Below are 144,179 nucleotides of genomic sequence, written 5' to 3'. Positions count from 1 at the left end.
CTGTGGAGTTTGAATTGTTGGTAAAAACAGGTTATTCTGGCTAAAAGCCAGTCTGGCCTAGAAACGTTAGTCAGAGCTAGCTAGCTAGTCAAACTAGCGATGTTCCTAGCCAACTAACATTAGCGTCAATCAGAAAATTATAGTACGGGATACACATTGTACAACCATTTATCTACCTCAATGTTTTAGATAATTACCTCTGTCTTTGGCGCAAAGTATTTGGGTGTTAGTACTTTGCGCTTGTTGGCGCTAGCGTTCTGTTTCAATGATGGCATCTCGCGTATAACGAACGCTTTCGAGTAACGTTATATATTTTAGTAAAAGTTAGCATGCGGTTGGTAGCGAGGACGTTGACACTATCGCTTGTATTTTTGTTTATAGTCCGCATAATACACAATACATTGTTACATATTAAACAACTACTGTATCAACACGTTTGATAGCATTGGATTAGCAGTTGTATTGTTTACGTTTTTCCAGACTGGTGGTTGCTAACTGGTTAAGACAATGGTTAGCTAGTAACGTTAGCTAGCTAACTCTCGTGCGTCTGTCTGATAACAGATACGATACGACCGAGTCGCCTCATACCAGGTTGCTATAGATAAGGTACAATATCAAGGTTACCCCGGTTTGATCTTTAATGTTAGCTAACGTAGTGTGTGCCGCTTGACTAGTTAGCTGGCTAGTAGCGTTATTTAGCCGGCTAGCCTACGACGTTAACTCACGTGTTAACAGTTTAATTCACAGTAATGGAATTTTGGGGACAAATCTTCAGTTCAGAGATTTTTGGGGAAATTCTGATGGATCGCTGGTTAATATTGATTTGGTCATTTATTTTAATTGTTTAGCCAGTCGCTAACTTAAGTCATTATGAGACAAAAGCTACCGTTAGCTTTCTTCCGCAGTTTCAAGCTCAATTTACTAGTTAGCTAATTTAGGGAGGCTAACTAACCTTACTGTAAAAAGGAACGTCCGATTCCTGTCAATATTTCTGATGGCTACTACGGGGATAACGTGGAAAGGGTGGTGGTTATACAACTCATTGGCTAATGTTGACTAGCATAAATAATCGAAACCAGTGCCTTGAACTTAAGTGTTTTGTCTTTTCTTTCAGTCATACCGGAAGCTAGCAAAGGAATATCACCCCGACAAAAACCCAAATGCTGGCGACAAGGTATTGAAATTGCCTTGGGGGGGGGGGATTCAACCATTCCTTACACTTCTGAGTAGCTACATAAATGTTAACAAATATCTGTAGATGTCATAGAACTTAATGTCCCCCTGTCTCCTTCAAACAGTTCAAGGAGATCAGTTTTGCATATGAAGTGTTGACTAATCCAGAGAAGAAGGAGCTGTATGATCGCTATGGGGAGCAGGGACTGCGGGAAGGAGGTGGAGGTGGTGGGGGAATGGATGACATCTTTTCACACATCTTCGGTGGTGGACTTTTTGGCTTCATGGGCGGACAGGGGCGCAGCCGAAATGGTGGTAGACGAAGAGGAGAGGACATGGTTCACCCACTCAAGTAAGCTTACTCTATAGATTGGTGTCACAGATCTATTGAGTGATAATCAAATATATTTTTTTATTCTGACTACATTGTCTGCCTATGGTTTCTATGACCTTGCTACTGTCTCCAATTATGCTCTTTTTTTTTTTTAAGAGTTTCACTTGAAGACCTGTACAATGGAAAAACGACTAAACTGCAGCTGAGCAAGAATGTTCTTTGTGGCACTTGTAATGGGTAAGTGTTTCCACATTCTTCCATTTGTATCTGCAACAATTTTCCCTCAAAATTACTTCTCTAGCCCACATGAAGCAGTGTTCAGGTCTTGCTTTATCTGCCTGTCAATTATTGCATCATACATGTTGCTCATGTAGGTTTGTTGGTGTTAGACAAAAAGTTATAACTTCTTCTCAACAGCCAGGGTGGGAAGACTGGCGCAGTTCAGAAGTGTGTGGCCTGCAGGGGGCGTGGTATGCGCATCATGATCAGACAGTTGGCTCCTGGGATGGTCCAACAGATGCAGTCCGTTTGTACTGATTGTAATGGAGAAGGTAAGCAACGGTACAGTTTAGAGACCATAAACTTGTAGTACCCAGCGACGCATGAAATGGCTTTGCCCCCTCAGACTCCTAAACCTCTATGGTTATACCCATAGGTGAGGTGATCAACGAGAAAGACCGCTGTAAAAAGTGCGAGGGCAAGAAGGTTAGTAAGGAGGTGAAAATCCTGGAGGTCCATGTCGACAAAGGCATGAAGCATGGGCAGAAGATCACCTTCGGAGGGGAAGCTGACCAGGCACCTGGGGTTGAGCCAGGAGACATTGTCCTTGTCCTGCAAGAGAAAGAGCATGAGGTAGAGATGAACTGCTGTGCTCTGGACACCATTGTCCCCACTCCTTAAGACTACGTCACTTGTTGACTAAAGGCAATATTACAATGTAGAAACATATTAGTGAAGGTGAAACATTGGTGTGTAAATGTGTTATTACTCAGCTGTTATGTCTCATTTCTATGAGCACTTGAGTAGTATAGATGGATAATGTTGAATGGCAGCTGGTTGACCAAAAGCAGCCAGCTGGCTGAGTTGGGTCCTCCAGCACTCTTGACTGGGATCTTTTGGGAGCAGATTGCAGTGACGGCACAATGCTGCTAGGCCAATGTGAACATGCTGTAATCCAGTTTCCAGTACTGGCCTCCCACCCTCTGAGCCCCCTGCATGTCTGGCATAACTTGGTATTAGTTATAGTCACGAGTGGCACATCGTTCCTAATCCTAGAGTCCTAGCATTTCCACTCCTGTGTCACCTCCAGACTCTCACTCCTCTGAAGATGGGAGAACAGACACATGTTGATGGCACCAGCCTCTCATGTGGAGAATAGGCCAGTACAGGGGAGTCAATGGGAAGGGGAGACAATACTCTGACAGGATGTGTATGCACAGCTTCCTTGGGCTATTATCTCATATTCATTATGTACAATCAGCCAGCAGTATTGGTTAGTCCTCAGGTATACTTTGTTACATTTCCAGCAAATGTTGGTCATTTTAAATTGGCCTAAAACAACCTCTATTACTATATTGAGACACTGCCTGTTTTCTCATGCCAACAGACATATAAAAGAGAGGCCCATGACCTGCACATGACCCATAAGATTGGCCTTGTTGAAGCACTTTGTGGATTCCAGTTTACGTTGAAACACTTAGATGGCAGACAGATTGTAGTCAAGTACGCTGCTGGCAAAGTCATTGAGCCAGGTAAGATTTTGATCTTTGTACTGGTTTTACATATTGTAGATGAGACAACAGCATGTGACTATTAATCAATGCAGTATGTGAAAGTAATGTTTCTATGATGCAATGTTTATTTTACAGGCTCGGTCAGAGTTGTGCGAGGCGAGGGGATGCCACAGTACCGTAATCCATTTGAAAAAGGAGACCTGTATATTAAATTTGATGTGCAGTTCCCAGACAACAACTGGATCAGCCCCGATAAACTCAATGTAAGTCATTTCTTGTGTCCGTTTCTGTCACAGTACCTGTTCTATTATGGGATTGAAGGACACAATTTGATCATTCATAACGAGATTAGGATTTTGACCTAGACCATACTGGTTATATTGAGCATTGTTTGATGATGGTATTTAATAGCTGAGGTACCACACAAGTCTTAGATAAAAAAAAATTAAAAAAGAAGTGCTTTGTAGTGATATCTGCATGCTGGATAGGGGGCTTTGCTAACTAGACATAACATTTTTAAAAACTGTGGCCCTATGTAAACCCCAGGAGCTGGAGGACTTGCTACCAACACGTGCCGAGGCTCCCATAGTGTCTGGGGACGCGGAGGAGGTGGATCTGCAGGACTACGACGTCAGCCAGGGCTCGTCTGGAGGACGACGTGAGGCCTACAACGACAGCTCAGACGATGAAGGAGGCCACCACGGCCCTGGAGTGCAGTGTGCCCACCAGTAGCATCTGGCTCAGAGGAAAATGTACGTGTTGCACCCCCCCCGTCCCCCGTCTTCCCATCACGCATCCCTCACTTTCCTTGTGGCAACGTCAGATAAGATGGAAAAAGGTCATTTCTCCTTTGCTTGGTGTGTAACTTGCATTTTTTTCATAGTATTTACAATAATTTAAACTAACCATAAAATGCAGTTTTGGCCTCCACCTCTGGACTGTGAGGTGTGAGTTAAGGAAGGGAGATCCTGAAAGGACCCAGGACACAATCACATTTTTAGGTTTGTATGTATCTGTGCTTGATTTTTACCGCTTGATTTTTCTTTTTGTAGGTTTTTACTTTTGTTTTCCTTTCTATATATAAAAATTCAAACATGACAACATTGTGTATAATATGAAAGTGATTGTCGGTGAGCTTTATCAGCTGTGCTAATACAGTGGTGTGATACAAATAGAAAAAACACCTGTATTTGTTCTCAACCCTGGTGCATGTTAAGACCGCATTGGTTCCTGCACCGATTAAACATCCAATCTAACGAGAGAAGCTGAAAAAATACAATTTAAAAGCAGCTTAACTTCTGTGAAAAAAGGTTTATTAAGTTGTTAAATAAAAGTTATTCAAATCTCAAACAGCAATACTTGATGTTTGTGATTCTGTCTTGTGCTTGTCTGGGAAATGACTTACATCCGTCAGGAAAATTTCTTGGTTACCACCTCAGTCCTTTTTCATTAATGTTGATGGGTATCATAGATAATGATAGAGGCCTCTAGTGGCCAAAATAATCAAAGCTTGATGAGCTGGTTATTTGTGTTTACCAACTTCAGTCTGAGTACCCACAACAGCACTCATGTTTATTGCCCTGGACAAACTTGGCTGATTCAGCTCATTGAGGGCTTGATTAGGTTTACTTGTCTGTGGCTACAACAAAATGTGTGCTATTGTGGATACTCAAGGACTGGTGTAGGAAACACTGCACTAGAGCTGCGTTTACACTTGCAGCCCAATTCTGATCTTCTACTAATTTGTCTTTTGACCGATCATGTTGGCTCTTACCAATAATTGGGCTGCTTGTGTAAATGCAGCCTAGGTGTCATGTTAATGTGTTATTACACTGAACAAAAATATGAATGTCAAGTGTTGGTTTCATGAACTGAAATAAAAGATCATAGATTTTTCCCATACGCATAAAAACCTTTTCTCCACAATTTGTTTGCACAAATGTGTTTACTGTCAGTGAGCATTTCTCCTTCGCTGAGAATCCATCCACAGGACAAGTGTGGCATATCAAGAAGCTGATTAAACCACCAGAGCTGTTGCCAGGGATTTTAAATTTAATTTATCTACCATAAACCACATCCAATGTCACTTTAGAGAATTTGGCAGTAGGTCCAACTGCAGACCACGAACCACACCAGCCCAGGTCCTCCACATCTGGCTTCTTTACCCACGGGATTGTTTGACACCAGCCAACCGACAGTTGATAAAAGGATTTGCACAAACTCAAAACGGTCTCGGCGACGCTCATCTGTGTACTTGTCTTGACCTGACTGCAGTTTGGTGTCGTAACCAACCTCCAATGGGCAAATGCTCACCTTCGATGGCTGCTGGAGGATACTCTTTGCGGATTAATCACAATTTCAAATGTACCAGGCAGAAGTATGGCGTTGTGTGGGCGAGCGGTTTGCTGATGTCAACATTGTGAACAGTTCCCCATGGTGGCGGTAGGGTTATGCTATGGGCAGGCATAAGCTATGGACAATGAACACAATTGTATTTTATCGATTTGAATGCACACTGTGACGAGATCCTCAGGCACATTGTCGTGCCATTCAGCCGCCACCATCACATGTTAAAGCATAATGCATGGCCCCCTGTCGCAAGGATCTGTACACAATTCCTGGAAGCTGAATATGTACCAGTTGTTCCATGGCCTACATACTCACCAGACACGTCACCCATTGAGCATGATGGGATACTCTGGAACGACAGTGTGTTCCTGTTCCCACCTATGTTCAGCAACTTTGTGCGTGCTACTCTACTCTGTGGCCGTGGAGGAGAGCCTACCTGACTACAGGTGACCATCTCAGATCAATTCCGGCAAGGCGAGAGGTATCGACGACGACACTTCGCTAACAGGCTGGGGAGCAGTGTGGCAACACAGGTCTGTACGAGGAGAGTGGTGCCCCTGCTGGAGGAAAGCGCTTATTAACGTGCTAGAACATGATAGTTTACCTATCCCTCAATAATTTTCTGCCGGTTCTCAAACATGTCCTGATACGATCAGACAACATGGACAGTGTTCCACATCAACCATCAAGGGCGAACAAGGTCTGTAAGGTCCCTACAGGTAGCCCAACAACTCTTGATATGGGCCCTACCACATCCGGCCTCCTTACAAGCCATTCATGTCCCAGGCAAGGTGAACAAGGAAGCAGACTTCTTGTCGTGACAGAAAGCGCCCCTGGGGGACTGGAGACTTCACCCACAAGTAGTGAAGAGAATATGGCAGCGGTTTGGAATAGCACATGTGGACCTGTTCGCCTCGGAGAGAGCAAACATCCCACTGCTCCCTCTGGCAGAGTCCAAGAGTCACCTGAACATGGACGCCTTAGCCCACAGATGGCCTACTGTATGCTTTCCCTTCAACCCCCCAATCTTAGCAATGCTGCACAGGGTCTTTCATGCTCTGAAGAGCCCAACCCTCTACTGATCGACTGCGGTCCTGCTATTATCAGACGGAATCTCATTTCGAGCATACGAAGAAACCATTTTATGTCTGGCTCATCTCTGAAAACGGCTTTTCTCTAAGCTATTTCATCAGTAAAATGTGTGTGTGCGCTCCACGCACTCTCTAAGGCAGACGACCTAGGCTTGGCCTTATGGTCGAATCCAGCCTTTTTGCCTAAGGGTGTATCACATCAATCAAAATGCAGGCCTACTGCCCCCTCCTTTCCAGAATGCAGAGGAGCGAGCAAATAACCTGGGTCCAGTCCGTTCCCTCAAATGCTATATGCAAGCCTCCGAGAACTACAGGAAGTCAGACCAGCTGTTTCCGTACATTGGTGGGAAAGGCCTAGCATTGTCCAAGCACTGGGTTGTGGATGTCATCACTCAGGCCTACCTGTCCCAGAAGGTGTGTAATGTTATTTGACCAGAAGTGGTGCCACATCCTGGGCTATGCTGAGAGGCATCCCCCTGAATGAGATATTCGCAGCTGCTACCGGGTCGTCGCCCTGCACGTTCTAGATTTGACAAGGTCAACGGTGCATCTTGCCACACCATGGGCTCTGCCATTCTTCTAGTTGCACTGATGCATTAGAGGTTAGTAGTCTATTCCTTGTGACCTTGTTGGTACCGTATTGACAGTCTTAAAGGTATGAATTAGAATGGAAGTTACGAATGTAACTGGTTCTACGAATACCTGGAAGACCGTCAGTACTTACACATCACTCAATCTTTTGGGCGAGAAGATGTGTGTGGTCCGACATACGGTTGGTTATATTTGTACCGAGGGGCACGTCCTCCCAAACTGTCACGTCACCGGCGTGACTTTATTACTCTATCTGTGCGGAGCACGAGGGATATAATCCATACTTTCCACCATACTGAAGGTCTTGCAGGTATTCGTAGAACCATAGTTACATTCGTAACTTCCGTTTGAGCTACGCCCCTATTTTGTATTTTTTTTAAAGGTATTTTACCAACAGATGCATATCTATTCCCAGTCATGTGAAATCCATAGATTAGGTCTTAATTTCTTTCATTTGACTGATTTCTTTATGAACGGTTTATTTTTGTTCGGTGTATATACAGTAGTTGTGTATAGCTAGCTTGCTAGCGCCAACACTACTCCCCTGCCTACACTTACCATATAAAATGTAATTCAGCATCGTTGGTGTTTGACCTGTAGCATGTGATTAGTGGGATTGGTTCAGAGTATGATTAGCAACAGCCTTAAATTGTATTAAGTATTTGTCCTAGGATCAGACAATGAGTGGTTATTCATTATCACCCAGCAGTTTCATCTGGCAGATGTTTTCAAAAAGTGAGAAATTCAGGCACAAGAAGGTGGGCTTTTTATATTTTTAAGCAGTGCTCGACTTGGATAGATATAGGTGCCGGTACTATTTATATTTGGTGCAGGAGCGCCAAATACCTTAGAGATAATATTCTATAAAAGAGGAACAGGAGCTCAAGCAGTTGAACATTTGAAGTGCTGGTACTCAGCCCTGGTGAGCTCTTGCTCAAGTCAAGCACTGTTTGCAAGACCATTATATTTGCTCATATAGCCAACTATCAAGTTTTTTTAAATTTTTATTATTATTATTTTTTTAACCTTTAACTAGGCAAGTCAGTAAGAACAAATTCTTATTTACAATGACGACCTACCAAAATGCCTCCTGCAGGGACGGGCTGGGATTAAAAATAAATATATATAGGACAAGAGACAATACTACATAAAGAGAGACCTAAGACAACATAGCAAGGAAGCAACACATGACAACAACATGGTAGCAACACAAAACATGGTACAAACATGATTGGGCACAGACAACAGCACAAAGGGCAAGAAGGCAGAAGACAATACATCACGCAAAGCAGCCACAACTGTCAGTAAGAGTGTCCATGATTGATACTTTAAATGAAGACATGGAGATAAAACTGTCCAGTTTGAGTGTTTGTTGCGGCTCGTTCTAGTCACTAGCTGGAGGAGCGACCAAGGGATGTGTGTGCTTTGGGGACCTTTAACAGAATGTGACTGGCAGAACAGGTGTTGTATGTGGAGGATAAGGGCTGCAGTAGATCTCTCAGATAGGGAGGAGTGAGGCCTAAGAGGGTTTTATATATACGTATCAACCAGTGGGTCTTGTGTCAGGTATACAGAGATGACCAGTTTACAGAGGAGTATAGAGTGCAGTGATGTGTCCTATAAGGAGCATTTGTGGCAAATCTGATGGCAGAATGGTAAAGAACATCTAGCCTCTTAAAAGCACCCTTACCTGCCGAACTATAAATTGACTTTCTGTAATCTAGCATGGGTAGGATGGTCATCTGAATCAGGGTTAGTTTGGCAGCTGGGGTGAAAAAGGAGTGACTACGACAGAGGAAACCAAGTCTAGATGTAACTTTATCCTGCAGCTTTGATATGTGCTGAGAGAAGGACAGTGTACCATCTAGCCATACTCCCAAGTACTTGTATGAGGTGACTACCTCAAGCTCTAAACCCTCAGAGGTAGTCATCACACCTGTGGGGAGAAGGGCATTCTTATCAAACCACATGACCTTTGTTTTGGATGTGTTCAGAACAAGGTTGGACACTAGGAAAGCTTGGACACGAAGCAAGCTTTGTTGTAGAGCATTTTAAAAATCTGGGGAGGAGCCAGCTGAGTATAAGACTGCATATAAATGTATGAGAGAGCTTCCTACTGCATAGTGGTTAGAACATTGGACTAGTAACCGAAAGGTTGCAAGATCGAATCCCCGACCTGACAAGTTAAAAATCTGTCGTTCTGCCCCTGAACAAGGCAGTTAACCCACTAGGTCGTCATTGTAAATAAGAATTTGTTCTTAACTGACTTGCCTAGTTAAATAAAGGTTACATTTGTATTTATTTAAATAAGAGCGTGGGGCCTAGGTTTGAGCCTTGGGGTACTCCCTTGGTGACAGGCAGTGGCTGAGACACATTTTCTCACTTTATACACTGCACTCCGAGAGGTAGTTAGCAAACCAGGCCAAAGACCCCTCAGAGACACTCCTTAGTCGGCCCACAAGAATGGAATGGTCTACCGCAGGTAATCCCAAATGGGGGTATGCAATGTCGCTAGAGGTACGCCAAATAATGTGATTCATGTTTTTTGCTTCACATTTTCAAATGGTACATATTTTCCAACGGGGCTATACATTTGGGAGTTTTTCCCCCCTCGCCTGAGTAACCTTGACTCACTGCCAAAAATAAAATTATACCATCTAGTGTTCAGCGAAATAACAATGTCAAATACAGGAAGCGAAGTCAAATAATTAACATCCAATCACATTAACCATTACTGTTACGTTCCCCAGTTTCTGTGTTGTGGGTTTGTGTATATTGCAGGAAATGGTTTCCTGGATTCCCCCAAGCAGCTGATTGGTTGGCCCCATTGCAGATTTGAGCTCTGATCCCGCCCTCTCGTCAGGAGATACAGCTGTCTGCAATTACAAACTCCTCCAACTGGATAAAAGCCAGTGTTCCCTTGTTAGGAGAGAGAGCTTCTTGGATGTCCTGTGTTTGTTGTGCAGAGACAGTGTAGTTGAAAGTATTTTGTAGCTGCTACTTCTGAGGTATGTGTGTGCCAATAGGACTGTGTTTTTTGATTATTGAAGTTCACTTTAAGTTAGTAATTATTCTGTTTTTGTTCCCAGGGGGGAAGGCACCTTGGGAGTGCTTAGGCAAGAGGCCTGCGGGCATACACACATACTACACCAGTAGTACGTACTCTGTCTATGCACACTAGGTAAGAAGACCTGGGCGGACCACCCCCTGTATTTTGTTTAGCGTGCCAGGTGGCGTTAAGGTTAGGTAAGTTGTGGGTAGGCAGGTAAGGTAGGAGAGAGGACTAACTTTTACTTTCTTTGGTTCCATCCAGCCCCTTTTCCCCACATTAAGGAAATAAATTCCCAGTTAACAGTAATATTCTGCCTGTCATCCTTACCTGCACCTAAAATCACATACCTCTTTCACTCCACAGGGAGTTGTGTAGCAGGGTGTTGCATTCCCTCCAAGAGGTGTGCTTAAGTTACTCTTGGGGAATTCCAGTAACAGTCCGTACGTAGCCAAACGTAACTGCTGCTCATCTGTACTGATGGCGCGAAAGCCATGACAGGGAGACATGAGTGGTAATGCGCGTGCAAGCAGTTGCTCCGGACACCACTGAGGCGCTTGCTGCTTAATGCTTGAAAGACTGACACTGAAGTGAAAGTTGTTAAAGGTTACTGAACTCTCGTATTTTCTGCACTATGCAATGATAGGCAGCGACCATGTAACGCTTACAACCGAAGTCTGGTGGTTATCAAGGGGCAAAGTATTGACACCTTGAGACGAGCTTAGTTCTTTACTGACCATAATGTTCACTTGTCTGACGCTTGCATTAGTTTCTCGCCTGAATGATCTGAATCTAGGATTACAGGGACTCTCCACAACTATATTCAATGTGCGGGATGAAATTGAGGCAGATTAAGAAGTTGTAGTTCTTTCTGCATTAACACAGATCTTTCCATAATTGTATGATGTGTGCAATTGAACTCAAGGTTACAATGTCAATGTGATATATAGGTAGGCACCCAAATTGGGTACGCAATTACAAACTGGATTCGTTATCCCTTTCATGCCCTGCCTCCAGTCCATTTATCCATATCTGAAGAGAGCATCATTGAAATTGCAACAAGTGCTTGTGAAAATGTAATTTAAAATCAGTTGCCACTGCCAGATGTCTGGATTGGGTTGCGCTCAGAGTATCCTAACCTGGCGAAACACTGTTAAGACACTGCAACCACGTACCTTTGGAAGAGTGGATTCTCAGCACTCTGGACAATTATTTGACCCTCGCCAATATAACCCTACGTTGCCGTTATCTGCATTTTTTCAAGCACACCATTAACTTGAAATATTCACGTTTAATAAAGAGCAAAATATTATTTCATTTGTGCCCTGGTCCTATAAGTTGTCACTTCCCACAAGCCAGGTTGTGACACTCATTCTTGTTTATTAAATGTACTATATAGTGTGTGTGGCAGGCTTACAATGATGGCAAACAATTTGAGTGTGCTGACCCTGGTATGCAGCTGGAGGTTTAATATTTGAAGGGGTACAGAACTATAAGAAGTTTGGGAACCACTGGTCTACCATATCAAAAGCTTTGGCCAAGTCAAAAATAGCAGCACAACATTGCTTAGAAACAAGGGCAATGGTGACGTCATTGAGGACCTTTAATGTTGCAATGACACATCAATAACCTGAGGGGAAACCCCGCATAATACTGTAGACATTAATAAAGCCAGTCAGAAACTTATCAATCAACTAACACTTTTGCTAAACAGGGCACACTTGCTTAACAGTTTGACAGTTGTCAATACAAAAATATTCAATAGGATGCTCACAACCACCGACTTCGTGGGGCTATATATTCCTCACCAGCCAGTGAACATAAATATACAAATACAGAACTATTTATTGAATCAAATTTTAATTTGAAAGTAAAACATGCATAGGTGGCATTAGTGGCTCAATGTTAGACGTCTTGGTATCATTGCAGACTAATTCATAGGCTGAGTCACTTTGACTTTGTTGAAAAGATAGTCCATCAGTTTCTAAATGAGAAATTTCAGAATTGTAGGGGATATCAATATGATATGAGAAATTGACAAGAATATATTTTACCATCAACTTCTGCATCTGGAGAACAGCCATATCATCCAGTAACCCGATGTCAACATCTTCAACAGTATCATCAGAGAGGCACAAAGTCTTGGGAGAAAATGGGACTAGTTTAGACTGCTTGAAATAACTTAAAGCCCAACAACCTCAATATGAAAAGTTACCTCTCCATGGGATGTAGAGATCATTACATGTGGAGACAATCCAGACAGGGAGCAATACAGGTGGTCATCACTGGCTGACCGCAAAACAGATCTAGAAACCAAGGAGAATTTAGGACAGAATTAATTTGATGAACTCAGACATCCCTTAAAATATAGCAGTTTTGAAACTAGTGACAGTGCAGTTGACTAATAGTATTTTGGACCTAGTAATTGCAGAATAACTGCACTCTGACTGCAATCTTTTTTTTCATAAGGGATTGTGATATGTGAAGACAAACCTGTGTTTCGTCCCAGTCAGTGGAGATTGATCACTGATTTTGGCAATGCGAGTTTTGGTTATTTTTGTACTTGTGGATGTGGCACTCCTGCAAGAGCAAATGAGCAGAATCAACCAGAAGAGGGCGTTTCAGCTAACGCTACTGAATTAGTTCAATAGGGTGTTTAATAAGTGGTGGACTGGAACAAAACTAGCAACCAGCCGGTTGCTCGCCAGGACTGATAATATATAGGGAGATATACCGTAGGCTTCCAGTGCTTGAGCCATTGGCAAGTGATCTGGCTTTCTTGGAAACCTTTAGAAGAAAGTAATTGTATTAAATTGTATATATTTAAGGGGAAATGCCTGCTCTGTTCCCAATCACACATTGGCCTAATGCCATGCAAATAAAGTGGGATCTAAACTATACCTACCTCAGCCTAAACATCAGCACCACAGCTAACTTCCACAATGCTGTGAAAGATCTGACACAAGGAAGCAAGGGCCTTCTATACCATCAAAAGGAACATACAAGTCAACATCCCAATTACAAAAAAATACTTGAATCAGTTATAGAACCTATTGCCCTTTATGGTTGTAAGGTCTGGGATCCACTCACCAACCAACAAATAGGACAAACACCAATTTGAGACTCTGCAAAAACATGTGTACAACAAAAAAATGCAGGCAGAGCAGAATTAGGCCAATACCCATTACATTTTATAACTGCCTTAAAATAAGCAATTCACAAACCTTACATACAGCCATCACCTACAGCGAGATTAACCTAAAGAGTCCCTTAAGCAAGCTGGTCCATGGGCTTTGGTCATAAACAGACCCCAAAGAGCCTCAGGACAGCCACACGATTAGACCCAACCAAATCATAAGAAAACCAAAAAAAGATTACTTGACATATTGGAAAGACTACCAAAACAAAAGAGCAAACTGGAATGCTATTTGAACCTGACCAGATAGTACACCGTGGTAGACTATTGCATCGTTATAACACTGTACATAGCCATATGACATTTGAAATGTATTCATTTGAAAATTGTGAGTAATGCTACTGTTCATTTTTGCTTGTTTATTTAACAGTTTATTCTGAGGCAGTCGATTGCGCGCTGGACTTCGTCCTAGAAGGTCGAGGGTTCGAGACCTGCTCCCTGCTATTTCATTACAATACGTTTCCCATGATATTAAAGCCCTTTAAATTGAATTGCTAGCTACCTTTGATGGTTCTGTTGTAGTCTTCCTTTTATGAGCTGATGCACCTTCACTTATTTTGACTACAGAAATACGAAGTGTATCGTTAATGGCAAGTTCGCGCATTTAAGTTAACTAATGGAGGAAATAAACCATTACCTTTACTGACCTTCCTTGTGAGAGGCTGGTGAATCTCGGGTGATTCGGTCTGTAAAAAAACGTTATGTTCTGACATTTCTGTAGTATGCCACAGGGAGGCATCCATTTACAGCCTGTCTGATAATCAATGTTTAGTCCTACCTTTATGGCGATGGTGACTTCATCTCCCGAATTGCCATCCGCTAGGAAAGAAAAGTGGCAAACAACCTAAATAAAGTCAACATGCATGCATTCCAAATAACATTTAAAATACATTTGAAAACCACACCATTTATTAAATCTATCACCACGGTTTTTTGAAGCGCAGGTGGCATTTTCATCAATTCCACTTTGAAAACTCGATCTACTGTTGCAAGAGTCTGCTCCAATTTTTCCTCCATCTCGTTTATACGTTCTTGTGCTGTAAAGGGAGAACATTGTGAATTCAGTTAATTTGAGGAACATGGAAAACTGACGGTAGAGATGGGCCTACTTAAAATGAACAACCTTTCTCGAACTGTTGAATAAAAAGCGTCCCTTGCTTTTGGCGTATCTCCTTGCTAATTTGACCATCTGCGTGTCCTTCTGTCTGTGTCCTTCTGTCTGATTCCTTCTGTCTGATTCCTTCTGTCTGATTCCTTCTGTCTGATTCCTTCTGTCTGATTCCTTCTCCTTCTCCTTCTCCTTCTCCTTCTCCTTCTCCTTCTCCTTCTCCTTCTCCTTCTCCTTCTCCTTCTCCTTCTCCTTCTCCTTCTCCTTCTCCTTCTCCTTCTCCTTCTTGGTGCCATGGTTTCAACCGTGTGCCTTCTTCCCCTGCCGCCACACCTCCTGAACGCTGATTTATAACCTTCAGGACGGACACCAGGTGTTCCTGACCAGTCAATTGACCTCAAATTTACCCTAGAATCCACCACTAATAACTCAAGTCACTAACCATTAGTGCTGGGCTAGGAGAAAACTGCACCCTTGACGTGTGAGTCAATCTAATATTACTTTAAAAGACGGCCAAGTTTAAGATGTATGAACAGTTCAGCACTCAGGTGGAAGTGTGATATGCAGTTATTCAATGACTGGTGGAGAGCAAATTGTCCTCCTGTATTAGAGGATAGACCGTTTATTGTTGAACTGTGTCATTGTAGTTTCTGATGTTTGGTTAAATGGCTAAATATTAGATTCAGTAGTTTCCCCAAGTACAATCATTCAATTCAGTTCATATTGCATGAAACTGAATCTGTGGATATTTCTTTAGAGACCATTTATGCGTTTACACAGGCAGCCCAATTCTGATCTTTTTTTCCCCCACTAATTGGTATTTTGACCAATCACATCAGATCTTTTTCAGAGTGTCTTAACAGCACGATTTGCCAAAGGCAGTATACGCTGGGCGCAGCCCAATCCAGAAATCTGGCAGTGGCTTCTGATTAAATTCAATTTTCACAGAACCGCTTGTTGCAATTTCGATGTGGCTCTCGTTCAGATATCAGTAAGTGGACTGGAGGCAGGGCATGAAAGGGATAACAAATCCAGTTGTTTGTGTCAATTAAACAAATATCCGTATTGAGCTGCCTGTGTAAATGCAGCCTTAGTTTGAGACAAAAAAAAGATTTGAATCATCTCTCAAAATGGATCTCAAAAGTATTTATTGTACAAAACACAACAGAAATAACAAAATAAGAAATCCAAATCTGGAAAAACATTTTTTTAATTAATATCCAAAACTTAAACATGACAAGATAAAACTAGGGTTAAGTCTTATTTCAGTTAGAAACTTGATATTTATAAGCACATCGATGTTGAACCCAAAACCTTTTCCAGTTAACTTTCAGCTCATGAAGAAAGAATGTTGAAAAGAAAGCAGGCACACAAATGAAAAATTTAGCAGAAAATGTGCATTTTTTAAAAATGTCATAGTATTAATAAAAATATATTAATTTGTTGACATTCTCAAAAGTCACTCAATGTAAATTACAGCTCATTGCCATTGAAGGCACCCCATTGCAGTCAAATGTTTAAAAACAATTCATGTTGAGGTCAGTCAAGAGTTTCATACATTGAATGGCTCCCGAGGTTACATTAATGCTTCAACACTTCATTCAGCATTAAACTGCATACAAAAATAGAGATGAGATGATACGGTATCAGAGAACCACAGTTCATCGGCTTGCTGAATTCATTGGACTGAAGCTTTAAGACTGCCTTTTGTGGGTCACTATGCTCATCTCCAACCTAAAAAAGGAAATTGTAAAGTGTTTCACTGTAAATGCTGTGTAAATGCTGTGTTTCACTTTACAATGACATTTCCTCCCGCTTGCAGTGTGCAGAAAGAGACACAGGCAGAAGGATCCCAAAAACATTTTACAAACAAAAACACTGAAGTGCATTCAACCCACCATCTCCATCGTCTGAGATGTCACCGTACTCCCTTTCTCGTTCTAGGGTGTGATACAAATGTGAATGAAAGACATAAAGCCACTGTCACTAAAAAAGTGTAAACTATCTATGCAGTAAATAGCCTAATAAGGGCACATGTCGATATACAGTATTATCAGAACCTACATTTCCCTTGGTTTGACCTTTAAGCTCATTTCAAAGTAGCACACAAACAACTGCATTTCTTTCCATAACAAGCACATAATACTGCAACTAGGCAGAGAGTACGGGACACACACACACACACACACACACACCCCCCTTGAAAAAAAAAACTCTCCAAGTGCATCTGACACCTCAGATCAGTGTCATGCTAGACAGGTACTATATGGGTAAACATGTGCCCAACAGGGAGCTATGCAGGCTCAAAGCTTTATGACTTGGCGAGACAGGATGTTGTTATAAATGGTGAGGAGAATCCCTCCCTGCTGTTTTTCGGACCAGAAAGAGCTGATGTAGCAGTACTCATTGTCCGGAGTCCATGACCTACAGAAACAACCTCTGTTCCCCAGTTCCATTTGGCACATGGAAATGTACAGCTGGTTCTAAGATAATATTTGCACTTACGGTGCCCCACAGTGTAGAGCACTAACACAAAATGTCTCTAAGGAGACAGAAAAGCCTCAAGACAGGTAGAAAATACAAAACAGTGTAAATAACTTCCAGGGCACAAAAACAACAAAATGGAGTGCTAGAAAATAATTCCCCAGTGCATCCTCTATAATGGAGCACCTTTGCGTACATCACAATGTACATTGCTTTAGTGTTAAAGGGGCAATCAGCAGTAGTTACGATAAAACATCCTCACTGCCAGTTTCAATACAAATCTGAGGGATGGGACTGGAGAATTGTAACCAAATTCATAGCCAGAGCAATGGATGCAAGGACCGATCATCCATGAAATCAATATTACAGTTTTAACCATGTTAAGGCTATATATTTTGATTACATTTACAAAGCTTATATTTGTGTTCTGATGGGGTACGAATGCTTATGAAGCATTTACAAGTTGTATTCTTCAAGAATCAATTTGTACATTGAACTGCAATTTAATTTACAAGTCCTAAAATGTATGTAGCAACTGCAGATTGCCCCTTCAACATCTCTGTACAGACGGCATAGTTTCTCCCCACACTTTAACCTCGTCTGACAAAGGCACAAATGTCTCTCAAACAAGTACTGTTCCTAAAATCGATAAAACTTCAAGCAATCATAGGTTACACTAGTAGAGTAAAAAAGGGGTTACTTTTTCTACTTTACATTGTTAGTCGACACCGCTGTAAATGCTGTTTTTGTTTGTGTGTTAAACATTCTCAAACTGGGACTATCTGAACTGTTTCAGTGCGTCCTGTGTGTCATCCTCTGTGCTCTCATCTCTTTGGTTCCTCCAATGACGCGTACTCCTTCAGAAACTTGATGTGGAAATCCCGGAGCTTCTCCAGGAGCACCTTCAGCTTCTCTGTCGTGGGCAGAATGGTCATTCTAGGGGGAAATCATATGTAAGACAACGTGGCAGGTCATCTCAGATACCCAGAAGTTAAATTCTCGCGAATGTTGTTACACGTAAATCTCTCCACGAGAGACTACTTAGTGGGCAAAAGACAGACAGGGAGGAAGAGATCATTGCAAAGTAAACACAGCTTCTGTAAGATATAAAAATAGAGCTGGAATGAAAGGAGGCCAGCTATTCAGTTAGCTCCTCTCCGGCTAGTGTAATATTTGCAATTTCCAGCTCAGTTAAATCTTTTTAGTTCACTTATGCAAGCGAGATGTCAGTGCCTGACCAATTTGAGCCTGGTAGACGTGGCACTGTAATGATTAGGTTACAATGCGTCAATGCACAGTTTAAGTCGGAAGTTTACGTACACCTTAGCCAAATATATTTAAACTCAGTATTTCACCATTTCTTTACATTTAATCCTAGTAACAATTCCATGTCTTAGGTCAGTTAGGATCACCACTTTATTTTAAGAATGTGACATGTCAGAATAATAGTAGAGAGAATTATTTCTTTCAGCTTTTATTTCTTTCATCACATTCCCAGTGGGTCAGAAGTTTACATGGTACAAAATACTAATTGAGGGTATTGCCTTTAAACTTGGGTCAAACGTGTCGGGTAGCCTTCCACAGGCTTCCCACAATAAGTTGGGTGAATTTTGGCCCATTCCTCCTAACAGAGCGGGTGTAACTGAGTCAGGTTTGTAGGCCTCCTTGCTCGCACATGCTTTTTCCAGTTCTGCCCACAATTTTTGTTATAGGATTGAGGTCAGGGCTTTGCGATGGCCACTCCATTACCTTGACTTTGATGTCCTTAAGCCATTTTGCTACAACTTTGGAAGTATGCTTGGGGTCATTGTCCATTTGGAAGACCTATTTGCGACCAAGCTTTTACTTCCTGACTGATGTCTTGAGATGTTGCTTCAATATATCCACATAATTTTCTCTCCTCATGACGCCATCTATTTTGTGAAGTGCACCAGTCCCTCTTGCAGCAAAGCACCCCCACAACATGATGCTGCCACCCTCGTGCTTCACAGTCGGGTTGGTGTTCTTCAGCTTGCAAGCCTCCCGCTTTTTCCTCCAAACATAATGATGGTCATTATGGCCAAACAGTTCTATTTTTGTTTCATCAGACCAGAGGACATTTTCCAAAAAGTACAATCTTTGTCCCCATGTGCAGTTGAAAACCGTAGTCTGGCTTTTTTATGGCGGTTTTGGAGCAGTGGCTTCTTCCTTGCTGAGCGGCCTTTCAGGTTATGTCGATATAGGACTCGTTTTACTGAGGATATAGATACTTTTGTACCTGTTTCCTCCAGCATCTTGACAAGGTCCTTTGCTGTTGTTCTGGGATTGATTTGCACTTTTCTCACCAAAGTACATTCATCTCTAGGAGACAGAACGCATCTCCTTCCTGAGCGGTATGATGGCTGCGTGGTCCCATGGTGTTCATACTTGCGTGCTATTGTTTGTACAGATGAATGTGGTACAGTGCCTTGTGAAAGTATTCGGCCCCCTGGAACTTTGCGACCTTTTGCCACATTTCAGGCTTCAAACATCAAGATATAAAACTGTATTTTTTTGTGAAGAATCAACATCAAGTGGGACACAATCATGAAGTGGAACAACATTTATTGGATATTTCAAACTTTTTTAACAAATCAAAAACTGAAAAATTGGGCGTGCAAAATTATTCAGCCCCTTTACTTTCAGTGCAGCAAACTCTCTCCAGAAGTTCAGTGAGGATCTCTGAATGATCCAATGTTGACCTAAATGACTAATGATGATAAATACAATCCACCTGTGTGTAATCAAGTCTCCATATAAATGCACCTGCACTGTGATAGTCTCAGAGGTCCGTTAAAAGCGCAGAGAGCATCATGAAGAAGAAGGAACACACCAGGCAGGTCCGAGATACTGTTGTGAAGAAGTTTAAAGCCGGATTTGGATACAAAAAGATTTCCCAAGCTTTAAACATCCCAAGGAGCACTGTGCAAGCGATAATATTGAAATGGAAGGAGTATCAGACCACTGCAAATCTACCAAGACCTGGCCGTCCCTCTAAACTTTCAGCTCATACAAGGAGAAGACTGATCAGAGATGCAGCCAAGAGGCCCATTATCACTCTGGATGAACTGCAGAGATCTACAGCTGAGGTGGGAGACTCTGTCCATAGGACAACAATCAGTCGTATATTGCACAAATCTGGCCTTTATGGAAGAGTGGCAAGAAGAAAGCCATTTCTTAAAGATGGTGTGAAAGCAACACAGCTCATCACCCTGAGCACACCATCCCCACTGTCAAACATGGTGGTGGCAGCATCATGGTTTGGGCCTGCTTTTCTTCAGCAGGGACAGGGAAGATGGTTCAAATTGATGGGAAGATGGATGGAGCCAAATACAGGACCATTCTGGAAGAAAACCTGAAGGAGTCTGCAAAAGACCTGAGACTGGGATGGAGATTTGTCTTCCAACAAGACAATGATCCAAAACATAAAGCAAAATCTACAATTGAATGGTTCAAAAATAAACATATCCAGGTGTTAGAATGGCCAAGTCAAAGTCCAGACCTGAATCCAATCGAGAATCTGTGGAAAGAACTGAAAACTGCTGTTCACAAATGCTCTCCATCCAACCTCACTGAGCTCGAGCTGTTTTGCAAGGAGGAATGGGAAAAAATTTCAGTCTCTCGATGTGCAAAACTGATAGAGACATACCTCAAGCGACTTACAGCTGTAATCGCAGCAAAAGGTGACACTACAAAGTATTAACTTAAGGGGGCTGAATAATTTTGCACGCCCAATTTTTCAGTTTTTGATTTGTTAAAAAAGTTTGAAATATCCAATAAATGTCGTTCCACTTCATGATTGTGTCCCACTTGTTGTTGATTCTTCACAAAAAAATACAGTTTTATATCTTTATGTTTGAAGCCTGAAATGTGGCAAAAGGTCGCAAAGTTCAAGGGGGCCGAATACTTTCGCAAGGCACTGTACCTTCAGGCGTTTGGAAATTGCTCCCAAGGATTAATCAGACTTGTGGAGGTCTACAATTGTTTTTCTGAGGTCTTGACTGATTTCTTTTGATTTTCCCATGATATAAAGCAAAGAGGCACTGAGTTTAAAGGTAGGGCTTGATATGCATCCACAGGCACACCTCCAATTGACTCAAATGATGTCAATTAGTCTATCAGAAGCTTCTAAAGCCATGACATAATTTTCTGGAATTGTCCAAGCTGTTTAAAGGCACAGTCAACTTAGTGTATGTAAACTTCTGACCCATTGGAATTGTGATACAGTGAGTTATAAGTTAAATAATCCGTCTGTAAACAATTGTTGGAAAAATTACTTGTGTCATGCACAAATAGATAGTCCTAACCGACTTGCCAAAACTATAGTTTGTTAACAAGAAGTTTGTGGAGTGGTTGAAAAACAAGTTTTAATGACTCCAACGTAAGTGTATGTAAACTACCGACTACAATTATAGGTCACTAGCTACTGTCACATTCTGATTTAAATCCAACTGGTGAATCAGGACAAACAAAACACTGTCGTCACAGACATCTTTCTGAAAGGCTTCTCTGAATGATTGTCTTTGTAAATGTATGACGCAATGTTTCCACTATTTGAACAGTTACCTGAAGTGATACGTCCCTTCCCTCTGGCCGAAGCCACTGCCTGGAACGAGGCAGATGCCAGTCTCCTCAAGCAGTCTCAGACAGTACATCATGTCAGGAGATATTCCCAGGGACTGCAGAAGAGAGACACACTTAAAAAACTGTTTTTCTAGTTTTGGGTGTGGAGGCATATAATTATATGCCAATTTGTTGTCAGCTGCACAGTACCTACACCATGCAAGTTTTATGCGTGAGTTGAGAAGTGACAAATTCACTAATGGGTGTAGAAAGGAATCACATTTCAGCGGTAGGTTTCTAGATGGGTGTTAGGTGAACAGACCATGGCTTCCTCCACAGCTCGTGGGGGGATGAAGATGCGTGGGAAGGCGTACATGGCTCCCTGCACAGGGTTACATTTGATCCCAGGCACCGTGTTGAGGATCTGCTCAGTCATCTGGGCCTTCTCAGCCAGAGCTCCAAGCACAGCCCTCTTCTCCTGGAAGACAACACGCATACACAACACAGAGGTCAGACATCGGTCTTGGATGGCAATCAAAACTGAATACTAACAAATTAACCCCCCACCACCACATTGAATGACAGACCTTGTGGAACTGGAGATAGGAGGGTTCGTGTGGCAGAGGAGGGTTGACGATGACATCCATGGCAGCCTGTCCAGAGACAGGGGGACACAGTCGAACAGAAAGCAGCTTCACCAGCTGGGCCTTGACCTCCAGGTCGAGGTTGAGAACCTCCATATAGCCCCCTCTAAACCCACACCTGTAGGGGAGGAGGTCAGAGGAGAGGGGAGTGTGAGTGTTGGGTTCACAGTCACACGCAATAGAACCAAATTGGACTTTATCCCAGATCAAATCAACCATGGCAAGGATAATCCCATGAGCCAGTCAGTCTGCATTCCAAGGGCATAATTTTTTGGGGGGAGGGGGGCCTGGTAGCCTTGTGATTTTAGCCAACCCATCTGACATTTATACAAGCATGACAATGCAAATCAGAGGAGTTGGCTAAAGCACAGCATGGACCTGTTTCCCAGGACAACATGGCGTACTAACACAAAGGCTAACATTTTATAGTGTTCTTGTAGATCAAATACATGAGACTAAGGCGCTATACGAGCTGGACAGCCTGTTACGGATACATAGGAGAGTATAATGTACGTCAGTGACTACTTATGGGGGTCAGACAGAGAATTCAGAGTGAGCACAGACAACGTGTGGTGTTTTAAGGGTACTTTGGGGTAAATAGTGACCCCGTGTGAGGGGCACGTGGATGTGAATACTCACTCTCCTGAGTAGCCTTTGGAGGTGGAGTGAAATGAGGCCAGCTCGACAGTGTTGAAGTACTCAGGGCCCATCTCATAGAGCACCTTCTTAAAGGAGTGGAACTGACAGTCTGGGGAGTACACATTGTCCTGATACACCTGGACACACACAGGTGGATTACATCAATGGAGAATTGATACTTCTCATAGGACTGGAAATGGAGAGAAATAGTCCGGGTCCATTCAGTTCAATACACCACGGTAGTTGGAAACAGCAAACAATTACCTCATCGGACATAACAAACAGATTCTCCTCGTAGGCAAAGTGGAGGACTTCCTCGATGCACTTCTTACTCTGCACTTGACCTGGATATTGCCAGAGAGAAAGAAAGGAGAGGGGAGGGAGAGCGGTCACCACAGGTGCTGAAAATGAGAACATGGGAAACTCTACATGGGCCTTCCATCTGTACAGGGGACGCCATGACTACAAAGACAGCATGTACTGCATTATGGAGGCAGCTGGAAACCAGAGGACCACAGTATTGCTTCACGGACGGTTACTAGCCTGCCGGATGCGATTCACGTGGTACACAGTGAGGGAGAACTGTGACACACTGGTCTGGACAGGAGCCCGTTCTTAGTGCACATAAGTTGGCTTGAGCTTTGATTGTGTGGCTGTTAATGTTGGTGTTTGAGTGAGAAAGAGGCGAACCAATCACACACACAAAAAAAGCACAGCCCCCTTCATTATCAACACATCTTGCCTACAACCTTATGGAGCCTTTCCAGACTCTGAAGTCAGGAAGACTTAAAGTTAGGTGTCAGACAGACTAAGTTACAGCTATTGTAAAAGGGAGTCCAATTCCTTTACCCTAACGTCAACTTGTGAAGACAGATCCCGTTTCCTATGCAGGCTATCAACACCCATCAGCTACCCTACATGATACAGAAGAGTAGAGGGGGTTCCACATATAATATCTTACACAACATGACATCGTGACCCTTGGCCTGCTTGTTTCAATGGTGGTACAGTATCAACATAGCTGCCTCTTAAAGTTAATCATCATGCTTATTAGCCTTATGGGACATGGTAAACATTTGCAACATATAGATTTGAGATGATCATGCTTGGATATGGTGGACACTGGTCTTTAGTGTGGTGGACACTGGTCTTTGGTGTGGTGGACACTGGTCTTGGGTGTGGTGGACACTGGACTTGAATGTGGTGGACGCTGGACTTGAATGTGGTGGACACTGGACTTGAATGTGGTGGACACTGGACTTGAATGTGGTGGACACTGGACTTGAATGTGGTGGACACTGGACTTGAATGTGGTGGACACTGGACTTGAGTGTGGTGGACACTGGACTTGAGTGTGGTGGACACTGGACTTGAGTGTGGTGGACACTGGACTTGAGTGTGGTGGACACTGGACTTGAGTGTGGTGGACACTGGACTTCGAGTGTGGTGGACACTGGTCTTGGGTGTGTGTGATACTGGTCTTTGATGTGTTGAACACTGAACAGTCACATTACATAAGTAACCTAATCTCATTGTTCTGGCTGGCAAGACCCACCGGTAGGGTTGCCTGGATTGATGATGCAGATGACTCTGGGGTGACAGTGCTCCTTGGCAGCCTGGTAGGCTCTGTGGAGCTCGTTGATATCCAGGGCCCAGCAGTTGTCCTCGTCCAGGTAGTAGTTGATCTGAACGGCCTCCATCTCAGAGATGGCTGCAGAGTACAGGGGGTACTGAGGGATGGGGATCATCACACCACTCCTGGACCGGCCCTGGCCCGACACCAGCATCTTCAAGATGCTCTACGGTCAGATGAGAATATCGTTGCACAACATCAACAACTAGTAGGAAAGCATCCCAAATGAAAACGATAATGATTATAAGAGGGGGAAAAAACATGAAAATACCTAATAAATCCAATTAAATTTCAGTGACAGCTCAGACTAAACAAAGACCAACCAACTCTCTTTTGTTTGTAAGAAGATTATTCGAAAGGGTCAAGAACTAAAGACTTACCACGATGCCATCACTAGCTCCGGTGGTGAGGTAAATATTGTCCCAGTCGGCAGGCACACCCTTATCCCGTTGCTCGATGTAGACAGCAATGTCCTGCCGAATACAGTCCACTCCCTGGCTGGCACTGTATGACCCTGGAGTTAAAACACACACAATATGGTATAAACTCTGGATTTGTTTTTTTATGTTCTGTTTCAGGAAATAAATGAGAGCTTAGATAACTTCAACTTGCATACACTTTCTAGCTCCGCTGTACCATGCAGTTTTAAATGAACTATTAGGCATATCTTGCAGCAACAGTAGGTCACAGACAGAATGTTTCAAATGCATATTGTTGTAACCAAAACAATGCTAAGGTTCTGCATTTTTCAGGCTACAACGTCATTAGAGCTTAACTTAGCATCCTGTTCTTTGTCAGTGAGACAATTCTGAATGCAACCATGCACAGGAGGCCAAAGCTCCTACTTGGTCAGCTTTTAAATCTATATTATTAGGCTATTTCAACACGGGAATGTGAGTGCAGTGCACTCAGACAGACAGGCACACAGTACACACCCAAGCTCTGTCCCCCACAGCCCTGTAGAATGCGACGGGCACGTTGTTTGGCATCCTCCGGGAAACTAGAGCTGTCCAACAGCTCTGGGAATGAGCAGAGAGCCACCACCTGAACATAAAGACAGGAGGTGTTAATGTGAACTTCACCCCCATCAAGACACACAGACACTTTCACAATTGAATATGCCAATTTATTTGACATATTATGTAAATAGCTTTACATAAGCATCCCAGGTGAACCAGCAGGAGGAAAGTAACTAAAGTTATCCTTCCATACAATCATGTTGACAGTTCTAAAGGAATTTATGATTCCTGTATGTAGCCTTTGTTGCATGTAAGAACTGGTATGTGAGGAGGAGGAAAATACATGGTGTTACATACATGGTTTACACAATGACAGCCATAAAATAAGCCACTTAAAAATGGTCTCCATTTTGGTGGCGCAGTGGTTAAGGGCGCTATACTGCAGCGCCAGCTGTGCCATCTCTGTGTTCGCGCCCAGGCTTTGTCGTAACCGGCCGCGACCGGGAGGTCCGTGGGGCGATGCACAATTGGCCTAGCGTTGTCCGGGTTAGGGTTTGGCCGGTCTCATCACGCACCAGCGACTCCTGTGGCCCGGCTGGGCGCAGTGCGCGCTAACCAAGGTTGCCAGGTGCACGGTGTTTCCTCTGACACATTGGTGCGGCTGGCTTCCGGGTTGGATGCGCACTGTGCGGCTTGGTTTGGTTGTGTATCGGAGGACGCATGACTTTCAACCTTCGTCTCTCCTGAGCCCGTACGGGAGTTGTAGCGATGAGACAAGATAGTAGCTAAATTCCATTTCACCAATGAAGTTGGTTGTTTTGTAACAAAACCGATGCATATGCAACTATGGTGCAAAACAGACAGGGTTGACTTAGATTGTGGACAACATGTAAACTATATTTAGTCTCCAATGTTTATTGAAAAAAACTAATTAATTTGCACAATGAGCACTTGTCCCAAATATATCGTTACAGATATATACAGCCATATTAGCATCGACATGAAATAAGTCCAAACAAGATATCAAGAGAAAGATAAAACTTGCTGAAACGTGCCTCCTACAATTCCCCACATGGCAGCTTCTTGCCATCTGACTGTTCAGAATCATAACTCACAGCTTCCGGATCAATTCATGCGCGCGCATCATTTTCTTGACGTTGGCCAACCCGTCAATAGAAGGCAAGTGTAGCCTAGCCACAAGTAATTTACACAATCTGTTCTGTGTTTATTTGTTCGCAGTGTAGTTGCTAGGTGATGTAGAGTATGTTTGCAGATGAGATTTAGGACAGAACATTTGACCACAGTAAAATAGGCAGCATGACATTAGCACACAGGTTCTATGGTTCCAGAGGAGGAAATACTGGGGAGTGGGGCCAGGGACACAAGTCACCTTGGACAGTGACATAGCAGTGGCATTGACTGGCATCAACAAAGCTTGCTGCCTTCCAAGCTACTGAATCACATGACACACTGGTCTGCACACAATGTCATTGGCAACTGACAGATTTACTTTCAAGCCACCTGACAACGCAAGTTTATTAGAGACAAAGTAAGATGGGCGGTGCAGAGTTAGGCTTTATAGAACTACACAAACTAGGCAAAATAGACTTCACATACCGGTACTTCAACAATATAACATTTTAAAAAACAGGCCTCCTGGTACAGCTAGCCGAATAGTTCAAGTTCAAGCACTGGGGCTATTATTTTAATGATAATGGAAGATCTGAAGTGAGCTGCCCTGAGGGCGAATGTAGCCCTGGGCGATAGGGCCTAAACTTATGGACGATTCACGAGATATATACACAATGCATTTGGGAAAGTATTCAGACCCTGTGACTTTTACCACATTTTGTTACGTAAGTTTTATTCTAAAATTGATATACCCCCCCCCCCCCAATCAATGTACCCACAATACCCCATAATGGAAAAGCAAAAACAGCAAATGTATTACAAATAAAAAACTGAAATATCACATTTACATAAGTATTCAGACACTTTACTCAATACTTTGTTGAAGCACCTTTGGCAGCGATCACACCCTCGACACCTGTATTCCGGGAGTTTCTTCCATTATTCTCTGCAGATCCTCTCAGGATTTGTCATGTTGGATGGGGAGCGTCGCTGCACAGCTATTTTCAGGTCTCTCCGGAGATGTTGGATCAGGTTAAAGTTCTGGTTCTGGCTGGGGCCCTCAAGGACATTCAGAGACTTGTCCCGAAGCCACTCTGGCGTTGTCTTGGCTGTGTGCTTAGGGTCGTTGTCCTGTTGGAAGGTGAACCTTCGCCCCAGTCTAAGGTCCTGAGTGCACTGGAGCAGGTTTTCATCAAGGATCTCTCTGTATTTTGCTCCATCTTTCCCTTGATTCTGACTAGTTTCCCAGTCCCTGCCGCTGAAAAACATCCCCACAGCATGACGCTGCCACCACTATGCTTCACCGTAGGGATGGTGCCAGGTTTCCTCCAGACGTGACACTTGGCATTCAGGCCAAAGAGTTCAATCTTGGTTTCATCAGACCAGAGAATCGTGTTTCTCAATCTTTACATTTCAAGTTTAGCCAACTTTGATCTATTTGCTTGCTAACAAGGTAGAACAGTTGAAGCGTTATGAACACACCATTCTGTCTGTCTTCAACTGTTTTGAATTCTCAGAATGAGAATGAGTTGCCAATTCCATATATAATTAGTGTTTTATGCTGATTGCACAGTTATAAAAACACATACTAGACAGCTAGTATAACAGTCTTTGGCTAAAATAATTATAGTGGTACATGGTACTGCAATGTCGCGCGCAACAAATTGAGCATACATTTTCCAGAATCAATGTTCAGTGATACTCTTGTTTTAGTAGGGTCTGCTCTGCGCACAATTTGAAGAGTTGAGACAGGTTATCGTTAGAAAGGTTAACTTCTCTATTACAGTAAAATAATGTCTCAATGCGTTTCGGTGTCCATTTTTCCTTCAGTTTCCTTAACTTAAAATTTAAAAAATAAAAATAAAAACTCTACATTGTTGGGAAACGGCTCCTAAGTAAGAATTTCACAGTAAGGTTCAATCCTGTTGTATTCGGCAGATGTGACAAATAAAAATTGATTTGACCAATCCTGTTGAACCAAACCTCAAATAGCGAGTTGAATCCGCTTGTCAGAGAGGAAGAAGTGATCTCTCATCTTTGTTGACGTGAGTGGCGGAGAGGGAGGGGGGGGCTTGGTGTGTTTGTGTATATTGGAAGGTGCACAGCTTACAAGTCATTGCACACAGCAAAGAAGGAGCAAATGAGACGACACCAAAAAGACCGTGAGAATAAGCAGACAAACTCTCATTTAAAAAAATATATATAAACTTGATTCTTGAGATATAGGCATTTGGAAGATCATACATAAATTATAAATAATTCAATATAGCCCAGCCCTAGTCGATTGCTATAACAATGTGGAGCACAAGACTGGACATAGTGTAGCCCTTTCTCTAGAATGTGTACTTTCACTAGAAGAGACCATACATACTCTGTGCTCATACCGATAGCCTATCCAACACAAATTTGCTGGGTGGAATCCAACAGTAAGTCGAGTAAGAATATGCCTAATGTTTTTTTAGATGCTTTTCTTCTAGAACACCAGATAGAGATAGGTAACACATTTTGTGCTGCTGTTAAGAAATGACTGTATTATTAAGTAGTAATGAATCTGATCCCATTTCCAACCTCTCCATGAGCCGAGGACGTTCCTCTAAATGTTTCAGTGCAAATAGTAGCCTAAACAAAACAGTAGATGTGCACCCTCATCAGCCAAACTGATGCCCAGCCAAGGATGACTGATTTAGTAACTCGGAATAAACAGATAGCCGTCCTGACAGAATATTTCCTTAGCAAGATCACTGAATCAACAGTCCAGTTTTTGTATTTTTTTATATCACCTTTATTTAACCAGGTAGGCTAGTTGAGAACAAGTTCTCATTTGCAACTGCGACCTGGCCCAGATAAAGCATAGCAGTGTGAACAGACAACACAGAGTTACACATGGAGTAAACAATTAACAAGTCAATAACACAGTAGAAAAAAAAGAGAGTCTATATACATTGTGTGCAAAAGGCATGAGGAGGTAGGCGAATAATTACAATTTTGCGGATTAACACTGGAGTGATAAATGATCAGATGGTCATGTACAGGTAGAGATATTGGTGTGCAAAAGAGCAGAAAAGTAAATATATAAAAACAGTATGGGGATGAGGTAGGTAAAAATGGGTGTGCTATTTACCAATAGACTATGTACAGCTGCAGCGATCGGTTAGCTGCTCAGATAGCAGATGTTTGAAGTTTGTGAGGGAGATAAAAGTCTCCAACTTCAGCGATTTTTGCAATTCGTTGCAGTCACAGGCAGCAGAGAACTGGAACGAAAGGCGGCCAAATGAGGTGTTGGCTTTAGGGATGATCAGTGAGATACACCTGCTGGAGCGCGTGCTACTGGTGGGTGTTGCCATCGTGACCAGTGAACTGAGATAAGGCGGAGCTTTACCTAGCATGGACTTGTAGATGACCTGGAGCCAGTGGGTCTGGCGATGAATATGTAGTTAGAGGGTGATAATGGAATTAGAAGTTTATTTGACCTTGTGGTGGTTATGGTGGTACGACAGGTGATGTAAATATGACTTTGCAAGACAACACTTTTCCTGACCAATCCCTGCCCCTCACCTGACGGAGAAAGGTGATTGGCTTCTGCCCCATGGCATGTGAATCTCCAATGTTGGCTTTGATGACCTCAGTGAAGGGGTGTTTCTGACCCTGGAGAGAAAAAAAGTACAATTAAGATTCACGTTGAGAGAAAATTAGAATTTTGTAAATACCTCTGCACATATGAATAAATAAATAAATAGTTCAATACAAATACATATGAAGAACTATACTGATCAAAAATATAAAATGCAACAATTTCTAAGATTTTGCTTAGTTACAGTTCATATAAGGAAATCAGCCTTAATCTATGGATTTCACATGACTGGGCATGGACGCAGCCATGGGTGGGCATAGGCCCACCTACTTGGGAGCCAGGACGACGCACCGGGGAGCCAGGCCCAGCCAATTAGACTGATGTCTGGTCTCAGACAATCCCACAGGTGAAGAAGCCGGATGTGGAGGTCCTGGGCTGGCATGGTTACACGTGGTATGCGGTTGTGAGGCCGGTTTGACGTACTGACAAATTCTCTAAAATGACGTTGGAGGCGGCTTATTAAATTCTCTGGCAACAGCTCTGATGGCCATTCCTGCAGTCTGCATGCCAAATGCATGCTCCCTCATCTTGAGACTTCTGTGGCATTGTGTTGTGTGACAAAACTGCATTTTAGAATGGCCTTTTATTGTCCCCATCACAAGGTGCAGCTGTGTAATGATCATGCTGTTTAATCAGCTTCTTGTCAGGTGGATGGATTATCTTGACGACGGATGAAATGCTCACTAACAGGGATTTAAACAAATTTGTGCACACGGTTTGAGAGAAATAAGCTTTTTGTGCAAATGGAACATTTCTGGTTTCATTATTTCAGCTCATGAAACATGGGACCAGCACTTTAAACGTTGTGTTTATATTTTGTTCAGTGTAGTGCTGATCTAAGTAGGCTACTCTTTCTATCAGCGTAACTGTTGAGGCAGATTTAGGCCTACAAGACAGAAAAGTATATTAGATGAGTTGTCACAGCAAGTGACGGGTTAAATAATTACTCCTGTCAAGGTTGTGGTCTAAGAGCAAATACATTGCATGATTATGCATACTTGGGGGTATATCATTGATTGACACTAGAGGTCGACCGATTAATCGGAGTGGCCGATTAATTAGTTTTCATAACAATCGGAAATCGGTATTTTTGGGCGCCGATTTGACGTTTTTTTTATTTTTATATACCTTTATTTAACTAGGCAAGTCAGTTAAGAACACATTCTTATTTTCAATGACGGCCTAGGAACGGTGGGTTAACTACCTCGTTCAGGGGCAGAACGACAGATTTTCACCTTGTCAGCTCGGGGGACCCAATCTTGCAACCTTATAGTTAACTAGTCCAATGCAATAACGACCTGCCTCTCTCTCGTTGCACTCCACAAGGAGACTGCCTGTTAGGCGAATGCAGTAAACCAAGGTAAGTTGCTAGCTAGCATTAAACTTATCTTATAAAAAACAATCAATCATAATCACTAGTTAACTACACATGGTTGATGATATTACTAGATATTATCTAGCGTGTCCTGCGTTGCATATAATCTGACTGAGCATACAAGCATCTAAGTATCTGACTGAGCGGTGGTAGGCAGAAGCAGGCGCATAAACATTCATTCAAACAGCACTTTTGTGCGTTTTGCCAGCAGCTCTTGGTTGTGCGTCAAGCATTGCGCTGTTTATGACTTCAAGCCTATCAACTCCCGAAATTAGGCTCGTGTAACCGAAGTGAAATGGCTAGCTAGTTAGCGCGCGCTAATAGCGTTTCAAACGTCACTCGCTCTGAGCCTTGCAGTGGTTGTTTCCCTTGCTCTGCATGGGTAACTCTGCTTCGAGGGTGGCTGTTGTCGTTGTGTTCCTGGTTCGAGCCCAGGGAGGAGCGAGGAGAGGGACGGAAGCTATACTGTTACACTGGCAATACTAAAGTGCCTATAAGAACATCCAATAGTCAAAGGTTAATGAAATACAAATGGTATAGAGTGAAATAGTCCTATAATTCCTATAATAACTACAACCTAAAACTTCTTGCCTGGGAATATTGAAGACTCATGTTAAAAGGAACCACCAGCTTTCATATGTTCTGAGCAAGGAACTGAAACGTTAGCTTTCTTACATAGCACATATTGCACTTTACTTTCTTCTCCAACACTTTGTTCTTGCATTATTTAAACCAAATTGAACATGTTTCATTATTTACTTGAGGCTAAATTGATTTTATTGATGTATAATATTAAGTTAAAATAAGTGTTCATTCAGTATTGTTGTAATTGTCATTATTATAAATAAATAAATAAAAATTGGCCGATTATTCGATATCGGCTTTTTTGTTGAAAAATCATAATTGGTCGACCTCTAATTGACACCATCCTTTACATGATGTATTAGCCTAACCTAAGTGCTGTAGTCCTACAATTTCATTTTAATGCCCCTGTGGTGGCCCAGTATCTAAATCATATTTTGACAAGAGTATGCAGGGGACATAACAAAGCGACCCACCCTAGTGTGGTCTTGTATATGTCAGGGTGGTACACGGATCATGTGCTCCTACCAGCCCCTAGGAAGGCACCTGTTTCAGGGCTATTATTAGTTGAACTACCTTTGCCCAAGGCACACATCAATCAACTTATACAACATGACAGAGAAACAAGCGAGTGTAAGACTCAAGTGAAAGAAGAGTAGTGGGAGTAGATTTTGAGTAGTGGGAGTAGACTTTGAAGACTGGCTTTCATTCAACTGGAGTGTGGGCTATAGGTCAGTCACAGCATCAGTCTGAATGAATGAATTCCAGTTCACTGATCTTGTAGGTCATATAATTACATGTAAATAAAAGGATCTCTGTGTTGTAGCTCATAGTCATCATTAAAGTAAACTAGCCTAAACAACCCCACACAACAGTCTGGATCACAAGTGGTCCTTGCCTGATATTAATGTAAAGGATTCCGTAAACAGCACAACGTGTACATGAAAAACCGTTGAGCTAAAGGTTAGTTACTAGTAACTTTGGTTGAGCTTTCACTAGCAAAGTTCGTCATTGCCTGGTAATCAGATTGCGCCTTCTGGCATTTTTCTGTGTTTGATTCTGAATCCAAAAAGGTACTTGCACAGTTGAACTATCTCTGTTGCAGGTGCATGGTAACAATTGAATAACATGAAAGAAAATAGAAGCCACGATCACTGTTCTTTATTAAGCTTTTACGTATCGGCCTCAAGGCATTTGTCAGAGCATTTTTTTCCCAGAGTGTATGATTCTGGAAATGGAACCTCTCAGGTCCTATTTAAGCCGAAATGTTGAATATAATAAAATGAGTTTACTCTACTGGTTGTCTGCGTCGTTGGTCCTTTTGCAGGTTGGAATTTGAGCCATATGAAAGTATTCTTAGACCAAATTTTCAAAGCACAGAGTTGTGTTCACAATTATATCACTTGAAGCAGGCACAAAACCATGTAAACATGAGCACTGTACATGTTTGGCAAGTATGCATGCAAGTATTTACATAATGTGTGCATGCTTCAGGTGATAGTTATCTGAACGGACTACCAGTGCTTTGAAAAGTTGTGCTAAGACTTTCCTGTCGGTAGTCTAAGTCCTACCTGCAAAAGGACCAACTACGCAGATAACCGATAGAGTAACTTCAAATATAATTGTATTCAACATTCCGGTTTGCAGAGGACCGTTTCCAAAATCAAACAAAGAAAAATCCCGGACGGTAGATTGTTTAGTGGTCCCCAGTCAATGCTCATCACTGCCACTGCCACGTCCACGAGGAGGTACCACAAAGGTTGAGCAAGGATTGGCTCCTTATCACACACATACAAGCGGATGGATGCATCGCGACTCGAGGAGGATGATGCAACATTGTATCGGCACTGAGGGAAGACGCTACACACATAATTCTATATAAACTAGCTAGTAAGCTAACGTTACTCCTCCATTTAACCAACTGTCGTCCACTATTCTAGTTGATCATATAAAGCATGAGAGCACACATATCCATGACTAATCTTAGCTAGTTTGTTTACTGGGGGGTTGCCGACGTTACGGCGGTGTAAATAGCTAGTTGCCAGTAAATGCTGGTTGCATGAGCTCGTAGCAAGCTCACCTATTGTTTTTTTCCCCTCGCTAGTTAGAATGATAGGCAAATATGTTGTTGTCACCTGTTGCAAGCCTCTCTCGATGTCACCAGCCTTGGTGACAATGGGTCCTCTCACAGCGTACTCCACCGCTTTCACTTGCGGATTGAGGGTGTCCATGGTCAGACTCTTTTCTCGCATCTTGCCATTCTCTCTTAAAACCACGGTTGCCTCCGCTGTACTGAATCTCTTCTGTCCATACTGTTCAACGGGTCCTTGTGTTTTGAGTCGTATGGACTGCACTAAACATGAGGTTTCCCGAGCCTTTGTCCGCACAAGGGCTGGAGACTGGTTAAAAACACGTGCAATCAATGATCTATTCGCCAAGTGCTGAAGTCGATGCATGATCTCAAAAGGTTAGCTAGAAGAAGCACAGAAATTAATGACCGCTGAAAATGAAGAACGATAGTATGTGAGGAAGAGGCGATACTAGAGGGATAACTGAGCGCGAAATCTGTATTCTCCAGCAGGTGGCGAAGTTGTGTTTTTTTTCGCCATAACCAAGTGAGGAGTGTTAGTTTGGAGATCGAAGTGAGTGTCGAATTTGGTCTACAAAAATATGGAATGGCTTGATTGTGACGCGAGGCTTATTTAATCGAAAATGTGTTTCTTAATTGTTAGGTTGTTACGAGTGTACATATATAAGTAGGACACGTGACACCCCGGCAAAAACAAACACTTTATACCAGAGTTGTTCCTGTTCTTCAGATACGTATCTTCCCTCTCATTGGTTAGAATGGTCTCACCTGATCTTGCCTCATCCTGACTGCGTTCCATTTTTTAAGACATTTATTTTCATTGTTAGAGTAGCCTCTTGAGTATCTGGTCGACATAATGGATAGTCTGTGGTAATATCACCCAATCAGGTTACATTTCTGCATGCAACGTTCTGAAGGTTTGAATTTGCCCGAGTTAAGTTGAATTACCATTTCCCACACCTTCAATACTGGACTGCTAAGACTGTACAGGACAGCAATTGGAACTGGACAGCCACTGCAACAATGACTTTAAATTAATTGTTATGATCAAAAGTGAGGACCGCCTGCCAATATGATACCAAACCTGGGTCTGTGTCATGTCAAAATGTGAATAAGTTTCAAAAACCACTTTTGGGACCATTCCATTGGTGCCAATTGTACCTGGCACACTACATCAAATGAAGCTAAAGTGTTTCTAAGTGTTTTGTTCTGACTGTTGATAATGGTGATAAATGATGCTGGCTCATCTAACCAGGCGGCGCTATCACCGGTCCAAGGTTGGTAACCGTTCTGTGAGCAAAAGAGATAGTTGAGTATTGGTCTTCATGATAGATAGTGGTGTAAATCAAATCCTAATAAATGACAAGTAAAGATTACATCCTGTGTCCTCCAATTATATGTTGGTCTATTCAAGCTACTACACTGACCATACGCACTTTTTCTAAAATAAAACGCACCACACTTATTCACTTGGCTCGTTACTCAATCAATCCAACCAAACTACACTCAGCGCATGGGATGGGAGGTTAGCTGATTGGTCAACAAGCAGATAGTGCCATCTACTGGATGCGCCTTAAGGTCTCAAAATAGCCTAGAACATATCAATGGTAAAATAATAAGCACACAACAGAGGATGTTAAAGGACCTATATTAAACAGCTTATGAATGGTCTTATAAGTTGTTATAAGCTGTTTATAAATGTGTGAATAACTAAGTTACAATTGTGGAAGTAATGATTAATAAATGATGAATAAACTATTTACTAATCCATTAGAAATGCTTTATTACGTGGAGTTATTATACATTTTCTCCATTTGGTACAAAAATCACTATTTAACTCTGGTTTGGTTCCAAGTGTTTCAAGTTTGGTTTCAGCATCTGCGCACTGGAAATTAAACCACTGAGTGACATATTCGTCTTGCGCTAATGATAGGGCTGTTCTTGTTGTAAAGGCCCTCTGAGCTGGCATTGGGTTGAACTGTGCAAGAATGATCAATGTCAACAAAGGCATTACTGACTTCTCTATTTTAACACCACTTACAAAGCTTTTTTAATCAACTAAATTTGACCAACTGTCCAATAATAGGTAGTTAACAATGAATGACTTTGTTATCAAACGTCTAGGGTGACGAGGTAACTTGTAAAATGACAACTGTTTCTTCACCTTTCCTGTCATGAATATTATTTGACAGGGCCTGATAAGGCAACAATAGCTGTGGGGGGGGGGGGGGGGGGGAGAACAGAGCCTGTCTATTGCAGCACAAAGGATGTGAGAGTGAGGTCATCACCGGCCTACTAGCCGCCACCGATCCCTTTTTCATTTGTCTGTTTGTTTTGTCTTATTAGTTTCACCTGTGTCTTGTTGTATGTGCTTAATGAGCTTCCTTATTTAAAGTACGTGTACCCGCCCTTGTTTTGTGCGGGATTGTCTTTGTGTTACGTGTGTGCGTTTAGGTTGAGGTGTATAATATTTTCTGGACTTGGCACCCTGTGTTTTTGGGTAGTCACATTTACTGTTTGCGCCCTGTGTTGTTGGGCTTGTCATTTTTTGTGCCATATTAAAAGAGCACTTTTTCCCAGTGGAACTCTCTGCGCCTGATTCCTTCCTCACCCACCTAGTCCCGCGTGACAGTCAGAGATGTGAGTACATGATACACAAATTCTAATCTGACACAAAACTCAAAAACTGTCAAACAAGAGAGGAGAAATTCTCTCTCTCAGGCAGCAGTGGATCCAATGACTATTTCAAAGTCTATGTGAAGTTGAATTCGTATTTATTTCCTATGACATAAGAGCTTCCTGCAATATCTGAATATGATGAAGAGGAAATGGAAAGTGAAGAAAATTTATAGGAGACAGATTGTGGCATGCCTACTAGCTTGGTCACGCAAAAAAACTGTTGAGCTATAGCCTATCCCACAGGAATCTTACATTTGTTTCCAAGCAATATTAATGCTGTAATCGTACACCTTGTACACCATAACTGATCATGATCACTGTACATTGTGATACTTCAGTAGAATTGACTTCAAATCGAAAACATGTTTTGTCTTAGTCACCATTATTAACACTGTATCTCACTGATCATAATATAGAGGAAACTTGCTGGCAGCCTGTGGTACCTTACATGGGGGATGGTAGCCATGTACACCAAGCCTCTTTGCTTTTCAGACAATGTTTTTATATTGCCATCTATCTTTAATGTACATCATACAGGCACATAGACATAATACATGCAATGTAGGCCTACCACAATAAGTACAACATTTTCTAAAACCTTGGATGTCTATTGTATCAATAAAATCACAGCCACTGAAAACAAATGGGTTTGATAGAATACAATGGGTGAGCATTTGTGCCCTAATCAAATACAAGTTGGCCTAGCATTCACAGTAATTTAATTTCAGTTGGCTATAGTCATTTGATTTATGTAATTAAATATGGTTTAACAAATAGTCCACGAACGTTTCAACCAACGATGTATATAAACCTTGGATTGCACATGCTATGTATTGGCCGTTGAGAGTCATTGAAGCCACAGGTCAGCCATATTGGTACTCCCCAGTAGGATCAGCCCTCCATAGGAATGAATGGAAATGTTTCAAGGACAAAATTACATGTATTTAAGTATTTGTGTTGTAGTGGGGAAAGTAACATTAGTCATCTAAATGATCTAACTATACTTTAAGGAACATGCTTTTATATATATTTGTTCATTTTTTATGCTTAGCTCACATAATATAATTTAAAAGTATACATTAAGGTGTCTGTATTAGAATAAATGTAGCAAAAACGAATGTAGGGATTAATAAATACATTTATATAGCTCCCAATGTATTTGTACGGTGGGGGAGTGCCAAAATGGAGGCACATTGGCTTCAACACAGCGCCCCCTTTCCGGTCATCTAGTCACTTGTGTATATTTAAATAATTTGTTCCAGCTGAGCACTGTTTCCGACTCTGTGAGATGTTAACGTATGCTCAGTGGATAGGATAAAAAATGCAAGCATTATGCAGAACATTTTCTAGTGTACTGTATGTAGCCAACTGTTTTTTAGGCTGAGTGGTGCGCATGCCCCATGTCATAGTAAAGGAAAAGCATAATGAATCCCCTCTCTCATTGACCACAGTGCGCATGGTCATTGCTTTTGTATCATTTATGTCCGTCTGAGCAAGATCAGCTGCACTTCATGTATTGCAGAAATAAGTTTTACGGCGTTGAAGTAGGCTTTTTTCAAAGAAATCATCGGATAAGGAAACAGAATATGTCGGTAAACAAAGCTAAGAAAGTAAAAATGGCTACCAAATCATGCCCTGAGTGCGACCAACAGGTGAGAAAATGTATAGATATTGTTAATTTTGATATATTATGACTTAGTGATAATGTTGTTTTGCCTCACAGGCATGGGATTTAAAGCCACTGTAGGCTGCTGAAGTCCCATATGGTAGCCTATGAATTCAAGATCTGGAGCAACATAGTATAAACTAATGCAAATAATCAGGCTAATCATCTAAATTAGTATGTGCATTAGATCTCAAACACTGTTACAATGTACCTCAACTATAGCTAGTAAGTGCTTTCAATGACACGTTGATACGATTAAAGAGTCAGAATGTTATTGCTCGCCAAATGTGGCTCGACGTTTCCTTATTTTTGATACACTGTCATACTGTAACCCAACTGAAACTGGTTAATCGTCGTGATCTGACTTTGCAAATCATAGGCTATATATAGCCTTAGAACAATATCGCGCGTTGAAATGTCTTAAATGTAGCTGCATTGCTGACATTGATATATTGTAAAAAATGAACATTTTACACAAATAAATCGTAGTTTATACGGCGACATTTTGATCTAGCTTTTAGATCGTTTCTTGATATCATTTCTCTAAACTGCATCGATGAATTGATTTGTTTTCAAAAATAATGTGTTGACGAAATGTAGGCTACTAGTCTACATTCGATTTGAAAACGCTTTATTCATTAGAAGGTTTTTATGTCACCGCTGTTGTCGGCACGTGTCCAAAATATGTGGTGCGTTTCAGCTAGATTGCGCTAAGGACTTTTTCATGAATTACAAAGGACAGTCCTCTAATATCTCAAAATTGTTGGGCAATATAGTTATCATGGGGGGTTAACACTGGCTACGCCCTTGTTTAACAAAAAATACTAAAGTTTATATAGCTTCTGGAATGTAGCCTATGCTTAATAGATGACTTTCATCAACAAAGTTGCCTCAGTTTGCAGGAATATTTTATATTAACCATGTTTTATCCTGTTTCATTTTTAGATTCCAGTTGCTTGCAAGTCTTGTCCCTGTGGCTATGTATTCATTAGTCGCAAGCTTCTAAATGCCAAACTGAATGAGAGATCACCACCAGCAATAGGTAAATTAACATACTTCAGGAGCCTACAAATCATAGTTTCTTCTGACGTTCTCTTCACACACTCAATGTTACAATGTTTATTAACTTAGGTATTTTGTTTTATTATGAGCCTGTAAAACATTCACCTGAGATCGAAGATAAAGTAGTCCAAATGTAATTGTATTAATACATGACTAAACTCAGCAAATGAGTTTGCTGAGTACAATACAATTACATTCCCCCTCCCCTGGTTATTCACTTAAGATGTATTGGTGTTGATTTTTTTTGTCAGTTGGATCAGAGTATAATATTTGAGTGGTGCAGTGGTGGCTGGTTTAAATGGCTATTTGCTTGAGTGAGTAGCCTACTGCAAGAAGTGGGGGGATGGGATATTTTATTCCTGACTGAAAAGCTTGTTCCCTCAGTTCTCTCTTGTAGGCTTCTGCAGTAGCATAAGGCAGCCTATATCGCTGACTGTGAAAAGTTAGATCTTACATTTAGCTTGTAGAGTTAGATCATGTTGTCTTTCATGAAATGTTACATGTTCCGAATACAGATATCTAACAGGATTTGATTAAGCCATTTCCAAAAGGTGATTAGGAAAATAAATTAGAATACAGAATTGTTATATAACCCATTACAGAATACTAGTTCACTGTTTTATTCCAATGAGGGCTTTTCCCGTGTGCGTGTCCTCAATGTGCTACTGTCTGCCCATAGCCTTGCATCTCCCTCCAAAGAGACTGTTTAAAAATGCAGTAACATATAAGCAATTATTTCAATCAGTTTTTTGAGGAATATGCCATAGAAATACCTTAAATAGCTTAGTACTACTTTATTACCTGATAATAAACACATTTCTGCAAATATATATATATATTTTCAACCTTAAAGGATGAGAACCAATACAATACTGCTGTTTAGATTTTAAAAGATGGAGTGATTGGAATGCTAAATGTAGGCTAGTACTTAAAAAATAAATATCTGGGTAGGGGTGAAATCATCGTGTATAGGCTATCGCAGTGCCTGAAGTTATGAATGGAATGTTAACACACAGCCTTTGAACTTTACTGTATTCAACACTTAGTATTAGACAGTTTATGGAGTAGAATTACTCGCATCTTCTCTCGCTTCATGATACAATTTCATTAGTTTCTTATGATACAGAATGAACTTTGAGGTATTGTAGTTAATAAGTATCTTGAAGGCAGAGAAGGCTGGTTCCATTTGAAGAGGAAGGGGTCTTGAATTTCAGCTCTGTGATTTTTAATGATGGGTTTTGGCTTCCCCCCCCCTCCTTAAATAGTTTATCATTTGCCTCTCCTCGCTGTCATTTCTGTAGACTGTCTCAGGTTTTCAGGTTAAAATTGTAGTACTTCCTTTGTAACTTTGAACAGACACTAATAAAACATTATTGTTGTTGACTAGGAAGACTAAGGTTGCACTGAACCTTTTTTTTCTGGACAAAAGTGCCAGTAGTTGTATTTTTTTTTTTTGCTCGCTCATGATTCCTTAGTGGAACATATTTATATAAGACTGTTATTTTCCGGTGGCCTTTTTAAAAATATCATCTGTTCTTGACTATGAGAATTTAGCCTTGGAAAAGGTGAATTAGTAAGTTATATATATGATGTTTATGTTATAGTATGGAGTGCAATAGTTTTCTCAGACTATTGATTATGTCACAATTTTATGACAATATTGTCAGTCTGAAGAGGAAGTGTGTTCTTGTTTGGGCAAGCTGTTGATAAGGCTAGAATTCCTGGGAGATTCTGAAGTTGTGTGTATTCGCGCATAGCAGAAACGTGGTTGATGTAGAAAATATATTTTCAGGCCTAGTCCAGACTTTGAAACAATCAATTGAATTTAATAGCAATACTATTGCTTTGCAATTATTACAGAGTTACTAAAAAACTATGCAATAATATGTTAATACAATATTGTTAGTAGTGGGTTGCTACACAGTTATAAAGCATTACCCTTTTGGGCACCAAATATTTGTCAATTTGTATCACTATTTTATCTGGCCCTTTCAATCAGTCCTTGTTTTGAAACCTAAATACTCCTGGGTGCACACTCACTGCCTACACCACTCAGGAAGCAGCATATGTGGTAATTTAAATTTCTGAAGAGGAAGGCTTTTTAAAAGGCCACTAGACAGAAACTCCTAGTGAAATATAGGCCTACCCCCTGCTCTGGTAATAAGAACACTCCACTGATTCAATGACTTAAAGTGGTTTTGAGGCAACAGCACACCTAGGATGCTAGATATGCATTGGAATCACCGAAAAGGGAATGCAAGCGTCTTCCTTTTGGTGGAATCGTGTTGAATATGAGAGGAGCTATTCTGTTGTTATTTTAAGGCAGTATTGTTGGAAGAGGGGGGTTGGTAGGAGAGAAAAAGTGGAGGCTAAGATGTTTAATACCATATAGCCTTCCCACAAAATTTCCATTACATACATTTAAACTGGAGTCATTGGCATAAGACGATTTGTCCTTAGGATATATGATGCATTTGATACTTTGACATATTTGAAGGCAATTCATTACTTTACATTAATCTTTCATTTCCATATGGCATATTTTTAGTGTTCATACAATAAAAAATAAAACATCTGGTCTATTTAGACAAGTTGGATGCAAAGAGGAGGAGAACTGAAAGAATTCGCAGAGAGAAGATCAACTCTCCGTCAACCAATGACATGGAGAACAGAAGGCGATGCCGCTCCAACAGCCAATCGGATCAGATCCGGAGAGGGCGGGGCAGGCCAAAGACAGTTGGGCTGAAGAAGCAGGAGGAGGAGAAAGGTAAAACAATAATAAAAAGTGACCCTCAATGACAATGGTGCAGTTATGATATACTAAGCATTTCCAGGATACTTTCTAAGCTTTGTTATTCCTCATTGTTTTGTGTTGACTCTTTTAGTATTACTCTTTTAGTAATATTTCAGTATTTTCCAGTCACAGGAGATAAGGCTGGTGATTAGTGCAGTATTGGGACAGAGCTGGGGGATCTGTGTTTGGATGAATGATTTACAGAGAGGGTTGCTCTCTCCTCTCACCCATGAATAAATCATGGTGTCCCTGACTCTGCCTGTGCTTTAGCGGCTGATCTATAAGGAGAAATATCATTATGCAGGTTCCTCCTGTGTGGAAGACAGAAATTATGTTAATATATTGCCCAAGGTTATTGTTGTCACATGCAAATTATGTATGTTTCTCAATGGGTTTTCTCTATGAACCAGGGGATGTTGTTAATTCATTTTCTTTTGTGTTTTTTTTACCAGAAAAATTTGAGAAAGAAGTTGATATCTATGCCAACCTCTCAGATGAGAAAGCATTTGTGTTTTCGGTGGCATTGGCCGAGATCAACCGAAAGATCCTGGGCCAAAGACTGATCTTATAGACAGACCAGATGGTTGCTTTGAGGGATTGACATGTGAAACCTAAGATTGTTACTGTGGAGAAACCCATGGATGACCACCACAGTGTGTCTAACAGGGTATGAACTCTGACCCATGAACTCCCTGCCGGATTGGTCAAAGCCTTGGGAAAATGGAGATGTTGGGGAACATTGAGAAGCAGGCACCTGGTCTGCTCAAGAGGAAATGTTGGAACCAACTTTTATCTTTAGAGTAGCTTATGGAATTGGAGGGGGTAGGACATCTGAATATTTATCTTTTAATCAGATTTTATATTATATATATATATATATATTAGATGATATGGTATTATATGATATTATAATCTAAGTGATATGGTATAGGATTCATCACCAACCAAGAAAGCTGTCGGTAGCAAAACATTTCTATTAAAAAAGGGCATAAATATGTTGAAGCATGGAGGGCCATCCTTGCATTGTAACTGGCTTCTATAATGTTATTGGCTTGTAGTGCTAGTAAACATTGTTTAAGTCTAGATGCCATTGCAACATAATGTTCAATATATTTTGTATCATGCTTAAGACTTTGGGAGAAGGCCTTGCACATTTATATTTATAATGCTTGTGTACCATCTTAATTTAAATGCATATTGTTTTGTCTTTTGTTTCATTATTGGTGACATTATATTAAATATGTCATATTTGCTTTGGGCACCTGTAATTTAAATGTCAACGGCAAATCCTCTTTAATGTGACTTATTTTTGTCATTAAAAGAGATGAATCACAACCACCACTGTCAGATGTTGGGCCTTAATGAGCAAATATACGTTTTTATTTAAGAGTGTGTTGTACTTTGTTGATTTACTGCACATACACATCATTCAATGGTACTATAGTGTATTACCCACCCTCATGTCTATATGTTACCTTGCAGCAGGCAGAGGGATTGGCTTGGCCTCTGAGACACCTGTTTGTAACCTGCCCACTTCTCCTGGAGACAGCTGCTGCTGCCGTTTCTCCAGCTCTGCTCTGCCTCCCTCCACAGGGGAAAGGCCCTGCCATTAAAGGCTCATCCGTCTGGAACACATCCCAGTTTCCATGGAACTCTCAACAGATCTCAACCTCACAGGATAATCCTGTTGGAGACATTTTCAACTGCCTGGCCTCTTTGTTCACCAAACGGCATTGTACATGTATGAATGTACAGAAACATGCGTACATCATATCCTTGTTATTCATACAATGACTGAAACCTAAAGAGTAAACACTGCTGGTGTTTGAATATGTAAAGCAGGGCTGTTAATGATGAGACTTTTTCTTCTTGGTTAGGAAAAGGGTTCTGTGTGCTGTATTGACACCTCAGTCCTTGTGAGAAACTGTGGCCATTCTGTGAACCAGAAAGAGACCGTGTTCAGCATGCCCCTATGGGAAATACAAGTGAGTAAAAACAGAAGACAGTGCTGTTCCTATAGGGGGGAAAGTAATGAATTATAATCTAAGTGAAGTAATGAAAAGGTTTTTTGAGAGTTGGATTAAAGAACTTTGACCCTTAAATTCACTGTGAAATTGACAACCCAGATGCAGTTTCATAAGAGTAGGGCATTGGCAGTATATGGCTATAAATGATCCTGGATGCATTTTGTTTTATGTCATGGGGATTATGTGGATTGGCTGCCCTAAGACATTGTATTAATTCCCCTCAAATAGTTAGAGGAGACTTGGACACAATGAAGAAGGGATTCAGGGTGAACCCGGGATTTTCTTTCTTCTCAAAGCCAATATTTACATAAGATACTTGTGTAAAGCCTGCCTGTTGCAATGCAAAACCACAGGGGATGGGTGTCAACTTTCACATTGAGCCTCTGTTTCGAATACATTCAAACATGAAATAATACACATCCATCCGCTATCTACAAGCACCATTTGAAAATGAAAGTCATGATATTAGTCAATCACTGCTCCAAATTCTGAAACTCACTCTTAATGTCATTTTCTGAGAAAATGACTATGTTCTGTGAAATGTAGAACATGATTGAAATGAGAATCGGTTGTTAATGGAAATCACTCACGCAGTCAGACCTTATTTGGATTTCTTAAGGGTATAAGGATAAAGGACGCTACCTGATGAGCACATTTCTGAAATCATGTACTGTAATGTGAGAAAGTTCCATGATGACAGTATCATTACTGCATATGGCTGGTAGTGGGGCTGAAATGAACACGCTGAAGCCAGGCTGGGCAGGGCTGTTAATGATGAAATGCCTGGCCCAGCCTGAATACCATTCCCTATTACCACATGCCCCCAGGAACACTGAGATCCCTGGCTTTCTATCTAACAGGAAATAGTGAAGTGACCAATACTGAGCACCCATGCCCATAGACAGAAAGATGGAGAGAGAGAAGAGGGGTCTAGGGAGAGAGAGAGAGATACGTGTGCACACTAAAAGTCTATTGTTACTCAAACAAAATTGCCATTTGTTCCGTGTGGAGTGTTCCCCAAGTCACATGACTCACATATGCTCTCATTAACCAGCGAGAGAGTTCTTTGTTCAGATCTTGGCGCATGTAACCTGGCTACTTTCCAATGTAACATGAGATACTGTATATTATTCGCTTTATGGAATTTGAGGACAATTTGATCATTAAAAAAATGATTAAACATACAGTAGCTAATACTCTTAACATTATTTTAAAATCTAATCTGTTCGGCTTATTATCTTCCCAATATGATAGTTTGCATATAATCCATGCTTGAGTGCTTGAGGATGTTGCCTACTGGAAAACCAATGTCAAACTGTGAACCACCCTCATGTCCTAGAGACCAACATTTAAATGTTTTCACTTTCTCTCCTATAGACCCTACTCCCTTTGTAACATGTGCAATTATTGCATGTAAATGTAAATAATTTAGTGCCTTGTCCTTTTCTTTGACATTGAAATATGAATATGCTATGTAGTCTCTCTTTCAACCACTGGAGGGCAATCCAGTGACATAAGAATCCGGTGCTGAGTTCACATAATTAACAGTAAATGTACATTTTTGTGAAATGGTGATCTCTCAGTCTCCTCTGCTATGACATCATATGTGGCAGAAAGAATTTAATTAAATGTCTTCAAATTAACAAACATCAAATGAAAAGTGGTTATTATAATTATAAGCCACTCTACTTCAAAGAAGTCAGTCCAGCAATTTTTTATGAAATGGATTGATGGATGAGAGAATCTTTTGCCTTTGTTGCTTGTTTCCTCAGAGTGTTTTTCTCTGGCTCTGGATTTAGATGGAAAAGGTAAGGAAGCCAGTGGAGGCTGCCGAGGGGAGGATGGCTCATAATAATGACTGGAACAGTGCGAATGGAATGGCATCAAACCATGTGTTTGATACCATTCCGCTCCAACCAGTATCACGAGCCCGTCCTCCCCAATTAAGGTGCCACCAACCTCCTGTGGTAGAAACATCTCTTTCAATGAAATACTGGACAGTCATTCTGAGGTCTTAGCATCCAGGGGACCACTACAGTAAGAGATCAATAATGTGAACAACAAGTTGTTTCGGGAGATTTAAACATCCCTATTAAGTCTTGTTCGGAAGAATCATCCAGCTTTTCATTTAACTAACAGTCATGTTAGTGTGCATGTGTATCTGTCTTGGAGGACCCAGTGGGCTGTTTTGACAAAAAAAAAACTTGGTCGTAGAGAACAGGACATTGAGTACAATTTCCACGTTAAGTGAGTCAGAGACAGAGACAATTGCGACAGCATAGACAGACACACATGTCAGGCATCCAAGAAAGACAGATTGTATAAAACTTAAGACAGAACGTGTAAAATTCTATACACACCAGTAATGACAACAGTTTGAATCATGCTGATTCCTTAACCACCAGCTGTCCTGTGATGTCTAAAGGCAGACAGTTAACTGAAGCATCATCCACATCAGAAGGAGGATTATGACATTGTGACAGTCCACCAGCACACCACCTACATGCTGTTCATAATAGATATGTCATATGTGTGGCTCAAGCACTTGTACATACACAGTGACACATTAACAGGTCAGCCCTAATGAAAATGTGCATCATCATCATCTCCTTAGGACCATTGGGACATCATCCCTCTGGCGTGCATACTTCTTCCTGCATCATAGAGCTGACACTTCCCCTGCAGACACCAGAGCCTGTAGACAATATTCCAAAAATACCCTGCACTTCTAAACAAGGTGTTCTGAGGAGGAAAAAACTGCAGTGGGATGCTTGCCAGGAGGTGAAGACTTTTCCATTCCACCTAAAACCCTGTTGCTGCCAGGCTGAGAGGGGGCCTCTTTATCCCTGAGTGTAAGACATGGGTGGTTTTGAGGTTAAGACCAGCAACACGATGCCACTGCATTTGAGTGTTGGTGACGCACCTTCTGTTGCCCCAAAGCAGAGTTGTGTGGGATCAGATCCCTAACAGGTTCACACAAAACAGGATGGAGTACACTGGTATTAACCTCAGTGGGGTGCAGAGAGAGGGCATTCGTGAGAGATCTGAGAACGGGCTCTCTTCACCTCAGACTAGGAATCATCCTCTCATCATCACTGGGTGGGAGGAGGACCCCCACAGAGACCTTCCAAAACAAAAAGGCCAATCTGAACCCCTATTAATAAAGCAGGACACTCACATTTCGTGCATACCCTGCCTAATCTCAGGCAGCTGTTATCTCCCTGCAGGAAGTGCTCTTTGCTCTGGGCTCGGCTGTGGTACTGGAGCAGTGCTGATATCACTACGAGAGGGGACAGGATAGGGACCCAGCTACAGCACAGGACGAGGCACCGGGCGATAAGATAGAGTTGTCTCTGTCAGCACCCATCTTTCTTTTCCACTATGTTTCAGTACCCAGAGGGCCCGGCTTCCCCATTCACCCTCTCCATAAGGCACAGAGACCCTGGTATGGAGAACCGTAGGTCCTAACCTTGGGCAGAGAGAAAGTGATGGGAACCTCCGTCTATAGAACTCTCCTTCTACGCACTGGAGGTTTCAGCGTATCTGACTACATTCAAAAGTTCACGGTAAGAGACTTGGCACTCATTGCTTTTGGGTTGAGGTTATACAAGCTAGTTTTAATTTTGTAATTTTATTTAATCAGGTTCATGGATGAAGTTAGATTCAAGACAGACCATTGGTCACACAAGGCTGCCTAATTAATAATAGGCATCTAATAAAAGATGCTAGGCAAAACTAAATGAATTCCTTTCTAGACTCTAGGATATTTTTGTGTCATTCTAATATTCATAAGGGTTACATAATATTGAATCACAAATCATCATACACTCAAAGAAAACGATGCATCAACATCATTGAACAGAAACAAACAAACAAACAGCCTTGTGTGCTCAAAATCACATTAGTGCTTGGTCAGTGAAGTGAGACCAAGTCACATTCACAAGTCACATTTACTGCACCATATCTAACTCCATTAGTTTTTTATCATTGCCCTTAACACAGCATGGGAGCATGGGGAATGTTATTTGGAGGTGGTCAGGTGGAAAATAACATTTGGGAGAAGAGTGAGTTATTACGGTGGTGTTTTTCTCAATTACCATTTAAATCCTTGAATTAAGATTTTCTAGTGAAGTAAAACTTATTTTATGTTATTAAATAATATATGAAGCATAGCCCTCAGGGTTAGATCATTTGTTCAACAAGCTTGCCGAAAACATGACTTCTTGCAGAAAAAAAGTTGTATTTTTGAAGGTCTGTATTTGTCTATCCATATCAAAAGACAGTTTGTGTGTGTGTGTGTTTGTGTGTTCCTCTAATGAGGAAGGGGAGGACCATCCTCCTAAGTGAATTTCATAAAATAAAAATAGTGAAACATTTAAAAAAGTGACCCTTTTTAGATAAAACTAAACTAAATATATTCATGTCACCAAATAATTAAAATAAACTGTTTTGCAATGAAGGTCTACAGTAGCCTCAAAAGCACTCTGTAGGGTAGCACCATGGTGTAGCCGGAGGACAGCTAGGTTCCGTCCTCCCCTGGGTACATTGACTTCAATACAAAACCTAGGAGGCTTGAGGTTCTCACCCCCTTCCATAGACTTACACAGTAATTATGACAACTTCCGGAGGACGTCCTCCAACCTATAAGAGCTCTTGCAGCATGAACTGACATGTTGTCCGCCCAATCAAAGATCAGAGAATGAATCTTGTGGTGAACACGTAAGCTACAACTAGCTATCACTTCAGTGCATACAATGTGGTGAGTCGTTGACTGAAAGAGAGAGAAAGACAATAGTTGAACAGTTGGCTATGCCTATCCAAAACTGGAACTCTCAAGTCAAGGTAAGATTTTGGTGTTATACATTTATTGCCATGGGGCCCGCCGGTGTAGCTGCTAAACTGCTTCCTGCTAAACTGCTTCCTGCTGACTGAACACTGCACTGCATGATTGTAGTGGATTTAATAATGTGTTAGTTTTAGTAGCTACAGTATGTTGACTATGACTTTAATATGGTGACAACGACGTAGGCTGTGTTCTGTTGGAAAACAGGGATAAAAAATACCTGAATTTGTCTATTAGAAACTCTTGTTTTCAACTGTTGGACTAATGATTACACCCTAGATTAGCTAGATGCAGGAAAGAGTGTGCAAGGCGGTATTGAATGTGTCAATGTCTGTCACCTTGATTACTCAAATTTCTCTCAACCTGTGCACCTACACAATGTAAATGTTAATTCATAGGCTAGGTTGTAGCAACCTCATGATTGGTATAGGGAAATTTGAGTAGCATGCACTATCCTAAGCCTATCGATGTTACAGTGAGCTAGGTGAATGGAATATGCATGACAGTCATTCAATATGCTGTAATAAAAATAAGGCCATGCTCATTAAAAAAAAGATTGTCCTCCATCATCTTAAACGGTACAAACCACCACTGCTGTATTAGCATGCTATCTGTTTGTTATCCATAGCTTTAACTCTGGCAACTGGTTTAAGAACATACACAAATCCCTATTATCCTCCGGGAAGCTGTACTTGAGTGATTTTTTTAGCAACATTCCCGCAGTAGCCCTGAGACTGCCACGCAGCTCCCCTGGAATTCCACGCAGAATACATATCAGCCAATGAAGAGAAGCACCACTCGAGATTGAACTTCAGTCAATTTTCAAGAGGAGTGGTCACCAACCTGTCCGATCTCCAAGTCATTTCTAGTCGATAAAGGGCACTGCAGTCCCTGGTTCTAATCCAGGCTGCATCACATCCGGCCTTGATTGGGAGTCCCATAGGGCAGCGCGCAATTGGCCCAGCGTCGCCTGGGTTTGACCGTCATTGTAAATAAGAATTTGTTCTTAACTGACTTGCCTAGTTAAATAAAGTTTAAATTTAAAAAAATTTAAAAAAAATCCTTGTGTTCCTATTTTTTAATTTATTAATCTCGGGCTGTTAATTGTAGGTGCAACCGATTCAGCTGCCCTGCACCCGGGTATGCGAACCGTTGTCATTTTTTTTTTCAAGTGAGTTCATGTTTAAATTCTTACTCAGCACTGTCAACACTTTGTAAACCATGAAATGGCTTTCTTCCTATGTCCATTTAGCACTAACGTAAACTCACCCCATTCCGTACAAATGTGCGCAACTGCAACATTCAAACTAGGCTACAAAGAAAACTAATGGGACTGTAGCGACTGTGTTGACGTCAAAATCGGGGGTGTGAACTAGGTTTATATTCAAGCGTTGATCGACATGGTAATGGCTCTATAGTATTGGAGAAAAGTTGAAAAATCTGACCCTCCTGTAACATCTTGACGTGTCATGTCGTAACGTACAGCACACATTAAGCAACTATTTCTGTCTTACAATCTCTCTCCACCAGGTGTAGCACTTCTATCATCCTCTAAAAACAAGAAATGGACAGTGACGGGGGTAAGGGGGGATACCTAGTCATTTTTTTCATCATCATTGCATGCGATCATCATTCTCAAAGTCTCTGTTTTTAGCACCGCCCTAAAAACCTGATTCAAATTCGACACAAACCTTCAAATAGGTATGTAATGACACATTATATAAACTCTTTATAGTGTTTTATTTACATTTTAGAGGCGATAAGTTGATAAGTTGGACAGATCGAGTGAATAAAGCAATTTTCCCACACAACATCCCTCCTTCTCACTATCACGCATTAGTTTCACTTCCCCACCTGCCATTTTTTTAAAGACCCGACGGGGCTCATTGCCTGCTTGAATTATGCAGAAACGGGCAGCGTTTAGGTCATGTAATTGATTCTGTTTGAAAGTGGAGAAATGGTGCTTTACAATGGTATTGACATTACAGTTGATCTGGAAGTATTACGTTTTTGGGGCGCTAAAATAAGGGCAATTGTACAGACCAAGGCGATGTACGAGTTTACGTGAGTTTACGTGAGTTTACGTGAGTTTACGTTACAACAAGCATTGCAGCAGTAATCAATGAGTAGGAAAGTGTATCGATAGGCATGCTTTGTTATTATTAGCTGCTTGGGTCTTTTAATAGGAATTTGACACTTTTTCTGTTAATAGAAGTAACAACATGAGGCAGAAATAATGCGGTGCGACTCGAGTTTTGCCATCAACTGGAAGAGTGTCCCTTTTTGTCAGTGTCAGTGGAGGAAAGAGAGAACGGAGGGGATACTGAGAGGCGGATCATCAGTCTGCTGCTCTCTCTCTCTGCTGAGACTGACCATAGATGCAGGCACCGTCAGCCCAGTAAAGTAAATATTACATCAACCTTTCACTAGGATATGCTGTGGTATTACACCCACAGAACCACAGTGGTATTTTGAACTTGTGATTGACATGTATCATATTAAGACCTGCTTGTTTTTTCAAAAGTCTGTAGGCCTACATTGAACACTGCACATTTGCTGCTACTGTAGACTGTATGAGAGAACAGCTATTGCCATGTTAAAATGTATGGGATGCATTGTCTTCATTGTTTTTGATGGTAGGCCACTCTGGTAGGCCTACATGATGATCAAATGCTTGGCCACTGTTAACTTTAACTGGGTACAGCCTCTGTGTTCACAGTAAACACTCGCTGGAAATTGCACAGAATTTTCACAATGTTCAAGTTTGTTTATGAGACGAACACCACTATGAGCATACAAACAAACAATGGGAACTTTGGGAAGTCTACAACCATTACTAGGCCTATTTCAACATTACTTTTGTTGATATGTATTTTACATACGGTAAATATTACAAACTTTCTCTAGGATTTTACTCTACTGCTACTCTGTTCATCATATGTATAGTCACTTTAACCATATCTACATGTACAGTTGAAGTCTGAAGTTTACATACACCTTAGCCAAATACATTTAAACTCAGTTTCACAATTCCTGACATTAAATCCTAGTAAAAATTCCCTGTCTTAAGTCAGTTAGGATCACCACTTTATTTTAAGAATGTGAAATGTCAGAATAAGAAGAGATAATGATTTATTTCAGCTTTTATTTCTTTCATCATGTTCCCAGTGGGTCAGAAGTTTACACACTCAATTAGTATTTGGTAGCATTGCCTTTAAGTTGTTTAATTTGGGTCAAATGTGTCAAGCAGCCTTCCCACAATAAGTTGGGTGAATTTTGGCCCGTTCCTCCTGACAAAGCTGGTCAGGTTTGTAGGCCTCCTTGCTCGCACACGCTTTTTCAGTTCTGCCCACAAAATGTTCTATAGGATTGAGATCAGGGCTTTGTGAGTCCAGTACCTTGACTTTGTGCCACAACTTAGGAAGTATGCTTGGGGACATTGTCCATTTGGAAGACCCATTTGCAAACAAGCTTTCACTTCCTGACTGATGTCTTGTAATGTTGCTTCAATATATCCACATAATTGTCCTTCCTCATGATGCCATCTATTTAGTGAAGTGCACAAGTCCCTGCTGCAGCAAAGCACCCCCACAACATGATGCTGCCACCCTCGTGCTTCACAGTTGGGTTGGTGTTCTTCAGCTTGCAAACCCCCCCTTTTTCCTCCAAACATAATGATGGTCATTATGAGACCAGAGGACATTTCTCCAAAAAGTACAATATTTGTCCCCATGTGCAGTTGCAAACCATAGTCTGGCTTTTTTATGGTGGTTTTGGAGCTGTGGCTTCTTCCTTGCTGAGCGGCCTTTCAGGTTATGTCAATATAGGACTCGTTTTACTGTGGATATAAATACTTTTGTACCTGTTTCCTCCAGCATCTTCATACGGTCCTTTGCTGTTGTTCTGGGATTGATTTTCACTTTTCGCACCAAAGTACATTAATCTCTAGGAGACAGAACGCGTCTCCTTCCTGAGCAGTATGACGGCTGTGTGGTCCCATGGTGTTGGTAGGCCTTGAAATACAATCACATGCACACCTCCAATTGATTCAAATTATATCAATTAGCCGATCAGAAGCTTCTAAAGCCATGACATCATTTTCTGGATTAAAGCTGATTAAAGGCACAGTCAACTTAGTGTATGTAAACTTCTGACCCACTGGAATTGTGATACAGTGAATTATAAGTGAAATAATCTGTCTGTAAACAATTGTTGGAAAAATGACTTGTATCATGCACAAAGTAGATGTCCTGACCGACTTGCCAAAACTACACTAGTTTTAATGACTCCAACCTAAGTGTATGTAAACTTCCGACTTCAAATGTACATACTACCTCAATCAGCTCGACTAACCAGAGCCTGTATGTAGCCTCGCTACTGTATATAGCCTCACTACTGTTATTTTTCACTGTCTTTTTACTGTTATTTTGATTTATTTACTTACCTATTGTTCATATAATACCTTTTTTTGCACTATTGGTTAGAGCCTGTAAGTAAGCATTTCACTGTAAGGTCCACACCTGTTGTATTTGGCGCACGTGACAAATAAACTTTGATTTGATATGCTGTGTGGTATTACTCCCACAGAACCACAATGGTATTTTAAACTTGTGATTGACATACATGTATCATATTAATGTCAGGGGTCGTGGAGAAAGAGGAGCATTAGGTACAGCAAAAGACTTTCCATCAGTAGCTCTCCAAACAGATCAAAATACTGACTCCTCTGGTCTGCCAAGAGCTCTAACTAGACCCACTAGGTTCAAACCTTGCCACGCACACTTAGATGTATCAAACACTTCATGAAAATGATGGACTTGTTTTAATAAATCAGTATACCAGTCAGATACAAATCCAGAGAATTTCCCATGCACACAATGCTGTCAGCCGAACATGCACCCCAGAATGTTCCATTCAGTGTAAAATTGGGAAAGATCTTTATTTTAAATTTTTTTGTGGGTTCAAGGCAAACCTCCCACTGACCTCCACCCGCAATTCTTCTTCACCGCACCTCACAAAATTCGGTCACGTAACATGGAACTGCCCCTGTAAACGGGGGAATGGAAACTATGCAGAGGCGTTCAGTCAGACAGTTTTCATGTTTTCTCTTTTGGTAGACAATGGGCTGTAATGGTACAGGGTTAGATGGAGAGGACTGGACGAAACCCACAATACCCTCTCCAGTGACCTCACAGGTCTGAAATGTTGTTGTGTCAGGGAGGTAGCTTTGGTGTCACGTTTCCATTTCAGAGGGAAAATAACCCAGATTAACCCTCCAGTTAGTTGGGTTTCCTTTATTTCCTCTGTCTGATGTTCTCCCACTCTGTGATTTTATTGGTGCCTGCCAGGAGCCATGTTTATTTTACTGCTATTTTTACAGATACTTTTACAGACATTAAATACAAGTAAACATGTTAAGTAGCTCTAGTGGTACCACAGCAGCTGTGCAAATGAGGGAAACTGTCCATGTGTTTGATGTCTAATGGTCCCTCCCGGCAGGCATGTGCACAGATAGGGCTCTACCTTTGCAGAGAACATGCCTATTTGCCCTTCCAGTCTCCAAAGTGCCCTTTTGGGTGGAAGTATAATTTCCACCAAAAATGTTTTGTTTTTTTAAATTGTAGATTTGTTGTTGTTGTTGTTTTGAAGCCACTGCCCTCAAATCATTGTTAAAGTAGTCGGAATGGTAGGTTTGGTCATTGATAAGTCCCTAAATTGTAACGCAGTGGCTGTACAGTAACATTCTATACATGACGTCAGAGCTCAGGGTCTCCGCTTCACAACGCTATATGGGTTTTGACTGACAGTCGTTCTAAACTTGACAGTCGTTCGAAATCCCTCACGTTAATTGGGCAACTTTTGAGCATTTGTTGTTTGGATTCAGTCTTGTGTCAGGTGAACTATTGTGTCCTCACATTTGGCCTGATAACTTCCCCATAAGATCATAAATGTACTCTTTCAATTGCTACCATGGTCATGCATATGCTTTTTATAGTTATTTTGTTAAACATTCAAATGTGTCCCCTATCCATATAGACCAGTTTTCACTAGTGTAAAGGGTTAAGTAAAGCAATAAATGTAATAGATCTGTGCTAAATGACGACAGAGTTATTATAGGTGAAATATTAAATTACTTTTCAGACTAAGGGATGTTTATTTGTGTCATTTAATTTGCTATTAAAATGTGACTGTCTATTGTTTTTATATACAGTAACTAAATAACCAAAGTAGCCTAATAATTGCTCAACGAGTCCATGACCTTGATTGTTCGGATTTTTCGGGGTTGACCTTTTTTTTTGTTTCAACACACACCCACCAAAAGGTCTTTGCACGGCCCTGCTTCCCGGCAACAGTCGGCCTATATTTGAAATGTTGTTGTGGTCTTGGTATTACGGGCCCACCCTCCATGACCCATGTTTATTGGGTCACATTATCATCGCTGGCCTGATCCCATGTCACCGCACCTCTCATTATCTATTGTTTCCTGTTATTCATTGCAGCTGGCTGCCCCATTTTCGGGGAGTAGACATTCATTTATGAGCAATGCTACTGCCAACGCTTACTTTCTGATATGCTAGGATGCTAGCTAACTAGCCTGCCCTGGGTTATGGGGTGGTAAATGGAGTTGTTATGATTGTTCAGAGCTGCTGTGACGCACCCCCCCCCCCCCCCCCCCCCCATAACCAAACCCCCCTGTGGAAAACCACAGCGGAGCCACATTCCTTTGATGGGCCAGCACCCTACCAGAGATTTCCATTGCCACTCCATTGCATAATGTGGTTACATTTCAGTGGGATGGTTCCTGGCGTAGGCCCAAGGCAGAGAGCTAGCCTGTAGTCTCATTGGGAAGGACTTTATAAATAAAGCACCCAGCTTACATTCTGCCCATTAGAACTGGGCCTAAGGGACTCCGTCCACTATTTGGCGGTGTTACAGTTGCATATGGATGGTTCTATGGGCTATCTTCTGCTCTCTGGACCAGGAGACAGGGACCCATCATTTCATCAAATCATTGCATCACTATTCACAGCACTGGGATGAAGACATATCCCCAGAATGTGTGATAATTGAATTATTAGACAACACTTTTGTCTTCTCAGAAATGGCCTTAACGCATATTTACCAAGATCATTTTGCTTTTGAATTGTTTTCTAGAGCTCATTTGTCAACAGCTGGGCATGTTAGCCTAAAAAAATGTAAGGTCTAGCTTGTTGAATCATTGAAAAGCAGAGATTTCCTCATTGAGGTCATTGAGGTCCTCATTGAGGTCCATTTGTCATTGAACTGTCTTTTCAATAGTAGGTTAAAGAACTCTTAGTAGGTTAACACTCTTTACAATACCTGAATACTTTACTAATAACTGGAAAATGGGGAAAGACCCATGCAGTACAAAATGCCAGGATGTTCCAAGAATACATTCCTATCCAATGGGACAGTAGGGGACACAGTAGGGGACACAGTAGGGGACACAGTAGGGGATACCGCGGTTGGATGTCACAGTTTTTACTCTCTCTTATATCTTACAAGACTCCTTTCAACATTAACAGAAATGTCTTGGGTGGAATAGGGACTATTTTTATTCTCATATCTTATTCCAACAAGCAATCAAACCCACCTTGCCCACTTGTGACAACCAGCCCCATCGTTGGTTGTCATATGGGGTGGGTTGTCACGTTTGCTAGTAGCTTATTCCTTTTTAACAGGAAATTACGCAATATAGAACAGTCTTAGAAATGGCTTTGTATTATAGAACGATATTCCTATCAGAATTCAGCATTTTATACCTTAAGAACAACGTATGACATTTTGAGTATATTTGTGTGTGTATGTGCATGTTTGCACACATGTGTGGGTGTGTAAAAAAAAATATGTGTTTGGTGTCTCCCGAGTGGCGCAGTGGTTTAAGGCACTAAGGCTGTGCCACAAGAGATCCTGGTTCGAGTCCAGGCAACCGGGAGACCCATGGGGCGGCACTCAATTGTCCCATCGTGCTCTTACGACTCGGGTACAATGCACGCTGACACAATTGCCAGGTGTTCAGTGTTTCCTCCGACACACTGGTGCAGCTGGCTTCCGGGTTAAGTGGGCATTGTGTCAAGAAACTGTATGGCTTGGTTGGATGGTGTTTCGGAGGACGCACGGCTCTCGAACTTCGCCTCTCCTGAATCCGTACGGGAGTTACAGCGATGGGACAAGACTGTAACTACCAATTGTGTACCATGAAATTGGGGAGGGAAAAAAAGAGCCAACACTCCCACTCCTCTGCCCAACAGATATACATGATGCATTGGGAAAAAGCAGTTCAGACATTTTGCTAATTGGCAAGACGTCTCATATTCTACATTCTAGAGTTCTACATTGTTTATATGTTGGCCAGGCTTCAACATTTTATTCTGATGTCTCGGTGACGTCTTCCCAATCTGCAAACGCTCTCCACACTACATATTCCCAACACATTTTGATATGTTGGCCAAAGGTGTTTGTGTTTACTGGGAAAGGAGGTTTTTATAGCAACAGCACAAAATAGCTTGGGATATATTGTGTCACTGCCAGTATAATGTCCCCGAACAGTATGGTTACAATGAGTTGATAGTGACTACCAACCCGACCAATGCTAGTAACCACATGGCTTGACCTAGCAACTCAGAAAAAGGTTTGGAATAGCTCTCCTTTTTCTCTTTTCTATAAACATATTTTTGATGTATAATCCCAGAATTAAAACCTTTATAAAATAACAAGACATACTTTACATGTTTTTTATTTTACCAATGAAAAACACAAACTCAGTAAAAAAATAAATGTCCCTTTTTCAGGACCCTGTCCTTAAAATATAATTAGTAAAAATCATAGTAACTTCACAGATCTTTATTGTAAAAGGTTTATACGCTGTTTCCCATGCTTGTTCACTGAACCATAAACAATTAATGAACAAGCACCTGTGGAACGGTCATTAAGACACTAACAGCTTACAGACGGTAGGCAATTAAGGTCACTGTTATGAAAACTTAGGACACTAAAGAGGCCTTTCTACTAACTCTGAAAAACATCAAAAGAAAGATGATCAGGGTCCCTGCTCATCTGCGTGAACGTGCCTTAGGCATGCGGCAAGGAGGCATGAGGACTGCAGATGTGGCCAGGACAATAAATTGCAATGTCTGTACTGCGAGACACCTAAGACAGTGCTACAGGGAGAAAGGACGGACAGCTGATCGTACTCGCAGTGGCAGACCACGTGTAACAATACCTGCACGGGATCAGTATATCCAAACATCACACCTGCGGGACAGGTACAGGACGGCAACAACAGCTGCCTGAGGTACACCAGGAATGCACAATCCCTCCATCAGGGCTCAGACTGTCCGCAATAGGCTGAGAGAGGCTGGACTGAGGATTTGTAGGCCTGTTGTAAGGCAGCTCCTCACCAGACATCACCGGCAACAACGTCACCTATGGGCACAAACCCACCGTCGCTGGACCAGACAGACCTGGCAAAAAGTGCTCTTCACTGACAAGTCGCAGTTTTGTCTCACTAGGGGTGATGGTCGGATTCGTGTTTATCGTCGAAGGAATGAGCATTACACCGAGACGTGTACTCTGGAGCAGGATCGATTTGGAGGTGGAGGATCCATCATAGTCTGGGGCGGTGTCTCACAGCATCATCGGACTGAGCTTGTTGTCATTGCAGACATGCTCCTCCCTCGTGGTACCCTTCCTGCAGGCACATCCTGACATGACCCTCCAGCATGACAATTCCACCAGCCACACGGCTCGTTCTGTGCGTGATTTCCTGCAAGACAGGAATGTCAGTGTTCTGCCATGGCCAGTGAAGAGCCCAGATCTCAATCCCATTGAGCACGTCTGGGACCTCTTGGACCCCCCCCCCCAGAAATGTCCTGGAACGTGCAGGTGCCTTGTTGGAAGAGTGGGGTAACATCTCACAGCAAGAACAGGCACATCTGGTGCAGTCCATGCGGAGGAGATGTACTGCAGTACTTAATTCAGCTGGTGGCCACACCAGATACTGACTGTTACTGTTACTTTGGATTTTGACCCCCCCCTCCCTTTGTTCAGGGACACATTATTCCATTTATGTTCGTCACATGTCTGTTGACCTTGTTCAGTTTGTCTGTTATTGAATCTTGTTATGTTTACACATGTTATGTTTAGACAAATAATTCATACATTTTGATTTTTTTTATTATTACACAGCACCCTCTAGATTCAGAGTGATATGCACTGTGACAACCAACCCACGAGGCAACCAACCCCAGTCTCCCTTACTATGGACCAGAGGGAGAGGGCGACTGCTTAGATTCCTGCTTGCACTTCATCATTCCTCTGTCTACAGAGGTTTATTTTTAAAGGAAAGTGTCAGCCAATGTCAAGTCACTTTCCTTTGAGCGATGATGGGGGACAGTCACCCAATCAGAGCAGCTGTGATGGGCGGGCCAGAACCTTTAGATTCACCAATGGTTAACTTCACTCTATCAGCACCAGTATACAAACTAAAACATATACCAACCAGCAAACAAACAACCTGTACATACCAATGGGGAAGCAACATGACAATGGGTCAACATTTTAAAACAACAACCTTTCCATAGTTCACAACATCTCTCTCTTAATACTGGCGAAAGGCCATATTCAAAAGGTCATTCCTTGCATGCCCACCAGTCAACAGCATCTTCTGAGGTTGAATTTAAATGTTTTGGTGACGTCAAGCGACCATTGGAATTTTGGCAGTGGGGGGGCTACTATATAAAAAGGTTGGGACAGAGAGGTAGGTAGAGGGGGGGGGGGGACAAGTGGAAAGATAAGATAGCGAAGAGTTGGTGTTTATTTAAGTAGTGTCATGTCTCTGGCACATACAGACAACAGGGTCCGGCAGACTGCCTGTATGGGAGCGGAACAACACCACCTCGGGAGCTTGAACTAAAATAGATCCAATTCAGCTTGGAGCAAGGTGGATTAGCACAGCTTCCTTTGTCTCGCTTGACACTTGTTCCCTTCTGTGTGGAATTTCTTGGAACTATGAGTAAACCAGAGACATTGGCCTCCTGCATTGCCAAGATGTACGAGGGGGGTAAATTGGACAATGCTGGGGCCCCTTCTGGAGCAATGAAAAAGCCAACTAACAGCCTGCTGAACAGCCTGGGAGGCATGGAGGTCAAGCTGAATCAGCTTGAGGTGAAGGTGGAGCAGATAGCTTGTAGCCAGACAGAGGTCCTCAGGAGGCTGGATATGGTGTGTCAGGGCATGGGGATGCTGGAGAAGGACCTGGCCCAGCTCAGAAAAGACAGGGACCCCCAGGCAGGGGACAGGGGCTCTCGTGGAGGTGGAGGGGACCCAGCCTTGTTCTCGGAGGTCAGGGTAATGTGTGGGGAGACCGTGGCACTGCTGAAGAACCTGCAGCAGGAGGGTAAATGGCAACGGGAGAAAATTGAAGGAATAGAGAGCTCGGTTTCGGCCGTGGACAAGCTCTGGGGATACGTGGGGGAAGTTTTCCGAAGCTCTAAGATAGTGGAGTTCATCTTGAAAGGCATCGTACCCTGGAGGAAACAGGGCCTGCTGTACATCCAAGAGGAGGAGGAGGTCAGTGAGCTCATTTTAAAGCGGGCTGGCACATCTTTGCCATTTCAGAACTAAATGTGATGTCCTTAGGTGCTTGACAATGTTTGAGTTATGGTTTTAACATTTTATAATCAGTTATTTTTGTGAGCCATTACCCACTTAATTTAACCTTTGGAAAGTATGCAGTGCATTATGTACTTAGTGCACTGTCATTATGTTTAGTTCTCACACTTTTTAAATACTTTCTCATTCAAATGGGAACATGAGTTCAAATTAGTTCATTTGCAGCATTGGATATGCAATGTTCATCCTGTTTAATTCACCAAATGATGTGGTGTAAAATAAAGGGAACAATTTCTCTTTTGAAAATGACTAATTCATGCTTTGGGCTTGTGGGAAAGGTTTTCAATATAGTCGTGATTTGACTACTGGAACAGCATCTTTTGTTAAATGTTAACTCTCAATAAGTGGTCATTGCTATTTTCATAGGGCATGACCTAACATAATGAGGAAGTGTAAATTGAAGTTGGACGTTTGTCCAGCAAAATGTCAGTTGAAATTCCCAGTGCAAAGTGTTGCTACTATAGTAGCCTTGTGCAATGTCACTTAACCAGGCGACCTGTGTCACCGACTGTCTCTAGAATGTTTGTTCAGCTGTTGGGAAACAATGTGAGCTGTTTCAGTAATGTTACTGTCAAGATCTGGCTGTTGGCTAGCATTAAGTTCAAAGTGAAACTGAAGCGCGAGGGATTTTTCCCCACTGACTGTATGCTCCCCCCCCCCCCCCCCCCCAGCTCATGACAATTTAGGGTAAAGAATCTGGATTACATATAATGTATGAAGAATCTATTTTCTGATTCATATCAAAATTAGGTTCTCATCACTGGCATCTTGATAATCTTGACATTAAATACTAATGTTTGCTACCACATACAGTAGCCTACTAACAAACCATTAGAAGGCAGATGGAACCAAATGCTGGTCATCTATTCTGTTTGAACATATAATTAGGAATTAGAATAGTCTTTCAATACGATCTCTTATTTATTCATTTATTTATTTCAACCTTTTTAATTGATCAGGGAGTCCCACTGAGACCAGGGTCTCTTTTACAGATGAGCACTACCGAAATGACAGAAAATACACACTTCAAAATGCAAGCAGAAAGGAAAAACATGGTCATTAAAAAAAACCACATTCATCAATAAATAAGCCCTCAATCAGCTTTCTGAATTGGCCTAGAGGCACCAAAATATGAAATGTAAAGTACATTTTAATATTAAATGTAAAGTACATTTAGAAGATTGTTCCACTAGAAGCTGATTTACCTAAGTCAGTAGAGACCAAAGGAATTTCCAGAGTTAGCCATCCCGGAGACCGGATGTGGTAACTCGTATGTCTAAAGTTTAGTAATGATGTTAGCTGCAGTGGGAGTTTTTGTAAAAAGGCTTTAAATATGAAAACATAGCAATGTATCAACCTACGTGACATCAAAGAGCCAACCAACTTTCTGGTTAGAGAATGCAGTGATGAGTACTAAAACTGTTGCCTGTAATGATAAACTGCATCTAGCGGCTTTAATGACGTGGCAGCTGCGTTCATACAGGTGATGTCGCCATAGTCGAGGACCGATAGCAACGTCGACTGAATAATCTGCTTTCTACTATTTAACGAGAGCCGGGACCTATTTCTATAGAAGAAATCCATTTTTATTCTCAGCTTCTTAACTAACTCATCACAGTTTTTTAAAAGACAACTTTTCCTCTATCCAGATGCCCAGATATTTGTAAGCAGGACCACGATCAATATGGACACCATCAAAAGTGCATATGCTTAAATCATCACTCAAGAAAACATCCATCCTCCTGTGTGGCTCAGTTGGTAGAGAAGCATACACAACAGTATCATCGGCATACAAGTGCAGGTTGCAATTTTTTTTTACAGACAAATCAATATTGTTAATGTAAACAATATAGTGTCCAGAACCCTGTGGGACACCTTTTTGTAATATCCAGGAAACCTGATTTAACACCATCAGTAGATACACATTGAGTTCCATCTGTCAAGTAATTTATTAACCAGTTACATACAGCCTGGTCTAGGCCAATTGAGGAAAGCCTTTGAATTAGCAGTGAGTGATCAACAGTATCAAACGCCTTTGACAGGTCAATGAAGAGGGCAGCACAATGTTGCCTTTTAACCATACAGTTAACCACATTTATAACTAGGGTTGCAGCAGAGATAGTTTTTAGACCAGGTTATAGCACTGACTGATGTACATTTAGAATGCATTTCAAAGATAAGAAAGATCTTAGCTGAGAATGAAGGATTCTAATAGTTTAGCTAGGCAAGAAAGTTTAGAAATAGGGCGATTTTAATTATTTAGGTCACAAGCGTCTCCACCTTTTGTGAAGGGGGAGTACATGGGCCGCCTTTCAAACCTTGGGGATAGTACCAGATATAATAGGCAGGTAAAAAATATGGGTTAATTATTCAGGAGGGCAGAGAGCTGCAGCAAAAATGGATCAAGCATATCAGCCTCAGTGGATTTGTTTTACATCAAACTTTAACAAGGCATCTAGCACATCACAGATAGTAAATTGTTCAAATGAAAACAGAGATGCACTAGAATTTGACGGGTTAACTGTCCAGTCAGCTAGAGGCTGGCAAAGGGAAGCGCAGTTGATTGACTGACCAGGGTCAGTTAAACCACCAATTCTCTCAAATATCACTTACCCCATTCTTCTCAGATATGATGCCAGAGTCAGACAGAACTTGTTTAGGCAGGGATGAAGAGGAATTTGTATGCTTCAGTGCATTTACTGTTTTACAAAATGTAGAAGGATCACCAGCAGGGTCAACGCTTAGGAAGTAGGTTGACTTAGCTTTCTTAATCGAGATAGTATCTGTTTCTTAATTGTCTGAAAGATTGCCAATCCACTACAGAGTCAGTTTAACTTGCTTTGACCCAGGCCTGATTTCTCACCTGAATGAGCTTAGATAGATCTAACTCTTGGTTTTCTTCTGAGCTATCTTTGAATTGTTTAATAGGGGCGTGTTTATCTGCCAGAGGAATACATATTCTAGAGCCAACTCAGGGTTAGGAATACAGGATACAGTGGCTAAATCAGAGTAGAACATGTCATGTAAAAAAAACATTGAGGAGAAACATTTAAAAAAAGTTATGTTCTTAATTAAATGAGAATTAGTATTTTGCTGTTTCGTATCTCTAATACATACTATGGGACAATGACCACTGATATCATATGTAAATACCCCGCTCGACAAACATTTATGCGGTTCAGTAAGAATTAAATCAATCAAGGAGGAGTTAACAGGGTTTTTCACATTTAAACCATGTGGGTTTTGAGGTCAATTGAGTGAGTTTAAAACCAATATGAACATATGTTCTTAAATTGATCTGAGGCCAGGGATAGCCAATCCAGATTCAAATCCCCCAAAATGACCAACTCCGAAGACAGAAAAGGTGTTAAACACTCAGATATAGCACCAATATACGCCTTGTAAAACAATATGGCCTTAATGGCCACACAAGTACTCTTAAAGCCCAACATTGGACTCCAAGGACCTTACATGTTCTGTTTAAAGGGTGAATTGGCTGTGGAAGCCAAAACAGACAAATACAGTACTCCATCTAAATGTTAATCGAGTGTCTACTTTGGTAAAGTTCTAGAAATATAAATCCTCTACTGTCACATCACTTCAACATACACACACTCACTGTTTTAACACCGTTGCAGCCAACGTTATTTTTCAGTGACAACACATTTGTGGCATCTGTCTTCCATTTACACACAGCTGTTTGAAGATGCAGATAGCTAATTAGCACAGGTAGTCCACCCTCTCTACCGTCTGTTTTCCGTAAAAACAAGCACTGTAACATAATATGGATAAGTTGGAACCCTAACGCTATAAAGGTGTGTACAAATTTGACTTCTGTTTTTTGAAAATTATTATATGAAAGATAAGGTTGCTGATCGGAAGAAAAAGAATCCCCCCTACAGAAGACCCCTTCGTCCAATGACTCTTATGTGTAATGTAATGGAACTGAGAGTCAGGATCAAGGGCTACTAAGCACTATGCTTCTGCCTCAGCATTGCTTGCTCTTAAGGGTTTGAGGCTCGGTAGCTGTAAAAAAACGAAACAAAAAAAACCGTTGTGACTGCTGATGTATAAAGGGCTTTATAAAATACATTTGACTAATAGATTGAAATGTAGATCTTTTTGGGGTGGAGACTAGAGGTCGACCGATTATGATTTTTCAACGCCGATACCGATTTCTGGAGGACCATTAATCGTCCGATTCATTTTTTTATTTGTAATAATGACAATTACAACAATACTCAATGAACACTTTTATTTTAACTTAACATAATACAAAATAAAATCAATTTAGCCTCAAATAAATAATGAAACATGCTCAATTTGGTTAAAAAAATGCAAAAACAAAGTGTTGGAGAAGAAAGTAAAAGTGCAATATGTGCCATGTAAAAAAGCTAACGTTTAAGTTCCTTGCTCAGAACATGAGAACATATGAAAGCTGGTGGTTCCTTTTAACACGAGTCTTCAATATTCCCAGGTAAGAAGTTGTAGGTTATAGTTATTATAGGAATTATAGGACTATTTCTCTCTATACCATTTGTATTTCATTAACCTTTTGACTATTGGATGTTCTTATAAGCACCATAGTATTGCCAGTGTAACAGTATAGCGTCCGTCCCTCTCCTCGCCCCTACCTGGGCTCGAACCAGGAACACATCGACAACAGCCACCCTCGAAGCATCGTTACTCATCGCTCCACAAAAGCAGAGGCCCTTGCAGAGCAAGGGGAACAACTACTTCAAGGTCTCAGAGCGAGTGATGTCACCGATTGAAACGCTATTAGTGCGTACCCCGCTAACTAGCTAGCCATTTCATATCGGTTACACCAGCCTAATCTCGGGAGTTGATAGGCTTGAAGTCATAAACAGGACAATGCTTGAAGCACCACGAAGAGCTGCTGGCAAACTGCTATATCAAATCATAAACTTAATTATAACATAATAACACACAGAAATATGAGCCTTAGGTCATTAATATGGTCAAATCCGGAAACTATCATTTCGAAAACAAAACGTTTATTCTTTCAGTGAAATACGGAACCTTTCTGTATTTTATCCAACGGGTGGCATCCCTAAGTCTAAATATATATTATATATATTCAATGTTATGTCATAATTATATAAAATTCTGGCAAAATAATTACGGCCTTTGTTAGGAAGAAATGGTCTTCACACACTTCGCAACAAGCCAGGCAGCCCAAACTGCTGCATATACCCTGGGGTAGGGTATATGCAGCAGTTTGGGCTGCCTGGCTTGTTGCGAAGTGTGTGAAGACCATTTCTTCCTAACAAAGGCCGTAATTATTTTGTCTGACTGCTTGCACGGAACGCAAGAGAAGTGACACAATTTCCCTAGTTAAAAGAAATTCATGTTAGCAGGCAATATTAACTAAATATGCAGTTTTAAAGAAAGGCATTGATGTTTATGGTTAGGTACACATTGGTGCAACGACAGTGCTTTTTTCGCGAATGCGCTTGTTAAATCATTACCCGTTTGGCAAAGTAGGCTGTGATTCGATGAGAATTGAACAGGCATCGCATCGATTATATGCAACGCAAGACAAGCTAGATAAACTAGTAATATCATCAAACATGTGTAGTTAATTAGTGATTGTGTTAAGATTGATTGTTTTTTATAAGATAAGTTTAATGCTAGCTAGCAACTTACCTTGGCTTCTTGCTGCACTCGCGTAACAGGTAGTCAGCCTGCCACGCAGGCTCCTCACGGAGTGCAATGTAATCGGCCACAATCGGTGTCCAAAAATGCTGATTACCGATTGTCATGAAAACTTGAACTCAGCCATAATTAATCGGCCATTCCGATTAATCCGTCGACCTCTAGTGGAGATAGTGCAGTTTCATTTAGTGTTAGGCAGACAGATGGACTCTATAATGAGAGCCAGTCAGGTATGCCGTGCGAACACAGATCACAACAACATTGCTTCTTGCCCACCCATGCTATAACCCTGCGGTGTATTTCCAGGCCATATCCACTGCTGGCATCTCCCAGTTACTCATGGCTTTGTGTAAACTAATAACAGAGTCCAGCTGAGTCGGCCCAGTAGGCATCTGTTATCAGTTATGTGTTGTCATTTCAAATATGCCATACCAGTTCATCATTAATACTAAAAAAGACCATGCCTCAATCATACTTCATGCCTGACGTATTGGCAATGTGGTGATGAGTGAATGTGAACAAACATTTAGATAAGATATTTCAGCTTTTAACTTTTTTATTTATTCTGTTTGCTATATGTGGTTTATCTTGTTCAAACGATACCACATTGGTGGGAGAATGATTGTTAAACCTGATTGTGATGAAGTAGTAAGCAACAATATATATGAAAGATGTTCTCTTCCCTCAGAAAACAAAATCAGAAGATAGCAGAGTAAAGCCTAAAGTCACTCTTTGCGACCAGGGGACTCAGGTTCAGGAAGAGGGCTTACACATCACCACAGGTAAGCTGGACTTATCTCTGTGTTATCTGTTGGCATTGATACATATTTTTCAGTTAATGTTTTTCAATTTAATGTAATTTTTTCAAATGTAACCTCTATTTAACTACGCAAGTCAGTTAAGAACATATTAACTACACCGGCCAAACCCGGACGACGCTGACCAATTGTGTGCCACCCTCTGGGTCTCCCAATTATGGCCAGTTGTAATACAGCCTGGATCAATGAATCAATCAACCATTATTTGTACAGTGTGTGCAACGCTGTCATCAAGGCTAAGGGTGGCTACTTTGAAGAATCTCAAGTATATTTTGATTTCTTTAACACTTTTTTTTTGGTTACTACATGATTCCACATGTGTTATTTCATACTGTTGATGTCTTCACTATTGTTCTACAATGGTAGAAAATAGTACAAATAAAGAGAAACCCTTGAATGAGTAGGTGTGTCCAAACTTTTGACTGGTAATGTATATCCCATTTCTTACATCAAATGCGTTTTAAGGTGCTTTCAGTCAATGTTGACCAGTTACTGACAACTGCCTGGATATTTTCTGCAAAGTTAATGTGAGTGGGTGGGGATTCTATAAGCAAATGAGTGATTACTTGAGCTAATTCCTTTTGGTAAATATGCTGCTGTTCTCCCACAGGTGACAAGAAGGCGGTAGAGCTCCCTGTAAAGGAAGCGAAGGCCGCAGACCATGGAGTGGAAGTCCCAACTCCTCCTGAGCCTGATCCCTGCAGGTTATCCGAATCTCTCACAGAGGGCCCTGCAGTCGAGGAGGCCATATTCCCATCTACCAATAGTGATTGGGGTAGTAAAGGCTCTCGCAAGCCCAAAGAGGTCACCTTAAAGAGCAGAGAGCCCACCAGAGTCCAGACCTTTGCCCCTGATGTGGTCGTAGCTCAGGTGGAGGTCACCATCGAAGTGCTCTCTGAGCTGAGGAGGTAGGCTGTCACTGATTCTTAACCAATAGAAAATGCCTGTTATCCAAAGTGCAATCTCTCTTGTTATTAAGTGCTTTTTTTGTTGCTGTCAACAAATAGCCGTACCATTACTCCCAACAGGGTTATGAAAAGCGTAACAGGTGGATCTGTTGAGTTGACATCAATTGTCATCAAAGAGATCTAACAAAGCACCTGCAATCACTGACGTACACTTTCAGCTAGAAATGTGAAAGCACAGGGGGATTTAATAAATTATCCTCAAGCTAAAACCCACTGCTGCCTTTTCATGTCTCTAATGAAAGGGTTTCAAGTGGCAGTGGGCTCTCACTCGGAGTAGGGTGAGCAACACGAGGTACATGCTAAAGGGGATAAAGAACATCAAAGGGTCCTTCTGTTGTTGCCAATTTTTACATGCCTACTCTAAGTGGCATTCCAAGAATGGGGGGTAATTGAATGGGGGGGTACTGAGAATCAGTATCCCACTACTCATAGTAACAATATGAGTGATAGGGGGGGGGACAGGTTAGCCTAGTGGACTAGTAACCGCAAGGTTGCAAGTTCAAATCCCCGAGCTGACATGGTACAAATCTGTCGTTCTGCCCCTGAACAGGCAGTTAACCCACTGTTCCTAGGCCGTCATTGAAAATAAGATTTGTTCTTAACTGACTTGCCTGGTTAAATAAAGGTAAAAAAAAAAAAAAAAGCTATCTATATTTTGACCTGCGCTCTTGGAGCCTGGAGCATAATATTTTCACTGTACCCTGCAATTACATCTGCGTCCCTGTACATGTGACTGATAAACACACCCTAATCTAAAATGCAATCTAATATATTGCTGTCACGTTGGTTTCATTAGTTACATGTATATTCTGTTTCAGTAATGAAGAAAAAGTGTAGGTCTATGCATTTTTCAAACGTTGACTGTTTTGTAATGTTACTGTGTTGCTAGGACTCCTGATGTGACCATGATTTCGGTGAGCAGTGAGTTAGACAGTCAGTACATCAAAGTCAAGGAGACCGAGGTTCCAAAAGGTCCAGGGCCCACTGTATCACAGCCACCTATCTCCACCACTGAGGAGCAACCGCTGGAGCAAGCCCCTGAAAGTGTTTCTCTTCCTTCCAAGGATGACCCCCTCCCTGAAGAGGACTTTACAAAGGCTGCAGTCAGTCCTCAGGAACCTGTTATCATTGTAACACCACCAACCCCGTGCAGCAGTGCGCTAACAAGCCCACTGGATGTGGTCACCAAACCAGAGTCCGCAACGATTGTCCCTCAGGTCCAGCCTGAGCTGGTGGCGGCCACAGAGCAGCACAAACCTGTTCCACCTCAACCAGAGTCTGAGACAGTGAAATACTCTGCAAAACCAGTTATCCCTCAGCCAACTCCCTCTTTAGTTGTTAAAAACCCTACAGCAGCTGCACAGGCGGCAGGCCTGGATGCACAACTATTGGTCATAGGTAAGAAGTGCAATATCAATGTCATTTTCATCACAATATGGATTTCACAGCGCTATGTTACTGGGTGAAATGCAGTATGAAATATGCACCTCGTGGTCTGTCAATCTTCCAATAAGTCCACAGATCATTACCCATACCACCAAGCATATAATAAATCATGCTCCGGTGGTCTTCTCTTCCAGATGACTGCCCACCCTTGCCCGCCCCCTTTGAGCACCGCATTGTGAGTGCCAAGCAAGTCCCGATGGGCTCTTATTACGCTGTAAAGCCTAACGCGGTTCTTGGAGGGTGAGTCCTAATTCTTAAGGGCAACGAGAATGTGTTTACCGCACACACAGACTGTGGTGTTGCATATATTATTCCCATTATTGTTACCCCCCCCCCAACACAACATACTTACTGTAAGTGAGGGTTACCAACTGTTATTCTACTGCTATAAATAGACTGTCAGGTTGGCATCTACCCAATGATGTTGACTGACAGCAACGATGTAGAAAACACAAGAGGAGCAGCTTGCTGCAGCAGTGGTAACCAGGTGCAGCATTAGCAGATAAACAGGGCTAGCAGACTGACAGACTGTGCAGTATAGCATGATACAAGGCAATGGGCAAAGCAAGGAGAGATAGTACGTAGCAGCAGCAGATCTGAACAACTGGCAACGCAGACATGGCTAATCCCCCACAGAGTCTGCAAATAAGCATGGGCTTATTTTATGCTTGTCATGGACAGGGTTTTATTTTGGGCAGGTGTTGAGTGGCCATTTGCATAGGGGCTTTTTAAAATCTCCATGGTCCATGTAGAGTAGAGGCGCTCTCTCGCTACATAAAAAAGTTGGCTTAGTAAACTCTCCATGTGTGGCGGATGATGATATACCTCCAATGAAACCAGAGGAGTAAAACAGGTTCTTGGGGAATGTCTGCAAAGCCCTGACTGAGGTCAACGCAAAGGATACCCCTCAAGATTGACTGCTTGTGGGTCTGTGCTGTGCTCTTTGGTGCCTTTGTCGGGGTGTATGTAGCCTTGACTTCTATCATTTTAAAGGTTCTACATAACCTGAAGCACGGATTCTGAGAATACAACGTTGAGTCTGTGCTTGCGCGGCTAGGATGTATGTTCATAAATGTCTATGAACAAATATTAATCAGAACAACAGTTTTCAGCTGTGCTAACATAATTGCAAAAGGGTTTTCTAATGATCAATTAGCCGTTTAAAATGTTAAACTTGGATTAGCTATTGGAACACAGGAGTGATGGTTGCTGATGGCCTCTGTACGCCTATGTAGATATTCCATAAAAAACCTGCCATTTCCAGCTTCAATAGTCATTTACATCATTAACAATGTCTACACTGTATTTCTTATCAATTTGATGTTATTTTAATGGACAAAAAAAATAAGAACGGTAGTGTATGTAAAGTATCTATGCACTCATAAGTGTCTTTGTTTCCACAGGGGACGTTTTGGGCAGGTCCATAAGTGCGCAGAACTGTCGTCGGGCCTAATCCTCGCTGCGAAGTTGATCAAAGTAAAGGGAATGAGGGAGAGAGTAAGTGGATATACAACAACAGACCTGTGGTCTTTGAACCCCTCCTCTCTCTGACTCCAACCTTACACACCCACCCTGACCTCTCTCTAAGTTTATTTATGAGGTTCAATGTGAGTCATTCTCTAGCCGCAGATTGAAGAGCTAGTCACACTTACAAACACGCACGGGTACACACACACACCACACACACACACACACACACACACACACACACACACACACACACACACACACACACACACACACACACACACACACACACACACACACACACACACACACACACACACACACACACACACACACTCACACACACACACACACACGCACACACACACACGCACACACACACACACACACACAGCTCTCTCTATCTAAAAATATTAAAAAAATACTATGCAATGAAATTAAAGTCGCAATATCTAACTTTTGGGGTGAACTGACCATATTCACATAGAAATCAGAATTATTGATCTGTTATTTTCATTGACATCAAGTTTAAAGCCGGGTGTACAGTACACAATTTTCACACCGATTTAGCTATCCCAGACAAGTTGTTGGAGATCAGAGACAAAATCCCAATGTCGTTGCCTACTTGGGCATGCGGCCGTCACAGAGTCTCATTTAACGTGAGCGGGTCAGAGAAACAATCTGAGGGCTACCGATCTCGCCGTTGAGCAGTCCCAAACGTCCCAATATTTTCGAACGGGTTTGTGTGTACTCTCCTGCAGGAGCCATGACTACTACTAGTGTTTTATTTATTATCCCTTATTTTACCAGGTAAGTTGACTGAGAACACATTTACAGCAAAAACCTCAAGAATAGTTACAGGGGAATGAATGAGCCAAATGGAAGCTGGGGATGATTAGGTGGACATGATGGTATGAGGGCCAGATTGGGAATTTAGCCAGGACACCAGGGTTAACACCCCTACTCTTACAATAAGTGCAATGGGATCTTTAGTGACCACAGAGAGTCAGGACACCCATTTAACATCCCATCCAAAAGATGGCACCCTACAAAGGGCAATGTCCCCAATCACTGCCCTGGGGATTTTTTTTAGACCAGAGGAAAGACCTCCTACTGGCCCTCCAACACCACTTCAGCAGCATCTGGTATTGCATCCAAGGACCGAACAGGACCGACCCTGCTTAGCTTCAGAGGCAAGCCAGCAGTGGGACGCAGGGTGTTATGCATTTGTACTTGCCTTTGACCAAAGCTAAAGTGTAAAATCGTTACAGCTATGAAGTTCAGAAGCAATGTTATTCATTTCAAAATGTTGGCTACAAATGTCAGCTCTGTATGGCAAGCGTGAATGTCTGTCTGAAAGCTTTTCGGAGGCTTCTTTGAGCCACAGCTCATTCTAGCTATGTTAACAATCGAATCACATCATCATGTCATTGTTTTCACGAGACAGCGTGGTGGTATGAAGAATCCTCATGACCAAGTGAAGAATCTTGTAGTGTGTGACACACCATATGTGCCAGATCGATTAGTGTGCGCAAGCAAGACAAATAAACACAGGAAAGACAGTTGTTTAATGTGAGAGGTTCAGCGATGTTTGGATTTTGAAAGTCATGTAGTGTCCACCTGGCATAAGAAGCGGTAGAACTGTTCTATGTGTGCTATTTCTATACTTCCCGTTCATAAGTTTCATTTTTGCGTGTTTTAATTTTGGCTCTAAAACAGCTTCCAACAGCTGAAAATACAATATTTTTGGTTATTGAAAATATAATTCACAGCAGTTTAGATGGTACAATGATTGTACACTATGCATTACTTGTTTTGTCACATAAACTGAAAGTAGACGAACTATTACAATTGTAGCAACCAGGAAATGGGGGATTGATTTCTGGTTATTGCACTTTTAAAGAGCACATATTTACATACAGCATGCACCTGTGTCTCTTCTCTTAACCAAAATCCACCACGGCTCCCGTCGAGGTTAATTTCACATCCTTCGCCTTCAACATGTGACTCGAATTGCACCTACTAATCACCACACTCTTTATAAGAACTGTTTTAATTTTCTAACTTTGGTTTTCTTTTGACCTTGCCTTTATTGACACACTGAATGAGTACAACAGAAAGCTGGTATTGAATTTGTGATTAATAATGTATTTTTAATCAATCAAAAACTCTGAGACACTCAACCATACACTGAGCAAAGTACGATGTTTCTTATGTCCAATATGTCATGTACTCATTTTGTTCAGAGGTAATTACGGGATTTCCATGGCAAATTGCTCTTATGTACTCATACATATCAGAAATATCCAATTTTCATTTGTTTCTTAGTGGAATAATACCAGGGTTCAAGTACTTTTTTAGGGTATTTCAAATACTATCAAATATATATTTTTTTACTGTAAGAGACGAGTATTTGAATATTGGAATGTATTTGGAAATAAGCTTGGAACGTATTGGCATGTATTTGAAAACAGTAAAATACACTGACTCAAATACACTCCCATGCATTTAACCCAGGTCGGTTAGGAATTTGAAATGATGTATTTGAAAATACTTTAAAATAGTAGGCTATTCATAAGTAGTTGATTGAGGTCTCCACCCGGCACAGCCAGAAGAGGACTGGCCACCCCACATAGCCTGGTTCCTCTCTAGGTTTCTTCCTAGGTATTGGCCTTTCTAGGGAGTTTTTCCTAGCCACCGTGCTTCTACACCTGCATTGCATGCTGTTTGGGGTTCTAGGCTGGGTTTCTGTACAGCACTTTGCGATATCAGCTGATGTACGAAGGGCTATATAAATAAATTTGATTTTGATTTGATGTCACATTATTAGATGACTGATAGGGGGTGGTGTGTTGAAGTCACCATGCCTCCGTTTTAGCACTCCCCCACCATTGTAAAAAATATTTTGGAAGCTATAGATATGCATTTATTAACGTCTACGTTCGTTTTGCCACATTTATTTTATTACAGACACCTTCATGTTTACTTTAAAATTATAGTAAAAAAATGTAGATTACTAATGTCACTGTTCCCACTACAACAACAAAAATACTTAAATACATGTAATTTTGACCTTGAACATTTAATTGAAATACTGTAGAATTCAATTCATTCCTATGGAGGACTGTGCCTACTGGAGTGTGCCAATATGGCCGACCGGTGGCTTCAAAGCCTCTCACTGGCCAATACATAGCATCAGCAATCCAGGGTATATATTCATCATTGATTTGAACCCAGGTCTGCATAATACATTGTTCAATTAATGTGTTTAAGGTATAGTGCCATATACATACAATTGATATGGGCGTAAGCACCCTCCAGAGTGGTTAGATTTATTTTCTTCTAAAATCATGAAATGTGATAGATTGTGATTTTCATTTTGCTGAGGTTGTGTGACTTCCTGCTCTCTCTTCTCTTATTTCCTTATTCTCTCTCTCTCCTTCCTCCCACCGGGTAACACAGGATGAAGTGAAGAATGAAATAGGGGTGATGAACCAACTTAACCATGTGAACCTGATTCAGCTTTATGATGCCTTTGAGTCACGAACAAACCTTACGCTTATTATGGAGTAGTAAGTCATTATTCTCATAAAGTCAGTATTTAGAAATTGCAACTCTAATAGCACCACCTATCTGCATTTCATGTGGGTACGGCAAACACTGTTCCAGGCTACAAAGCATTGTTTTAGTGGAATTAAACTCTATGCCACTCAATTTCCTCTTTTGCTTCTTGCACAGTAGAACAATATCACTTTTACGGCACTGACCAGCTCCCTGTCTTTGCAGTGTGGACGGTGGTGAGTTGTTTGACCGGATCGTTGACGAGAACTACCAGCTGACAGAGCTGGATGCCATCGTGTTTATGAGACAGATCTGTGAGGGGGTACAGTACCTCCATCAGCAATACATTCTCCATTTAGACCTCAAGGTAGAAATCATATACTATACATAGAATATACTGCAATACTTGTTAGTTTGACATGGATTTTAATTATATTACGTATCACCCTGGTGTGAGGATTCTTACATGCTCTCCTTATTTCCTCTCAGCCAGAGAACATTCTTTGTGTCAACTCCACAGGGAACCAGATCAAGATAATAGACTTTGGTCTGGCCAGAAAGTAAGTTTCTCAATATTTTCTCCATTAAGTGACGAGAGCTGTTTTAATCTACAAATCTCATCTATTGACATCTCCCTTTTTCTATCATCCTCAATTGACTAGCCAATGAGGTAGTCATGGTAACAGTCACCCAGTAGACAGTTTGGTGAAAAGTAGGCCATCTCTGTAACTCCGAGCCTTCACCCATGACGCTCTGTTGTAATAGGTGAGATCTTTATGTTCCCATTGTTCAAATGTGCTTGTCTCCCCTCAGGTATAGACCCAGAGAGAAACTAAAGGTCAATTTTGGCACTCCAGAATTTCTGGCTCCTGAGGTGGTCAACTACGACTTTGTCTCATTCCCAACGGACATGTGGAGTGTAGGAGTCATTACTTATATGCTGTGAGTATTACCACACACACAGAGAGAGAAACACCTCCGCTTGACAAATACACTCACCACACACCTCTTGCTCGGCAGCAGCATCAGTCATACCTTGTAACACAGTGGAGGCTGATGGGAGGAGCTATAGGAGGATGGGCTCATTGTAATGGCTGGAATGCAATAAATGGAACAATATCAAACATGTGGAAACCACATGCTTGACTCCATTCCATGAATTCCATTCCAGCCATTACAATGAGCCTGTCCTCCTATAGCTCCTCCCACCAGTCTCCTCTGGCGTAACATGAGGATCTGATCTGTTGTAAAGGGTCAACCAATGGTATCCTAGCCACTGAAAACATGCTTGCCACCCATCTGTAAACGCACGTTTGTCTCTTGTCACTCACACTAGGACTGTTCAGCTATGACTAAATTCATACCCACTGCTGCCCCATCGCAATGTTGCCTGTCAGCCTCAACCATGGCCCTGAATGAACTGTGTGCATCCCAATGGTCGCCTGTCTTTTCTCAGGACCCGGACGATTCAATTCATGCTAATAACCGGACAGCTGTCCAAGGAGATTTAGGAGGGTTCGCTCAAAATAAGAAAGTGTGGCTGTCCTACTATGCCGCCAGCTTGCCTGAATACCTAGCACTACCCAGGGCTCCATGGTCCTAATTTAATTATTCTATTCGATTTAGAGTAAGCATCAGCATGGGAGTGTGTTTTGTTTCAATTTCTCTGGAACGTGGCATGTACATCTGCACCTTCATAGCCATTGCCCACAGTCTTTGTGTTGAAGTGTGGTACAGTATGGGTCTAAGATTCATATTCTCAAACTTTGTATTTACATTACTGGCCCATACTCTCATTCCATGCAACAGGACACTGAGGCAAAGCTCTCTGTAGCATCATGACTTTGATGACTGCTTTGTCTTTCTAATGAGTGAATGTATAGAAGGACAGTATGAAAATGTGACTAACCAATAATATCTCCCTGTTTTAATAGTCTGAGTGGACTGTCTCCATTCCTGGGGGACAACGATGCAGAGACTATGAACAACATCCTTCATGCCAACTGGGATTTTGATTCAGAGGCATTTGAGAATGTCACAGAGGAAGCTAAGGACTTTGTTACCAGACTGCTGATTCCAACTAAATGGTATGTATACTACATCTTCCTTACAATTCATGTTCTATTCATCTAAACTCAGCAAAAAAATAAACGTCCTCTCACTGTCAACTGTGTTTATTTTCAGCAAACTTAACATGTGTAAATATTTGTATGAACATGAGATTCAACAACTGACACATAAACTGATCAAGTTCCACCGACATGTGTACTAACAGAAATTGAATAATGTGTCCCTGAACAAAGGGGGGGTCAAAAGTAACAGTCAGTATCTGGTGTGGCCCCAGCTGCATTAAGTACTGCAGTGCATCTCCTCCTCGTGGACTGCACCAGATTTGCCAGTTCTTGTTGTGAGATGTTACCCCACTTCCACCAAGGCACCTGCAAGTTCCGGGACTTTTGGGGGGGGAGTGGCCCTAGCCCTCACCCTCTGATCCAACAGGTCCCAGATGTGCTCAATGGGATTGAGATCTGGGCTCTTCGCTGGCCATGGCAGAACACTGACGTTCCTGTCAGAACGAGCAGTATGGCTGGTGGCATTGTAAAGGAGCTGGAGGGTCATGTCAGGATGAGCCTGCAGGAAGGGTACCACATGAGGGGGGAGGATGTCGTCCCTGTAATCCACAGCGTTAAGATTGCCTGCAATGACAACAAGCTCAGTCCGATGATGCTGTGACACACCGCCCCAGACCATGACAGATCCTCCTCCTACAAATCGATCCCGCTCCAGAGTACAGGCCTCAATGTAACGCTCATTCCTTTGACGACAAATGCAAATCCGACCATCACCCCCTGTGAGACAAAAACTCGACTTGTCAGTGAAGAGCACTTTTTGCCAGTCCTGTCTGGTCCAGCAACAGTTGGTTTGTGCCCATAGGCGACGTTGCCGGTGATGTCTGGGGAGGACTTACAACAAGCCCTCAGTCCAGCCTCTCTCAGCCTATTGCGGACAGTCTGAGCACCGACGGAGGGATTGTGCGTTCCTGGTGAACCTCGGGCAGTTGTTGTTGCCGTCCTGTACCTGTCCCTCAGGTGTGATGTTCGGATGTACCGATCCTGTGCAGGTGTTGTTACACGTGGTGTGCCGCTGTGAGGATGATCAGCTGTCCGTCCTGTCTCCCTGTAGCGCTGTCTTAGGCATCTCACAGTACAGTACGGACATTGCAATTTATTGCCCTGGCCACATCTGCAATCCTCATGCCTCCTTGCAGCATGCCTAAGGCACGTTCACGCAGATGAGCAGGGACACCTGGGCATCTTTCTTTTGGTGTTTTTCCAGAGTCAGTAGAAAGGCCTCTTTAGTGTCTTACGTTTTCATAACTGTGACCTTAATTGCCTACCATCTGTAAGCCGTTAGTGTCTTAATCGGTAAATAGCCCAGCCAATTTACCTACCTCATCCCCATACTGTTTATATTTATTTACTTTTCTGCTATTTTGCACACCAGTAACTCTACCTGTACATGACCATCTGATCATTTATCACTCCAGTGTTAATCTGCAAATTTGTAATTATTCGCCTACCTCCTCATGCCTTTTGCACACAATGTATATAGACTCTCTTTTTTTTCTTCTACTGTGTTATTGACTTGTTAATTGTTTACTCCATGTGTAACTCTGTGTTGTCTGTTCACACTGCTATGCTTTATCTTGGCCAGGTCGCAGTTGTAAACGAGAACTTGTTCTCAACTAGCCTACCTGGTTAAATAAAGGTGAAATTAAATAAATAAATAATTAATGACCATTCCACAGGTGCATGTTCATTAATTGTTTATGGTTCATTGAACAAGCATGGGAAACAGTGTTTAAACCCTTTACAATGAAGATCTGTGAAGTTATTTGGATTTTTACAAATTATCTTTGAAAGACAAGGTCCTGAAAAAGGGACGTTTATTTATTTATTTTATTTCACCTTTATTTAACCAGGTAGGCTAGTTGAGAACAAGTTCTCATTTACAACTGCGACCTGGCCAAGATAAAGCATAGCAGTGTGAACAGACAACAACACAGAATTACACATGGAGTAAACAATTAACAAGCCAATAACACAGTAGAAAAAAAAAGAGTCTCTATACATTGTGTGCAAAAGGCATGAGGGGGTAGGCGAATAATTACAATTTTGCAGATTAACACTGGAGTGATAAATGATCAGATGGTCATGTACAGGTAGAGATACTGGGGTGCAAAAGAGCAGAAAAGTAAATAAATATAAACAGTATGGGGATGAGGTAGGTAAATTGGGTGGGCTATTTACCGATAGACTATGTACAGCTGCAGCGATCGGTTAGCTGCTCAGATAGCAGATGTTTGAAGTTGGTGCTAGTTTATATTGTTTTCCCCACTCAATCATGGCTGTAGCACCATCTCATTTAGTAAAATGAAAAGGCCTATTGTTTATGTAAGGCAGGAATATTCCAACTGAATGCACCTCATTGCCACCGAATCACAATCAGACTGTTGATGGTTCATTTTGCCATTTGTCTAAATGGGTTATTTGAATATGTGCCATGAAATCCAAATGAGTTGAATAAACAGAAGGTCAATAGAAAGTAGCACATTTGAGTCACATTTAAATGCAAACAACACTGCCAGGGCCTGAGTGAGTTGTGTGTATGCTTCCACACTGGACTGTTCACTGAGTGATCAGCTGGCAGGAAACAACGACAGCCCGGATTGCAGATGGCAACAACCTCCTTGTTGTTCTTTCTGTGCTGTGTCACCGTTAATGATCTGGTCATTGCTAAATCGGGGCACTTAGTCGTGTGTTATTCACCCCAACACCCACTTTCAGCCATGGTGGGTTCATCATTAGCCTCCCTCTGTAGGCTACTTTTCTTTCCAGGGAATGGGTACATCCCTGCTGTTAGCAGCAGCTATTTCATGATAGGCTACCAGCATTAGATGAGGCATGGGTTAGAGAACTTTTCCACCCCATAATGGCAGCGGCATTGAAAACTCTTGTTTATAAACAGAAAGGATTAATGCGGTTTAGAAAGTTATATCACATTGTGTAAAATTATAGTCAACCAATTCCTTTGATGAATGTCCATTTTGTCCGTAGACCTATGTGTACTGATACTCCTATCCTGGGTCTGTATTGTAGCAGTCGACTCAGTGCAACTGGCTGCATGAAGCATGCATGGCTGAACAATCTGGAGGATAAAGCCAAATTGCACCAGGTTCGGCTCAAGTCCCAAGTCAAGCTCCAGCGCTACCTGGCCGCTCACAAACAGTGGAAGGTGAGGACTGAAGCCTGTTACACATGTTGCCATCATAGGTCTACACATTTCATCTGTGTTACAGTTAATTGTCTGAATAATATATATATATTTTTTGATAGGAAAGTGATCTAAATTCAATTCTACTTCCTTGCAGAAACACTTCTATGTGGTTGCTGCAGCCAACAGGCTGAAGAGGTTTCGCCAGAATCATCCCATAAACACTGTATAGCAGTGAGAAGACTGTCAAAGACTGAGTAGTTGTACCTCCATGGCAGGCATTCCTGCCATTTATGCTAGTTGGACTGAGGCAACAGAACGTGATCGGCAACAGTGTCTGGCATTGGTATGCAAATTGCAATGGACATTGAAGTGTACTGTAGTATTCTAATCACTTTTTATACTGTACAGTGCACAACTTTGTGCGGTCTTCCTGTTTAGTGCTTACTAAATTACCCTAGGCTCAATGCGCTTCAAGCAGGTAGCCTACTACTTACTTCGGTGTAATTGTTTATTTAATGACAACTCTTACTGACATATGTTTGAACTGCTTTGCTGAATGTACATCACGTTGAAATCACAAATCACATTATTCACAAGGCTTTCATTTTTGGTTTATTTAATATGGTAAGTGAATCTTTACAAATGACACAGATGACCTTGTCTTGTCAATCTTTCCTTCTATGAAGGCTTTGAATGGGCTACTTGCTTGCATGCTACCCAACCTGACTGACAGTAGTGTTCCCATATAGCATTATTTTGTGAGTGTCCCCACCTCCACTTGAACTCATCAAGAATAACTCAATGACTATAAATGTTAATTCATTAAAATAATTGAAGCTACAAATGGCCAGACTTATACTATTGTCAATAGTCTGGCACAGTGGAATTGCCATAACACCCATAAACACAAATGGTTTTTGGTTTTTCCACCATTCATTTTTCACATTGTGAATGTAAAAAATTTAACTAGGCAAGTCAGTTAAGAAGAAATTCTTATTTCCATTGACGGCCAAACCCTAACTCGGATGATGCCTTGCCAATTATGCACCGCCCTATGGGACTCCCAATCACAGACGGTTGTGATACAGCCTGAAATCAAACCAGGGTCTGTAGTGACACCTCTAGCACTGAGATGCAGTGCTTTAGACCGCTGCGCCACTTGAATGACAATTCTAATTAAATTGTGTGTTAGATATAGGCTTACCTTGGCGTGACGTTTTGATAGCTGTGTAATTCTCACAGAGGGGAGTCAGTAATATAGTCACCGCAATTTACTCATTCGCAATGCTAATTATTGATGAGAGAGATGTGTGGTTATCAAAACATAGGAAGTAGTTCTAAAATCCTAAATGGAAAAATGAATGGTGAAAAAAAAACTATTAGAACCATTTCCAACTCATACTGTGGTCTGTCTAAATAAAAACAGTTGCTAATCCCAACTGGTAAGACTGTCTATCGTCCACCATAAATTGTGAACGCCAAAAGGCCACAGAATGTTAATCTTAACTGTACAAATCCAACACATTGACCAGCAACAGCACAGCAGAATTCTCTTAAAGTAAGTCTCATACACCGCCACTGAGGGGCAGAAAAGGCAAAGTACTGTATGGAATACAAACACATCATGCTTGCTTAGAAGGCTAAGGCTTATAGCATAAAACAAGCATGGTTGAAACAATAAACAATGATAAAAAAATAAAACTAATAAAAACACCTTTCAGGTAACTTTCTCCAAAAGCTGAAGTAAGCGCATGTGCTTCATTACTAGACGTGTACCTGCTCATTAAGAGTTCACATGCAAAGAAAACAAGAGCTCCAGCCTCACTACTCAGCACTGTAGACAGCATTTTCACTGATCACAAGCCCAAGGTCGTGAAAACATTTCCACTTTATGGCTGAGCTGGCTATCAAATTAACTTATGTATTGGCTTTAAGTGCATTTTCCAAGATTCTTCGGCTTCCACTCTTCGTAATCCTGTGTAGTGCACTCCTCAGAGTCCTCTTTCTGCTGCTTTTGAGACGTCGGCCTTGATAGACAGCACAACATATTCCCCCCCAACACAGTTTTAACCCCGCAATACAGCAAAGATTAAGAGTTACACTTTTCTAAGGACATAATCAGGAATTTGGTCTGGTTATTATTTGGTCACACTTACCTTCCTCTTTGTTCTATATTCTATGAGTGTTAGTCTTTTCTGTGCCATTTTAACTAGATTCTTCAGTGGAGTGGCTTCTTCTATTGGGGAAAAGAAATATCAAGAGATACTTAAAGATCATAGCTACGACATTCTGAGATTGATTGTAATAGGCATGTTGTATGCCACGATCGGGACATCCCTGATTGGGAGACCAACTCACTGAAGTTTTCAGTCCTAAAATAGAACATCCACTCTCTCCCACCAGGCGGTAACCACGACAACAATGAGAGAGAGGAATGACCTAGATTCTCTTTTCACCCAGGAAAGTAAAAACCCACACACCAGGGGCAAAAGTACAAATAGCCACTATGAAAAAGGCCACAATATTTCAAACCCCAGCTTTCAGAAGCGTATGTCACAAAAAAAAAAGGTATTGTTAGTCAACAGAACGTGATTGCTCGGAAGTACATTTTTAAATCCAAAGGCCCTCCCTGGGCTTTCACCCATTTCCCACCATATGTTGGTCAAACCCCTTTATCATTTGACAGCAGACTTACTGCAGATGTCCTGTCCCAGTTTCTGGAGCTGGGTGCACAGCCTGTCAAAGATTCCCTTTTTAGCACCAGATGATGCTAACAGCTTCCTATCCACTTTGATCTTCAAACATCTGGAGAGATGTTCATGGGGATAGTGATTAGGTTTCATTAACAATCAGGTTGAATGGTTTATGGATAAACAGTAACAGACATACTGTAACACTCACTCGCATGCAGCGTTCAAAGCAGCTGTAGTGAAGAGTGGTTTTGACAGGTCCACATCTTTTTACTGAGCAGCAGGAAGGCTTGCTTCATACCTGGAACACAAACATGGATTCATCTTATTAAATTAACATATTTACATTGACAAATGTATGATATTCAGGACGGTGTCTTGTTCAGGAGAGAAGACTTGCCAAAAATAGTAGTTGACAAAATATTTGAAGGTTAAGGACTCCTAGGTGAGACTCGAGGCCAAGCATGCATTCAATCTCAGGCCTTCAGATTGCTTTGATACTGCTTCTTGTTCAACCCGGATAATTTGAAGTCATATTCCTGAGGAATAGCACAAAAACAGCATTCATAGGGCACGTTACCTGAGCAACACCAGGGCATTTGGTTATTTGATTAACAGGTGAGATGCCTTGTCATCAAAGCTAATGCAAAACAACAACAAAAACGTACTTTGTCCAGAGGTAACTTCATTGATGTTGCTACCAGTTCTAGGTAAATTACTGCTTTACTTGTACCCGTCGTAATTCCGAGTCCTGTACATTTAACCAGGGATAACCGCACGTACTCATCTGCTTGGCTGTAATGTAGATGCAGAGTTTAGGAAACTATATCAAGAAGTTTATCAAGCAGCTGAATAATAACAACTGTTGGCAAGCAGGTTAGTTAGCTACCTAAAGTCAATGGTACATGTTGATTGAACTATGATCCTGTCCCAAGTATACTAGCTAGCTAATATGATCGTTTTACAGACTCACCGTGAAACTCTTGCAGAGGTTATACTCATTTTAGATGCAAGTTTAGTAAACATTTAACTTTCAATTTCCGGTAACTAACTAATGTTCGTGACTGCCAACGAGAGAGTAAAAAGCAAACTTCTCCAGTCGAGTTATCACACAAAAACATGCCTTTCGCGTCAAAATTGGCAGACACCACCACGCCTACCAGCCATCGACGTCTGTTTGCGTACTTGTTGCTGAAAATAACAACAGCATATTTATTAACGAAAGGAATTCAGCATCAAATGTTCTACTCATAATATATTTGCCTATATCACATTGTAATAATTGGATCTCCGTCTAAATATTTGCGCTAACACTCCTGCAGACAGTAATTTAGCCAATGGGAGACGTATTCCCACACTTTGTTTTCGGCTCAGCCAATGCGGGCGATTCTGTGGAAAGGGAAGCGGGGTCTTCACTAGTTGTTAAAGCCACAAAGTCATAAACCCCGCCCATGTATACAATTTATCTTCTTAAAATCGGAGTATAAACCTAATCCTAACCTCAACCACAGTCTATGCCTAATCCTATCCTTAAATTTAGACATAAAAGCAAATAGTTGTTTTCATACATTTTTACGACATAGTCTATTTTGACTTTGTGGCTGTGGTAACTTGTGGAAACCGGGTAGCTGCTGGATTGGTAGCAGTCACATGACTGGGAAACGGTTTCAGGGTTATCTACCAGTTTGCTGATACAAACTTGATAATCATGGTAAGTGAAAAGGCACAAATAGCTACACTTTATACTTGTGATTATTATCCATCCAATCCTCCTATGTGAGTCATTACTTTTCGGTATTGTTTTTTGTTTGTTATTGCTGTATGGCTGAGACTCGAAAACAGACTCAAATTGTGGGTGGTGCTAGTTAGCTACGGCCTAGTTAAAAGCCAGATAGCTACATGCTAGCTAGTAGCTGGCTAAGGCTGTAGACTGTCAACATATTTCATTTTTGAAGAATCGACCCGATTCATTGATGTCTAGCATCTCTTATGGTCGATTAGTTTCATCTCTTACTTTTAAGACACGAACTTCACCAGGTCAAAGGAGTGCAGTTTGTTAGCTAGTATTTTCATGAAATGTCTAGACGCGTTAGCCAGTTAGCTATCTAGCTAACTAACGTAGCTAGTACAGATCAATGAGAATATCGATTTAACTTAGCATATGTAACTAACTAGCTAAACTCGATTGGTTATCCGTGACAGAGAGGTCCAGATATACAAACCTGGCCATCACAACTGACGTTAGCTATCTAGTTCAATAACAAAGGTTAGCCAACAGATGTCAGTCATTGATCATTCATTCTGGTGATGCTAGAAATTAACATGGTTCGTGTGAACACAGTGCATACGAATCAGTAGCGAACCATTTGATGATAGTCTGGTGACTCAGTGCTAGCTTGCAGTCTACACCTACTACACTCTTGATGAGGCATGTGACATTTTTTTCACCATTTCTAATCTTCGGCCATCCAGAGGGCTGACATTAGAATAACTATGAATTAGCTAACTCGATGTTTATGTTGGCCAGTACAGTACCACCAATCATTGAATTATTTTCCTGTGGGCATAGCCAGTTTACTGAGCATCTGAGTCAATGTCATGTCTCGGCTCCCTGTAACTGTAAACCACTGTAGCTGTAATGGTGGATGGAGTATGTCAGAGTAACATGCATGGCATTCCTCTGAGCTTCTGTGTGCTGTCTTTCAGCCTACCACACAGCAGTCACCCCAGGACGAGCAGGAAAAGCTACTTGATGAAGCTGTGCAGGCTGTCAAGGTCCAGTCATTTCAGATGAAGCGTTGCCTGGTAAGATCTACCTATTTCCTCCTTTGTGGGTCTGTTTGATTTTCTTCTCTTTTCTGTTAACAATATAGCAAATATGTATTGTGTTCTCTGACCCTCATCAGTGTATGAGAGAGACAGTGTTTCCAAGCTGCAAGTTACATTACAGCATATTTTGGAGCAGTGTATCAGATATTAAATGAACTGTACTGTATACTCATTGACTTGTTACTTGACTTGTTTTATTGACACTTCCATCTGTAGGACAAGAACAAGCTGATGGATGCATTGAAACATGCATCTAACATGCTGGGCGAACTCAGGACCTCCATGTTATCGCCAAAGAGCTACTACGAACTCTGTATCCTTTACCAGCTGCAACCTATGGATCTCTGGTCTAGACATAGAAACAAAATGCACTCCTCATTCTCAAGATCATTTGACTGTTCTAGGCAAGTCTATGTTTGGTGTTGTTTACAATTGTGCTATGAGTCCCTAATTCTGAGTGCAGACATGGCCATTTCTGACGAGCTCCACTACCTGGAGGTGTACCTGACAGATGAGTTTGCCAAAGGCAGGAAGGTGGCTGACCTCTATGAGCTGGTTCAATATGCAGGGAACATCATCCCCAGACTGTGAGTACTCAAGCATCCTTATGATCGTTTCAGATAGTGAATAAGTGTAAATGGAAAGCTGCACATGTTCTCTTGGACTAGCCTACTTGTACATGTGACAACAACGCCCTCCTTTAGGCAGTGCGAATCAGATGAAGGAGCTTGACCCTAGAGGAATAGGAAACAGAACAAGTAATGACCCCCCCTCTCCTCTCTCCTAGTTACCTGCTGATCACTGTGGGGGTGGTGTATGTTCGCTCCTTCCCTCAGTCGCGCAAGGACATCCTGAAGGACCTGGTGGAGATGTGTCGTGGGGTGCAGCACCCGCTGAGAGGCCTCTTCCTCAGAAACTACCTGCTGCAGTGCACCCGCAACATCTTGCCTGACGACGGGGAGCAGTTAGAGTAAGAACAAAGGGAGAATCTCAATTGCATACTCCTTGCATCCTCTTGCCTTGCCACCTTCATGAAACCCTTTGGAGGAGAAGGTCAGAGGAGAGGGACCTTTGGTTTTGTCATCCAATGGTTTTTGAGAAGGAGGTGAGGAAAAAGAGGACGCAATTCAGATTTTCTCCTCACGGGGCTCCCCTCCTGAGCTGCCCCTCACTCATTCTCATTGACCGATTTCCCACTCGCAATCCAGGCCTCACAGTGTATTTATCAGACCTTCTCATTACGTTGTGTCTGTCCTCTGATTGAAAGAGATTTGAGCTCGTTGTTTAGCAATCATCCCAGAAGGTTTAAATGTGACCTTAGAGTTATTGATTTAATGAAAAGGCTTATATACTTCCTCTTGATATATCATGCTCCAGTTAACGAGGCAGAACTTTTGGTCCTCGTCTCTGTCTTTCCAGGGGGGAGGATGCGATGACGGGAGACATTAACGACTCCATTGACTTTGTGTTGCTGAATTTTGCTGAGATGAATAAGCTGTGGGTGCGCATGCAGCACCAGGGCCACAGCCGAGACAGGGAGAAGAGGGAGAAGGAGAGGCAAGAGCTGCGCATCCTGGTCGGGACCAACCTGGTTCGACTCAGCCAGCTGGAGGGGGTCAACGTGGAAAAGTATAAACAGGTTTGTGTTTACGTCTGCCTATATATATATATATATATTGATGTCTAGAGCTGCACATTTGCATGTACTAGAAGTAAAATGGAACACTTGACATTAAATCTGAATGCTAATGTATGATTCATCTGAAACTGACTTGAAGACTGTGTAGTTAATATGAATCAGTATGCTTTTTTTGTGCCTTGCAAATGAATTAATGTACTTGAATTGAGAGAATCATGCCATGCAGGGGAGCATAGGAACACATGTACTGTTCTAGAATAAAGAGCACCTATAGAATTATGTAGGGTTTAGCCTTTGTCCTTTGTCTGTCCGTGGAGACAAGGGAAGATGATCCTTGTCAAGCTCCGAGAGGGGTTCTTAACCCTGAGCACCTCTTGATGTTTTATTTCTGCTATTATATCTACTTTACCTTAGAAATTATGTTTGGCAAAGAGGGATGCAGCATTGGATAAAATATTACATTGAATATGTATTACAACGTGCAGAAAATAAACAAATACTTAAGTCCCTTATATCTAGAGAGGATGTCTATTGTGTTGCATTGTATTTGGGTTATTTCTCTCCCCAGATTGTGCTGTCCGGTGTCCTAGAACAGGTGGTAAACTGCAGAGATTCCCTGGCTCAAGAATATCTCATGGAGTGCATCATTCAGGTAACTACCGTTTCCAGTTTGTCATTGCGTCAAGGTCTGTAGTAGGAAATGCATACACATGAACTATTACTGATTCATCACATAGACTGGTCAAATGGAGTCACCCAGTCTATGGCCTGGCTCTCCTCTTCTATAACAGGTTTTCCCTGATGAGTTCCACCTTCAGACACTGAACCTATTCCTTCGTTCCTGTGCCGACCTGCATCAGCACGTCAATGTCAAAAACATCATCATCGCTCTCATTGACAGGTGATGTAAACTCTGCTACATATGATTTCAGTTCAATCAGTACACAACACACAGGATTGCAATTTTCCCTGGTATTGTATTGAAACACACTGACGTGATTTATCTTCTCTGTTTTAGACTGGCTTTGTTTGCTCACCGAGAAGATGGACCTGGAATCCCTGCTGAAATCAAACTGTTTGATATTTTCTCCCAACAAGTAGCCACAGTTATACAGGTAAGTGATGGAGAAAGGCTTTCTTCTTTTTTTCCTTTTTCTTTCTCCCCTGCAGATATCAATATCTCTCGCTCAAAAGACAAATTCAGGCACAAAATCGAGATCTAGTTTTCCTCTCGTCGACTCAATCTCATGACCTTGATGGATGTTTAAGTAATTCAACTGAAGTAGACTACATTATATGTTATTACATATTTTGTATTTCATGTTTTCCCTCCAGTCCCGCCAGGACATGCCTTCGGAGGATGTGGTCTCACTACAGGTGTCCCTCATCAACCTGGCAATGAAGTGCTACCCTGACCGGGTGGACTATGTGGACAAGGTGTTGGAGAGCACAGTGGAGATCTTCAATAAGCTCAACCTGGAGCAGTAAGAGCACTACCATGTCCCTGTCTCAGTGTTACATAGTTGATCATCTGGATAGTTCTGCTTCTCCTTTGTTTGGTAGAGGAATTCATCGGGCCAAAGATCTACATTAATGGAAATTAAAATGAAATTACATTAGCAGGGGTTGCGTAACACAGAAAAAATAGATAAAACGCATAAGAAATATCTTGCTGCGTTTTAAAAACGCAGATCTAAAATGCTTCTTATTGTAATTTCAGCTCGTCCTCAGACTCATTTTGTACGTTAGTTGCACTTCTCCACTGAGTAGTCATGAATGGGCATTCTGGCAGCAGACAGGGCTCTGACTGATGTGTAGCTACAGTTAAAATCGGACGTTTACATACACTTAGGTTTGAGTCATTAAAACTCGTTTTTCAACCACTCCACAAATTTCTTGTTAACAAACTATAGTTTTGGCAAGTCGGTTAAGACATCTACTTTGTGCATGACACAAGTAATTTTTCCAACAATTGTTTACAGACAGATTATTTCACTTATAATTCACTGTATCGCAATTCCAGTGGGTCAGAAGTTTACATACACTAATTTGACTGCCTTTAATCAGCTTGGAAAATTCCAGAAAATAGTGTCATGACTTTAGAAGCTTCTGATAGGCTAATTTACGTAATTTCAGTCAATTGGAGGTGTACCTGTGTCGATGTATTTCAAGGCCTACCTTGACTCAGTGCCTCTTTGCTTGACATCATGGGAACATTTTTAAAAATCAGCCAAGACCTCCGAAAGATAATTGTAGACCTCCAGTAGTCTGGCTCATCCTTGCGAGCAATTTCCAAACGCCTGAAGGTACCACGTTCATCTGTACAAACAATAGCACGCACGTATGAACACCATGGGACCACGCAGCCGTCATACCGCTCAGGAAGGAGACGCGTTCTGTCTCCTAGAGATGAATGTACTTTGACTTGCACTTTTCGCACCAATCACAGAACAACAGCAATGGACTTTGTGAAGATGTTGGAGTGAACAGGTACAAAAGTATCTATATCCACAGTAAAGCAAGGAAGGAGCCACTGCTTCAAAACCGCCATAATAAAGCCAGACTACGGTTTGCAACTGCACATGGGGACAAAGATCGTACCTTTTGGAGAAATGTCCCCTGGTCTGATGAAACAAAAATAGAACAGTTTGGCCATAATGACCATCGTTATGTTTGGAGGAAAAAGGGGGAGGCCTGCAAGCCAAAGAACACCATCCCAACCGTGAAACACGAGGGTGGCAGCATCATGTTGTGTGGGTGCTTTGCTGCAGGATGGACTGGTGCACTTCACAAAATAGGTGGCATCATGAGGAGGAGGGAGAATTATGTGGATGTATTGAAGCAACATCTCAAGGCAAGTGAAAGCTTGGTCGCTATAGGGTCTTCCAAATAGACAATGACCCCACGCATCCTTCCAAAATGGTAACAAAATGGTTTAAGGACGACAAAGTCAAGATATTGGTGTTGCCGTCACAAAGCCCTGACCTTAATCCTATAGAAAATGTGTGGGCAGAACTGAAAAAGCGTGTGCGAGCAAGGAGGCCTACATACCTGAATCAGTTACACCAGCTCTGTCAGGAGGAATGGGCCAAAATTCACCCAACTTTTTGTGGGAAGCTTGTGGAAGGCTACCCGACACGCTTGACTCAAGTTAAACAATTTAAAGGCAATGCTAGCAAATACTAATTGACTGTATGTAAACTTCTGACCCACTTGGAATGTGATGAAAGAAAAAATAATTGTCACACCTTTTTATATTTTGTATAAAAAAATTGCCCCTTTTTCTCCCCAATTTCGTGGTATTCAATTGGTAGTTAGTCTTGTCTCATCACTGCAACTCCCGTACGGACTCTGGAGAAGCGAAGGTCGAGAGCTGTGCGTCCTCCGAAACATAACCCAATCCCAAGCCGTACTGCTTCAGCATGCATGCGCCCAACCCGCCACAGGAGTCGCTAGAGCACGATGGGACATGAACATCCCTGCCGGCCAAACCCTCCCCTAACCTGGACGACGCTGGACCAATTGTGCGCCGAGTCTCCAGGTCGCGACCGTCTGCGACAGAGCCTGGTTTCGAACCAGGATCTCTAATGGCAATACAGTACCTTGGACCACTGCACCACTTGGGAGGCCCCATATAACACTATTTGACGTGTTAAATACTATCAGTAGCACTGTCAAATCTGTACAAAAAGGTTTGCAAACACTGGCCACAAACTATGTGTTTACAATACGACGTTGGTGAAAATATATATTTTTTTGTCATCAAAAATTGCGTGCGAACCAGGGGGAAAAAAACACACAGCCACGCCATTGAATAGCAGGCTAGTGGTTGCTTTGCAATGCTTGCAGTTAGCCACTGATTCCTTACAAACCACTCATTGTTGAATTTGCAATTTCCAACTTGTGTAATCTTTATGGCCGAGCACTGATACATTTTATCAATAATTTATCTGAATTTTTTCTCTTCATATGACAAGGATTAAAAATGATTTGCCAGTAGATTGTCAACTTGATTCATAATGACTGCTAGCAAAAACTTTGAAGTAAGATGTTGACATGATCAGTCCAATCAAAGCTACTGTACATATAACGTCATTGACGTCATTTTATTTGTGGCCGATGACCTTGAGCCTTCTTGGAAGGGCACTTGTAATAAAACTCTACGGCAGGACCCAAAGGTCTGAAATCTTGGATGTCTACCCTTACTAAGGACTTAAACTTGGCGATTATGTAGTGTCCCCGTGAGTGACAGAACACTGAGCCAATCACGGCGCAATGCTCCTATTTTCTGCTGGCTTGCCCCACCACCACAGAAAGCACTGAGCTAGGCTAGGCACTGAGCTAGGCTGAAACACCTGCCTCACTCAAGAAAACAAAACAGGACCATGTTTGTATGTTCTTTTATTAACTCAATGATATATATATATATATATATAAAAAAATATTGTTTGCAAACTGATGTGACATGTATTAATGCCAAAATAACATGAAAAACAGGCAAGAAAATAAATATTTATATACCTGCCACCGATCTTGCATTAAGAGCTTGCTGAACAAACAACCGCTAGTAGAAAAACCTAATTCTTCAGCAAAGTGCTAGAGTAGGCTACAGTGCTTTGTTCAGCCATACTTGAGACTGAAAGGTTTACAAATCTCAAAAGAAAGCCAGTTGCAGAGTACATTTTCTCATCAAACAGTAATGAATTTTTAAAAAGAAATAAAGTTTATTATCCCCATCTATGATCTCAAATCTCTGTAAGAAGTTGTATGTAATTCCCTTTTTTCTTTAGACTGTTTATTTATTTTTCAGCCATGTGATGTTTGGAAGTTATTATATTTCCCAATTTTCATAAATAGCTGACAAAGGAAACTGCTGTAGCTACTTCAGTATTTTCATTCTCAACGCCATTGTCTCCCCCCTTTCGAAGCATTGCAACCAGTAGCGCGGTCTCGAAAGAGTTGACTAGGCTGCTGAAGATCCCAGTGGACACCTACAACAACATTCTGACCGTTCTGCAACTCAAGCACTTCCCTCCGCTCTTCGAGTACTTTGATTATGAGTCCCGCAAAAGCATGAGCTGTTACGTTCTGAGCAACACTCTGGACTACAACACCACCATTATATCCCAGGAGCAGGTCAGTACACGCACACATACAGTACCAGTCAAACATTTGGACACACCTACTCATTCCAGGGTTTTTCTTAATTTTTTTACTATTTTTTTTACATTGTAGAATAATCAAGACATCAACTATGAAATAACACATGGAATCATGTAGTAATGAAAAAAGTGTAAAACAAATCAAAATATATTTGAGATTCTTCAAAGTTGTCACCCTTTGTCTTGATGACAGCTTTGCACAATCTTGACATTCTCTCAACCAGCTTCATGAGGAATGTTTTTCCAGCAGTCCAACAAGGAGTTCCCACTTATGCTGAGCACTTGTTGGCTGCTTTTCCTTCTCTCTGCAGTCCAACTCATCCCAAACCATCTTAATTGGGTTGAGGTCAGGTGATTGTGGAGGCCAGGTCATCTGATGCCGCACCCCATCACTCTCCTTCTTGATCAAATAGTCCATACACAGTCTGGAGGTGTGTGTTGGGTCATTGTCCTGTTGAAAAACAAATGATAGTCCCACTAAGCGCATACCAGATGGGATGGCGTATCACTGCAGAATGCTGTGGGAGCCATGCTGGTGAAGTGTGCCTTGAATTCTAAATAAATCACTGACAGTATCACCAGCAAAGCAGCATCACACCACCACCTCCATGCTTCATGGTGAGAGACACACGTGCGAAGATCATCCGTTCACCAACTCTGCGTCTCACAAAAACACTGCAGTTGGAACCAAAAATCTCAAATTTGGACTCATCAGACCAAAGACAGATTTCCACCTGTCTAATGTCCATTACTTGTGTTTCTTGGCCCAAGTGTAAGTCTCTTCTTAGCACTCAGCAATTCGACCATGAGGCCTGTTTCACGCAGTCTCCTCTGAACGGTTGATGTTGAGATGTGTCTGTTACTTGAACCCTGTGAAGCATTTATTTGGGCTGCAAATTTTCAGATTGACTGACCTTCATGTCTTAAAGTAATGATGGACTGTAATTTCTCTTTGCTTATTTGAGCTGTTTTTGCCATAATATGTACTTGGTCTTTTACCAAATCGGGCTATCTGCTGTATACCACCCATACCTTGTCACACTACTGATTGGCTCAAACGCATTAAGAAGGAAAGAAATTCCACAAATTAACTTTTAACAAGGCACACCTGTTAATTGAAATGCAATCCAAGTAAGAACCTCATGAAGTTGGTTGAGTGCCAAGAGTGTGCAAAGCTGTCATCAAGACAAAGGGTGGCTACTTTGAAGGATCTCATATAAATATATTTTTTATTTGTTTAACACTTTCTTTGTCGCTACATGATTCCATATGTGTTATTGCATAGTTTTGATGTCTTCACTATTATTCTACAATTTAGGAAAAAGAAAAACCCTTGAATGAGTAGGTGTATCCAAACTTTTGACCGGTATTGTACACACAAACACGTACTGATATGTGCTACTTACTTATATTTTTGCACATTGAGCTGTGTTCTTTCTCATAAGTGTTTTCTTGTTGTTGGCCTCTTTTCACCTTACTTTGTTTAGGTAAGCATGAACAAAAGGCTCTTTGTATTGTATACTTCCATGCAGTCTGGCTACTTATTTTCATCAATTCTCTTCTTCAAGATATTGGCTGTTAAAGTCATAATAACCTTTTCTAACTTTTCAATTTGGAAAAGGTCAATGTGAACAATGATTCAGAGCACCAGCCTTTTCTAAGAGCGCTCTTAGTGGGACTCCAGGAGATCATTGATTTCCCAGTAATGCCATACGAGGCCTTTTTAAAAGCCTTTCCCCCCCCTAACTTATATAACTATCTTCACCCATACCTTTTTGGCCACGATATAACTATACTACAATATACTTGCAGTCTGTCGATTTTGTTGTTGCCACTAATAGCCCTTTCCAGTCTGCTCAAGAAACCCTGTTGATGATACAGTGCTTTCAGAAAGTATTTACACTCCTTTTTACACAATTTGATATGTTACAAAGTGGGATTTTTTTATTTACTTAATGGTCCTTTTTGTCAACAGTCCATACAATACTCTGTATCATTTGTAAAATTCTATGATTTTGAAATGTATATCAAATTTAAAAAAGTACACATTTCTTTATTAGATAAGTGTTCAACCCCCTGAGTCAATACATTTTAGAATCACCTTTGGCAGCGATTACAGCTGTGAGTGTTTTTGTGTAAGTATCTAAGAGCTTCCATACCTGGATTGAACATTATTTTCCCATATTTGCTCATTTTATAATTCATTCTTGCTCTGTCATGTTGGTTGTTGATCATTGATAGACAGTCATTTTCAAGTCTTGCCATAGAGTTTCAAGCCAATTTGGCAGAACTGTAACTAGGCTACTCGGGAACATTAAATGTCTTCTTGGTAAGCAACTCCAGTGTAGATTTGGCCATGTATTTTAGGTTATTTTCCTGCTTAAAGGTGAATTTTTCTTCCAGTGTCTGTCGGAAAGCAGACTGAACCAGATTTTCCTCTAGGATTTGCCTGTGCTTGGCTCTATGTTTATTTTTGTCCTAAATAACTTCCTAGTCCTTCCTTATGAACATCATACCCATAACATGATGCAGCTTCCACCATGCTTGAAAATGTGAAGAGTGGTACTCAGTGATGTGTTGTGTTGGATTTGCCCCCAAACATAATGCATTATATTCAGGACCAAAAGTGCATATCTTTGCCACATTTTTAGCAGGATTATACTTTAGTTCCTTATTGCAAACAGGATGCATGTTTTGGAATATTTGTATTCTGTACAGGCTTCCTTCTTTTCACTCTGTCAGTTAGGTTAGTATTGTGGAGTAACTACAATGTTGTTGATCCATCCTCAGCTTTCTCTTATCACAGCCATTAAACTGTAACTGTTTTAAGGTCACCATTGGTCTCATGGTGAAATCCCTGAGCGGTTTCCTTCCTTTCCGGCAACTGAGTTAGGAAGGATGCCTGTATCCGTGTAGCGACTGGGTTTATTGATACACTATCCAAATGTAATTGATAAATTCACTATGCTCAAAGGGATATACAGTGTCTGCTTTTAAAAAAAACTTTCAGTCCATGGAACTTATGTCACTTGTTAAGCACAGTTTTCCTCCTGTACTAATTCAGTCTTGACATAACAAAGGAGTTGAATACTTTTCATTTTTTATTAATTTTTTTAATGTATTTTTATCTAAAGACAAAAGTACACTTTTTTACATTGTGTGGTATTGTGTGTAGGCCAGTGACACAATCTCAATTTGATCCATTTTTATTTCAGGCTGTAATAACAAAATGTGGAAAAAGTCCAGGCTTGTGAATACTTTCTGAAAGCACTGTAAATATCTCACTGCTGAAGCACCGCTTTCTCTCTCCCTCCAGGTGGATGCCATCCTGTCCCTGGTGTCGACACTGATCCAGGACCAGCCAGACCAGCCCGCTGAGGACCCAGACCCAGAGGACTTTGCTGAGGAGCAGAGCCTTGTGGGTCGCTTCATTCATCTGCTGCTTTCCGATGACCCCGACCAACAGTATCTGGCAAGCTTTGCTTCCCATACAGTTGAATTCCGTCACAGTATCAATGTGTTTTCAGGAGATGTGTTTCATGGCATATGTTAATGGAGGGCTTCGTCATGTTCTTCAGATCCTGAATACAGCCAGGAAGCACTTTGGTGCTGGGGGGAACCAGAGGATTCGCTACACTCTTCCACCGCTGGTGTTTGCTGCCTATCAGCTGGCTTTCCGCTACAAAGAGAACTCTTCATCAGTATGTCACGTAACCCTTACCTTAACTTTTCTGAACAAAAATATAAACCCAACGTGTAAAGTGTTGGTCCCGTTTTTCATGAGCTGAAATGGAAGATCCCAGAAATGTTCCATACACACAAGTGTACAAGTCTCTCAAGTGTTGTGCACAAATTTGTTTACATCCCTGTTAGTGAGCATTTCTCCTTTGCCAAGATAATCCATCCACCTGACAGGTGTGATTTATAAAGAAGTTGATTAAACAGCATGAGCATTACACAGGTGCACCTTCTTGTGCTGGGTACAATGAAAGGTCACTCTATGTGCAGTTTTGTCACACAATGCCATAGATGTTTCAAGTTTTGAGGGAGTGTGCAATTGGCATGCTGACTGCAGGAATGTCCAACAGAGCTTTTGCCAGATAATTGAATGTTAATGTCTCTACTATAAGATGCCTCCAACGTTGTTTTAGAGAATTTAGCAGTACATCCGGCTTCACAACCGCAGACCACGTGTTACCACGCCAGCCCAGGACCTCCATATCTGGCTTCTTCACCTGTGGGATCGTGAGGGAGATGGATGCTGAGGAATATTTCTGTCTGTAATAAAGCCTTTTTGTGGGGAAAAACTCATTCTGATTGGCTGGGCCTGACTCTCCAGTGGGTGGACCTGGCTCCCAAGTGGGTGGGCCTATGCCCTCCCAGTTCTACCAATGGATGTGCCCCCTGCCCAGTCGTGAAATCCATCGATTAGGGCATCATTTATTTATTTAAGATGACTGATTTCCTTCTATGAACTGTAACTCAGTAAAATCTTTGTAATTGTTGCATTTATATTTTTGTTCAGTATACATAGGTTTTTTTTTAACGAAGAGGATGATTTATGATAAACAGGAAGGTGGATTTGAACTGTTTTCTCTTTGTTGAACATGTCCCACAGGATGATAAATGGGAGAAGAAGTGCCAGAAGATCTTCTCGTTTGCCCACCAAACCATCAGTGCTCTGATCAAAGCTGAGCTGGCTGAGCTGCCCCTCAGACTCTTCTTACAGGGGGCGCTGGCTGCAGGAGAGATTGGCTTTGAGAACCACGAGACTGTGGCCTATGAGTTTATGTCACAGGTACAAGGGACAAAATGGGTTGAGTTAAATATTGGAGGAAGGAGGTCACTGCCCCTCTTCGCCTTAGGTTTACTTGTGCCCAGTGTTGGCAGCATTGATCCACTGATTTCAGTCAGGAATTTGTTTATATCTGTTTTCTCTGTGAATCATAACATACGACTGCCCCCCCCCCCCCCCCCCACCCCAGGCCTTCTCCCTGTATGAGGATGAGATCAGCGACTCCAAGGCTCAACTAGCAGCTATCACGCTGATCATCGGCACGTTTGAGAGAACAAAATGCTTCAGCGAGGAGAACCACGAGCCTCTGAGGACACAGTGTGCGCTCGCTGCCTCCAAACTGCTCAAGAAGCCAGACCAGTGTCGTGCCGTCAGCATCTGTGCACACCTCTTCTGGTCCGGACGCAACACTGAAAAGAATGGAGAGGAGGTGGGGGTTGTGATCACAAAGAGGATAAATATATAATTATTGTGTAAAATACAGTGCCGTTCTAAAGATGATGGTGTCACCATAGTAACATACATGCAGTAACAGTCTAGTAACCAAGTATTGAGATTGATTGCCTTGCTTTGTCTTCTGCTCTGATGAGCTGTAAAAAAATATATATAAAAAAATCCCCATATGACAAGCAGGGTGGTAATTGTAAGGTTCCTTGCGCATAATGACACATAATCAGAGTATTGAAGCGTGGGAAATGCAGTAAGAGGTTCTCTTTGTTCTATATTTATATTCAGAGTTTCAACTTCCTCTTCATCACAGGTGGCGTGTGTGTGAATGCATGGTAAAAGAGTTTTACACCACTGTCTTTGTCCTCAGATTCTTGACGGGAAGAGGGTGATGGAGTGCTTAAAGAAGGCCCTGAAAATCGCCAACCAGTGCATGGACCCGTCATTGCAAGTGCAGCTCTTCATTGAGATCCTGAACAGATATGTCTGTTTCTACGAAAGAGAGAATGATGCGGTATGTGCACATTTCTTCCTTTTTGTCCTCCTCGTCTATACTACCACTCATTCTTGACATGCTTTTTAAGAACCAGGCTTGCATTATGAAATCCTGACGTCTTTTCAACGCACTTCAAGTGCAGACGGTCACATTGAGCTGCCTGGAGTAACACCATCCAATCTCCCGTGTTCTCTGAGTTTATTGGAACAGTGTTGGGACTTGCTAGGACACCAAGGGGACGCCCACTCTTTGGTGGTTATTTACCAGCGCAGCAAGGAGGGATGGACAGGAGGCTACAGCTCACCCACCCACTCTCCACAGAGAGATACCCCATCTGCCTCGGTTGGGGTGTTTTTCTTAACAGCTAGAGAGGGTACTAGGCTTCCAGGGACTGAGAACGGGGGCTCCATAGTCAGAACAATTTGAGACACTGATGACATTTTTTTTCTCCCCTAAATCATTATATAACTTTTGTCTTATAACTCAGTATATTTCTGCATATCTACAGTAGGTAATATGTACTTTTTCTCTCACTAATTTCAACTTATTTGAAATTATTATTTGAAATCATGAGCTGTCTTGATCCCCTGTAGGTGACTGTCCAGGTTCTGAACCAGCTGATCCAGAAGATCCGAGAGGACCTGCCAAACCTGGAGGCCAGCGAGGAGACGGAGCAGATCAACAAACACTTCCACAACACACTGGAGCACCTGCGTCTGCAGAGAGAGTCGCCGGAGGCCGAGGGGCCTGCTTATGAGGGCCTGGTGCTGTAGGGCTCGCTACACTTATCAATATCTATATATATATTTACACACACATGTACACTCACACCAGGGTATTCCATCCATTGGGAAAAATGCCAACCCCACCAACAACACCTGCCTTCCATCTCTCTTTCTCTTTCTATCCTTTTCTCCTAACTATTTCCTTCTATCATCCCCCTTTATTTCATGTTACCATTTTTAGCATAAGGTGTTGCATTTAAAGGTGTTGCTTTTGAGAATACATGGTGTACAGGCTGCAGTTTGCCTTGCACTTCCTGTGTGTTGTCATTCCATCATATTTGACCATTTCTGTTGTCTGTCGTCACCCTCAGAAGGTGAAGATCTAGCCAGTGGAAGCTCATGTTTAAACTTTGTACCCTACTCATCTCCTCTGTCTGTACGTCATCATGATTTCATGGTCATGCAAAAGAAAGAAATTGCCTGCTTTTATGTCTCGTCATTACTAGGTCGTACTGGGGGAGAGTTATCCCATAGACCTAACGCTGTGACCCAACAACCCCTTCTCCTCCATGGACTAACACCTGGGCAGTCGGCTGTAGATTTTCCTTTGCCCTCCTCTCTCTCTCCTCAACTGCTTCACTCATTTAGCTTGAGCTTTTTTTTTCTGGTTGCGGCCTTACTTCTGTGGTTGACAGGCATTTGTAGAGAGTTAAGCGGCGTGTGTTGGTGCATGCTTTTACATAGACCTGCTCTGGATATCTCAATGAGTGTTAGGAGGAACTGATGTGTATGATACCCCTTTGTCACTGGCGCTACTAAAGTGGCAGCTAACCTTTCATTTCTTAGATGTCCACATTGATTAAAAGATCTCTGCTGGGGTTGGGTTCTATTCATCTCGTTATATTCTGGATTCTGAACCCTATTGTATGTATGAGCTACTTGTAAATCAGCAAAAACAGAATAAATATCATGTCGTTTGCACAAATAAACAAATTGATATTAACCCTACATGTCTATAACTTTGTGTCCATCTTCTGTTATGCTGCAGGTAACTAGCCTCTGGTTTTGAATTAATACTGAGTCAGTGCACTGAAAGGGAGATTCACGTTAGTGAATGGATCGACATTTGCTTACAAAATGGTCACCCTTTCATGAAAGACAAGGTTATTATGAAAGTTATATTTTTAGAAACACTTTAGTTTGGATGGTCAAGGTTGTGTTGTGACTCATGCTTAACAAATGATGACCAATTAGCTATCTCCTGACTACGGCTGTTACTCAGTTTTACTTCATCCGTTGCTAGGTGACTGTTCAATGGAGACAGTCTCTCGTTGATGGCCCACGGAATAACAATCACAGCTGAGAACATGTTTTTCTTTGTCATTTAGCGGCATTTTGGTGCCTATATAAAGGCTAACATACGGTACGTGTTGCAAAAAAGGTGTTGAACACTGTTGCCTGAAGTCTAAGGTAGACGCCTGGGTAATAAACATTGGAGATGAGCTGCTGCATGTATTTATTGTTCAACATAAAACAGACATTACATTTGCTGTAAAGGTAACTAATACACGTAAGATCTGCAAACAAGCACGTGCTACACAGAAATACAAAACAATATTCATGGTGACCGTCTGTAGCCAGTGTTGTGCAACACTCGTACGACCTGTCCGCCTACACTAACATGAGACAACTGATTATGTAAAACTGTCAGAACAAGGCCATAGTTGTCAGTGCAATTTGGTCATGCTTAATACATTTGTTCCATATACTGTGGCTGAATTTTAATCTTGGTGGTACAAAGTAGTTTTCTGAAAGCCTTTCTGAAGCTGGTATGACACAGCGGGTAAAGGACAGGGTTGATGGAGGAGTTGACCCACAGTAACCAGAAGGAGATTTCATACAGGTAGTGCTGGACACATTGGGCATGACATGCTGCACGAATGATCATTAACAGTGTGTAGGGAGCCCAGCACAGGCCAAATACACACACAATCACTGCCAGGGACTTGGCAACCTTCTTGTCCTTTGAGAGACGAAAACGACTGGCAGCTACTTCAGATTGGCTGCGCTGTTTACTGGACGAGTGCTCTGCTGACTGGAACCGCATCCTCCTGGAATGCTGGACCACATCACCCACTTGCAGTGGAGGAAGGTCCAGAATCGTGCTGTCCTTACTTGTCTCATGGTTGCTGTTCCCAGTTACTGCTGACACTTTAGCAGTAGATAGAATACCTCCTAACCTGGCAGCATTGTCTGGGATCCTTTGGGCTTCACCTTCCACTGGTCTGACGAAGAATACATGCTGAACTCCAGCTTTGAGGGCCTCCATCTCACAGTCCCCAGGCCCCTCGACAGGCTGCTCATCCCTCACCTGGTTCCGCCTCCTGATGTTGATGTAGATGCTGATGTTGAAGTACATGACAGTAACAAAGGGGGTGAAAAATTCAACAGTGGATGCCGTCATCAAGAAATACCAGTTGAAGTAAAACTCTGCGTGGCACTCTTTGTCGGGCACCACACTACTACCAGCGATGTATTCCCAGATAATGATCGCTGGCCCATAGAGTAGGAAAGCAGCCAGCCACACACTCAGCATCTTCAGAACAGCCTCCCGGGTCACACCTTTCTGACACCTGTAGCTCACCTGATACAGAAAGAACAGAATGGTGGCATTATTGAAATGGGGTGTACACATGTTCTTGGTGCACTAAAGAAAACCTTTCAATTATGATATTTTGATATGGCTTTACATTTCATTACTTCCATATCACTCTCAGACAGTTGAAAATGAAACCTGCTGCAGGAAAGGATAATCATGCGTAAATGTTTTCTCACCGCTCGTGTGACAGATATAAATCTGTCGAAGCTGATCAGGACGATGTTGAACACTGATGCAGTGCATAAAGTATAGTCCACCACCAGCCATATCTTGCAAAGACCTCGTCCGAGTTTCCACTCGCCGGTAATGACATAGGGGATATACGCAGGAATACAAAAGCCGCCTGCAGGTGGGATGGAACACACATTTTACGCACGACTATTAAGCACGCATTTGAAACTCGTTCAGATATTTTGGCAATATAGAACAGTACAGAGAGAAAATATGTATGGGTAGCAGTAGCTTATGAATCATGCATAACACTATGTATACCTTTACAACAATGGCACACAATGTATTTGCTCACACAATACATTTACGCACTCACCAACGAGTAAATCGGCTATGGCCAAATTCAAAAAGAAAAAGTTCCCTTGAGTTCGCAAACTTTTCTCCACCGCAAAGGCTAATATTACAAGTGCGTTGCCGAGCACAGTGGCGAAGACAAGAAGCGTCATGAGCACGGCCAAGAACACGGAGGTAGACGGAGAGAATTGTCCATATTGCGAACGTGGGTTCCCAGGCATCTCCATATCACCAAGCGCCGTGGCGTTTCCCTGGGTAACCACAGACCAGTTGAGCATCTCATTCGATTTCCAATGCGAAGTGACCGCCATGGAAGTTCCAGCACCCAGTAATAAAGATTCGGGTTGCATTGTCCCTACTTTTATTTATTTTTATATTAGCTTAACCAGCCAACTTCAATAGCATGTTAAAGTTGTTAAAGCTGACATTCCATGGGGTTCGTGTGAAGACTGAAAACGAAGAGGAAGATGCCGTTTTTATAGGCTGCAGCCTACATAAAACGAGAGCTGCGTTTTTATTGGTTGTTTTGCAGTGCTTGTGAGAACTGAAAAAACAGGACATATGATTCCTATCTCTTATTTCTGATTGAGCAGATAGTATATAAAGACTCTATTCCCAGTCATGTGAAATTGTTGCATGTTGCGTTTATATAGATACTCACAGATACCTTAATAAAGGTAAATCAAATCAAATCTTATTTGTCACATGCGCGGAATACAACAGGTGTAGCACTGTGAAATGCTTACTGACAAGCCCTTAACCAACAATGCAGTTTAAAGAAAATCCCTAAAAAGAGATAAGATAAGAGATAAGAATAACAAATAATTAAAGAACAGCAGTATATAACAATAGCGGGGCTATATAGAGTCGGTAACAGTACAGAGTCAATGTGTCAATGTTCGAGGGGCACCGGTGTCAAGGTAATTGAGGTAATTATGTACATGTAGGTAGAGTTTGCCGTGCGGTAGCAGAGAGAATAGTCTATGACCAGGGTGGCTGGAGTCTTTGACAATTTTTAGGGTCTTCCTTTGATGCCGCATGGTATAGAGGTCCTAGATGGCAGGAAGCTTGGCCCCAGTGATGTACTGGGCCGTACGCACTACCCTCTGTAGTGCCTTGCGGTTGGAGGCAGAGCAGTTGCTGATACCAGGCAGTGATGAAACCCGTCAGGGTGCTCTCAATGGTGGAGCTGTAAAACCTTTTGAGGATCTGAGGACCCATGCCAAATCTTTTCAATCTCCAGAGGGTGAATAGGTTTTGTTGTGCCCTCTTCACGACTGTCTTGGTGTGCTTGGACCATGTTAGTTTGTTGGTGATGTGGACACCAAGGAACTTGAAGCTCTCAACCTGCTCCACTACAGCCCCGTTGATGGGAATTGGGGCGTGCTCGGTCCTACTTTTCCTGTAGTGCACAATCTTCTCCTTTGTCTTGATCACATTGAGGGAGAGGTTGATGTCCTTGCACCACACGGTCAGGTCTCTGACCTTCTCCCTAAAGGCTGTCTCATCGTTGTCGGTGATCAGGCCTAACACTGTTATGTCATCAGCAAACTTAATGGTGTTGGAGTCGTGCCTGGCCGTGCAGTCATGACTGAACAGGGAGTACCGGAGGGGACTGAGTACGCTCTCCTGAGGGGCCCCTGTGTTGAGGATCAGCATGGCGGATGTGTTGTTACCTACCCTTACCACCTGGGGGCAGCCCGTCAGGAAGTCCAGGATCCAGTTCCAGAGGGAGGTGTTTAGTCCCAGGGTCCTTAGCTTAGTGATGAGCTTTGAGGGCACTATGGTGTTGAACACTGAGCTGTAGTCAATGACTGGCATTCTCACATAGGTGTTCCTTTTGTCCAGGTGGGAAAGGGCAGTGTGGAGTGCAGTAGAGATTGCATCATCTGTGGATCTGTTGGTACAGTATGCAAATTGGAGTAGGTCAGGGTTTCTGTGGTAATGGTGTTGATGTGAGCCATGACCAACCTTTCAAAGCATTTCATGGCTACAGACGTGAGTGCTACGGATCGATAGTCATTTAGGCAGATTACCTTAGTGTTCTTGGGAACAGGGACTATGGTGGTCTGCTTGAAACATGTTGGTATTACAGACTCAGAAAGGGAGAGGTTGAAAATGTCAGTGAAGACACTTGCCAGTTAATCAGCGCAAGATCAGAGTACATGTCCTTGTAATCCGTCTGGTCCTGTGAATGTTGACCTGTTTAAAGGTCTTACTCATATCGGCTGCGGAGAGTGTGATCACACGGTCGTCCGGAACAGCTGATGCTCTCATGCATGTTTCAGTGTTACTTTCCTTAAAGCGAGCATAGAAGTTATTTAGCTTGTCTGGTCGGTTCGTGTCATTTGGCAGCTCTCGGCGCTGGTGTTTGATGGTTCGTCGGAGGGCATAGTGGGATTTCTTATAAGCTTCCGGGTTAGAGTCCCGCTTCTTGAAAGCGGCAGCTCTACCCTTTAGCTCAGTGCAAATGTTGCCTGTAATCCATGGCCTCTGGTTGGGGTATGTACGTACAGTCACTGTGGGGACGACCTCCTCAATGCACTTATTGATAAAGCCAGTGACTGATGTGGTGTACTCCTCAATGCCATGGGAAGAATCCCGGAACATATTCCAGTCACTTTTTTAAAGACAGAGTCACTGGTGCTTCCTGTGGTAGGAGCATGGATCAGAAAACCAGTCAGTATCTGGCATGACCACCATTTGCCTCTTGCAGCATGACATTTCCTTTGCATAGAGTTGATCAGGCTGTTGATTGTGACCTGTGGAATGTTGTGCAAATCCTCTTCAATGGCTGTGCGAAGTTGCTGGATATTGGCAGGAACTGGAACTTGCTGTGGTACATGTCGATCCAGAGCATCCCAAACATGCTAAATGTGTGACATGCCTGGTGAGTATGCAGGCCATGGAAGAACTGGGACATTTTCAGCTTCCAGGAATTGTGCACAGATCCTTACGACATGGGACTCTGCATTATCATGCTGAAACATGAGCTGATGGAGGAGGGTGAATGGCACAACAATGGGCCTCAGGATCTTGTCACAGTATCTCTGTGCATTTAAATTGACATCGATAAAATGCAGTTGTGTTCATTGTCCATAGCTTATGCCTGGCCATACCATAACCCCACTGCCACCATGGGGCACACTGTTTACAATGTTAACATCATCAAAATGCTCGCCCACTCGACACCATACACGTGATCTACCAAATTCTCTAAAACAACGTTGGAGGTAGCTTATGGTAGAGAAATTAACATTCAATCATCTGGCAATAGCTTGGTGGAAGTTCCTGCAGTCAGCATGCTCCTTCAACTTGAGTCATCCGTGGCATTGTGTTGTGTGACAAAACTGCACGTTTTAGGGTGGCCTTTTATTGTCCCCAGCACAATGTGCACCTGTGTAATGATCATGCTGTTTAATCAGTTACTTGAAATGCCATACCTGTCAGGTGGATAGATTATCTTGGCAAAGGAGACATGCTCACTAACAGGGATGTAAACATATTTGTGGACTTCATTTGAGACAAATAAGCTTTTTGTGTGTATGGGACATTTCTGGGATCTTGTATTTCAGCTCATGAATCTTGGGCCCAAGGCTTTTTGTTCAGTGTAGATTCATTTGTGTTCTCCACATAAGGTGACACAAGTGCCTGGTAAATTACAGTATTTTATATACTTAGTGACATTGGAAACATTGATGTACAGAAACCTTGGCTTATGGACCAGCTTCAGTCTGGAAACTCAGGAGGACCATTGCGGCGTTCATCTATGTACTACTGAGTGCACAGAGACAGGTTGACTTTTTTTCCCGAAAGAGTATAAACAAGGGGGCTGCTTTGACCTGACATGGTAACCAGTGGTCTAGTGATATTTTTTTTAGGTACCGGAGCGAATCTTGTATTTTTTTTTTTATGTCATCATTTCTCAATTAACCGACATGTAGCCTACTGTATAATTTCATTTCATCCTAATTGCAGATTGTAGTGGCTCATATAGTGGCTCATATAGGCCCAATTTGGTGTTTTTATAACATTCGAAAACACCAAATTAGGCCTACCTTATTATAAATCAGGCCAGTGGTAGGCAACTAGATTCAGCTGCGGGACGGATGGTCGGGTCGGAACATAATGATAATGACTTGTACACTGCAAATTGTATTTGAAAAGAATCATTTCATAACTTGATTACATTGCGACACAATCACATTGGTCTCTTTTGTTATTTGTGGGAATACTTTGGAAATGACACTACACAGCACTACACCACTGATGGTGACCGACATGAAACAACTTAAGAGCAAAATATATAAAATTGTCATATCGTTGACAGAACCGCAAGCAGCAATGAAAAGTACAATTTTGACAGATGACTCTGAGTACACTCTAAAAAATGTTTTCGGATGACCCAACTGCTGGGTTGCAGGCATTGGGCAACTTAGTGGGGTTGTTTTCTTGAGAAAATAGCAAAGTTGGGTTGTTGATGCTGTGTTATTATTGAGATATGATCCAGTGGGTCAGATCAGAAGGTAGGCATAGCTTAGTAGGGGCGTTGCTTTCAGATATGGTTCTTTTTGGCTACCTGTGAGAGTAAATGTCGTTCCTGTTCCTCTGTTCTTGTCAGGTATGCGTAAATGGCTGTAAGAGAGTCAAGTGCAGGAGAGCAGATATTGGGTAGCCAACAGAGCCTTTTATTTAGGTGAACCAAAAGCACACGGCAAAATAAACACGAAATAACAATTCAGGTTAACATAACCCAGCGCAACAGACTAACGTGAAACAGAATAAACAATACCACACAAAGGGTTAAATACACAACACATAATGAGGGAAATGAGAACCAGGTGTGTGGGATAACAAGAAAAGACAAATGGAAAATCGTTGACGTCGACCGCCGAGCACCGCCCGGACAAGGAGAGACATCGACTTCGGTAGATGTCGTGACAGTTCTGTTGTATTGTAAGCACATGAAAAATTGTTAGCACTAACTTCTGTCCCTCTACTTCTCTCTCGCTACCCCCTCCCCCCTTCCTATTGTATAACTTCAAAGAAAATTACATTTCAAACTGTTTTGAAGCTTTTATGAGGCTTACAGAAGTGTATATGTTCCAATGTTGGGATAGTTACCACTTTATTACAATATGTAATAAATCATCTACATATTATTAATATTATATTATAACATGTAACATGCAAAAATATATAAGGAACATTTTAAATTGCGGTGTACTATCTTAACATCTGATACAATACAACAGAACAGATGAACAGGAATTACATTTACTCTCATGGGTGGCCCAAAATAACTGAAAGCCATGCCTCCTGAAAATAACCTAAGGATTACATTATAAAATACCCAGCTGCTGACTCAACCCAGCATGAAAGTGAATATAACCCAACTGATGGTTAAATTAACCCATGTTTGGGTAATCTGAACAACCCAGCCAGTTTAGTTATTCACACCACCCAACTGTCTGGGTAAAAATAACCCAGCTTGTGCTCTGTCCAGTATTTACCCTGCACTGGGCTACCCAAAAAAATAATAATAATAATTAGGTTGTTTCAAATCCAGATTCTTTTTGAGTGTTGGCTACGTGGGCAACACTCAAATTGAGTTGTTTCAAATCCAGATTCTTTTTGAGTGTTGGCTACGTGGGCATGCTGTCAGGAGGCTGAAGCGGCCTAAATGACAGTCCATCTGTGAACGCCCACAGAACATGTGTTCCTTACACATTAAGGTCTCAAAAAACAATAATTAACACTTAACATACTCAAATATTGTCACACGGGTTTTACAATTCTCAACTCAAAAGGCCTCTATTTGCCTCCTTGCTGAGGATTTATTTTCTGCATCACCAGCAAGTTCACTTTACCCCTTTTGAAATAAAATCAATCTTTAATAATACTGTAATGTATTTGATAATAAATATGAATTGAACAATGAATCTGTCTCTTGAAAATGTATCTGCTGACCCCTACTGGACAAAAAGTATGAACTTCAGGGACTGGGACTGCATCTGACAAGGCTTTGCACTGGGTCCACTAAAGCACAGCAACATACGCCTTTCACTATATAAACACAAGCCATGAAAATATCCCACAAACTCGTCATAAACAGACGTAAACAGCTAGGTGTGTAGTTTGTAGGTCAACTTCAAATAAGGATTTATGACTGTGTGTGGTTGAGGGCTATAATACTGTCAATGAACAAAAACCTAGCTAGTGAGGTCGACAGTGCTGCTTACCTTCATGCTCAGATTCTATCCCAAATAATAACAATAGAGTTTAGTAGTTTAGCTAGATCGTGAAAAGGGGCTCATACACAGTCACTGGACTCAAATAGTCAAAAATTCAAGTCAGGTATTTTTTTTACCAACTATATTTGCATATTATATGTTTATCTTTATAACCTGACAGTTGTAGTATGCTATTTGTGAATGTGAATATTATTTCATTATAACTAATAGTTAGGTCTTCATATTTAATTTGTGTGAGCCATTATAATCAGGTCCAAAGGATGTTGCAATTTTGATAGTTCAGATTTTCCTTAGATGGGTACTTATACAATAACACAACATGCTACTTACACGTAACATATTTATGACTGAAATCATTGTTTCATTTCTGATGCAAATGCTTGCTGGCTTGACAAGTTCACAAGGTCATACAGAGTTGTCCATTTGTTATCCTGTGGTCCTCTGTGTGTTGTTACCCAGTCATCAGATTATATGTGCTCAGCCAACATGAAAAATAGCCTGTGACAAGCTACGTGTCAGAATAGCCACCATGTTTATCATGTAGATGCTGATTTATACCACAGTCAGCAACATGCTTGACAATAAAACAATCCTCTAATAATGCTCAGTGTAAACAGACATTTTCCAATAGTGAATTAATGTAAATCCACAGTTTGAAATGAATGTTCTTTATAGTGACCTGGCCAGTTTGATGTACCTGATTAGGTTGATGGATTAGGATGGAGATGCTGATGAACAGGTAGAATCAGGAGGTTGACACCAGATTGCTCTGACTAGAGTCAGGACGTCACCAGTCACCACTGTCCATCTCATTTTAAAGACTTATTCTTGACATCCCCCACTTTCCCCCCCCTTCTCATTCTGCTCTTTCTTACTCATTCCTTCCATCTGTGCACTGTTCCTCTGAAACGACATCATTGACTCACTATTAACTCAGTCAGGACTACTGCTTGGTGTGTAAAACACTGCCCAGAAACAATGACTGTATTCCCACTCTACCACTAAAAAGGATGCTGTCAGCAGGAGGCTACCACTTGAAGTGAAAAATGTTAAAGGGATACTTTGGAATTTTGGTAATAAAGCCCTTTATCTACTTTCCCAGAGTCAGATGAACTTGTGGATACAATTGTTATGTTATGTGCATTTTGAAGGAAGTTGCTAACTAGCATGCTAGTAGATGCCCATAGACTCCCAGTCATTATGCTAACGCTAGTTAGCATTGGCTCACGAAACTACCTCTAACTTCCTTCGTACTGGACACAGAGGCAATAAAATGGTATCCACGAGTTCATCTGACTCTGGGGAAGTAGATAAAGGGCCTCATTGCCAAAATCCCAAAGTATCCCTTTAAGGCTTTTATCTCGGTCAAGGATATCTCTCTTTCCACTCTATCTTTGTATCTCTTTCTCCCCCTCTATCTTTTCCCTCTATCTCTCTCTATTATTTTTGTTCTGCATCTAAAGAGTCAAAGTGCGTTCCTCACCTTCCTCCGTAGGCTCCCATCACCACTCCCATTGCCAACGGCACAGCTCAACGGTCGAGACTCCGTAAACCGGGGAAAATTTGAAATGAGCAATGTGAAAGTGCATTTCTTAGCAAAGGCACAGTCAGTTAGCTAACTCACCCGTCATTTTAGTGCTGGATTTTATTGTACATTCGAGCCCCTGCTGTGCCTAGTTTGAAAGTTGTACATTGGCTGAAGAAGATGGTTGTTCATCTATGACGGAGCCTCAGTTTGAAGCAAGAGGAGACACGGCGGCCAGAGTGGTAGCAGAGTGGTAGCCATTAAAGTCAGAGTGGTAGCCATTAAACGCGCCAAAGAGCTGATGCAATTAAAGAACCTTAGAGAAAAGGAGATGATGACCGTTTTCTAAAGAAAGATAATCTATCTGAAGAAGAGGAGTCTGTGTTCAGGTCTTTACAACTAGAATTAGAACAGACTTACACGGATCTGGCAAAGGGCGCCTTTGTAAGGTCAAGAGCAAAATGGATTGAAGAGGGGGAAAGAAACACTAGTTATTTTTTAGCACTTGAAAAGAGAAACTACAAAAGAAAATCTATAACTGCACTCAAAATTAACGATGTTTTATGCAAAGATCCCATTACAATATCATCATTTGTCAATTCCTTTTATGAAAACCTTTACAGCTCTCAAATTCAGAATTATGTCCCTGTAATTGAGGATGATTTTCACTCAGTTTGCGATTCACCTGTGTCAATTGAAGAAATTAGAGAGGCTCTGAATTCAAAGAAAAAAGGGAAATCACCTGGCCCTGATGGCCTGACAGTTGAATTCTATAGACAGTTTTGGGAGTTGCTAGAAGACCAGATTTTCAATATGTTTCAAGATTGCATTAAAAAGGGGGAAATGGTCTCCACTATGAAACAGGGCCTTATTTCATTGATTCCGAAACCTGATAAAGACCCTTCTCTCATTGACAATTACTTTATTAAATGTTTATTACAAATTGATTGCTCTGTTTGAAAGATTTAAAAAAGGAATAGATACCATTATAAATGAGATTCAAACAGGATTTATGAAGGGCACATAGTCTTGGACCTTATAGATTATTCAGATGCAATTGACTCAGATGCGGTTGTCCTATGTCTGGACTTCTGTAAAGCCTTTGACACAATTGAACATGAATTTCTCTTTAGGTCTTAAACTTTTTGGATTTGGTGAAAATGTTATTAAAGTAATTTGCATGTTTTACAAAGATATAAATAGTTCTGTGTTACTAAACCTTAATACTTCCAAAATACAACAGAGATGCCCAATTTCGCCATTTTTATTCATTTTGGTTGTGGAACTTCTATCTCCAGATATTCTGAATAATGCAAATTTGTATGGCGTAACCATTTTTAACAAAGAAATCAAAATTTCCCAACTGGCTGATGATACTACTATTTTCTTAAGAAACAAAGACCAGGATGCCCTTAATGCTATAACTGCATTTTCTATTGCATCAGGATTAATCCTGAATGTTTCTAAATGTGAAATCGTATGTTTATTTGACTCGGATGATAAAGAAATAGAAAATATTTCTGTAAAGGACTGTGTTAAATATTTAGGAATACATCTGTCAAAAAAACACTTAGTCAGACAACATTTGAATTTCTCTCCTAAAATTAAGAGAACTAAAAATATATTTAATAATTGGCTACAAAGAGATCTTTCTATACTTGAGAGAGTACTTCTGTCCAAGGCAGAAGGACTGTCTCGTTTTTTGTACCCCTCATTATCGTTATGTGTAAATCCAGCTGCTTGTAAAGAGATCAATAAGACATTTCTTGACTTCATCTCGAAAAATAAGTCTCACAAACTAAAAAAATCTGTCCTTTCTAACAAAAGAGCTGAAGGCGGTCTAGAAGTGTTGGATTTTGCTGACATAAATAACACTTTCAAGATAAACTGGTTGAAAAAATGTTTGATCGATACTGATTCAATATGGTATTTCATTCCAAATAATGTGTTAAATAAATTGGGAGGTCTTCAATTTTTACTGAAATGTAATTATATTCCTAAAATATTACCTGCTAAATTGGCTAGGTTTCACCAACAAGCTTTAATGGCCTGGAAAATATGTTTCGTGCACAATTCTTCACCTCATAAAGCTCTCTTATGGAATAATTCAGACATAACTGTAAGGAATAAGTCATTGTTCTACCCCAGCTGGCATGAGAGGAATATTGACTTTGTTCTTGATATTTTCAACAACAAGGGTAATATTCTCACATATGAACAATTTATAACATTGAAAGAGTTTCCAATACCTTTCAGAGAGTTTATTTCTGTGATCAAAACCGTTCCCAGTGGTTTAACTACACTTATGAAAACTCATCTTAATTTTGGGAATGATCACAAAATTGATCCAAAACTCAGATTGGAAGGCAAATTCTTCATTCACAAAACCAACTTACACCTAGAGGAAAGTTTTGCTGGAACATGCTTATTCCTGACATTGTCTGGAAAAATGCATGGTTTAAGGCCTTACAAATACTGTATACCAAACAAAGTTAATTAAGGAAGTGCACTTCAAAATTTTACATAAGATATATCCATGTAATTCTATGATTTCCAAATTTGTGGCTATTGATGATATCTGCGTTTTCTGTGAAAACGAAGGTGAGAATCTGTCTCACTTGTTCTTTGAATGTAAATTTGTGTCAGATTTTTGGGAAAACCTTGCTTAAGTACTTATTTGCCATTATGAACACTGCCTATATTTTTTACATGAAAGATATAATATGTTACTATTGCAATGATAACAAAACCACTGAAATGATTGTTAATAAAAAAAATTATTGTTGCCAAATTGTCACGCCTTGGTCATAGTATTTTGTGTTTTCGTTATATATTTGGTCAGGCCAGGGTGTGACATGGGTTTATTTTGTTGTGTTTCGTATTGGGGTTTTGTAGGCATTGGGATTGCGGCTGAGTAGGGGTGTAGCATAGGCTTGGCTGCCTGAGGCGGTTCTCAATCAGAGTCAGGTGATTCTCGTTGTCTCTGATTGGGAACCATATTTAGGTATCCTGGGTTTCACTGTGTGTTTGTGGGTGATTGTTCCTGTCTCTGTGTAGTATTCACCAGATAGGCTGTAATAGGTTTTCGCGTTCCGTTTGTTGTTTTGTATATATATAGTTATTTCACGTATCGCTATTTTTTTCATTAAAGACATGAGTAACCACCACGCTGCATTTCGGTCCGACTCTCCTTCACATCTAGAAAACCGTTACACAAATACTTTATACACAAACAAAAATTCAAAAATTCTATACCAAAATTACACATTTTTCTGATTGAATTGAATTATCTTATTAAAACATTAACCCTAGTGAATAACAACAAGAATAACATCTTCATGAATCATTATAATAAAATATTTTCAGAGTGAATATAATTGCACTTAAATGGTTTATTTAGTATTATTTTATTGATATTTTTTGTATGTTTGAGTATTGTTAATACCTGTGTTTGGTTTGCTAGACATGTTTGATGTAGCAATGTAAGTTGATTTTTGAAATATGACAACAACAAAAAAAGAACACGGCGGCCGATAGAATGATGTCGACAGCAGATTCAATGACTTCAAGTGAAAGTGGACAGAACAAGACAGACAAAGTGGATTTGGAGTTGAATTAGAGGACGCCAGAGATTTTAATTTGCGACAAGATGTTGTCAGACATGGTTTTGTTTAGTAACTATTGTTGCACATCTCAACCGTGCAGCTAACCTAGCTAATAATGCTGGCATGCTAACGTTCACGTTTGTCAATTTACTTAGCTAGTTATCTAATGTTACTGTAACTAGCTAAACATGCAATGCTGTTGACTCATAACAGCAAATAAGGCTAGGTATATCTAATTTCTAATCTCTATTTGCTGTATTTCAAAGAACTGTTAGAGAGAGAAAATGTATCAGTACCTATCCATGGAATTATTTAGTCTCCCCTTGATCAATACCCGCTACTAGGCCATGCCAGATCAGTAATTGATCATGAAGGATAGGGGAAAAGGGAAGGAAACCACGTTGCACTATGCATCCAAGTAGTAAATGATATATCAATCTAACTGATACTTTATTTTCTAACACAGGACTTTTTCAGAATGAGGAGGATGACGGTGACAGTGGCACAGGCTACTTCAACCCTGATATGGCTGGTACTCAGTTGTAACGTGATGAATGCGTAGGAGATGCATCCCTTCCTGACACCTTTCAGACAAATGAACTGCTTTATTACGAGAGATTCAGAGCCTATCAAGACTACACGCTAGGTATGATAACCTTACATGGTCTTACATCAATTCAGTTGTCAGGTTTACTGGCTAAAGAGGATGAAAGATGATTACTGCAACCATATTGATCGATCTTTCAAGGCTCCCAGTGAAAAATCTAAACAAAGCTGACTTGAGGTGTTGTCCCAGATGCTGTCTGTGCTGTTTTGCACAGGTGATTGTAAAACGTGAAGGCCTTCACAGCTGACTACCTGGAGAAGGTTCTGGAGCCTTTTGACTGGCAGGCACAGTGGTGCACAGAAGTGTTTGATGTGCCAGTGGAGGTAAGTCACTTCGACCTGAAAGATTTCCCAGCAAGAGACTTGTCTAATGGAGCTGTGCTTTGTACACTGCATGAAATGAATTGGAACACTTGCACTCTGGATGCAGTTTTATAGGGAATCTGAATCCAGAGGTCTAGTTAAACAGTGAAACAGCTATATTTTCCAATGTTATACAGATGGTTGGATCTGATCAGTGGAGCAGAAGTAGCCAAACAAGGTAGCCTAACCATTTACCCTTGAAAAATGGTCATATGAAGGTCACAACCTCATATTTATGCCCCTTTCCTCAGGTGGTGGATGTGAACTATAAGGAGCTGAAAGCCAAGGTGAAGCTGATGGTGTCCCTGCAGTGTGAGACGAGAGGCTGCGAGCTCACAGAGGCGGCCATGAATACCCTCTTAGAGGCCACGCTGCACAAAGTGCCTCTGCAGGAGCTCCATGTGGTGTTTGATGAGTCTGGGGACTTTGACCAGACTGCGCTGGCACTTGAGCACCTCCGGTAAGTCCCTATTGTTAATAAAACTGCTGAGTTAAAAAAAAAGGCTGTTAAAGCCGCAGTTATTCTTTCCATGTCAGATTAGAAAGCACAAGAAAAAACACCTGTGATTACATGCCTCTTGTTGTCGGACTTTGCATGTGGTGAAACTGCCATTCAATGTTGCTGTGCCTGACTTACTGTGTGTGTGAAAATGTATCCCTCTTGTCTTTTTGTCCACTTGATAGAACTTTAGAAAAACATATTTTTTGGAGTGGTTAAAAGCTGCAATATGTCAACTTTTTTTTACAAAAGCACTCAGAATAATGTCAATGGACATGACATGTCACTTCACCCCTATCTGAATGTACATATTACCTCAACTAACCTGTACCTCCGCTAGAGATGAAACGGTATGAACATTTCGTATCACGGGTTATAGTGACCACGGTTATCAGTATTATCGCGGTATTGTTAAAATGTGCTGGAAATGTTCATAAAGTACTGACACACACACTGAAATCATTTCACCAAATTTTATATTGAAAACCAACAAATAGAATTAGCAGCACTATGCACTTTTTGTGTGCATAAACATTCAAATAATAACATTAACGGTGGCGCCATGAGGTAAAAGTTTCCCTAGTGCAGGTTTAAATGAACACAACCTTAAGCAATCAAATTAACAAACAAAATAATAATAATTAGCAGTACTCACTTTGTAGTGAGGCACGGCAACCTTCATCAGCCTCAGAAAGCCAGGCCTCTCAACTTAATGAAAGGGCTGCAGTGAGGTCTTGAGATTTTTTGTTGATGTGGGTGCATAAGCAGCCTGCCTCTTTAAAAATGCTTGCTCGAGTGTGTCACAACTGTAGATGAGGAGGGACCAGTAGCATCACTGGTGTTAGCCTGCTGCTCGACCAATCCGTAAACAAGGGAATAGAAAATGTATTATTAATATTGGTGTTACATTATAATTACTATTGTTCACACACACAGTCTATCTTCTGTGTTGCATTTGAGAATATGCAATGACCCCATGCACAATTTACATGAATACAAATTAGTCTTAAGAAGACAGTGATAATTGCGATGAGCCCAACAATTGACATAAATACAGGAGTGTTGTATAGGAGTCTATAGTGTTTCTCCTGTTGAAACACTTTTACGAACAAGTCGAAGTCTGCTAGGAAAAACTCCCTGGAAAGGCCAGAACCTAGGAAGTCCTCTACTGGCTGTACATAACTTGTGCAATGGGTGAATAGAGTCTGCAGACACACGACGTATACAGCAGCAGAACAACGTGTAGTGTTTTTACAAGAGTAGGCAACACTGAAAGCTTCAGTTTACATTATTGACAAGCTATTAGCAAGTTAAACAGACAAGCCATGGCATTTTTCACCCATTCCGAAGTCCCCACATCATACATTGAGGTAAAAGCTTACCTTGCATTCGCTATAAAGTAGTGGGTGGTGGTCACAAGTGTTTCCCCCTTTCGCAGCAATTTTTTTATTTGCATGTTCTGCAGATAGGGTGACAATCTTCGATTAAGTTCCCCTAAAACCCAAAATAAGACCACACTTCAGATTTGGTCCTCTTAGAAGGCTGAAAAATCTCCCGAGCACTGTCACTGCCTTCCGTGATGTTTTCACACACAACAAAACCCACGTTGCATGCTGCGCCTTCGTCAGACTGTTGCTAACTTTGGTTGATGCTGGACAGTATTTACCGTGAGTTTTTAATGATAATAAAAATGTGAAACGGTAATACTTATCGTCTGGAATTTTTACGTGGTTCATCGTGAAACCGGTAACCCTTTCATCCCTAACCCCCGCACATTGACTCGGGACCGGTACCCTGTAAGTTATATAGCCTCGTTATTGTTGTTTTATTGTGTTACTTTATATATATTTTTTACATTAGTTTATTTGGTAAATATTTGCTTAACCAACAGTGCAGTTCAAGAAGAGTTAGGGGCTTGTAAAGTAAGCATTTCACGGTAAGGTCTACCCTTGTTGTATTCGGCGCATGTGACAGTTTGATTTGACAGACGAGACAGAACCGACATCACCCGTCACATTACAGCGGCAAAAAAACAATACATGGACTATTTCTTATGTGATACTAAATAACAGAAGGGTGTGTTCAAATTTCGTGGTGTCTTCTGGAGAAAGTGGGACGACGAGGATGATGACTTTGACTACTTTGTCAGATGTGTGGAGCCCCGCCTCAGGCTGTACGTGTAGAAGGGTGATAGTGGGGGGGTGGGGGTGGGAAGATTAGTCAGTGTGTGTGGGCTAGATTGGCACATTCTCATTTAGGCTGTATTGGTTCAGATCTGCCAATGACACGGCTAGCTTGAACCCATTATTTTAATGCCGCTATCAGAATGGCCATATGGCATAGGAACCTGTAGAGCATTGTAAATGAGTGCAGTTCAGGAACACTTGAGCAAGCTCCGTGTCTAATGGTTAGAGCTGGATATGTTCAATGTTATTTGTGAGAGGGTGCAGATTATTCCTTGGCCACTAGATGGCAGTATGTACCCGGGGATTGTGAGTGTACTGTGGCATCTCCTATTTTTTTTATGGGTGGAGAAGAGGGTTAAAATATATCTTATTGGCTTCAGCAGAAATCCACAAGCTTGTTAATGTTAGACCAATCAGCTCCTAGTTTATACCAAGGACACTGTTTTCCGATTTTGCTTTTAATAGACAAAGAATGCCTTTAACCCATTCACGATCGGCTCCTTAGATAGAATGGAGGGTCTCGATTCATTCTCCAAATAATGGTTAAGAACATTTTCAAGTGCCGTACATGGCCATCAAACAAACGATGTTGTGCTCTGAGCATCTCCTCTAGAGTTATCCTACCTTAACCTCTCGTTGCCCTCCAATGTTGCTGGACAATTTGTTCCCAGCAGTCCTCATAATGCGATTGTGTTTTAAGGAAAACAAAATAAGTATTTCTTCCTCTGTGGCTGTCAGCCCTGTAGGTTTTATGATATTCTGGAGGATCGGGTGCCTGCTGGACTTGTGACAGAGTATTACTCTCTTTTGGCACGGTGCTCTCAGAAGTTCCAGGAGTTTTCTAGCCTGCGGAACGGCATCAGCAGCGACTCGGAGTCAGAGCTGGACAACGTGTCCATGGTGGAGGGCCTAAGGATGTACGAGCAGATGGAAGCTCTGAAGCGCAAACTCCGGATCATTGAGAACCCGCTGCTCAGGTAGCTGGCCAAGGGGACACGGGGTGGGAAGACTGAGAGGAGCTATCAGTGCCTCTGCAGAGTGTGTTGAGGGAGTAGTTGTGTGACTGATGAAGTTGGTCTCCTAACAGAGGGAAAAATAGGAAGACTGAGTAAAGGCTATTGGATTCACCTCTGTCCCTGAGCTAGCATGTTTGACCTATACTGCCCCAGTTGAGAGCAAAACTTCTCACAGAATGACAGTACACTACAGTCCAGTTCAATGCATCATATTCTGGTTAGAATACAAAAGAGGGACAGCAATTGAATGTATAGTTACTACTAACGCACACTTGGTGCCACCTTAATTGGGGAGAACGGGCTTGTGGTAATGACTGGAGCGGAATCAGTGAATGGTATCAAACACATGGGTTTTCCAGGTGTTTGATGCCATTCCATTTGCTCCATTCCGGCAATTATTCTCCCTTCAGCAGCCTCCCTTGGCCTATACTTTGAGACGCTATTGGAAAGTGGAGATGCAACCATTCTGCTTTGTCCAATGCTGTACCATTGTGTTCTTCTACATACATGTATTCTCTCCTGACACTGCAGGTATGTGCTGGGATACAAGGTGAACTCAGGGCAGCAGGCTTGCAGGGCCAAGGGGCCTCGTGTCTCCGGTGGCCGGATAGTCCATGTCGTGTCCGTCTCCACTACAGTCAGCCAGCTGCAGAGCCTGATGGCAGACAAGCTAGGGCCCAAATTCTCAGGGGAAGAGTTTGAAGTACATGTATGGCAAACAAATAAAATAATTTAAAAAAAAAATGTATATATATTTTTTTAACATCCATGACATTTATCCATTCTTAGGCATATTGTATTTTGTCAAATGTAAGTTTGCCCAGGTTTCCATTTCAAATGGCCTGTTTAATGAGATGACCAGAGATGAAAACCAAAGGTTAAGTTCTCTAACTATGTGACACTTGTGTATTGGTCTAATATGCTGGGATTTGCTAAGGTGTGTGGGCTTTTTTTTATTTGACCTCCCTAGTTCCTGTACACTGGCATTCCACCAGGATTTGTAGAAGCTGTGTCTGTTCGCCTGAATGCCTCGGCTCTATCTTTGTATTCCACTGAGACGTTAGAAGCAGAAAACATGTGTTTTTGTGTCTTTCTTTGTTTAGTTGTGAGCGCAGATCTGTGTTGTATAGACCGACTGTGTACTGGAACTGCTCTGTGTTTAAATATTAGTTTCACAGTGAGCCCATGCTGGCTGTGAGTGCCTGCTACGAGGGAGACGTGGTCATCATCCTTCAAGGACACTACACTGTCACCAGCTCCATCAGTATCCCAGACTCCATATCAGTGGAAGGTAATGTTTCATATTTCTGCAAGCAGCCTTTATAATGGCAGGGTGCACTACTGCTGTATGTATGTACAGGTAACTGCCAGAGTAATGGAGAAACAACTCAATGAGGGCTACAGAGTATATTGAAAGCAGGTGCTTCCGCACAGGCGTGGTTCCTGACTTAAAACGATGTAAACTATTTGCCATGGCCGTCTGTCACCAGATCTCAACCCAATTGAACACGTATGGGAGATTCTACCACCATCACCAAATTATGGAATTTCTTGTGGAAGAATGTTGCACCCCTCCAATAGAGTTCCAGACACTTGTAGAATTGATGACGAGGTGCATTGAAGCGGTTCCCGGCTCGTGGTGGCCCTATTAAGACACTTAGTTGTTTCCTTTATTTTGGCAGTTACCTGTATGTATCAGTGGAGGCTGCTGAGGGGAGGACCGCTCATAATAACGTCTGGAAATGAATGGTATCAAACACATGTTTGATACCATTCCATTCACTCCATTTCCAGCCATTATTATGAGGTGTCCTCCCCTCCGCAGCCTGCACTGTTATGTATTTATTATTTTATGTAATCTATTCTTTGTTGCTATTAGCCAGCCAGGGATGCCTCTTGCTGGATTCAGGTAATGAGGAGTAGAATCTGGTATTGTGAAAATCCAGATTCCACTACCTGAATCCAGCAAGAGGCCTCTGCTGATTTTCTGTTTTCCATTTATTGAAGTCCGATGTTCATTCATTGCAAAAATGTCCCTCTGTTTAATTTTTTTTTTTTTTTTACGTGAGTGAGTTGTTCAACACATTTTGCAGGTTGTCTGAATCCTTCCATCCCTTTCTGTCACTAAAGAATCTGTTGCTATATCTGTGACTAATGTGCTGCGAAGTACTGTTACGTTCATGGAAGTTTTCATATTGAACACTTGTGTAAGTGATTCAGATGAAATCAAGTGTTCACCTGCAGATGATACTGTTATGGTACTGGTTGTACTATGTGGCGTGTTAATGCGTGTCGAAGGTAAAACAACCACTCAATCTACAGCACATGGAGTGAAATGAACGTATAGCAGAGAGGATGTGGGATGTACAGAGGGAGCCCTCTGGAATAAAATAGAGCTTGCTGGCGCAGTAAGCGTAAGAATAGGGATGATATTAATGCATAGAGAAGGCTAGCTCGGGCGAGGAGAGGTCAGAGCAGAGGCGCCGCGTCAGTCTCTTTATGCAAATGGTGGGCCTGCCGAGTTGGATAGAGGGAGGGGAGATTGGAGGGGCTGTTTACATGCGTCTGTTTCTATGTGCGTGCCCTCCTGTGGTGCTAGGAAACCCCTGAAAGCTGAGATAAAGAGGGTGTGGAAATATGATGCAGCGCTGCCTGGCACTGCACCATGACAGGAAAAGAGCAACTCAATTAGACCACTGCCGGATTACCATAATAGAATTCTCCCTCCCACCAAAGAGCCTTTGATATTTAGAGGAGCAGGGCACACACATGCGTTTATTGCTTTTTGGATATTGCTGTATCAAAGACGGAGGGGAAAAAATGCATATGATCTATCTTCATAATAAGTATTGCGAGATTTTCCGAAAAGCGTGTTCCTAAGGAGACATTAGAATTCATTAGTGAGGAGGTTCAGTCAGTCAGCACTTGTTAAGAACAGACTGGATTCTTGATTTGCAATCAGTGCAACCGTTTTAGCATTTTTTTAAATTAATTCTCTAAGCAGCAGCACGTTTTTGCCAGTCATGAAGCCCACTGGGAATAGGGTTTTCCTCTCCTGGATGTGTGCATGGGCCTAAGTCTTTACCAATCGATATTCAGCCTTTGGCCTTTCCAATGGCAGCGTGTGGAACCTAGCCAATGCTGTAGAATTGTTGGCCACATTGTGGAACACCTGTCTCCAGGCCATCTGTCAAGGAACAGAGAATAATGAACCCTAGCCGTCAGAACACTGTCCATCACATTCTGCCTGCCTGGGATTGTGCTGAATCGCTACTTGTCATGTATACCACTGCGAGGTTGGAAGGAGAGTTCAGACCCGACACTGTGGCCATTGAGCCATGACCCAGTTGTCCCAGCCGTCAGCATGCAAAGATGGAGCAAATGCAATTGAATCTAAATGTATTATTTCTATGTACAGTTGGTGGGGGGGGGGGATCAATACAGTAATAGAGTATTGCCCTATTGTTTTTACAGAGTTCCTATCGATACTGTGACTCCAAGTTTAGATTATTGCTAGGTAGTTAATGTTAGCTGGCGCTAGTCGGCTGTACCTACGCCAAAACCTAATAGCTCATCATTCTATTGCTTGTTTGCCATCTTTTTAAATGTTGAGCCAACATGTTTTCAGCACTTATCTCCATGACAGATCAAAATGCCTTTTTCATGGCTCTCTTGTCCCTCTGCCGCAGACATACACTACCGGTCAAAAGTTTTAGAACACCTACTCATTCAAGGGTTTTTCTTTATTTTAAAAATATTTTCTACATTATAGAATAATAATGAAGACATCAAACCTATGAAATAATACATATGGAATAATGTAGTAACCAAAAAAGTGTTAAACAAATCAAAATATGTTTGAGATTCTTCAAATTGCCACCCTTCACCTTGATGACAGCTTTGCACACTCTTAGCATACTCTCAACCAACTTCACGAGGAATGCTTTTCAATCCGTCTTGAAGGAGTTCCCATATATATATATATATATTGAGCACTTGTTTGCTGCTTTTCCTTCACTCTGCAGTCCAACACATCCCAAACCATCTCAATTGGGTTGAGGTCGGGTGATTGTGCAGGCCAGGTCATCTGATGCAGCACTCCATCACTCTCCTTGGTCAAATAGCCCTTACACAGCCTGGAGGTGTGTTTTGGGTCATTCTCCTGTTGAAAACAAATGTTAGTCCCACTAAGCGCAAACCAAATACTCAGGCCACAAATTTAATTATAAAATATACCACATTACTTCTTACTAGTAATGAATTTGCTTTAGAAAAACTACAAAGCATGCTCTTCTGTTTTTTTGTGTGGGGTGGGTGGGGGGGAGAGCTGAGTGGCTGGTAGATTTTTAAATCTACCTGTTCTGGTGGCTGGTGGACCAAAAATAACATTTTAGGCTCTGATTTAGGCTAATAAATCTTCTTTCTTTTCAGGGTTCGGCCTACCTGATGAGGTGGTGATTGAGAAGAAGAACAAAGGGGACTCGTTTGTGGCGTCAACAGGAGCCGACGTGAAGGTCTCCAACGTCAAGTTCATCCAGCACGATGCTGTCGAAGGCATCCTCTGTGAGTCCTCTTAGTCCTTTTCCCAATGTGATGCTGCCTCTACATCAACCCTGCCCCCCAACTCTACCCATTGTCCTGCGTTAGTAATTCTGCCTAAGCTGCTGGCACTGCTTAACATCTGGCAACAGCCATATATCAATGACTTTCCAGGAGGAGATTGGGGTTATGGTCATACACGCATTCGGAATACTAGGATCTAGCTGGTCTCTTTATTTACCTCCTAGTGTCAATCTTCATCTTATTTCCCTCTTGTCTCCAGGTGTACATCAGGGTAAGCCGGAGATGGAGAACTGTGTCCTTCAGTGCGAGACGACAGGTGTCATTGTGCGGACGTCAGCCCACTTGTGTGACCTCTACGGCTCTAAGGTGAAAAGTCATTGACGCTCATCACTCTTTCATGGTGGCTTTTTTTTTTTTACTAGTACAGATCTAGCTCTCGTGTTAATCATTGTGTGTGTCTGAGGCCGTGCAGTAGCCTAGCTGTGTCTCTACATGCTGATAACTGTTGTGCTATAGGGAGCTGGTGTGGAGATCTATCCTGGCAGTGTCTGCAGTATGGTGGGAAATGGCATACATCACTGCAAAGAAGGGATCCTGATCAAGTTGAGAGATTTGAAGTTCTACTGGTCATTTACCAATCTGTATATTACTGTTCCCAGCACTAGCACATCCAACCTCCATCTCTTCCTAGGTTCAGTTCAATTCTAAGCCTGTGGCATTATCTTCCCTCAACCCGAAATTGAATTTAGTGGAGAAAGATGTTAAAATGCACACACACACCGCAAAAACAAATATGGACTTATTTCCCTTGTTACCTTCAGACGAGTTCTGGGGTCTTATCTCATTCCCTGAGGCTAGAACGGTAGTGTGTTTTTTATCGCTCCCTCACACAGAGCTTTCCTTCCTGTTGTCTCTCTGCTCGGTGTGTTGGACTTGGCCAGGACAACTTAAGCAGGAAGACCGACGGGATGACTCTGTTTATGCCTGTCTTTCCCCCCTCTCTCTGTTGCTCATCTGTCAACCTCCTCCATCCCTTCAACCCCACCAGGACTTTTCTGATGAGCTGGACACCATGCCCATTATCACCATGGTGAACAATGTGATCCACAACAACGAGGGATACGGAGTGATCCTGGTCAAGCCTAGTGATGCTGTACCAGGCGAGGCTGCACAGGAAGACACCCCTACAGGTATGAACTAGTTCCAAAGCCTGGGGAAGTTTTCCTCAGGAATATTATATTAAAAAAAGGGGTGCCGTAAAACATAGTCTAGATGGAAACTAGTGATGCATCAAATCTTTCACATATTTTGCGTCGGTGGCGTTCCGAATCGAGTTCTGCAACAAGCGAGCAAGCTTAAGATACAAAACTAACACCGCACAAGCTACTCAAACTTTCTTACATGGTATGAAAAGAGACATGGACAAAACAAGGAAAAAACTGTAATGCCTCTGAGGGGAAATATCATTTCTACTTAGAGAACATGTTGTTTGAGTATTGAATACCAGCGCTCCCATTCAAGCACATAATCCAATACGGAAGTTCCAATAGACTTCCTTAGGTAGAATCAACAAGACAGGATTGTCACACGAGACTAGGTACTAACTAAGTCTTACTCAGTATTTCCCACATCAATGGGTTTACTGTCTCTGGAAGGCTGAGTTGGTTTCACTGGGAAGTTTCATGAGAAAATGTGCTTGACCTTCAGTCCAGGGCAGCTACAGAATAAAAGGTGCAGCTGAAGGTGGCATGGCTTAAAATACATCTGGAGTGCTCTCTTCATTTCCCTCACTCTCCGATGTCCTCTAATGGAATGTCCCTTATTGTTTAACCCCAGTACACAGGAATAAATACCTCTACCCCAGACAGGAGAATGAGCGAAAGTGGCAGAAATTTGACCTTAAAAAAAAAAAAACGAAATAAACTAAGCTATCTCTTCTCTTCAGATTACCCTTTAAAAATGTCATCTGCAACATTCATGAATTTTTGCGGAGACACTACTAAGCCAACAACCGGGTAGTAATTGTCATTTGCGTTGTTATTGAAAAGATGATGTCCATTATGGTCCTTTGTTATTTCCCATCCGGAATTTGCAAAAAAGCTGTTAATCAAACATTTCTCAACACTCCATTCCCCGCTTTAAACGTCGGAAAGAGGCTGCCTGCATTTGGATTTGAAAAGGTAAGAGCAAGGCAATTATCTACCATTGATCCCAAAGGGCAGTCTTTGTTAGAATACACTGTCAGTCTGATTTGAACAGAATATAGTAATATTTCACAGGAAGACGTGGTGTTTTCATACATGACAAATCAGAATGTCATGATGGAGAAGGAAGTGGAAGTGGTGGTATTAGGTCTGAATGTCACAGCGAGGTATTAACAAGCCTGTCATGAACGGATTCACGTTCTTTTCCAGATGAGCAACTGGATATAGAAGAAGGGAACGAGGACATGAAGGGTGAGGGGAAGATGCGGGTGGATGTGGACGTGCAGCTCATCGTGGTGGACGACTGCTCTGTGAAGGAACCAGTCTCCTATTCGTCTTGTTACGCCGTTTCTCCGGAGTTCACGGAGGGCAACGATGCCATCAAGAGGGAGCTGGTGGCCACGTCAGCCAAGAAGCAGCGACGCCAGAAGAGCATGCTGAAGGAGCTGGGAGTGACCCAGGCAGATGACAACCTGCTCTCCCAGGAGATGTTTGTCTCCATACAGGACAACCAGTTCAGGAGAAACAACATGGGCAGCTTCGGCACCTTGTACTGAGACTAACTGACCCTTCTTCCTGTTCTGTTTTCCATACATGCACAATCACACTTTTACTTGATTTATTCCAACCTCTTTGCTAAATTTTGCTGCACTGACTAGTGAGTGGGTATGTGTACTTTTATACGCTTTTTATCATGGCTTTTTAATACAATTCTCATTTTAGTATACTGATATCGTGGAGACCTGAGTCTAATAAACACAATTATTTTCACTATGACTAATGATGAGACTCAAATGTCCTTCAAATGTTTTTTCACTTTTTTGGGGGTGGATATTGTATGATTTCTTGTAATGGATATTGTTAAGATGACACTGTTTGAAATGCTTTTGTTGTTGGGAGAAATCACGTTGCCTTATTTTGAGTTAGTGTCTCACCCTCACCTGTAGTTCTGGTCATTTGTTTATCAAATGTTGCTGAAAACACTCTGTAAACATTCTAAATCATGAGCCAATTAAAATGAGTACTTATATATGTTTTGATCTATTTGTTGTTGTTTTTTTACAATTGGACACAGGTCATATGAGAGGGGTGAAATCTGGAAGGGTGCTCATTGGTTTTCTGGGCTTAAGGCTTCACCTTTTATAAGATGCTCACAATTGTTGAATTCCAGTTGATTCATTTTCTGGGGATTAAAGGGCTGGTGAAACCTCATTACACCACAGACAGTTTGATTAATTACCTAATCCAGCATGCCCCTGTGAAATACAACACATTGTATTGCCTCTTATGAGGTGTCCCAGGCTGACCTCAATAGACCAATTTATTCCACAAATTCAAAACTGAATTAAATGGTGCCGGTAATCATTATGTCAGTGAAAGCATCTGCCCAATGATGGAGAACAAAAAATGTATCTGGTGATGAGTACAGACTGACAAAAGTCCATATTTAGGTCAGCATTTGACTGGGAGAATGGACTAATTGGATGTGAAATGGTTTTGTTAAATTGAATGTTTTTACATACACATTTAATGGACCCACTAACAACCTAGGGATCGATCATTTCATAGTGTTTTGTGTATGGGGGGGAGCTTTAAAGGGATGTGTCGTGTCAAGGCGTTACTCCCCCCCCCCCCTCTGCTTATTCCCGGTAGGACTTGTTGCTAGTGAATGACTTGACCCTATCATAGCATATTTGTCATTTCTGCATTAAGCGAAAGTTCCCTGGTTCAAATACCCGAGCCGACAAGGGGAACAATCTGTCTCTACCTGTGAGCATGGCACATAACCCTCATTTGCTCCTGTGTATGTGACAATAAAACTGATCTTTTTTGTTTAAAAGAATTTAAGCTATAGGAATAACAAATAAATATAACTTATAGGTCTGAACACTGTCCGGGTATTGGAAAGAATCTATGAACAGGATCGAGGTGGGTTTTCATTCTGTCATCTGAGGAGCCAATTATTGCTAGGACCGCTCAGGAAACGTGTGGTTTTGTGTTGAGAAACTACAGGCGATTATTATAGATTTTCCTCAACGTTTCAGTGACGTGCCATAGATGTCAAACAGAACGGGTGGAGAAAGAAACTGCAGGGCTTTTTGGCAAACGTTTTATCTTCTATAGAAGAATTCTAGGATGACAAAAACAAGAGCTCTGGGTGATGGAGGACAGTAGAAAGTGCTGTTTGAAGTGGTGTCCTTTTTTATAAATAGTGAGTGTCTACAGGAACGAGCAGTGGCCGTCGTTCTGGGGGAGAGGGAAGGGCCTGTCTGTTGTCCTCTAACTACTTTGTCATATGAGGGGAGATAGCTGACAGGCTGGCTTTTAGACTCACTATTTCTCTCAACTTTTGTAGCTCCCCTCCCTCTGAGCTTTTATGCTAAAATTACATGTTATGCCATGACACTTTCTGACAACAGACCATTATGAATTATTTGATAGGCCTAAATGGCTGCATTCACATAAGCAGCCCAATTCTGACCTTTTGCCCAATGAATGGCAAAAATAGCTGATCTGATTGATCAAAAAACAATTAGTGACAAAAATATCTGAATTTGTTTGAGTTAATGAATACTCTTCTAGTCTTTAAATAAGAAGTTTGAGACTCCTTTGTCTTCCTATTATTATAATTTTTTAAATTTGCTATGAGAATTCATATTATTTTAAAATAAGAATTACTTCAGGTTGGCTGTTAATTAGCTGTGTCAGGCAATTTCCAACTCTCCCCATTACTTTGTCAAGCCTGCAATTCTCCTGGTGTCCCTCACATTGCCATTTCTATGGAATATATTGTAAGGAAGGGAAACATTAATCATACACTGTTATACACTATCATACACTAAACGACTACTGCCCCGTAGCACTCACTTCTGTCATCATGAAGTGCTTTGAGAGACTAGTCAAGGACCATATCACTTCCACCCTACCTGACACCCTAGACCCACTCCAATTTGCTTACCTCCCCAATAGGTCCACAGACGACGCAATCGCAACCACACTGCCCTAACCCATCTGGACAAGAGGAATACCTATGTGAGAATGCTGTTCATCGACTACAGCTCAGCATTTAACACCATAGTACCCTCCAAACTCGTCATCAAGCTCGAGACCCTGGGTCTCAACCCCGCCCTGTGCAACTGGGTACTGAACTTCCTGAAGGGCCGCCCCCAAGTGGTGATGGTAGGCAACAACATCTCCACCCCGCTGATCCTCAACACTGGGGCTCCACAAGGGTGCGTTCTGAGCCCTCTCCTGTACTCCCTGTTCACCCACGACGGCGTGGCCATGCACGCCTCCAACTCAATCATCAAGTTTGCGGGCGACACTACAGTGGTAGGCTTGATTACCAACAACGACGAGACGGCTACAGGGAGGTGGTGAGGGCCCTCGGAATGTGGTGTCAGGAACCTCGCACTCAACGTCAACAAAACAAAGGCGATAATTGTGGACTTCCGGAAACAGCAGAGGGAGCACCCTCCTATCCACATCGACGGGACAGTAGTGGAGAGGGTAGTAAGTTTTAAGTTCCTCGGCGTACACATCACGGACAAACTGAATTGGTCCACCCACACAGACAGCGTTGTGAAGAAGGCGCAGCAGTGCCTCTTCAACCTCAGGAGGCTGAAGAAATTCGACTTGTCACCAAAAGCACTCACAAACTTCTACAGATGCACAATCGAGAGCATCCTGTCGGGCTGTATCACCGCCTGGTACGGCAACTGCTCCACCCACAACCGTAAGGCTCTCCAGAGGGTGGTGAGGTCTGCACAACGCATCACCGGGGGCAAACTACCTGCCCTCCAGGACACCTACACCACCCGATGTCACAGGAAGGCCATAAAGATCATCAAGGACAACAACCACCCGAGCCACTGCCTGTTCACCCCGCTATCATCCAGAAGGCGAGGTCAGTACAGGTGTATCAAAGCAGGGACAGAGAGACTGGAAAACAGCTTCTATCTCAAGGCCATCAGACTGTTAAACAGCCACCACTAACATACTGACTCAACTCCAGCCACTTTAATAATGGAAATTGATGTAAAAAAATGTATCACTAGCCACTTTAAACAATGCCACTTAATATAATGTTTGCATACCCTACATTACTCATCTCATATGTATATGTATATACTGTACTCTATATCATCTACTGCATCTTTCCATTTTTATGTAATACATGTATCACTAGTCACTTTAAACTATGCCACTTTTATGTTTACATACCCTACATTACTCATCTCATATGTATATACTGTACTCAATACCATCTACTACATCTTGCCTATGCCGTTCTGTACCATCACTCATTCATATATCTTTATGTACATATTGTTTCTTGTGTGTATAAGGTAGTAGCTGTGGGATTGTTAGGTTAGATCACTCGTTGGTTATTACTGCATTGTCAGAACTAGAAGCACAAGCATATCGCTACACTCGCATTAACATCTGCTAACCAGGTGTATGTGACAAATAACATTTGATTTGATTTGTGTGTGCATACATGTGTGAGATATTCTGTAGCTAAAGGTAATGTCAACCTATTAATTGTGAGAAAAAAAGCCCTATTTACTAGGCTATTCAAAATCAAATACAAATTCAATATAATTGTAGGCTAACACTGTAAGCTGCTCTGCACAATCAATGAACCAACAGTATAGCCTTGGCCTATATGGTGTGCTTGGGCTCATATATAGGCCTATGCAAATGCATAAGCTCTAATATGCTTATGGGTGTTTTGAATGAATCGTCACCTTAAAAAGCGCTGTCCATTTCATTGTGTTAGGCTATGAAACAACATCCACAACTACCATGTTTTCCACTCAGTTGCAAACTGCTGAACTTCTTTTCAAATTGATCAAACACATTTAGGTGAGATGTAAAAGCACATACTGTTTTGATAAGGGTTTGATGTGATTCTTGATTTCATTTGCACTGATGTCAGAGTGGTTTGAGGGACAATAGAGCCCTGAGTAGCAGGCCATTAGCCACCTGATGGTTGTTAGCGAGTCGGGTACTACCAACGCATGTCCAGAGTGCATAAGAGGAGATTACTGTGACTCAACGGTCACGTGGAATTTTACTGCGATCATGACTGGTGGTAATATGGTCACCTCAACATCCCTACGTGTGTGTGTGTTTGTGTGTGTGTGTGTGTGTGGGGGGGGGGGGAAAGAAGGAAACGGGACTTCAAATGGATTTGTGACAGAAAATGGAAATATTTGCTCACAACCCATGGCGCCTAAATCTGTTCTGAACATGGAGGCTGGCCAGGGGTATTGAAGGGCACAGGAAGTAATCTGAGGGAAGGCAGTTAAAAAACACGAGGCTGTTCAGATAAAGCAAAGGGAAAAGAAAGGGGAAAACGTATTTCTGTGGGGAGAGTCTGGCTTCTGATATAGAATACTGTAGAACAAATAATTGTGTCTGCTGTCTTGGTTTTTGTCTCTTGTCCTTGCATGACTTGAAGATGGCAGACAAACGTATGTGGTGAGTCTGAATGCACTCTTGTGCTTGGGTGTGTGTTCAAATATGTGATGCATTGTGGGTAAATTGTAGCTGACTGACTGATTTACAAATAATAATGAGTAGCTATTTACGATGCAAGGTTTGATAGATCAGTCAGTCCGCAGTCGCCTACAATGTCAGCTGCAATGTCGAACAAGCCCTGTGTGTGTACGCGCATATGTGATTGCTTGTTTACATTCACACGCATGTTAAATTTGGTAATCATCTTGGCCAAACAGCTTTAGTGCTGTTTTAGACAGTTTTGATCAGTTGGGAATGTGCCTCCTTAGGGCAACCAGTGGGTCGAACATTAAATCCTTTGGAGCTGCTAATTGCAACTGTATGAGTGAAGATTGTTTAAAATACCTTGCCATCAGCACAATGGATATATGGGGTTTTAGCTGAGGTCCCTGTGAAGTAAATAAAAGGGAGTTGAGGAGGCATGTAGGAGGAATGATTTTCGTCTATTTCCATTCTTTTTCTCCAGCGTCAGCAGACTATAACCAGACTATTTCCGATCAATACATACTGACATTGAATTTTTTGGAATTGATACATCAGTGACTGTATGCTGACAGCCTGGCAATGATAATCATGAGGTACTCTGTTGGGAGTGAGAGTGTGCTCTAATGTGGTTGTTGTGCTACAGGGCAGCTACAACATGGAAAGTAAATGTCTGTGCTGCAGACAGATATCCGTAGTACTATTTCATCTCTTATGTTTCACATGTTGCTTACTGACAAAGTCTAGCCTAGCGCCCATAGCTAAAGCTACAAACGAAATCACAACTGACAAGGCCTCAAAATATGTTTCCGTTCTCTGCCAGTCAAGCTCTTGGCATACAATTACCACTATGTGCTCAGAACACAATCAATGGACAAACTAGGACCAAAAGCTTTGTTTTACCGAATAAAGTTTGTCCTCAACTGATCTACCAGCCACCATCTGTGGAGCGATTGGCTTCAGCTAAACCTCACATTTGGCATGGCACAACAGCTAGCATGAAATGGGGCCAATGGCTTTGACGTACGTGAGAGGTAGATTTGACTGAGAGAAAAAAATGCGTGTAAGCTATTCATGTAAGCTTATTCATTTGCCATCACACATGCCTTTCTTTACCTGATCAGTAAAAAAGGAGAGCCAATGTGTTTGGAGACAGCTCCGTTTGAGGAGAGAGAGAGAAGTATGTTAGATCTGTCACAGATGGCAGACAATTATCCGTAGGCCAAAATGGATGGATTGAGCCCTTTAAAAGTTCTGTGTAGAAGCTTTATTTGAAATCCTTTATGGGAAACAGGCTATTATTGTCACTCTCAAGAATAGACCACCTCCGATCGCAGAGAGCTAATGAATTCTTTTAAAACAGGAAGTAGACAGGATCTTTACAGAAAATCCATGACCGTGTAACTAAGTTAGATATTTAGCTGGTTAGATGCAGCAGTTAATTGTGATCCATAAAGTCCCTCCCCTCAGACAGTAGTAAGGCTACAGAGAATTACTGCTAACACCAAAAGCTTTCATCCATATACGTTCACTTGCTTCATCATCTTCATGTTATAATCTCTACCCGGCACAGCCAGAAGAGGACTGGCCACCCCTCATAGTCTGGTTCCTCTCTAGGTTTCTTCCTAGGTTTTGGCCTTTCTAGGGAGTTTTTCCTAGCCACCGTGCTTCTACACCTGCATTGCTTGCTGTTTGGGGTTTTAGGCTGGGTTTCTGTACAGCACTTTGAGATATCAGCTGATGTACGAAGGGCTATATAAATAAATACATTTGATTTGATTTGATTTTGATCTAATTTTGTTGCCCCCTTTTTCTACTTTTGTTGGGAGTCAGGGGGGCAGAATCAGTGTGTCGAACCCAGACCCTGCTGTGGAGCCAGATCGATGGAGTCTTGGTGGGTCATCTGCCACAGTTTTCTTGCTTTAATGACTGCAATATCTCATACCATCTGTCATCCTCAACAGGCCCAGGTGGGGGGTCCCACTCAATTGGACTGGATTAAAGATGGGTAATTGTCAGCTCTTGCTACGGTGCCCCTTGCCAGTCTATTTCTGATACCACTGATAGGGCAGGCATCATCTCTTTTCTCGCACGGATGGCTTAAAGCTAATATCAAGAGACTGTTTTGAAGTTGAAGTTCTCTTCAACAACACTAAAGCAGTGAACTTCCTCATACTTTCCCCCCCCCCAGCTATCGTTTTTACCAAGAAATGTTGATGGTCTCTATTGGCTTATCTTTCATGTTCTTTGTCAGTTTCATTATCATTGTGGTTTTACTTGGGCCTACAGTACATGGAATAACAGTAAACATTGCATTTTTCATATTTGGTGTTGGAGTATAATATTGGACAAAGTTATAATCCCCTACCCAAACATTAGTATTGTATAGGCTACTAGTCTTTATGGCTAGCAACAGTTTGAAAAAAGGAATTAAACCTGGTATCTTAGCAACACCCAAACACAGATGGAATCCCTCATACAAGAGATTCCAGCAGAGGCTTTTGTATTTTTTGGTCTAAAAGAGTAACAGTGAACAAATTGAAAAGAAAACAAAGACTGTGTGTGTGTTACCCATTTACGGAAAGCAGGTCAAGACACATCAGTGGATATCAAGAGTAATGATTCCCTTGCTCCTGCGGTGCTGAATGTTTCTCACGCTGTACGCAGGAGAGGAATGCTGCAGAAAACCGGCTCATACATCAACTTAGAGATGCACCATAGCTCCATGGTGTAGAGGAAAGAAATGGGTTAGTCCATCTACAGAGAAAACATACACAGATATGCCACAAAAAAAAAACAGGGACAAAAAAATAACCAGATATGTATAGATACTGATGTATATGCAACAGAAAAAATAGACACTGTTGTAGATAGTACTCCAACACGGCATTTCTCTCCATCTCTGATTGTTACAGATTGTTGCTCTGCATGAAAATCTCTTCCTACTGTTATATCTCCCTTTTTTTCTCTCTCCCCAGGCTGTGATGAGTACAAGCCAATCTGCTGTTTTCAAGTGTCAGGCAGCCCGACAGTGGGTATTGGTTAGGTCTCCTACCACTTCCTTATTTAAGGGTCATAAAACCACCACGATCTTGTAAGCTGACATGGCTCGCTCCGTTCAACTCTACTGCCCAGCAGTACTGCCAAAAGCAATGCCAATTGTCGTCACAAGTGAGGGATAAACTGGCCGTATTATTGCCATAGTAAGGATGTGAGGGCAGCTTTTCTATAAAAGGACTCTGGTCTCCATCGTAGCATTGATTGCTGTACATCTATAAACGTGCCTTGAGCTGAATGCAAATACTCTCCCCGACAATGCTAATACTCATCCCTATTCAGGCCCATGTCAGGTCCCTCATTGTCACATTAGAATACATTTTGTACTTATTATCCTTCAGTATGTAAATCCGGTTGAGGCAATTACGGGCTTCAGATGGATCATTTGACAAATAGTGCGTAGATTTTTTTGTTTGCTAATTGCTTGCATGAGTGTGCTGACTTCTTCTTGCAGAGGGGATTTGAATGACTCCGTGTGTGTTCTCCCCTCGGAGTCTTATTACTGTTGACGGAGGATGGGTTTATGCATCCCGTGGACGGCAGGAGGAGCCTTATATACAGCAGGCTCACTACAAAACGAGCTGGGAAACTGTCTAGTCAGAGTACCCAGAAAACCTGCCATTCAACCCCCTCACTCCCTTATGCAGTCTGTGATATTGGTTGTGTATCAAATAAATGTACCACGAGGATAACAAATAATGAACAAATAGGATAACCCTTATAAGCATCCTTGTGTGAAAGGCCCCTCTCTTTCTGCTGATCTCCCTAGTTCAACAGTGCTGGCTCTGGAAATCTTAAGGGCTCCAAGCACACACACACACACACACTAAAATCACCTTTATCCCCTATTTTCTGAACAAGACAAGGTGGACCCATGCCTGACACCTACTTAACCGCTACACCTGTCTCTCCTGGCCTCTAGTTAAGCCGTGCGTGGTACCTCTTGTCCCGCAGAGTTTATTATAGGGTCAGTGATGATCGGCTCCCTGTGTGACTGTTTGTGTGTGTCTGACTCTGAACATTTACATTCATTACCCTCAAAGCATGCATGTCCACCTTGATACAGACTTTTGTCTGACCCTCTGTCGCCGCTGGTTACCACGCTATCCCCTTAACACTGCCCCCATCATGACCTCTGCACAATCTGGCCTTTCCAGGAAAAATATATCCTGAATATATGGCTTCGTTTTTTTTCTTTCTCTCTGTGCAAAGTACGCGTTAAGACATCAAACACTTGGGTTTCAACCTCATCCTCGACCTCAACCTCAACATGTCAACAGCTATAGGAAAATGTAACAGCCACTCAAGTCCCCTCTCTCTTCTCGATCTCTCAAAGGGCAATGGTCTCCTGTAAATGTCATAATAACAGGGTTACCTTTGAATACGTCTCTATCCGCGTCTGCTGAATATGGCTTAGCAAAGCAGAGGTGGCGGGATAATTGGGAAACAGGCTGGTGCCGGTGGTGAGGAGAGGTTGAGTCGTGCAGTTCCTCCACGTCCCCTTCCATCTTCTCACAGCCCGTGGCTCTGTCTTTCTGCTGTTTGATGTGCATCTCCTCCACTGGTGTAAAGCAGAGGGCTGGTGAAACAGCAGGCTCCCTACGCAAGCTAGAGAACCCCAACAGAGCTGCTAGATTTCCTCCGTGAACACTGCGAGGAGAGGAGGGGAAAGATAAACAGTGAGAATATTAGACCAAGAAAATGTAGAATGGAAGGGAAAAAAAGAGAACAGGGGATACTGTGTGAGACTGAGGATGAGAAGTAGTGGTTAAACCAGTAAGGATAAGAAAAAGACAGCAGAGGGTTGGATATTTTATAAAGGCTGACATCTAGATGTCCTAACTGGTCCATACAGATGGTAACCCCAGTCAAGTTAACAACTCATTTTTATTAGGGAGGTTTTTATTAATCGGGCAAATCGCTGACTTCATGATCAAGAGCCTTGGTTTATGGAACATTTTTGTGAGGGCAATTTTCTCCCTCTCCAACTTTATCTTCTTCTTCTCTCTCTCTTCCTTTCTCCATCAAATAAAAATAATTTTAGGCTTCTTAACAGCAGGGGCAATGTCACATTGAATTTAACTTGGTAGGCTATTTAATCACAGCCAAATCTAAATTGACAGTGCCGGCTTTCTTGGCACAAACAATATTGGAACAGATTTGCCCTTAGGAAAAGAAGAAAAAAAAAATATGAATGCGTAATAAAATAGAGCAATTGTTTTTGCTGTCCTCGAAGTTTAAAGTCTTTAGATCTCACTGAACATAGTATTTCATTTACAAAGGACTATGTTGTTAATTAATTCATTAAATACCGCAGGCATTGAACAACTCCTCTGAGGACTTTGTGAAACTTCACTGTCAGCCCCTCCCAGAACCCCTTCACCATCCTTCATCTAGCTTAGGATTTAGACTTGGAAGACTTGTGGGAATGATCCCATCTGTGTGGTGTGTGTGTGTGTGTGTGTGTGTGTGTGTGTGTGTGTGTGTGTGTGTGTGTGTGTGTGTGTGTGTGTGTGTGTGCGCGCGCGCGCGGGTATGTGCATGTCCGTGTGTGTGCATGTTAGTAGTGATTGTTTTCTCATCCCTCCTGAAGATAGCATATCCCTCTCTGGCTTAGATAATCAGTGTGTGAGAGGGATAAAGATGTTTAATCAGCTAAAACTCATTACTCACTGGGATGTTAATGGGAATTACAGGGGAGAGAGAGACTCACCAGGTTGTGTTTAAATCTAGATTGAGAAGAAAGTGTGTTGTTTCCTGATGGTCTACAGAAGTGGGATCTTAATTTGGTCACCCTGTTGCAGGAGAATTTTACTGCAAAGCAGGAAATTTAAAACTTGCAGTGTATTTCAGGTTTGAAAAGGCTTCTGAAGTTTGTAATTTCCACTTTGAAATTTGAGGCTTGATTTTCTCTTATGAAAAATGTAGCAACCCCTACAAAAATGTCAATTCAATAATAATCCACATAATAACTCACATTTAATGTTGCTGCAGGAATCTTGTTGTTGTGGCTTTAGCAATCTGACTCAATTTAAGATCCTACATCTGTAGGTGAACGTGGGCATGTAGCCTACTCTTTATAATGCAGTCAACTCCTCTACACACCCACAGTGTTTGTTGATCATCGAAGCCATTGTACATGGCATATTTATTCTTATTTCAGGGGCATATGACCTGTATCAGTCATATGCTAAATCAAAGTGTTTCATTTGAACCTTCTGAGGTTATTCCCATAGTCCAAAAAGCCTTGTTATTCATAGAAATCAGAAGTGGATGTGTCATCCTGCATATATCAATAGAAAATAACCAATCTAAGGGTTTTCTATCCCCAGAACAAACTTCCATATGTTCCATTTACAATGGACAGTTAAGTAATGAAATATCTTTCAGAGTCAGCATGAACAGTACCCAGCCATTCACAATGCATTCAAGTGAGACAAATAGGTACTGTGAATAGACAGTGACTGGGGTGGCTGTTGGTCTGCTCTGCTTCAAATTCTTATTTCTCCAGAAGTCTATTTTCAGAAAAGTCAGTTATTCAAGCCCCATAGTGAGGGGGAAGAGCTAAGATGTATGAGTTCAAAGCACTGTGTACTGTATATAAGATTCACATTTAATGTAACTTTGTATGAGCATCAGTCTGTCCTTCATTATTTCATTTGATAAAAAAATATAAAAAAATGTAACCTTTATTTAACTAGGCAAGTCAGTTAAGAACAAATTCTTATTCACAATGACGGCCTACCCCGACCAAACCCGGATGACGCTGGGCCAATTGTGCGCCGCTTTATGGGACTCGGGAGCCCCCATTACCAGCCAAGTATGTTAGAATTAAAAGCCCACTCTAATTGTCTCTGCCACAGTTATTTTGTTTCCAAAAAAGATTTGGTCTCAGGGAGTCTATTCCGTTTTATTTAAGGAAGTTAAAGTAATTGTGTGAATTCTGTTTCATCCAAGTGTTGCCACAGCCACATGATACAATGATATATATGTGAGAGAATAATGATCTAACAAGGCGGCTTTAACTGATGAATGTTTAGTGTTAGGGAGAGACGTGCAAATAATACCGTAAGAAACTCTACTTCGAGGCATCTCAATTTGGGCAATCTACAGTAGTTGTTAGACATGCGTTTTTAGAAAGTTCAAAAGTAAAGATATAAGCCACATTAAGATGAAAAATCGAGTTAAGAAGTGAACAGGTGTTGCTTTTCATGGACTGACTCCCAATTTTCAGTCTGATTTACACATTCAAATCCAGACAGGGACCAGGTTGTCCAGCTCCTTCCGTGGGCAGGGGAGTTCAGAATTTATGTAGCTATCCAGGCCCCTACACTCGCCCATCCCAGCCCTCTCCTCTCAGCCACTAAACTCTCGTAGTGAAAGATGGCATCTCTACACGCCTCCATCTGTTCTTCCACTCGTTCTCCTCTGGGAATGTGCTCAGGACACCAGAGGCTCCGTGTGCTCTTGCTCATCCAGCCGTCTCCAACACAACATGGCTCCTTTGCAGCTACGCTGAGGAGGACACACGCTCCCTGTGGAGGTTTCCTCCATTCATGATGCTGTTCCTAATGGAGGGGTTGGACAAGGCTTTACACCTGTTGAACAGGCTTTGTCCATTTGACGGGGGTCCGTCAGGGCCCCTCGGTCCTATCCTAATGATTATGCAATACGGACAGTTAGCCAGTAAATCAGACCCTCAGTGACTCCTGGTTGCAGTGGTGCTAGTGGCTCTTTAAAGAGCCTCAGATTAATTCAACCTTGTCATGTAGCATATTGGGTTTGTTTTCTCCCAACGCTCTTTGTTTTCTTTTCTGATTCCGCCCATTCATAACAATTACAGTGCATTCATCCCTTTTGTCACGAGAGGCGGCCCCTCACAAATTACAGATGGATGGTTAGGCTACTGCTGCTGCAGTGTTGAGCTACAAACCTGATAAAGAGGGAATAACTCCCTCTGTTCCCTCCTCAACGTGGAACATAAACAGGCGGGGAGAGGGGAGGCTGCTCTTCTGTGCTAGGGTTTGGCAACACAACCTTTTACAGAATATCTCAGAGGCACAGAGTGCAGAGCACTCTGAATGCTCAGAAAAGTGCACTCTGAATTACCCAAAATAGAAGCTGCAGACCCAGAGCGTGAAGATGCATAAACAAGCTGCCATCTGTGGGCCTCGGTGACCCATTCCGCTCTGCCAGATGCACCGAAACAGCTGGCTTGAGTTGTTGTTACACAGATGAAGTTCCCCAGCCATAACATTTTCATCTCCAAGAATTATACATAGGAATAAGGCTGCCACATGAATGGTCCCCCGTGATGGGCGGAGAAAGCTGGAAGTGTTACAGGCGAGGATCTTTTTTTTCTTTCTATTGCCACATCAGTAGGAGATGGAAGAGAAGAGTCAAATATCTTTCAACAGAGTAGTCTGTGGATAAAGACATGCACTGCTGGCACTGCTATTACACTGGTAGGGATATACCTGAGGGCTTACACACTGTAATTCTAATGACTAACAACTCTGGTCTGTTGATGGAACAGCGTTAAACACATGCAAAAAACAGGCTTGGTTACAAAAAAATTCCTGCAAGGACCTTCTCCTTGTTGTAGCCCCTACCATTTCAGTTTTTGCAGACCTGAGGGAACGCAGTAGTTCTAGGCAATATGGTGAAAGGTCCTCCTAAGTGGAGCAAACTCTAAGTTCTTAAAAAACGGACGGAAAAGCTTCTCTGCTTATGAATCAGCAGACATTTGAGAATGGAGTGTTTATCAGACAACCAGATCCTACAAGAGGGCACAAAGCCGGCAGCAACCTCTCTGACCTGGCTGGTTCTATTAACCAGCGTGGCTACCACAGAATTCTAACCACCTAACAGTAACCAAAAAGGTTCATCAAAAAAATTCATCAACTGAATGTATTCACTTTTCTTTGCAGAAAACTGAGATTGCTGGTTGCCACATGGCTAAATTACATGTATGACTGCTGCTCTGTATTGAGGTGTGTGTCAAATATTGATGAGTTGTGTGTTGCAACTAATGGCGACCAGAACGATGAAGCTCAACAGGACAGTGGGGGTGGCTAGCGGCTGGAGTGGATTGATTTACAGGTTCTCGCAGAGAAGTAGACCAGAGCATAAACACACTCAAATCAATATTACAGAGGCTTAGTTACACTAAACTCTGGGTAATCCCCATTGAGACCTAGATGAGTCAACTCAACTCCCCTACACTATACGGGCCAATAAGGGCCCTTTCAATACTCAACACGGAGTGGTGTTGGCTTTGTCATGCCCTTAACCCTCACTTTTTGCCCCCTTGGTTTGAGCAGTAGTGGAAAAAGTACCCAATTGTCATATTTGAGTAAAAGTGTAGATACATTAATAGAAATTAGAGGTCGACCGGTTGATTTTTCAACGCCGATACCGATACTGATGATTGGAGGACCAAAAAAATTCGATGCCGATTAATCGGCCGATTCATTAGTTTTTTTTTTGTAATAATGACAATTACAACAATACTGAATTAACACTTATTTTAACTTAATATAATACATCAATAAAATCAAATTTAGCCACAAATAAATAATGAAACATTTTCAATTTGGTTTAAATAATGCAAAAACAAAGTGTTGGAAAAGAAAGTAAAAGTGCAGTATGTGCCATGTAAGAAAGCTAACGTTTAAGTTCCTTGCTCAGAACATGAGAACATATGAAAGCTGGTGATTCCTTTTAACATGAGTCTTCAATATTCCCAGGTAAGAAGATTTAGGTTGTAGATATTATAGGAATTATAGGACTATTTCTCTCTATACCATTTGTATTGCATTAACCTTTGACTATTGAATGTTCTTATAGGCACTTTAGTATTGCCAGTGTAACAGTATAGCTTCCATCCCTCTCCTCGCTCCTACTTGGGATCGAACCAGGAACACAACGACATTAGCCACCCTCGAAGCAGGGCCCTTGCAGAGCAAGGGGAGCAACCACTTCAAGTCTCAGAGCGAGTGACGTTTGAAACGCTATTAGCGCGCACCCTGCTAACTAGCTAGCCATTTCACATCGGTTACATGAGCCTAATCTCGGGAGTTGATAGGCTTGAAGTCATAAACAGCTGCTGGCAAACGCACAAAAGTGCTGTTTGAATGAATGCTTACGAGCCTGCTGGTGCCTATCATCACTCAGTCAGACTGCTCTATCAAATCATAGACTTAGTTATAACATGATAACACACAGAAATACGAGCCTTAGGTCATTAATATGGTCAAATCCGGAAACTATAATCTCGAAAACAAGACGTTTGTTCTTTCAGTGAAATACGGAACCATTCCGTATTTTATCTAACGGATGGCATCCATAAGTCTAAATATTCCTGTTACATTGCACAACCTTCAATGTTATGTCATAATTACGTAAAATTCTGGCAAATTAGGCGGCCCAAACTGTTGCATATACACTGATTCTGCGTTCAATGAACGCAAAAGAAGTGACACAATTTCACCTGGTTAATATTGCCTGCTAACCTGGATTTCTTTTAGCTAAATATGCAGGTTTAAAAATATATACTTCTGTGTATTGATTTTAAGAAAGGCATTGAGGTTTATGGTTAGGTACACATTGGAGCAAATATAGGCACCGCATCGATTATATGCAACACGCTAGATAAACTAGTAATATCATCAACCATGTGTAGTTAACTCGTGATTATGATTGATTGATTGATTTTTATAAGATAAGTTTAATGCTAGCTAGCAACTTACCTTGGCTTCCTGCATTAGCGTAACAGGCAGTCTCCTCGTGGAGTGCAATGAGAGGCAGGTAGTTAGAGCGTTGGACTAGTTAACTGTAAGGTTGCAAGATTGAATCCCCCGAGCTGACAAGGTAAAAATCTGTCGTTCTGCCCCTGAACGAAGCAGTTAACCCACCGTTCCTAGGACGAAAATAAGAATGTGTTCTTAACTGACTTGCCTAGTTAAATAAAGATTTAAAAAAGGTGTAAAAAATATCGGCCAAATCGGTGTCCAAAAATACAGATTTCCGATTGTTATGAAAACTTGAAATCGGCCCCAATTAATCGGCCATTCCGATTAATCGGTCGACCTCTAAAAGAAATGTCCTCAAGTAATAGTGTAAGTCACCCATTAAAATTCTACCAAAAAGTATTTGGTTCCAAATATACTTAACTATCAAAAGCAAAAGTATGAATCAATTTTCTTGTTTTTTAAATTTACGGATAGCCAGGGGTACACTGCAACACTCAGACATGATTTACAAACGATGCATTTGTGTTTAGTGAATCTGCTAGATCAGAGGCAGTAGGGATGACCGTGAGTTCTCTTGATAATTGCGTGAATTGGACCATTGTCCTGTCCTGCTAAGCATTGAACATATAGTGAGTACTTTTGGGTGTCAGGGAAATGTATGGAGTAAAAAGTACATAATTGTCTTTAGGAATGTAGTGAAGTAGTCAAAAATATAAATAGTAAAGTACAGATACCCAAAAAAACTACTTAAGTACTTTACACCACTGGGTTTGAGTGATCTCTAGAATAGAATCACCAGCTCTGATCCCCCACAATCCTCAGCAATCTCCCCTCCACCTTGTTGAGTCTTCTTCAGACAGGTAGCATCACCATTGTGTGGACCTAAGTGAGTGTAGAAGTTGTTGAGTGGAACTGAATGAGAAAAGAGAAACAGAATTGGCCTCACCAATATTTGCCTGCGTGTGTCTGGATTGCTGATGGAAGCGATGTAGGAGCATGATTCAACATTACTTTTGTGATTTGTCTTTATTTCACTCTGCTTACTCAACCAAGATCCAAAGAACGCATCACCTTTACAACCCATAACAGAAGGACATTTTAAAGCAGTGAGCTGATACTAATGGCTTTCCATTGTAGTGGCATTACACTCCTGGTTATCATTCTAATCGTCCATTCCTTGACACCGTCTTTTGTAAGGTGTGGTAAAAGTATCGCAGATTGGTACAATGGATAATCTTACTGTTGGATTGTTGTACTGTAATTGTTGTACCGTAGCCTGTGGACAGTTTATTCAATAGTTTCACCAACCTGTGACATATACAGTACCAGTCAAAAGTGTGGACACCTACTAATTTAAGGGTTTTTCTTTATTTGTACTATTTTATACATTGTAGAATAATCGTGTATACATCAAAACTATGAAATAACATATGGAATCAACCAAAAAAGTGTTAAATAAATCAACATTTATTTTATATTTGAGATTCTTCAAAGTAGCCACCTTTTGCCTTGATGACAGCTTTGCACGCTCTGCAATGAGTACGTTTGTCCAAACTCTAGACTGGTACTGTACATTTGTTTGCACTGAAAGAGAACCACCACTGTTATGTGCAATGAAACCTAGCCATCTGTCCTAACCGATAATGTCCTACAATTCTCAGTTTATAGACAGACTCTCTGACAGATATTGTCGTATCCTACACTCCCCTCTGCCTCTTACACATAACAAAACCACATTTGGATAACTCTATGGGTTGTGGGGTTTGTACATAATGCAAATCTAAAACAGGATATTCAATGTTGTTTTGAGGATTGATGGTTTCTGCTAAAACACTCAGTCATAGATACATGTCTAGGGGTTTTCTCCACTTGGCAAATGTGGCAATCCAACTGCGTTCCCACTGGGCAAACACTGGTTGAATCAACGTTGTTTGCACGTCATTTCAATTATATTATGCTGAACCAACGTGGAATAGAGGCTGAAGAAATTTGGCTTGTCACCAAAAGCACTCACAAACTTCTACAGATGCACAATCGAGAGCATCCTGGCGGGCTGTATCACCGCCTGGTACGGCAACTGCTCCGCCCACAACCGTAAGGCTCTCCAGAGGGTAGTGAGGTCTGCACAACGCATCACCGGGGGCAGACTACCTGCCCTCCAGGACACCTACACCACCCGATGTTACAGGAAGGCCATAAAGATCATCAAGGACAACAACCACCCGAGCCACTGCCTGTTCACCCCGCTATCATCCAGAAGGCGAGGTCAGTACAGGTGCTTCAAAGCTGGGACCGAGAGACTGAAAAACAGCTTCTATCTCACGGCCATCAGACTGTTAAACAGCCACCACTAACATTGAGTGGCTGCTGCCAACACACTGACTCAACTCCAGCCACTTTAATAATGGGAATTGATGGGAAATTATGTAAAATATATCACTAGCCACTTTAAACAATGCTACCAATTCTGTTTCAAGACTCTGTGGTAACAATAAGCATTCTTTCATATTCTAGGAAGAAAGGTAACATAATTGTAGTACTCCATCAACAAAATAAATTCTTCCATTTTGTAGTATACGACATTGCAGTGTGAGCATGGTGGATGAATAATGTAGGAGGGGGAACAGAACTCATTCCTGTGAATTCTGGGTCCTGCTGAGTGTCTCAGGCAAAACCCTGCAGTTTGGACTGAGGAGGTTTGGAGGCCGGCTGGCTGTCAAGA

General features: G+C 41.7%; 6 protein-coding genes, 3 long non-coding RNA genes and 1 pseudogene across 19 annotated transcripts in view; 5 read left to right on the top strand and 5 right to left on the bottom strand.

The window, feature by feature from the left end:
* Window positions 1-4,596, top strand: part of LOC109886245 (dnaJ homolog subfamily A member 2) — a 4,787-nt gene extending 191 nt beyond the window's left edge. The window contains exons 2-9 of the mRNA XM_020477970.2: window positions 1,115-1,174; window positions 1,299-1,525; window positions 1,664-1,744; window positions 1,925-2,058; window positions 2,163-2,359; window positions 3,114-3,258; window positions 3,376-3,503; window positions 3,787-4,596. Coding sequence (XP_020333559.1) covers window positions 1,115-1,174; window positions 1,299-1,525; window positions 1,664-1,744; window positions 1,925-2,058; window positions 2,163-2,359; window positions 3,114-3,258; window positions 3,376-3,503; window positions 3,787-3,972 — 1,158 coding nt within the window. The 3' untranslated portion in view covers window positions 3,973-4,596. The remainder of the gene's footprint in view (window positions 1-1,114; window positions 1,175-1,298; window positions 1,526-1,663; window positions 1,745-1,924; window positions 2,059-2,162; window positions 2,360-3,113; window positions 3,259-3,375; window positions 3,504-3,786) is intronic.
* Window positions 4,597-11,905: 7,309 nt separating this feature from the next.
* LOC109872801 (uncharacterized) lies at window positions 11,906-15,015 on the bottom strand. 2 transcript variants are annotated; one of them, XR_004206223.1, is made up of 8 exons: window positions 14,640-15,015; window positions 14,441-14,553; window positions 14,295-14,335; window positions 13,055-14,202; window positions 12,814-12,900; window positions 12,536-12,626; window positions 12,375-12,461; window positions 11,906-12,304 (listed from the first exon to the last, which is right to left on the bottom strand). It is a non-coding gene; the product is annotated as an uncharacterized LOC109872801 (long non-coding RNA). The 2 variants fall into 2 exon arrangements; XR_004206222.1 differs by having other exon boundaries at window positions 12,814-14,202.
* A 734-nt stretch (window positions 15,016-15,749) lies between these two features.
* On the bottom strand, window positions 15,750-35,009 carry LOC109886229 (alanine aminotransferase 2). Its single transcript, XM_020477962.2, has 11 exons — window positions 34,419-35,009; window positions 30,251-30,340; window positions 25,541-25,649; window positions 24,986-25,119; window positions 24,528-24,771; window positions 23,237-23,316; window positions 22,973-23,109; window positions 22,277-22,451; window positions 22,012-22,167; window positions 21,693-21,805; window positions 15,750-18,044 (listed from the first exon to the last, which is right to left on the bottom strand). The coding sequence occupies exons 1-11, from the start codon at window positions 34,737-34,739 to the stop codon at window positions 17,933-17,935; spliced, it is 1,671 nt and encodes a 556-aa protein (XP_020333551.2). The 5' UTR covers window positions 34,740-35,009; the 3' UTR covers window positions 15,750-17,932.
* Window positions 35,010-38,326: 3,317 nt separating this feature from the next.
* Window positions 38,327-44,560, top strand: LOC109886219 (UPF0547 protein C16orf87 homolog). Its single transcript, XM_020477946.2, has 4 exons — window positions 38,327-38,703; window positions 39,663-39,759; window positions 42,367-42,546; window positions 43,026-44,560. The coding sequence occupies exons 1-4, from the start codon at window positions 38,563-38,565 to the stop codon at window positions 43,142-43,144; spliced, it is 537 nt and encodes a 178-aa protein (XP_020333535.1). The 5' UTR covers window positions 38,327-38,562; the 3' UTR covers window positions 43,145-44,560.
* A 3,175-nt stretch (window positions 44,561-47,735) lies between these two features.
* On the top strand, window positions 47,736-81,226 carry LOC109886180 (myosin light chain kinase 3-like). Of its 3 annotated transcripts, XM_031809583.1 has the most exons (14): window positions 60,249-61,035; window positions 67,502-67,595; window positions 68,242-68,539; window positions 69,489-69,513; window positions 69,664-69,997; window positions 70,180-70,285; window positions 71,449-71,542; window positions 74,975-75,084; window positions 75,299-75,440; window positions 75,563-75,633; window positions 75,887-76,015; window positions 77,008-77,160; window positions 80,233-80,368; window positions 80,505-81,181. In XM_031809583.1, the coding sequence occupies exons 1-14, from the start codon at window positions 60,475-60,477 to the stop codon at window positions 80,577-80,579; spliced, it is 2,328 nt and encodes a 775-aa protein (XP_031665443.1). In that variant the 5' UTR covers window positions 60,249-60,474; the 3' UTR covers window positions 80,580-81,181. The 3 variants fall into 3 exon arrangements, with proteins under 3 accessions (XP_020333518.1, XP_031665443.1, XP_020333511.1); XM_020477929.2 differs by lacking the exon at window positions 60,249-61,035 and adding an exon at window positions 47,736-48,166 and having other exon boundaries at window positions 69,489-69,997; window positions 80,505-81,226; XM_020477922.2 differs by having other exon boundaries at window positions 69,489-69,997.
* On the bottom strand, window positions 80,940-83,342 carry LOC109886200 (uncharacterized). Of its 2 annotated transcripts, XR_004206215.1 has the most exons (4): window positions 83,252-83,342; window positions 83,046-83,155; window positions 82,507-82,586; window positions 80,940-82,377 (listed from the first exon to the last, which is right to left on the bottom strand). It is a non-coding gene; the product is annotated as an uncharacterized LOC109886200 (long non-coding RNA). The 2 variants fall into 2 exon arrangements; XR_004206213.1 differs by having other exon boundaries at window positions 80,940-82,586.
* Window positions 83,343-83,443: 101 nt separating this feature from the next.
* Window positions 83,444-84,417, bottom strand: LOC116358322 (uncharacterized). Its single transcript, XR_004206217.1, has 3 exons — window positions 84,014-84,417; window positions 83,709-83,835; window positions 83,444-83,579 (listed from the first exon to the last, which is right to left on the bottom strand). It is a non-coding gene; the product is annotated as an uncharacterized LOC116358322 (long non-coding RNA).
* Window positions 84,418-84,445: 28 nt separating this feature from the next.
* LOC109886151 (VPS35 retromer complex component) lies at window positions 84,446-100,141 on the top strand. 7 transcript variants are annotated; one of them, XM_020477898.2, is made up of 17 exons: window positions 84,446-84,751; window positions 85,747-85,845; window positions 86,086-86,182; window positions 86,333-86,456; window positions 86,657-86,839; window positions 87,289-87,508; window positions 88,077-88,160; window positions 88,300-88,409; window positions 88,527-88,623; window positions 88,844-88,992; window positions 92,437-92,644; window positions 95,987-96,142; window positions 96,249-96,371; window positions 97,289-97,468; window positions 97,656-97,895; window positions 98,283-98,426; window positions 99,002-100,141. In XM_020477898.2, exons 1-17 carry the CDS (start codon window positions 84,749-84,751, stop codon window positions 99,179-99,181), a joined length of 2,397 nt encoding a protein of 798 aa, XP_020333487.1. In that variant the 5' UTR covers window positions 84,446-84,748; the 3' UTR covers window positions 99,182-100,141. The 7 variants fall into 7 exon arrangements, with proteins under 7 accessions (XP_020333487.1, XP_020333502.1, XP_020333494.1 ...); XM_020477913.2 differs by having other exon boundaries at window positions 84,538-84,751; window positions 85,762-85,845; window positions 97,280-97,468; XM_020477905.2 differs by having other exon boundaries at window positions 84,538-84,751; window positions 85,759-85,845; window positions 97,280-97,468.
* Window positions 100,142-100,639: 498 nt separating this feature from the next.
* Window positions 100,640-102,768, bottom strand: LOC109872792 (histamine H3 receptor). The gene is made up of 3 exons (XM_020464129.2): window positions 102,340-102,768; window positions 101,969-102,135; window positions 100,640-101,777 (listed from the first exon to the last, which is right to left on the bottom strand). Exons 1-3 carry the CDS (start codon window positions 102,665-102,667, stop codon window positions 100,881-100,883), a joined length of 1,392 nt encoding a protein of 463 aa, XP_020319718.1. The 5' UTR covers window positions 102,668-102,768; the 3' UTR covers window positions 100,640-100,880.
* A 9,874-nt stretch (window positions 102,769-112,642) lies between these two features.
* LOC109874370 (SHC SH2 domain-binding protein 1-like) lies at window positions 112,643-126,139 on the top strand (annotated as a pseudogene).
* Window positions 126,140-144,179: the final 18,040 nt, after the last annotated feature.

The sequence above is a fragment of the Oncorhynchus kisutch genome, linkage group LG3 (genome assembly GCF_002021735.2).
Source record: "Oncorhynchus kisutch isolate 150728-3 linkage group LG3, Okis_V2, whole genome shotgun sequence".
NCBI lineage: Eukaryota > Metazoa > Chordata > Actinopteri > Salmoniformes > Salmonidae > Oncorhynchus > Oncorhynchus kisutch.
This window is presented reverse-complemented; position numbering and strand designations above follow the sequence as displayed.

Coding starts and splice junctions, on each gene's coding strand:
- LOC109886229 (XM_020477962.2), bottom strand. CDS start 34,739: ATGCATCGACTTCAGCACTTGGCGAATAGATCATTGATTGCACGTGTT. Junction 25,650..30,250: donor CAATCACCTTTCTCCGTCAG/GTGAGGGGCAGG, acceptor CTTTATGTTCAG/GTGGTGGCTCTCTGCTCATT. Junction 18,045..21,692: donor GAAGGGACGTATCACTTCAG/GTAACTGTTCAA, acceptor ATTTCCCCCTAG/AATGACCATTCTGCCCACGA.
- LOC109886219 (XM_020477946.2), top strand. CDS start 38,563: ATGTATTGCAGAAATAAGTTTTACGGCGTTGAAGTAGGCTTTTTTCAA. Junction 39,760..42,366: donor GAGATCACCACCAGCAATAG/GTAAATTAACAT, acceptor TGGTCTATTTAG/ACAAGTTGGATGCAAAGAGG. Junction 42,547..43,025: donor GAAGCAGGAGGAGGAGAAAG/GTAAAACAATAA, acceptor TTTTTTTACCAG/AAAAATTTGAGAAAGAAGTT.
- LOC109886180 (XM_020477922.2), top strand. CDS start 60,475: ATGAGTAAACCAGAGACATTGGCCTCCTGCATTGCCAAGATGTACGAG. Junction 67,596..68,241: donor GGGCTTACACATCACCACAG/GTAAGCTGGACT, acceptor GTTCTCCCACAG/GTGACAAGAAGGCGGTAGAG. Junction 75,634..75,886: donor GACTTTGGTCTGGCCAGAAA/GTAAGTTTCTCA, acceptor GTCTCCCCTCAG/GTATAGACCCAGAGAGAAAC.
- LOC109886151 (XM_020477893.2), top strand. Junction 86,183..86,332: donor AAAGAGCTACTACGAACTCT/GTATCCTTTACC, acceptor TTCTGAGTGCAG/ACATGGCCATTTCTGACGAG. Junction 96,143..96,248: donor ACCCCGACCAACAGTATCTG/GCAAGCTTTGCT, acceptor CATGTTCTTCAG/ATCCTGAATACAGCCAGGAA.
- LOC109872792 (XM_020464129.2), bottom strand. CDS start 102,667: ATGCAACCCGAATCTTTATTACTGGGTGCTGGAACTTCCATGGCGGTC. Junction 102,136..102,339: donor CATAGCCGATTTACTCGTTG/GTGAGTGCGTAA, acceptor TCCCACCTGCAG/GCGGCTTTTGTATTCCTGCG. Junction 101,778..101,968: donor TTATATCTGTCACACGAGCG/GTGAGAAAACAT, acceptor TTTCTGTATCAG/GTGAGCTACAGGTGTCAGAA.